The 144,179-nt window shown below is 38.2% G+C and overlaps 1 protein-coding gene across 1 annotated transcript; it reads left to right on the forward strand.

Annotated features, from left to right (window-relative positions):
* Window positions 1-15,563: 15,563 nt before the first annotated feature.
* Window positions 15,564-82,671, forward strand: PLCL1 (phospholipase C like 1 (inactive)). The gene is made up of 5 exons (XM_090282248.1): window positions 15,564-18,029; window positions 20,307-20,510; window positions 38,396-38,471; window positions 40,490-40,599; window positions 81,035-82,671. Exons 1-5 carry the CDS (start codon window positions 15,609-15,611, stop codon window positions 81,215-81,217), a joined length of 2,994 nt encoding a protein of 997 aa, XP_090138374.1. The 5' UTR covers window positions 15,564-15,608; the 3' UTR covers window positions 81,218-82,671.
* The last annotated feature ends 61,508 nt before the right edge of the window (window positions 82,672-144,179 follow it).

Genomic DNA, 144,179 nt, shown 5'->3' on the forward strand with positions numbered 1-144,179 from the left:
AGCAGACCCCCCCTCTCTTCGCAGCTGAAGGGTCCAAGGGAAAGACGGAGTCAATACAGCTTGGCTTCAGGTGCGCCGCAGGAGTTGCCGGTGTTGACTACAACATCAAACCGCCTTAGGGACTCCGGCTCCGGATTTTCTGTCGGGGTTTACTCCCTTAGCCTTTCCCCTGAAGAGGTATGCCGCAAGGCAGCGGAGGTTTTTTGGAGTCAGAGTTTTCCTTCTCTGATTATTACAACAGCAAAAAAAGAAAAAAAATCTCTTTCATCTTATCCCTTCCCAACCACTGCTCTCTCATCTTCCCTCCACAACCAAACTTTAATATTCTCTATACTTTCTACACTATACCCACCACTCCAACGATGCTGCTCTTTCTAAGATCACCAATAACACTGATGTTACCATCTCACTAGACCTCTTACTAGCATTCACCACCTCTTCCTTCTTGCTGCATCATTCTCCTCCCTGGCTGTCATGACTCTTCTGGAACCCTCCTGCAGCTTTGGCCTTTGTTCTTCATCTCCTTTGTTAGGTTGTCTTCAAATTGTTTGCAAAAGGTACTACCAAAAGTTCAGTGCTAGACATGCTTCTGTATTTATGCTGCCTTCTTTCCTTAAATGATCTCATTTAGTTGTGTGGTTTCAAATACTGCTAATAAGGTGACAGTTTTTAAATCAAAATTTATGTCTTGAACCCAGGCATCTGCCTTGAGATCTAGTCCCGCCCCCCTTTTTTTTGCAACTGCATTCTCAACAACTCCAGAGCCATTTACAAATCTGTTCCTTCTCTAGTCGTCTCTCTTACTACAAATGGTTCCTCCAGCCACTCAGGTGCTCAAACCACAGACCTGGGGGCATCCGGGGTAGTTCCTTCTCCTTCCTTTTCTCCTCTTTGCCTCCACTCCCGTTCCAATAAGTCCACTTCCCTCTTGTTCCCACCCTAGTTTAGTATACTCTGATCTCTCCTGCAATCACCATCTAAGAGATCTCTTCCTTAATAGCTTTGCTTCCCAAGAACTATTATCTAACAGATATATAGCAATGTATATACAGGATTTCCTCACTTATCGTGGGTATTACGTTCTAGACAACCCCCCCCACCCGTGATATGTGAAAATCAACGAAGTAGGAACCTTACATTTATTTTAGTATTTATATATATTTTAAGGCTTTATAAACCCTTCCCACACACTTATAAACCGTTCCCAGTCCCTTATTAACCTTTCCCACTCCCTTATTAACCTTTTCCACACTTTTATAAACACTGCTTATGTTCTTAAACATGTTCTACACTCTTAAACCTACGTAACTTTAACCACATATGTATACAGTACCTCAAAATCCTGCAGTATAGCAAAAAATCCACAATAAACAATTAAATATAATATTTAAAAAAATCCCACGATACAATGAGGTCACGATAAGTGAACTGCGGTATAGAGGGACCACTATATTTGGTGTAAGAACTTCCTTCTTTTTGTCTTAAAACCTCCATAAAGTAAACTCCAGATCTTTTCGAGAAGGCTTTTACAGCTCCACCTTAACTGGCTTCTTCCTGACCCTCCAGCTTCATTTCATTTTTTTCTTCTCTCACTGTACAGTTGCTACGCTGGCCTTCTGTTAGTGTAGTTGCTTCAGGATCTTCTTGTGTTGTTTCTTCTGCATATTATTCTGCATATTGATCTCATACTATTTGCCTGACAATTTGTCTAGTTTAAATGTTAGTTCCTTAGGGGACCTATAAGACCCCATAGCGTTGTAAATTAGCCCCTTCTACCTACAATATTTGTATTTTCTTACAGAGCATTTCTTATATATTTTAGTTACATATTTCCATGTTTATATGATTATCCTTTAACGTATATTCCTACTACAGGTGCCATTACAATATACCTACTGTATACCTAGCTCAGTGCCTTGCACTAAATTGGGGCCCTGTAAATGTATATTAAAAGAATTTTAAATATTCCGTAATTATGAGGAATTTTTAATATCATATCCTCTTTCTTGTGGCCCCTCTTTTTGAGGGGTATTTTCCTATGTAATATAACACTGTGAGGAAGAGATAACTAGTGTAAGTGACAATAATTTATATTCAACGGTCAGTGAGAGAAAGCAGTTAAGTTGTAGCACTTACATGCCTTACCATGGTGAAGGGGTGAGAAAATGCGCTGGGAACTAGAAAAGTGTAGTAGTAAAATGTAGAGGTAGTGTGAGCTTAGAAAAGAAATTCAACTAGGAATAGGAACATCTGGGTTTGATGTTCAGCCCTGCCACTGCCTTATATGTTTTTGGCAAGTTATTCAGTTTTGTTGGGTCTTAGCTTTTCTCTTCTTGAAAATCTTGTGGAAATCTCATGAGAAAATGAATGTGGAAGCCCTTTGAAAAGTATAAATAACACTCCTTAGAAATGTGAGATGCCCTTACTCTCTTTATTTTGATTTTCATTTATGAAAATAAAGTGATTTACTTAGAGGATGTTAAAAAAATAATGAATTTAGTCACTGTCATAAATAAGACTAGCTGTCGCTTTCTCTCAATTTACACGAGTTTCTACGAAGAAACCACCTAAGGATGATAATATGAGAGTTAGCAACTGTGGTGAATTCATTAAGGATTTCCTTTTTTAATTCTTTGCAGGCTTCCTGATAGCAATGCTAATTATGTTTAAATATGTTGGGGTGTCAAGTCTTTTTCTAAGAGATTAACTAGAGATTAGCCTCTCAGCTATTTGTACATTACTATGCTTTTTCATTGTGAAGTGTTCAGTAGAAATGCTGGTTTAGCGAAATGATTATGGATTATAAATGGTTTCATTAAGTACTTCATTTCCTTGTCATTCTACCAGTTCTATAGTAATAAATGACTTTAAAGTTCTTTTCACTGATAATTTAAATGAGATCTAAGAGATGAAACCTTATTTTGAAATAGGTTTAATTTAGTTGACCCAGCATGGCTTGGAATCCTTGCTGCCTATGATCCTATTATGATTAAGTACTAAAGAAGAATCTGTAATGTGAATATTTTTCTTTTATTTCTTCACCACGGGGCTTACACTCCCTGGGATAAAATACGTAAGCCCTTTCAGAGAACATTAGTAGAGGTATTAGAAATTTATCCTCTCAGGGGTTGTGCCAGTCAGTTTCATCAATAAATGAGAATTCAAAGCCCGTTAGGAAAAGTAATGACCTTATGTAAGCACCCCCAATTCAAATCGTGTTTTAAATATCTTTGTGCTCAACTTGATAGCCTAGAGATCAGTATATATTAATTTATAGTCCTGTAAAGGACTGTGATGTTCATTCTATTTTTAAAACTGCTAAGATGAGTAAGCCTATTTCAAATTTCATAGCGTTTTTAAACTTCTCTCAGTGCCAAAAAAGCAAGCCACCTGGCAGTTTTGTTTTGTTTGGTTTTGTTTTAAACAGTGAGCCAGTGCTTAAGAATATACAGCAGAATTTACTGTTACTATTTCAGCTAAATTTGGCTCAGATTTACATGGGATATGAGAACGTTTTTATTCTGGTTACCATTTATTATTTCTTGTGACTATATTCTAATGAGGCAACCATCCTGGTGGATACTGAGCAGATTTAGTGTATTTTGATACATTGACAACCATTTTTTTTTCTGAGTGTAAAAATGATTCAGAAAAATATTTTCTATTTAAAGTAGCATTAAAGGTAGAATATTGGGTTTATTAGTAGAATTTTACAATTCACAGGTTAAAATTAGAGAGTTAAGCATAGTTGGTATTAATAGAAGAGTGTTTTATGTGCCAAGGATGGGCAGAAATTACTTTTATGAGTTGGGACTAGTTGAGTTTAGATAAGGAACATCCATTTAAAAAGGGACTGCATAGCTATAATTAAGGAAATAAAGGACTGTGGCTTAGGAGACAATGAAAGTTAACTTTTGTATACTATAATATATTTTTCAAAGACTTGGGAGTATGTTAAGGCAGACAGAATGCAAAGGCAAATTTGGAATCACATATCTAGCCATGAAAATAAAGGGATAGGCCAAGGCTTCTTGATGGAGAACTTTTAAGGTTACACTTTGTATTTGATAAAAATGATTGAAATTTTGCTAGTTAGGATGTGTGTGCACTTAACAATTAAAGTTCTTATAACCTGTTTGGAATTCTTGCAGAATCCAATTTCTTTGAAATATATTTAAATCCTAATTTAATACAGCAGATTTGAATCTCATTATCAGAGGAGAGCTCTTAATTGAAATCAAAATGATTTAAATAACTAGTCAAGACATCTCAGTTTAATCTCCTTTTCTTCCTTTGGAAATATTCATCTATTTATACCTATTCTCTAAGCTTACAGGCAGCAAAAGTTTAAGAGAAGACATACCATACATTTTCATCTAAATGATTAAATACTCATGAGATTAATTTACAGATACATTATAAAATTGAATTGTGCTTTGGGCATTTTTTCTCAAAGGCTAATTAAAGTCAGTAGTTCTAAACTTTAAGATTCTAAAATAATTTCCAAACCAAAAGCTTGTTGTGAGATTTAAAGAATATTTTGTCATACTATAATAGGGATACATTAGCCAGTCCCAGGAAAATAATTTAATATATTTAACTAACATTGGTGTAATTATTTTAATAAAAATAAGCCCATGTACTTTGAAAGTTTAAACGTTTTAGCTATGCCTTAAGTACTTCTCAAAAGATAACATTAATTATCTCTACAGAGTTCATCTTTCTGATAATTAATGAGGTAATTATAGGACTAATGCTATAGAAATATTTTCATATGTTTTCTCACAATATGTGCTAATGTATGTTAACTTTAAATAATTGGAGCAATAAAGAGAAAACTAATTGAATAAATATAATTTTCCCCGAGAGATTACCATTATTACCAATTAGAATATATCCTCCCAAATTTGTCATATGTAAATAATGAGCTATTATACTCTATGTTTTCTTCTATTACCTATTTTTTAAGGACACACACACAGATTATCTATTTTAATATCTATAAATATATGCTATCCATTATAAGATTATAAGGGCTGCCTAGAATCCTGTTGTATGAATGTACCATAATTTATTTTGCCAATCCTTACTGGGGATAGTATTAGTTAATTTCTAATTTTTTAAATATCATCAACAGGATGGCATTGAACTACGTTTTACTTATATCTTTGCCCATTCCTTCAAATATTTCCTTAAGATAAATTCTCAAAAAATGATATTGCAAATGAAATCAATAGGCATAGAAATTTATGCTTGGCTTAAGGTCATAGAAGTAGGTGGTGATGGTGAGAGTGAAATCCGTTAGTTCCCAGTCCAATGTTTTGGGAAGAAGGAATTTCTTTCAGTAAGGTATTTATAGACTTTGAGTTTTATTATCTCAAATAAAACTGTCCTTAAATGGTTTTCTTACCCATTTTATTCTAAATTAAGAAAATAGATTTGTTTCTTTTTTGACCATGGAGCCTTCCCTGAGTCAACCAGGGGAGGGAGGGCAGTAAACCTAAAAGAATCTGTGTGCTGAGAATATGCATTCTCTGAGATCCACCATCTGTTTGTTGCATGTAGATAGAAGCCGATGTTCAGTTAATCAGAGCTAATAAAATATGGATTAAAGTATTAGATGGTTCCGACCCATTCTGGAAGTTATGGATAAAGTTTGAAACCATTAATCAGATTCATCTTGATGATCAAGTCAAGTTGGTATTTGAGCCAAAGCTTTTATATGTTCATGGTATATTCTGTTGAAGGGCATATTCTTTTTTTTTTTTTTTTTTTTTTTAAAGTATATTTTATTGATTATGTTGTTACAGTAGTTCCAATTTTTTCCCCTTTACTCCCCTCCACCCAGTATCTCCCTCCACCAGCATCCCCCCCCAAGTCCGTACCCATGGTTCGTAAAAAATAACTATCCCTCCCTCTCAGATATTAAGACCCTTTGTAATCTTGTAAAGGACAATGGGCGAAGGTCTCAAGCTCCTCTAGCTGCTTCAAGCTGGACATGGTCGTCGTCCTACCTACCCTTGGGTCCAGAAATCCCTAATAATAGTGGGGGTGTGGAGGGGAGGGTGGCCTTCCCACATGGGGAAGGATTGTGCAGACTCCAGGTCAGTTGGCTGTCTCCGGACAACGGCGTGCTTGGTTTAGCAGGTTGGCATCCTTGTTGTGTTCTGGGGGGAACAGATTTGGCAAAAAGGGTTAAAAAGCATCATTCAATCCATAACTACTAGGTGACAAAAGGCAGGGATTAATTTTTCAATGTTCCACATTAGGAGAAAAAAAAAGGGGGGGGGGGCTTCTTTGGAGGAAGGTGTGCTAGGCACATCTCGCCTGTCCAAAACCCTTTTGCCCATTATATTTAGTTTGGGCTGAGGGAAATAGTTTATGTTTCCCCCTTCTCAGACCTCTGGGCCCTTTCTGTCCAAGCCATTAGGATAGAAAAGAGAATTCAGTTTTAAAGTGAAGCCCACAGACCACCCTATTCTTCATCAACCCAGCCATTTAGTTCAGCCAAACCGTTGAGTCTCAGGAGGCAGCGCTGCAGAGAGGATTAAGTGAGCCTTTTGCGTACAGACAATCACTGAGGTAATGCGGTCATAGGCTTATGCCCTTTGAAAACAGAAAACACATGTTAATTTATGTAACATAGCCAACAAACAAGTCTCTAAATCTGTAAGACTGTCTTATTGGGAAGACATCCAGTTGCAAGGCACTTGACATTCTACTTGCCTGCAACTTGAATCTCTTTGGTGATATCACAGATATGGTTTAATTTTCAAGTGAAACCATTTTTTAATTGAGAAGAAACTTTTAAGACGGTTAGCTGCCCTACTTTACAGTCTGCCACTGATCATTGTGATTTTCCTTGAATAATGATTTTTCTCCCTAAGATTACTCTCCTTGTCTTTAAAGGGGCTACATTAAGTCCATTTTTAATTTATCCTGTTCGTTTGCATAAACATAACAAGAGCAGCAAATGATCACTTATGATCTTTAGTTCTGTTTTGCTGGAACTTACCCAAGGAACATTTAGGGTGGCCCTCAGTCTGCTCTTCAGGGCACAGAAGCTGGGCCACATACCTGGCATTCATCCTTGCCTGTACACACCTGTCCTTTCCAAGTCTTTCTGGTTTTCCATTGTGCCTTAAGGTCCCTTCTAGCCATCTTTCAGGAAAACAACCTTCATTCTTTCCCTGGAGAGATTGCTGTGGACCGCACAACCAACCATGGCAGCAGGCCTTTTATTTCGCGGGCTTTTATTACCTTTGAAAGTCATTCCCAGTCATTCCCATGCCCATTTGCTTGAAATACTTTTTTCCATCCCTTTACTTTCAGTCTGTGTAGATCTTTTGTTCTAAGGTGGGTCTCTTGTAGACAGCATATATGTGGGTCATTCTTTCTAATCCATTCAGCTACCCTATGTCTTTTAATTGGAGCATTTAATGCATTTACATTTAAGGTTATTACCGATAAGTACTTATTCACTGTCATTTTTCCCCTTTGTACTTGTGTTCTTCTCTGTCTCTCTCTGTTTCTTTATCTTCTTAGAGCAGACCCTTTAGCATCTCTTGCATTGCTGGTTTGGTGGAGATGTATTCTTTTAGCCTTCTTTTGTCTTGGAAGCTCCTTATTTCACCCTCCATTTTGAATGAGAGTTTTGCTGGGTATAGTATTCTAGGTTGTAGACCTTTGTTTTTCATTGCTTGGAATATTTTTTGCCATTCCCTTCTGGCTTGTAGTGTTTCTGCTGAGAAATCTGATGATAGCCTTATTGGAGTACCCTTGTATGTTATTAGTTGTTTTTCTCTTGCTGCTTTTAGGATCCTCTCTTTGTCTTTGAATGTTGCCATTTTAATTATGATGTGTCTTGAGGTGGGCCTGTTGGGGTTCATCTTCATTGGGACCCTCTGTGCTTCCTGGACTTGCGTGACTCTTTCTCTCGTCATGTTAGGGAAGTTTTCTGTCATTAGTTTTTCAAAGAGGTTTTCTATCCCTTGCTCTTCTTCTTCTCCTTCTGTAATTCCTATGATACGGATATTATTACGTTTCATGTTGTCCTGCAGCTGTCTTAGAACCTCTTCAGTCTTGTTCAGTCTTTTTTCATTTTGTTGCATTGTCTGGGAGTTTTTGTGTAGGTTGTCCTCCAGCTCGCTGATCCGATCTTCTGCTTCCTCTAGCCTGCTTTTAATTCCTTCTACTGTGTTCTTCAATTCAGAGATCGTATTCTTCATTTCCTCCTGGCTCTTATTGATAGCTTCTATGTCCTTTTTCATGCTCACGTAATTTTCTGTGAGTTCCTTGTAGTTTTTCTGGAGTTCTTTGAAGTTTCCGCTGAGCTCATTCAGCTTCTCCATAATCCATGTTTTGAATTCCATATCTGATAGTTCGCTCCCCTCTATTTCATTTAGCACTCTTTCTGGGGATTCTACCTTTCCTTTTGATGGGAGGTTGTTTCTCTGTCTCCCCATTTTTTTGACTCCTATTGTTTGTTGGTGCTTCCTAGAATGATCTGCACTTCCTGGATCTGCCTCTGGTGGCGTCAGATCATGTACCAGTCTGGCCCTAGGCAGCCTGTTGGAGACTTCCAGGGATCTACTGCTGTTGTCTGTCTTCTTTGATTGTTAATCTGCTCAATCTGTGATTAGCTGTCAGGCTTAAGGACTGTGGGTGTGGCAGCTTAATTCCCGTCGGCAGGGCTTTTGCTTCCCCTCAGGCTGACACCACTTGGAGGGGAATGGTCTACCCGCAGTACTGGGGATGAGTCAGCACTGGGACCCAGTCGGCTGCTCCTCCAGTTCTTCCCTCAAAGCCACCGTGCCAAACTCTCCCCAAGTGTCTCCAGTCCTCTCTGCCTTCCCTCTGCTTGAGCCCAGGGTAAGTGGTGGCCAAAATATTTTCATATGTGATCCACTTAAGAGCTCTTTTTCTCCTGCTGTTTCTCTCCGGCTAGCAAGAAACCCTGTGGCTTTTCGCTTTTCACAGCTGATACTGTTTTACTTTCCACTCTGTTGCTGTAGGCTGGGAAGCCCAGCTGGGGGTTTAGACCCTGCCCTTCTCAGGGGGAATCCCCGGCTGCTGAGCTGTTTCTCAGTCCCTTCAGCTGCCACCCATGTGAGCCCAGCCAGCCCTTCCGCGTCTCCGCACTCCCTACCGGTCACGTTGTGATGTAGCGGCCTTTTCTGTCTCTCCGTGGTTATAAGACTTCTTTCCAGTTAGTGTTCGTTGGTTGTTCCAGATGATTTCTCCAAAATTAAGTTGTAAACCCAGACTGGTCCTGGGAGGAGGTTAGTGTAGCTTCCATTTACTCCTCCGCCATCTTGGATCTCGGTCGAAGGGCATATTCTATTATCATCATAAGAGGAAACAATATTGAGGATGTGTTTGCATTACATTGGGTCAAGATAACTGACATTATATTTTATATGTGGTTCAGGGATCTACCTTATGGAAAACTCAGAGATTGCTCTTAAGGATGTAACACTGAAGAAATATTCAGTTGGGAAGTTTAAAATAAGTGTAGGTTTTAGAATATATAAAGACTTAATACAAATGCAGGAACTTGTTCATTTGTTAATTTATACATTTATTTATTAAATGGTAGATTAGACTTCTCTAAGTCTAGAGGAAATTAGTTTAGACTATAAATGAATTGTTTCTTAAGTTTGAACAGATTTGACATTTAACCTCCATGTCTTAAGTCACAAACATTTATAAAATGATTTTTAAAAGTAAATTTATTGTTTTTAAGTTTTTTATATGATTTTTTGTTAACGAGAATGTTTTATATACCCCAATTAGAATTTATAAATGATGTATATAAAATGAAATCTTGTTCTTACTAAGTATTTCACAGAAAACAATGAATTCCTGGAATTTAATCATTTTTTAAATTCTATTTTATTAAGAAAATGCTACACTCTGAAACAAGGCTGGTCATATTTCTTGTTTCCATTAAGCTAATAGAACTCTAAATGATTTTTTAAACTGAGAAATAAATGGCATAACACTGTAGTAGTATTAAGTATACAGCATAATAATCTGATATGTGTATATACTGTGAAATGATTACTAGAATAACTTTAGTTAACATCCATCACCATATATAATTTTTTTTCTTATGATGGGGACTTTTAAGATCCACTCTCCTAGCAACTTTCTAATTCTAAATAACTTTCTCATTTTTATAAATTACATCTGCTTTTGATTGAACTCATCTCTAATAACTTCCTATGATAACAAATGGTAGAACTTACATAGCTTTGAAATACAAGGGTGAACCCTCAAAAAACCCGGAATTATCTTCTGGAGGGCAGGCTCCTTTGTAGTACAGACTTCTCACGCTAAGTGAGTATTCTAGGAACCCATCTGTATCAATGTACCACCTGGTGTTGTTGTGAGAGGCTGTGTTTGGCTTCAGTGAATTTTTTTTTGAAGACTCTCAGTGTGTTTGCCCATTTCATGATGGGTGATTTATGAATGCACATGCCCACCCCGTGCTGAGTGGTCAGCAGTTTTTGACCAAAAATAGCATGACCCCTATGCCCCCATCCTCATATTAACCTGATCTCACCCCAAGTGACTTTTTTTTTTTTGTTTCCCTGGATGAAAAAATGTTCTCAAAGGGAAATGTTTTGCCAATGTGGAAGAGGTGAAACAAAAAATGGCAGAAGCACTAAAAGGCATCAAGATTGAGAAGTTCAAAAACTTGAGCAGTGGATAAAAATGTCTCAGTAGGTGTATTACATGAAATGAAGAGAACTTTGAAGGTGACTTAAATTTAAACATGTAAGAATAGATACACTATTTTTAATAAATAAATTCCAATATTTTTGGCCCTCCCTGGTATATTGGGTATTTCCTTTTTACTTTTAAAAATATATTCCAATTTGGATGACTGGAGAATATATGTAAATTTTAAGGTGACTGAAATCAATGTAAATTATAAATTGGTGTCTCATACCTGATGGTAAATACTACCATTAAAAATTGAAAAGTCACAACAAAGGAGGAACTATTCTGTGGACTGGCTATTTATATGTAGCACACAAAAGAAAATGAGAAATTTTTTCAGGAACATTTGTGAAATAAACCCCATTTAATAATGAACTAGTCTATTGATATTTTAATGTTTCAGATAAAGTGGTTTAATTAAATGTACATTAGTCAGAATTAAAACAATAAAATTATGCATAGATTTAAAGACCTAACTAATTATTTATCAATTTCTGATGAATGCCCTAATAAAACATCAAGTTATATGCTTATACCTAGGGCATTACACTTAATCTTTACAGTAATATACTGGAAGAGCTGCATTAGATATAGGTATTAAAAGTATGTTTACATATTTTTCATTACAGATTTTCATTATTAAGGGAACATGACATGCTGCTTTCCATAGAGCGCCTCTGTGATTAATCCTCATACCAGAAACAAACAAGTCGAGGCTGGCATAAGTTTAGCCAGGATTCCTGGGCCCTGCTGCACAGGGAGTCTCATGAAAAAGGACAGAAGCATATCTCAGTCCCCAGGCCCACTGGTTCTTGGCACCTCTGCTGAAAGTTGCACAGGCTACCGATGAATTTTAAATGTCGTGTTTTTTTAGTGTGAGGTGGACATCTGTCTTAGAGAAACAGGACTGATAGCAGCATGACATTCCTCAGAGGCCATGGAATAATTGTCAGATGACCTTTCTTGGTGTCTACCTCGTTTTGTCTGTACTGGCGCTGCAAAAGCACTGTACTATATAGCATGTTCTCCTGGGTCTTCCAATAAACAAAACCGTGCATAGCATCTAGCATTGGCGAAAGTTGAAAAGATCATGTTTTTGACTAGAATAATGAGAGTGTTAATGTACTTTGTAACTGAATACAAAGTGGATTGTAAAGGATGCAAGAGAGGATTGGTAAGATTTAAGTAAGAAATGAGGCTTTTCCCATGAAAGCAGTTGACATTATAAAGAAACATCTACCTTTGTGGACTTGAAGGGAAATAAAAGTTGAGAATGGAATGCTCATTAGTCAGTGAGATTTCACAATAAACAATTGCAGGGTTTGTGCTCTAAAACAGAAATGACAGGTATCAACAGAATAATAAAATAAATTGGATAGCTGGAGATACATGTTTCTAAAGTCATTATCTACCTGGTTTTCTCTGTGTCCAGGCTTCCTCACTTATATGGACTTAATTTCCTCCTTAAAAAAGAAAAAATATCTAAATAGGTGAAACAGTTTTTGATTCTACTTGTGAGCATTGATTTACAATGAAAGGTCAGTGATTTTCACTAGGTTTTAGTGATTTTGCTTGTTGGATAAATCACAGAGATGAAGGAATATAGAAAAATGTTCAAGGAGAGGTAATTCTTTGCCTTTAGACCATTGTGACTGCATAAACATCATCTAAGTAGGCTTGTTTCAGATGTTAAATAAATAACATTTTAAATATATAAATTAAGATACAGTGTTTTTTGCATTGCAGCTCATAGAAGTTATTTTGGAATTCTTTACTGTTATTTTTATCATTCCTTTGTATCACTTTCTTCCCAGTTGTTTCTTTTTACTGAAGTATTATTGACATAACACATTATATTAATTTCAGGTATACAACATAATGGTTCTGTATGTGTATAGACTGTGAAATGATCACTCAATTAGTCTAGTCACCAGACGTAGTTACAGAATTTTTTTTTCTTGTGATGAGAACTTTTAAGATTTACTCTCTTAGGAACTTGCACATATACAATAGAGTATTATTAATTATAGTCATCTTGCTGTACATTTCATCCCCATGACATTTATGTTAGAACTGGAATATGTTTCATAATCATCAGGAATTGCAGGTCAAAGCAAGAAATAAGTGTTATGGGGCAGCTATAACACTTATTTTGTAGGCTAGATATAAAACATTTATCTCTTGAAGGTTTAACTTACTAGGAGAGAAAATGTATTGATTTAAGGAGATTTAAGGAGATAACACCACAAAGAAGAGAGGCTTTTAAGAGGAACCTCTTTTGACAGCAGTAGTTTCGTTCTTATAAGCAAAGAGTGGCTCAAGTCAAGAGTAGAACAAGAGACCGTGATGGTTGATGTAATGACACATAATAATGCACAGGGTACAGGAACTGTAGATACACACTTAAAGAATACTCGTTTCCCATTTAAAGTTTGCTAGGAACTGTTGAAGCTTTTATAACTCTGTTGACAATAATCTTATTTGGAACATGATCTGCTTATATAAAAATAATCTTTAATGGAAGCTCTCATTAGCTTAAATGACTAGTCAAATAGTAGCTTTAAAAGCTGAGTCACAGTCTAATTTATCCTCTCGATTCGCAGTTTCTCTCTTTATTTTACTTGCTGGATTAATCCCATCTCAGCAGTGCCTAGGTGCCTGCCTTGATGGTGTGAAAAAATACACACAAGCATCATGAGTATGTGGGTTGTGACTAATTTAAATGTGTTCTAACAGTGCATTTGCATATAAACAGTTGCTTTTAACTTAAGGGTGAGGAATTTGGCCACTATGGGATAATTAAAAATAACAACTCCCTGGAAATGCAGGAGCAAAGTTCTTAAATGCCAGGGCACCAAGAGGCAGCATTCTGTAATCTCAGTTGGGTAATTTATATCTTTGTCAGTTGAAATAGATATATATTTGAGTTAATGAATCATCTTACCAGCATCCTATAACTAAAGCAAAGTTTGTTTCCTTTTCACAGCCAACATTTTAGTCAATTGACTAATAAATCATCCTGCCTTTTCCCAATTCAAAGGAACAGGGAGGCTCTTACAGGCAAGACCACACTTAAATGAAGCCTTAGAGAAGAGATTCTACCCTATTTTAAAGAGGATGCCAGTGAAGAAGACAGCCTAGATTACTTGGGCTCTACTTTTCAGTGTTTAAAATAGCAACATCATGTGACTGTTTTTAAATACTTTCAGCTTATCACTGAAAGTTTTTCTTAGATGCTCAGATGTCAGAATAAAGTAATTAATTTCTTGGTAACCTCCAATGTCCTGGTCTGTGCCTACTGATGCTCCTCCAATGACCAGATATATGAGGAAATGCTCCTTCCTTTCAAAAGAATGACCTTATAAGCATTTACAGTTTGCAAAGGATATAGGTGCATTTTCTTATTTGAGCCTCACAATAACACTCTTCTATATGAGAGGATTATTAATTCTTATTTAAAAGCAGAAATAATGATTCAGAGAGGGAACTGAGTGACTTAAACAGTCATATATCTAGTGAGTGGAATAATCACAGGTTGAGATTAGTTTTTTTTTTTTGCCCTGAGGACAATGCCTTTAATATCTACACTTTTCTGCCTCCTTGATATGCTTATAAAATTGGGCACTATAAACATGCATGAAGGTGCTTTTGGGAAATCGTTCCTGGGAGAGTTATATGAATTAACAATGTGGTTGGAAGCATTATTAACTTAAGTTTATGGTCTGAACAGAGGAAATTATAAAGAAATAGCCAGTTTTAAGTGGTATCAGTCAGATTTTCAATGTAAATGAATTGGTAGTGATAGACGGTGTGCAGTTTAGGACTAAAGATGAAATCCATCATCGTATAATTACAAATATTCAGAGGAATGGACCTATAATTTAAGACAATGGAGAGGGCTTAGGTGCACCCAAGAAATAGCTACAAGAAATAATTAACTTGGATAAGATACACTAATCTGAATGGATGGAATTTGATGCCCTGTTAGCCTTGTTGTTTAGGGAAGGGTGAAATGGGCTGAGGCAACTGGGACTCTGAAACTAAGTTCCAAGGACACTTACAGACATGGGTAAAAGGCAAGGTGCCAGTGTTCCCTGTGAAATCTTATGGCAAAAGGCTTTGAAATTTAATTTACATAGGAAGAACCTTAAAGGTTAGTGGAGCTATTCATAGTCTGTTTGGCTCTAAGCTGTGGCTGCTAATAGCATTATACTGAGATGCAGGTATGAGTTCTCATAATATTCATTTAAATTGTTTGAGCGATCTGAAAATTTGCTCAAGTGAGAGTCATTGGTCCACTGTTATCTCTCACTCTGACTCTCATGACACTTATAGTCTTCAAAAGAATTTGAGGAGAAAAATTAGTTAAGCTTTATTGTTAGCCCTTTGTGATGTAAAGTATGTTAAGGTTAAAATCTTTTATTTGAATAGCTTTAAGCATAAAACTTAAATGGTGGCAAAGTATAAATAAGGAAAACTTTAAAAAGAAATCCAGTTTTATTTCTTTCATACTTCTAGGTTATCAAAGTACCAACATGTAGAGTTTCTTACAAAATCTGCTTTAATGAGCAAATAAGTAATTTATAGTTAACAGCACTTGATTTCACTTCAAAGAACACACAGGCATTTGAAAAGTGTTTTTCTGAACCTAGCAATATCAATTTTCTCAGCAATTTCTCTTTTCTAAAACAGTGAAAAGGTAAATGTTAAGCTAGCCCCTGTCCAAATTACTATACTATATGAATGGCGTCTAAAGAATTCAACGTGTCACTGAATTTGCCTTTTTCTAAAGGAAACTGATTCATTATTTTCAAATTATTTTACAGGATCCTTCAAACCAAAAATGTGGCGGGAGAAAGAAAACCGTGTCATTCAGCAGCATGCCGTCGGAGAAGAAGATCAGCAGCGCGAGCGACTGCATTAGCTTCATGCAAGCAGGCTGTGAGCTGAAGAAAGTCCGGCCCAATTCTCGCATCTACAACCGTTTTTTCATGCTGGACCCCGACCTCCAGGCTCTTCGCTGGGAACCTTCCAAGAAAGATCTCGAGAAAGCTAAGCTTGATATTTCTGCCATAAAAGAAATCAGACTGGGGAAGAACACGGAAACATTTAGAAACAATGGTCTTGCTGACCAAATTTGTGAGGATTGTGCCTTTTCTATCCTCCATGGGGAAAACTATGAGTCTCTGGACCTAGTTGCTAATTCAGCAGATGTAGCTAACATCTGGGTGTCAGGGTTACGGTACCTGGTTTCTCGAAGTAAACAACCCCTTGATTTTATGGAGGGCAACCAGAACACACCAAGGTTTATGTGGTTGAAAACAGTGTTTGAAGCAGCAGATGTTGATGGGAATGGGATTATGTTGGAAGACACCTCTGTAGAGTTAATAAAACAACTCAACCCTACCCTGAAGGAATCCAAGATCAGGTTAAAGTTTAAAGAAATCCAGAAGAGTAAAGAAAAACTAACCACCCGAGTGACAGAAGAGGAATTTTGTGAAGCTTTTTGTGAACTCTGCACCAGGCCAGAAGTCTATTTCTTACTTGTACAGATATCTAAAAACAAAGAATATTTGGATGCCAATGATCTGATGCTCTTTTTAGAAGCCGAGCAAGGAGTCACCCATATCACCGAGGATATGTGCTTAGACATTATTCGAAGATATGAATTTTCTGAAGAGGGACGTCAAAAAGGGTTTCTTGCAATTGATGGCTTTACCCAGTATTTGTTGTCACCAGAATGTGATATTTTTGATCCTGAGCAAAAAAAGGTGGCCCAAGATATGACCCAGCCATTATCTCACTACTACATCAGTGCCTCTCATAATACCTATCTCATAGAGGACCAGTTCAGGGGGCCGGCTGATATTAATGGGTATGTTAGAGCTTTGAAAATGGGCTGTCGAAGCATTGAACTTGATATAAGTGATGGTCCAGACAATGAACCAATTCTTTGTAATCGAAATAACATGACAACACACCTTTCCTTTCGAAGTGTCATAGAAGTGATAAATAAATTTGCCTTTGTTGCTTCTGAGTATCCACTCATTCTGTGCTTGGGGAATCACTGCTCCATACCACAGCAGAAGGTAATGGCTCAACAGATGAAAACGGTCTTTGGCACTAAACTCTATACCGAAGCACCTTTGCCATCAGAATCCTACCTCCCATCACCAGAAAAATTAAAAAGAATGATCATTGTGAAAGGAAAGAAATTGCCTTCTGATTCAGATGCATTAGAAGGAGAAGTAACAGATGAAGATGAGGAAGCTGAAATGTCTCGAAGGATGTCAGCAGATTATAATGGTGAGCAGAAACAAATCTGGCTGTGCAGAGAGCTCTCTGATTTGGTATCTATTTGTAAGTCTGTTCAGTACAGAGATTTTGAACTGTCTATGAAGAACCAAAACTACTGGGAAATGTGTTCATTTAGTGAAACAGAGGCCAGCCGTATTGCCAATGAATACCCAGAGGATTTTGTGAATTATAATAAGAAGTTCTTATCAAGAATCTATCCAAGTGCCATGAGGATTGATTCTAGTAACTTGAATCCACAGGACTTCTGGAATTGTGGCTGTCAGATTGTGGCAATGAATTTTCAGACTCCGGGGCCCATGATGGACCTCCACACAGGCTGGTTTCTCCAAAATGGAGGATGCGGTTATGTTCTGAGGCCATCCATCATGCGGGACGAGGTTTCCTACTTCAGTGCGAATACAAAGGGCATTGTTCCCGGTGTGTCTCCTCTAGCGCTTCACATCAAGATCATCAGTGGCCAGAATTTCCCAAAGCCCAAGGGAGCCTGCGCCAAAGGCGATGTCATAGATCCCTATGTCTGCATAGAGATCCATGGAATACCAGCTGACTGTGCAGAACAAAGAACTAAAACTGTACAACAAAACAGTGATAACCCTATTTTTGATGAAACTTTTGAGTTTCAAGTTAACCTACCTGAGCTGGCCATGATCCGTTTTGTCATTCTGGATGATGACTACATTGGGGATGAATTTATAGGGCAATACACAATTCCGTTTGAGTGTTTGCAGCCTGGATATCGACATGTTCCCCTGCGCTCTTTTGTGGGTGACATCATGGAGCACGTAACTCTTTTTGTCCACATAGCAATAACCAATCGAAGTGGAGGAGGAAAGGCACAGAAGCGCAGCCTTTCAGTGAGAATGGGGAAGAAAGTTCGAGAGTATACCATGCTCAGGAACGTTGGTCTTAAAACCATAGATGACATCTTTAAAATAGCAGTTCATCCCTTACGAGAAGCCATAGACATGAGAGAAAATATGCAGGTAGGAAAAATCCTATTTATTTTGACACCACCCTTACCAGTGAACACTATGATTTAGTAATGATCTGATTCACTAGATAATTATTAGAAAGGTAGTATATACCCAGTACCACTGAATTAAGTTCAGTTTTGCCCATGATAAAACAGATGTATTTTATGTTTGCAATTGTGCATGCTATGTTAAATTTGACCTGCATTAAGCCAGTTAATGGGCTATCAATGTAGTAAAATGCTCCATATCTATTAAGTATCCCTAGTATATAACCATATGGGGTGTGTATATGAAATGTGAAAAGAATAGAATATAAAATATTATATGTGTGTAATATATAAAATATATGTACAAACACCTGCATAATAATTATAACTATATGTATAAAATATTTGTGGATATGAGCATGGAAGGAAACTTAAAGTCATATAAAACAAGTTTAATGCCTATCAGATTTTTTTTTGTTTAAATGTACAAAAATAATAAATTACTCTTCACAAGAGCTTAACAAATCTAAACAAACAAAAATGAACTTGTTGAAAACTTTTTATTCTTCTCTTAGAATTTGGTTTAATAGTTTAATGGAAAGAATATAGATTCTGGATTAAACTCTATCCCCATGTAATTTCAAGCAAATTATTTCAGGTTTATCAGCACTGGTTTTCTTCACATAAGGTAAGAAAAATGGTAGTACTTACACCACAGAATTATGAGACTTAAATGAGAGTGCATATAGATTGCCCAGTCTTCAGCATATAGAAGTTCAATGTTAGTTTCTTTCTGTTCTTCAATGCTTGTAATCAGAGATGGCTGCAAACTTCTTTCTTTAATACTATTTAATATACTCATTCTAGGCTTCCGTAACTGTGAAGCAATCAAACAAGTACTGAGTTCCTCAAGTGCACAAGGGGTTGGCTTGCAGAAGTGGAAGCAGTTTATGTATGAGAGCAAAATAGGAGAGGATTATTTTTCAATGTCCTTTATTTGCTCCTTTAGCTAATATTTTAATAGTAGTAACCGTCGCCAACAAACTCCTACTTTCAAGATAGAAAGCAAACTTGAAGAGATTCAGTAATTTCCCAAATATTGCAGTTAATAAATTGCAATGGCGGGCTTTAAATCCAGAATTGCCTACTACCCAAACCCATGATCATTCATGGTTTTAGTCACATGATGCCGAACCACTCACTCATCACTTGGTGAAAACTATTTTTAAATTACTTCACAGAGGAATTCTGGGATAGGTTTAAAAACAATTTTAAATAGCCAAAATGGCAAAAAATAATATGGTATGTAAACCACATGTAAATACTTAGGTTGTAAGGATTATTTAAAAATAGGCATCTAATGATTTTTTCTGACATAATTTTATAAGTTATATAAATCCCTATATTAAATTAGTTATGTCAGTTTACACCTAACTCTGTATGTTAGAGGTAGATTTTATATATTTCTATATAATTCTTGAAATATATCCTTTGCATATATTATGTATTTAAAATGTATATTAAAGAAACTTGGCTATGGATAAAGTTTTTCCAGGTAGTATTAATAATTTATATAATCTCAAAGTCTTTTGGGTTAAAGATAATTTGTAGCCTAATCAGTAGAGAAATGAATGCTATCATTGTCACTCAATTCACTGGGCACATATAAGGTTAGCTACTGTCCACTGTTAATAAAACAGAATAGTCATAATTCTTATTTCAAATGCTTTTTTAAAAAGCCTGTAACATGGACAAGTGCAGCTCTTCATGAAATGTGTTTTTATATGTGTGTCTGTCAAGCACATTTCTGTTGGGAGAACAAAGGAAGAACACCGACAGTTAGTCAAAAGGGGGGTGGTGAGTCCTAACTGCCTGCTACTTTGAGGGGAAACGCTCAAAGGAGATGCACTGTAATCAACAGCCACTGACAGGTTTTTATGATCATCATGATACAAATCAAATTAGATATTCATGACCAGCTAAGGCCAATTTGTGTGAATATTTCAGGGCTCTGCTTTGAAAAGCACTGTGTAGCCTTGGGTCATAAATAATCTTTGCTTTGGGACACATTAGTGGCACTTGCTAGAAGTTGAGGCAGGTGAAGTGTAATGGTGAATTAACTCTGTGTTACCTCTGTGCAAATCACAACATTTTTTGCTTGGTTATGATAGGGTTTGCTTCAAATTACATATGTATTTAAGGGCACGCTTTTAATGAAAATACTTCTGTGTGAATGTGGAAGTGCTGGGGTGATGTGTCATGTGGTCAGAAGTGTAATTCCATGTTTTCTTCCCCACAGAATGCCATAGTGTCTATTAAGGAACTGTGTGGACTTCCTCCAATTGCCAGTCTGAAGCAGTGCCTGTTGACTGTGTCCTCTCGGCTCATCACCAGTGACAATACCCCCTCAGTCTCTCTTGTGATGAAAGACAACTTTCCTTATCTAGAGCCTCTGGGGGCAATTCCAGATGTACAGAAAAAGATGCTGGCTGCTTATGATCTGGTAGGAAATTATGGCTGTGTTTCTTATCTCTGTGTGTGGGAAATCATATTGCAGAGGCTCTTTTGTGGAACTCTAATGAGTAACGCAGAGTGATTGCCTTTGAAACTCAGATTGGGGATGGCAGGCAGAGCCAGCCCGCCCAGCTTCCCTCAAGCCCCAGTGGAGACCTCTGAGGCTGTGCTTTGAGCCCAGAGCTCCACAGACTGCAAATGGAAGGTCTTTGCTTTAGCAAAAAATGAATTATTGATTAAGTCCTCAAAAGTATACACATCTCGTCATCTCAGTGACTTCAGCCTACAAAAAACCATTTAATGGCATACCCATAGGAAGGAAACTTAAGCTTCAGTGCTGCCTTATGATGGCTGAGACAAAATACTTTTAGGAATTTATATATATAAAGATTTTATTTATCTATTTATTTATAGAGAGGGGGGAAGAAAAGGAGAAAGAGAGGAGAGAAATATCAATGTGTGAAAGATAAATGGATTGGTTGCTTCTTGTGCACCCCCAACTGGGGACCTGGCCAGCAACCCAGGCATGTGCCCTAACTGGAAATTGAACCAGCAACCACTCAGTTCACCGGCTAATGCTCAATCCACTGAGCCACACCAGCCAGGGCAGGAATTTATATATATATATATATATTTTCATTTAATTTAATTTTTTAATATGCTTTATTGATTATGCTATTACAGTTGTCCCAATTTCTTTTCCTTTTCTTCCCCTACACCCAGTGACCTGCCCTCCCTCCAGTTGTCCCCCTCCCTTATTCCATGCCCATTGGTTGTGCATATAGTTCTTCTCAACATCTTCCTATCTACTCCACTCCCTGCCTCTACTATGCTTCTTAATTCCTGTGCCATCTCCCTCCCTTTACCCCCTTCTCCCTCACCGCTGACCTCCTCCCAAAATGTTCCCCATACCTATAATTCTTTTCCCACTCCCGTTGCCTACTTAGTTTGCCTTGTTTTGGTTCCCTAGCTTCTGTTGTTGGTTGTTGTGATACAGTTTTCATTTTAATGTTCATCGTTTTGATCCTCTTTCTTCTAAACAAGTCCCTTTAACATTTCATATAACAGTGGTTTGGATCTGATTAACTCCTTCAGTTTTACTTTGTCCTGGAAGCACTTTCTCTGCCCTTCTATTCTGAATGACAGCTTCGCTGGATAGATTAATCGTGGTTGCAGGTTTTTGCTTTTCATTACTTTGAATATTTCTTGCCAGTGCCTTCTTGCCTGCAGAGTTTCTTTTGAGAAATCAGCTGAGAGTCTTATTGGGACCCCTTTGTACATAATTCTCTTCTTCTCTCTTGCTGTTTTTAAGATTCTCTCTTTATCCTTAATTTTTGACATTTTGATTATTATGTGTCTTGGTGTGGTTCTCCCTGGGTCCAGTTTTTTTGGAACTCTCTATGCTTCCTGGACCTGTAAGTCTATTTCCTTCCCCAAGTTCGGAAAGTTCTGCTTCATTATCTTTTCACATAATTTTTCAATTTCTAGTTCTTCTTCACCTTCTGGCAATCCTATGATTCGGATGTTGGCCCACTTATAGCTGTCCCATAGGTTTCTGAGCCTCTCCTCATTTGCCTCACTTTTCATTCTCTCTTTCTGCACTGGTTGACTGTTATTTCCCTATGTTTTGATTTGTTGATTTGATCCCTGGTTTTCTCTCCCTCACCACTAGTTTTATATGTTTTTGTTCATTTCAGCAGGACTAGCCTTCATTTCTTCCCCATCCTGTTTAAGATCTGCTGTTAGGTCTGTAAGCGCTTTTATAACCAAAGCTCTGAACTGTGCCTCAGAAAGATTTCCTATCTGCTGCTTCGTTAGATTAGATATTTGCTTTCTGGTCAGCTGAGTCACCGGGATCTCTGTCATGATCTGTGCCATCCTGACAGTTTTGTGTTTACCTTTGCTTCCTGGGCGGGGCTGTCACACCTTCTACACTATAAGGTGCGGAGCCCCGTGCACTCATCACAACCAGCTGACCCTTCTCACCAATTTGTGGCATTTTCTGTGGGGGTGGAGGTCTAAGATGGATTTCTGCCATTTACTCTCTGCTGACAGACTGGAAGCCTCCTCCTCAGTCCCCACCCCCTCTGGGCTTCACAGTCCAAGGCAATGGGGGTCTGTCTTTGCCGGCATTGGAATCGCAAGCTGATGGGTCTGGTCTGCAGCTGGGGTGCTCCCCAGGTGCTTCTTGTCTCCCCTTAAGTACAGGTGTCTGTGCTTACCGCGATCTCACTGCCATTGCCGCTGCTGCCACCCCCGCTGCCAGCACAGCTTGACCTCTCTGCCCCAGCTTCACCCCTCCTACCTGTCCGGACGAGCACCACTTCTATATAACTTTATATGTTGGACTTCCATTTATTTTCTGGAACTTCTGGTTATTTCTGGTTTTACAGTAGTTGTATTCCTTCTTAGTTGTGGAGGGAGATGAAGCGTGTCAGTCTAGGCCTCCATCTTGGCTGGAAGGCTCCTAGGAATTTATATTTTTAAGTGAATATTATTCTCTCATTTTCCGGAATATATAATGGGCTTATGTAGCAATTAAATTTAAGACTAATTATATTTTTGAATTTTCTTACTCTGGAAAAAAATTAAGGAGCAAATGACAAATTGGTAAAATTTATTATGTATAAGCCAGATAAAGTAAATATCCTTAAAATAGAAAGAGTACTTAAAAATTGATAAGGAAAAATGGGGAAAAATCTTACATTAGTCAGGATCAAGTTTAGCTTAATGAAACTAAAAATGCAATCCAAGCATGGCTTAAAAATACAAACTTTTATTTTCTCACATTACAATCTGGAGACCAGCCATCCAAGGTGGCACTTCTCCAAAGCTGTTAGGAACCTAGTCTTCCTCTAGCTTTCTCTTTCACCATCTCTGTACCATCCTCATGGTCCAAAATGGCTGCTGAAGCTCCAGCCATAATATCTACATTTCAACCAACAGGGATAATAAAGAGAAAATATAGGGCAATAGCTTTCCCTTTAAGGACATTTCTCTGAAATAGCGTAGATCATTTTTGCTCATATTTCAGCCCTGAAGTTGACATATAGACACATTTAGATGCGAAAGAGGATGAGAATTGTCTTTATCTCTAAATGTCCAACTGAAAGCCATCTCTACTGTTACTAAGAAATAGAGGGATAATGGGTGTTAGGGGATAACCAATTTTTTTGTCTCAGAAGTAAATAGGCAATTCATGTGTCTCCTATCCTTAAAAATATAATGGAAATATGAAAACATATTTAACTTTAAAAAACATTTTAAATTAAAGATATTAAAGAAATGTAGTGAAATACTTCCCCTCTCCATTAAATTGGCATTTTTTATAAAATCAGTATTTCTGATAAAGAATTTTAATAAGGTAGACAATGCCATTCACTAGTGGGAAAAATAAATTGACATAATTTAGGGGGAGAAAAATTTGACAATGAAATTAAAAATATTTATCCTATTTGATCTATATATATCCAGGATATTATTCTAAGCCAACAGATTTGTACACAAACATTTATACTTAAAAATGTCAACACAGAGGAATTGGTTAAATGAAATATAGTAAACCGTATTATGGGCTCCTTTGAAACCATTAAAATCATGTGTTAGAGGAATATATAATGATGTGAAGTTTTTGATGCTGCTATGTTTTGTGAAAAAAGTCTGGTTCCAAAAATATACTCTATAGTATTTAAACTGTATTTATATGTATACACATTTAAAATTCTAATTTGTGTGAATATTCCAGTGTTCTGGAAAATTTTTTTTTTTTTGTGTGTGTATGCTTTTATATATTTTTTGTATTTCCCAAACTCTGTATAATCAACCTGAGTAATTTTCATAGTTGAATAAAAATAAATGTTAAGGCAAAAAAGAATAATATTTTATCATTGAAAAACAAGTAGAGGAGAGACTTTTGGGATATGCATCCTGCAATTGAAACAGAAAAAAACCCCACAGAGCGTATTCTGTTTATGAATAATTGTACCTTTTTTAAACCGTACTTCATGGTTGCTGGGGGTAAAAGTTCGCTTATTGCCTATATCTCATTTTTCATCAAATCAATTTTTCATCATAAAAGCAGGGACTGAAAGCTATTCCGTGAATAGGTATAATTGCCATCTATGAGGTGAAATTAGGGTACTAGTTGCCATAGAGACAGACAGTAGAAATCACTTATTTTCCCAATTCCCTTTAAAGCAAAGAAAGAAAAATTATTACTGTGAGGGGAGCCTGCTACCCTGGAGCTGGGCTGGTAATAAGCAGAAAAAGCACTTGGACTGTAGTGGCCAATTTCCATTTCACACCCCCACATATACAATGGTGTTTTGTTTCAGTGTTATCTTCTGGAGCCAAATCTGAACATTAGCCATTTCTCATTTGTATTTTTAAAACACAATTTTAAATTGCAGGCGTAGTATGGTTTTCCAAAACTTAAAGTAAAAAGTTACAGTGGAAAACAGAAATGCTTGTAATGATGTCTTCATTTATAGTTTCCTATGGAATGATTTTTTAATTTTGTTAGGAATTTGAGTGTATTAAATATCATTCTATCAAACTATAATCTCAGTAGACTGTGGATGTGTTCAAAAACACTATTGACATCTCTTTTGGTTATTTTTTTAGGGAGTGGGGTGGGTAGGGACAGATACAGGTCATGATCTTGGCCTTGAATGTTAAAATGCCATTTTCACTTTCTAGGATTTGCATTGTATTGGTTGGCATCTTTGATACTCTTAGTGAATTAGTGTTAGTATTTATTTTAAGAATGTCTCCTGAGATACTCTGTAGATCCAGAGCGATCATTTAAAAACATAAATTACATCATGTCACTTTCCTGTTTTAAAATTGCCCAGTAGTTTCCCATGACAATAAATGGAAATTCCTCACTGTGGCCCATGGGGCTGTCTAGGATCTAGCCTTGCCTGTCCCAGCCTCACCATCATACCCTCATCCCCTCATCCCCTCAAACCCTCTCTTCGGTTCACTCCCTGTGTCTAATGGGCTTGCTTGCTTTCTTCAGTCAGACCAACAAGCTTGTTCTCATTTACGGGCCATTTTATTTGTGGTTTCTTCTGCCTAGAAAGTTCTGTTTTTCATGGATAGTTGCTTCATATCCTTTAATTCTTAGCTCAAATATCATATCCTCAGAGAAGCTGTCCCTACCTGTCACTTTATCACCTACCTCTGATTTCCATCATTCTACTTAGCAGCATCAAAAACTATTTTGCTTGACTTTTTGTTTAATTTCTGTTCTTCTCCTTTACCCCTCAGTTTGAATGTTTAACTTTGTGTGGACAGACACCCTGTCTATCTTGCATACCGCTGTTATCTCTGGCACCCAAGGCAGTTGCTGGCATGTAGTATGTTAGTTAATGTTAGTTAAATAAGATAAAAGCATCTGTTCTTGATGAAAACAGTGTAGTTCCCATTTTATAATTGAATGTGTTTTATGGTAAATCTTTAAATCTCCACTGTTTTACCTGAATGACACCATTCTAGCTAAATATTTTCCTGTCTTATTTGCAAAGTTACAAACCTATAGACTAAAGCAGAACTATAAGGACAGTAAAAAGACCAATAATTGCAAGGGGCTGGGAGAGGTAAGGTGAGAGAGGGAGAGATAAATAAGTGGCACATGGGAATTTTAAGGCAGTGAAACTATTCTCTATGATACTGAAGTAGGTGAATATATGTCATTATGCATTTGTAAGAACCCAATGGAATGTACAACTCAAACAGCGAGCCCTAATGTAGCCTGTGAACTTGACCTAATAATAATCTATCAATCTTTGCTCATGAATTGTGATATATGTATCACACTAATGCAAGATGGTAACAGTAGGAAAAACTGGTGGGAAGGGTGGAGTGAGAGGGTATATAGAAACTCTTTGTTTTTTCTTCTCTATCATTATGTAAACCTAAAACTTTTCATAAAAATAGAGTCTTAAAAAACCTTACAGACACTAATAAAAACTTACTTGGATGACTAATGTGGAAGACAAATCCAGGGTTATTGCCTGGTGGTGGTGGTAGTAGGTGGCAGATAATCTAAAATGAATAGCTTTCATGTTCAACCCAGACTCCAGTTGCTTAAATGTTTAGATTTCTCAAAAATGGTAATGAACTGTATATATGCCATCTAAGAGGAAAAGTTGTAACCACTAAAAATACACAGGACATGTTTAGAATAAAAAACCACCTGAAATAATTTTTTGAACATATGCAAATGTTTGGCTTATTTCAGTATCAAAAGAAACGAATCAGGAAACCAGGTAACCTACATTTATTGAAAGCTAATCCAATTGCATCAAACTATACTACTTATCAAGAGGAAATAAATGAAAGTATTTTAGAAAACATTGACCCCGAGTTCATCTGCACAAATATTTTTCTAAATTTAGCTTTTTCTCTAATGACCTCAGTTAACTCTAGCCCTTACCAAACTTATGGCCAATTTTAAGATTTAGAAATATTTCCTCTTGAGGGTTTTAAAAGTTATTCAGTATTAAAAGTCATTTTAACATTAATATTGCAATTATGATTCTGTTGTAGCATCTGTGTTGATATCAAGTAAGAAAAATCCAAATATATAATAGAATGGAGTTATTAACATGGAATAATTTTAGAAGATACTCCCCATGTCCATTCCATATCTCATTTAAAACATATGTTTGTTGTCTGCTCCTTGGTACTTGGAATTTCAAAATTACAATCAATTCCTTTGGATTAAGGCTTTTTATCTTTTTTAAAATGCAAAAATCTCTCCATGAGTAGTATCACATAGAAATCAGTAATTTGTACTGTTGAATGAATTTAACAGTTTCTGTCCTACCAGCAGGTTTTTATCTGAGAAAAGTAAAAGATCCTGATGACAAAGGGGTCTCCAAGTCTGGGAGAGGTGAGGGGGAGGTTGCTCAAGTAAATGCCATTTTTCTTGAGAGCAGTGCTATCTACAATTTCCCTTAACATGTGGATAGGGATATAGCTATGCAAATGCTTAGCTGACATTTAGTGCAACTGAAGCAGAGGTGACTCTCCTGGTATCAAACACATGTCACAGCCAGAGGCAGGAAGTGACAGCTTCTGAGAAACATGAAAGCAAACTGGGAACATTATCCATCAATAACTCAGACAAGTAGAAGAGGCCCTGAAAGTGGACGGTGGGATCGATGCTTCCTTGCCAGGCTAAGGGCACACAGAGGAGAGCTCTCGGCTGTTTCAGATGGCTTGCTACAATGCTATTCTGGTGACTCTGTGGCCATCAGGACAGTTTGTAACTGTCCCAAGAACTTAATTTAAAATCAGAATACTATTTCTAAGTGACCTGTCCCTTTATTCAGCCGTGACTTTTGGGAGAGGGGGGTTGGTGCTCAGGTCTCTGAAAGATTAAGCACCACTTCCCCATTGTGGATTTTCACATTCTCTTAGAAAATATCCCACTGAAGTAGGTCAATAGCCATAGAGTCACCACTTGGTCTTTTGAGGCTGTTAATATAGTACAATTATGTTTTGCAAATAAAAGTGATATGATGCAAACACAGGAGACTTCTGGCCAAGATGGAAGCCTAGACTGACATGTTCCATCTTCCTCTACAACTAAGAAGGAATACAACTACTGTGAAATCAGAAATAACCAGAAGTTCCAGAAATAAATGGAAGTCCAACGTATGAAGTTATAAAGAAGTGGTGCTTGTCCACACAGGTATGAGAGGTGAAGCTGGGGAGGAGAGTTCAAGCTGTGCTGTTTGTAGCAGCAGCAGTGACAGAGGCAGGATGGCAGTAAGCACAGACACCCTTATTTAGGGGGAGGTGAGAAGCACCTGGGGAGCACCCCTGGCTGCAGACCAAACCTGTCAGCTTGCGATTCCAAAACCAGGAAAGGCAGACCCCCATTTCCTTAGACTGTGAAGCCCAGAGAGGGTGGGGACTGAGGAGGAGGCTCCTGGTCTCTCAGCGGAGAGTGAACTGCAGGAATCCATCTTGGACCCCCCATCCCCAAAGAAAACGCCACAGCATGGTGAGACGGGTTGCCCGGTTGTGATGAGTGCATGAGGCTCTGCCCCCTATAGCATAGGAGCTGTGACAGATCTTCCCAGGAAGCAAAGGTAAACAAAATGGTCAGGATGGCACAGATCATGATAGAGATCCTGGTGATGCAGCTGACCAGACAGCAAATATCTAATTTAACGAAGCAGCAGATAGGAAATCTTTCTGAGGTTCAGTTCAGAGCTTTCATTATAAGAATGCTTACAGACCTGACAGCAGATCTTAAACAAGACAGGGAAGGAGTGAAGGCTAGTCCTGCTGAAACGAACAAAAACACATACGAAACTAGTGGTGAGGGAGAGAAAACCAAGGATCAAATCAACAAATTGGAACATAGGGAAAGAACAGTCAACCAGTGCAGAAAGAGGAAACAAGAAGTGAGCAAAATGAGGAGAGGCTCAGAAACTTATCGGATAGCTATAAGAAGGCCAACACCTGAATCATAGGTTGCCAGAAGGTGAAGAAGAAGAACTAGAAATTGAAAAATTATGTGAAAAGATAATGAAGCAGAACTTCCTTAACTTGGGAAAGGAAATAGACTTACAGGTACAGGAAGCATAGAGAGTTCCAAAAAACTGGACCCAGGGAGAACCACACCAAGACACATAATAATCAAAATGTCAAAAACTAAGGGTAAAGAGAGAATCTTAAAAGCAGCAAGAGAGGAGAAGAGAATTACATACAAAGGGGTCCCAATAAGACTCTCAGCTGATTTCTCAAAAGAAACTCTGCAGGCAAGAAGGCACTGGCAAGAAATATTCAAAGTAATGAAAAGCAAAAACCTGCAACCACGATTAATCTATCCAGCGAAGCTGTCATTCAGAATAGAAGGGCAGAGAAAGTGCTTCCAGGACAAAGTAAAACTGAAGGAGTTCATCAGATCCAAACCACTGTCATATGAAATGTTAAAGGGACTTGTTTACGAGAGAGAGGATCAAAACGATGAACATTAAAATGAAAACTGTATCACAACAACCAACAACAGAAGCTAGGGAATTGAAACAAAGGCAGACTAAGTAGGCAACGAGAGTGGGAAAAGAATTATAGGTACGGGGAACATTTTGGGGGGAGATCAGTGGGGAAGGGGAAGGGTGGAAAGGGAGGGAGATGGTACAGGAATTAAGAAGCATAGTAGGAGGGAGTGGAGTAGACAGGAAGATGTTGAGAAGAACTATATGCACAACCAACGGGCATGGACTAAGGGGAGGGGCAACTGGAGGGAGGGGGGGTCACTAAGAAAAAGGTGATATGATGCAAGGTTCTTGTTGTTGTTGTTTAGAATTAATTGTGCTCTTGGAGTTGTTTAAAATGAAGATTGGTTACGGAAAATGTTGGCTAGTGTGAGAGCCAGGAATGGAGATATTTGATTCTATAAATGTTTATGGAGCTTCTCTCGTGTGTGAGCCACCATGTTAAATGCTGTGGACGGTACAGCGTGCCCTGTGTTCCAGTAGCTCACAGTCAGGACAGGTGACCTGGCCAAGTCCAGCCCAGACCTGTGAGTCTGTGATTGGTGATCTGCTTATGTTCCTCTTCATTTAATATGAGGTTACAGTGGTGGGTGATGACACTGGAAAATGCTTAGCAGTTTCAGTAGAATACTATCAAAATTTGTTTGAATAAGTTTGGCTTTTTTCTTTTCTCACTAGTGTCCTTTTTATGCATGTAGTTTGAATATTATTTTAGAGACCCATCTCTAGACACAGCCCTAACATTTTACTCTAGTCACATTTCTACATTTGATTATAGGGCATCACTTGGATGTCTCAAAAAAAAAAAAGAAAACAAAATAACCCCCCAAAACAGAAATTTAATGGGTTTAAAACTGAGTTAATTTCTTTATTCCCTAGGGTACTCATTCACTCTTTTCTGACCACTGCAAAAGATACCACTGTGCCAACGGTCTTTAATTCCTCCAGATCTGTGCCAAATTCTCTCTCTCCATATTAATTCCATAAGTTTTTTTTTAATGTATAATTCAGTATCAATGAGACCTATTGCTTCTTTCCTCATGGTATTACTCTTTTATGTCCATTTTTTACATTGACTTAGCCAACGTTCTCAGCAGGCTCCCTTCACCTCCTGCTTGAATTTTTTAGTAGGCTAACTAGTCCCCCATCTAACCTTTATTTTCCCCAATTCAACAATTGGAATAATCATCCTCAAACCCTATTTTTGGCTTTTAACCAGCTTTGCAAAGCCTTCGCCTACCAGTGCTGTCTCATTGCCATCTTCACTTTCCATTTCCTTCTGTTTGAACCACCTCCTTCAATCAAGTGTTGTATTTGCCAGGCCTTTTTCATTCTCCGCCCTTTGTATTTCTATTCTATACCACCTAGAATAACTTCTGAGCTTTATTTCCCTCTCTATCAATGCCCAGCCCTTTGTTCTAACCTCCAGCAAAACTTACCTTATTAAGATTCATTTATTGACTTTAATCATGACATTCAATATATACCATATATAAAGAACTTTAGTAGATTCTCTGTAATACAGAGATGAATAAACAGAGACAGATACAGTACAAATAGCCATAATGTGAAGCATGACAGCTATTTTACTTGAGAGAAATATAAATAAAATGAGATAAGATCATGTGTATTTGCCACTTATAAAACACTATCTTTGACATCATTTTTGTGTCATTAAGCTTTTTATGAGTCAGCTCAACAAAGGTGTTTTGGATACCTATTACTGTGCAGGGTGCCAGGGGAAAGAAATGGTGTGAAGCAAAATTTCTATCTTTGAAGAATGGAAAATCCTGATAGGAAGGCAGGAGTTTCCCGCCAAAAAGGGAAAGAGCAGAGTCACACAGGGTCCAGAGGGTGAATGGCATGATGTTTTATGTTCTGAGGTCATTGAATCTAAGGACCTTGAGTCCTATGATGGACTTTTGCAGAGACTTGTAATGCACCCCCTACACTCATTCTTACCCCCTGTCAATGGAATTTTATTTACAAATAATTTATAAATATTGTCTAACGTTTATATAACTTTTTCTTTAGGTAGCTGAATTTTTATTTTTGTAATGTTCTCACCTGTCTATTTTTCAATAAATAGTCAAGAAGTATTTGCCTGATATATTTGGTCCATTTAAGTGTTTTAAATTAATGTGAAAACTTTTGGGTAGTTAGTGTTTTGGATACAGCATCCAGAAGTGGAGTAGTTACAGGGGACTACAACTGGAAAACATAAACCCAAAGCATTTTCTGAAAGTGACTTCTGTGCCGACTTATTTATCATTAACACAAAAGTTAAAACTTTACTGTGGTAACAGCAGCAGATTTTCTGAAGTTAAAAAAGAAATCGAAACATTCTACAGAACATGAGTCAAAGGTTATTTAATCTTTTACTAAGTCAGTGGGGGTGTGATTTGGAGAGCAGTTGATTTTGTTAGCATGGCCAGGAATCTAGCAAAAAGAGCTAATTGCTGTCTTTAATCACTCTTGCAATGGAATCAATATACTGGCAGATATCCTAATTAGGCCAACCATAATGAGTTGGGTTAAATACATTCTCTTCTGTCAGTATTATTACCAAGATATATTGAGCTTCAGGGTGGGAAAAAGTTGTAGGTATGTCTGCAGTAGTTTTGCTTATTGAAATCAATTCAAAATGAAATTAGATAAGGAAAGACTGTTCTTCCATCCCTCTCATTATGAAGTTTATGTGGAACTTGATATTAGTTTGCATTTCAAAAACTATGTTGACTTGGGTAGTGATGGAACCCAGAAAAAGAACGTCCCGCTGGCATGTGCCCATCCAGAGCTGGTTATTTAAAAACAAGATGTTGTTCACTTAGTGCCTTGAAGCTTCCTTCACTTGTAGGTGTGGCAATGTCTTCTGAAGCAGTTTCTGTACTATGGGAGAAGTGTCAGCACCTTGAAGGTTGACCCCATTTCTACTTGGTACCAGGGTCCCAAAGACACTAGATATCAGAGACAAATCAGCAAGCCAGTATTTCAGGCTGGCTCCTTTGTGGAATATTGTGTCTGTATCCTCAAAGTTCACTTTACATTCCTAAATTCTCAAGCTCTTCCAACACTTTTAGTTGAAAGCAGTGTGAGGTAGTCAAATTGGTGTGAAAATTCTGGAGAAAGTTCATGAAGGTTAGTCACCTGGTAATTTGATGAATTAGCTAAATTTTAATGATAGCTGGATAAAATCAAACATTTCTAATGATTACTCCATATATAGCTGACAACTTTTGGGAAACAAAACAGCTGGAGACGAAAGTAAAATGATCCCCTTTTTTTCAGAAAGCAGCTCACTGAAGCAGCTCCTGTTACCACCATGAGCGTGTAGACAGCTGTCCATTAGCGTGTTCCATGAGAGTTGCCTCGTCCTGTGCCATTGTAAATCAGGCTTGGAAATGTGACTCAGAGCTGGTCCCAGGACAGAGAATACATCACATACACCAAAGACAGTGGACTTCTAATAAGCTTGCGAATGTTCTGACCTTAGGCGTGTTCTTGTTTCACCAAAAACTAACAGCCTTGATAAGATTGAATTTGCTGAAAAATGAAAAAGATGCCAATCTATTAACATTGCTTTAATTGGACTTAAAATTTTCTAAGAAATTAAAAATTAAAAGAAATTATCTTTGTTCTAGTTAGCAAATATATGTGTAACAGCAATAAAAATTTAAAATGTGCCAAGTTTAATAAAATTTCAGCCTAATTTTAAGCAATCTGAACAGATGAGTCACTACAGAACCAAAAACTAACACCCAGTGTTTTGATTAGAAAGAAGGTAAGAGATAAATTAATTATGCCACTCTTTTTAAGGGGAGAGTACAAAGTAGGTCTAGAGTAGATTGGTTTTTTTATTGACTTACATTTTCTAATGTGATTGATTTCCCAAATCTGATAACTCTTTCCTGAAAAAGCAGTGGGTATAAGTAAGTACATTTCTTTCTAGTTTTCATAGGAAGAACAATTACATTGTTTGATGCATGCTGCAAATTAGACTTGTAGGGAGGCACAGGAATAGAAAAATGTACTTTCATGATGCTTTATTTGATGAATTCTACTTTATCAATTGTTAATCACCAACATGCATTTACAATAGGAATTCTATACTTTAATAGAATGCCCATATTACAGAACAACTTAGCAGCTTAGGTCTGCTTGCCAAGAATGCTGGGTTCTAGACTCAACTATTTCACTAACTAGCTGTGTAGATTTAGGCAAGTCAATTTGGGGCACAGTTTTTTTCATTTGTAAAATAAAATTGTCCATGGTGGTCCTTAAGGTGACTTCTAAATATAAAGTTCTGTGGTTCTAGGAATTTAGATATAATTCGGAAGAAAATTGGAATCTATGGAAGGTTTATGAGTCACAATGTGATGGAAGCTCATCTTCTCAGTACCATTAAATAGTGATGTTGACCCTGCAGTGATCCTAGGCAATTAGTTAAATTCCCTATCAAGAAGAGCTGGAAGGACAGTTTTTTCACACAGGTTGGACAATTTAATCCATCTCTTGAGTAAAAGCATTACTGTTTCATTTCAAATAAATGATGTTAATCTTAACTGACAACTTTATACACCCTTGTTGAGGACAGCTAATGCATTAAGTAATGTCACCCTTTATCTGGGTAAATCCTCTATTCTTTTAGATACAAAGCCATGTCAAGGAAATAAGATCCATTAGGAGATATTCATGTGACAGAACCAAAGAAAAGCTCTTTGTATTACTACAACAGGCAGAGGCACTGGGAGCTCAGGCTGAGACATCAGATACGTAAATCAGGCTACTGCCAGATTCTATCAGTTGAGTCAACCTAGCACTGGCTGGCTATCCCCCCAGGGATTATCTGAGGACATGCTTCTCACCTTCTCCCCTTGGCTTATATGTCATTTCTGTCAGGATCTGTAGAGACCTGGGAAGGAAATAAAACTCAACCACTTTTCTTTCCTAAAAACTTAAACTACTTAGCTAGGAGAAAGTTTGAAATTGTTAATTTAAATGTGGTTTAGAATTATCGGTACATTTCAGCCAGTAATCTTACTTGTTTTCTCTACAACTACTACTGAAAATTGACTGTGGACAATAGAATAAAATTATTCTTCTAAATACAATGGAAGATGTTATCACAGAGAAGACAAAATGCTCTTCTGAGAAAACTTCATATGAGCAGTGATTTTAACTTCTGACAATATTGGTGAAGAGGTATTTTAGAATGAAATTTGTGACTTTTATACTAATGGATTTTAGGTTATCCTCTAGAGAATGTCAAAGGGACGTTTTTCTATGTGGAAGGTTACAAAACACTTGACTATCTCTTTGTGAAGTGTTCTATTGGACATTGGGAAAAGCAAACTCCTTACACTATGGGACTAACGAATAGTATTTACTTGGGGGTTTTTGAAGAGAACTTGAATTATAGAATTTGTATATGTTTTGGTCCTGACTTTATTGTACCTCAAATAAGTAATAAAGTTTAAAAATTTATTTTCTGATATAAAGTATTGTTATATTTTCTATAGAGGTGGTTCTGTAAAAAGCTTTATATTCATTTTTCAGTACTTAATCTGATAGAGAATTAAGAGCATGTAAGATTATAGAAAAATGGAGAAGCCTAGAAAAAAGAGAAGGAACAAAAAGACAAATTAGAGTTCAAACTGAGTTTGAGACATGATCAATAATAAAATATTTGATTGTGCATACATATATAGATAATAGATGTGTAGAAGAAATAAGTGTCACAAAGTAACATAAACAAAGCTGATTATATAAATGGATAGATTAATTTGGGGATAAAGATGAATAAGATAGGGTCCCTGATCTACTGGAATTGCAATTTACTGGGGAAATGAGGGGTAGGAGATAATATAAGTAAATAATTAATTGTAACTTAAGTTAAAAAAATTATAAACAGACTAAAAAATAGAATGTTCTGCTGCCCTGGTTGGAGCATTGTTCCATACACCAAAATATTGCAAGTTTGATTCCTGGTCAGGACACATAACTAGGTTACGGGTTTGATCTCTGCTTGGGGCCACATACGGTGAGGCAGCCGAATGATGTTTCTCTTTTACGCTGATGTTTATCTCTTTCTCTTTCTCTCTCTCCATTCCTCTCTCTAAAATCAATAAAAACATATAAAATCAATAAAAATGGAATGTTCTGAGAATTTTCAGGTAAAAGAGTGAGGGGAAGGAAAATCAGGACACCAGTGGAAGGGGACATTGAAGTGAATTCTGGGGCCAGGTAGGATTTGACCATGGGAGAAGGGAATATAAACTAGGGGAGAGGTAGAGGTTGTGGTTAAAAGGAAGGGCTTATTGGGAATGGGTTTCTGAGGGAAGCAGGGGAAATGTGGGATTGAAAATCTAGGTAAAAGAGTTAGCCTTGACCAAGAGGACACTTTCTTCTTAGGTTGTTGCAAAGAGTTTGTGGGTACAAGAAGTGTATTCTTTTTTGTTGTTAACACTGAGAAGACACTTAGTAAAATACTGCAATGAAAACTGGTCACAAATCAATAAAAAGTGTTTGTTTGTTTTTTTAATTAGAGAATGGTATCATCTGTTCTCTACTTAGAGCAAAACCAAGAGAAACGAATTTAATATGTCAGTCAAGATATTCACAAAGGAAATTATTACCTTATTTTCTCTCTGTTTCTCTCTCTCTCTCTCTCTCTCTTTTTTTTTTTTTTTTTTTTTTTGCATTTTTCTTAAAAGGGATATGTTTGATTCTGGTTGTAGTGGATTAGTTATGGGGATGTCCTCATGTTTTTCTTTTTTTAGCATGCTGGGCCTGATGACTTTGGAATGCTACATTCAAACTCAAAATAGTGTATGTATGTGAAGGCATGTATTCTCACATGGAGCATGGCCAGGCCAGACAAAAATAGAGGGATGCTATTTTTTTCTCAAAAGTAAAGGAGACGCCAGGAACCTGGGATTTTAATTCCAGCTTGATCATTAATTAGTTCTGTTTTTGGGAAAGAATTTTAACTTCTGTAAGTCTTAGTTTCTTTTTTTATAAAATTAAAGAAGTGGTCATGATAGCTTACATTCTTTAAGCCTTAATGAAATGATTCTAAAATAATAGCATATTACCTACTTTACTCATGGTAAAGTCATAGAATGTGTCTTGTTAAGTTAATGTTTTCTTAAATTTTATGAAAATATTTTGTCTACTACTTGAGTAATTGGAACCTCTGATAACTTTTGAAAGTGTTATAAAAACTCAGTTGAGAGACAACTGTAATAGAACAACAATAAAAAAATGGAAAAAACCTTCAATTGATGTTGCATGTGCGGATGCCAAGCTTAGAAAAGACTAAGTTAGATTGCTTTAGTATTAAATCTTTCTCTGCCTGTAAATTTCTTCCACTTGGAAACTGTAGTAACTCAGGCTACTATTAACCACTTGATAACTTGTTATTCACAAGCATTCTACTCCTTTTTAGGAATTGAAATAGTTAATTAATACAGTTCAAAAGTTTGACTCAGTTGAGACCTTGAGTGTATGGTTTAATGGTTTTGATAGTCAATTTAGCCCTTCAAATAAGTCACTTTATACTAATTACTGTTGGCAGAAAATGTGAGTAAATGAATTTTGTTTGGTTGAATTGATTATCATATTTTATTCATTTGAGTGGACTTCCTTGTTAGACTATGAGCTCCATGGAGATGGAGATATGTCTGTTTTTGCTCATCGATGTGCACTATCCTTTGTACTTTCCATAGTGCTTATACATAATGGCTGCTTAATAGATATTTGTTAAATGAATAAATGATAGTATTTTACTCCTGTGGAGGTTTTAGGCACTAAAAGTTTGTGACTCAATGCTCTTTTTCCATTTGAAAATTTGTAGTCATAAACCACGATTATACAAAACTACAACCTGTTCAACAGCAGTTGCCGTGAAAAATGTCTTACTCACGACCTTTTATGCCCACTTTGAATTCTGCCTTGAACCAACTCCCTTCAGAATATTGAACCAGACAGATAAACATGGAATAGTCAGATGAAGTGGGACAACAGTTGTTGAGAATCAGAGGAATTCAGGAGGTGTTAGTTTGCCTATTGGTTGCCTTTCTTTAATCATTTTTTCTACAGGACCCCAATCCTTGTCTTTCTGATCACAATTTCTTGACCTACTATTATCTTTCCTTTCCTTCACATACAGATTTTTCTTTTCTTCATCTCTCCAACAGTTGTCTTATTTCCCTTACTTCTCTCAATATATTAATTGCTTCTTGGACATATTTGTTTTCCACGCAGATGTGGAGGACAGGGGCGACAATTCCAGTGTGGGTACCTATAAGCTCTATTGAGTTGGTTGCTCTGAGGTCTGGCCCACTCCTCATTATTGCCAGCAGAGCTAGAACCCTTCTCGAGGGAGGATCAGACCTTTTCCATCTCTGGGAAACGCAAATCCAAGCTGCCAACTTCATTTATATGTCCAGTAGTCCTTTAGCTCATCCACTTCCCTCTTCTGATCTCATTGCAGTTATTCCAGTGCCACTTGCCTTGATGTTGTTGTAGATGCTTTTGGGATGAAGGAGAGGAATAAGAAGTGTTCATGAATGTTATCTGGGGCTTAAAGAATGTGTATCCATTTATTTGTTTGATACTCATTGTGTGAGAGGCATGTTACATAACTAGAGCAATCCTTAGGTAGGTGGCTCTAGCTATAGTGTTAGAATGGGTGGAAGTTGGAGCAGAGATTATCCTTCCCTATCCCATTTCTTGTGGTTAAGGCCATGGTTCCTTATTACTGACCATATCATGTGGGTCTCTCTGCATGTACTCTTTCCAATGAGCCAGTTTAAAGATTTCTGACAACCACCTTTTGATGCTTGTTTTGTGACAGATGATTCAAGAGAGCCGGTTTCTCATAGAAATGGCGGACACCGTCCAGGAAAAGATTGTGCAGTGCCAGAAAGCAGGTAATCTCCTCCCACTCTCACTCATAATTGACAGATTTTTAAAAAAGTCTGTGTTCTTATTTTTAAAATTCAAATGTTATATGGCATAGCTTAAGTCTGTGTTTAGTGCAGAGTATATATATGGGGGGTTGACGTCTGAAGAGGTGAGGGTTTCTGAACCTGCTTTTGTGGTTTGGGAGCCTATCAGAACCTTTTACTACTGGTATGGGAGCTATGGTTCCACATTGCCTCTTAAGAATCACTTCCTTTTTACAATTTGAACCATAATCCTTTTCATCTTCTAGGCCTTTTGCCTCATTTGTTAGTCCTAATTTTAGAATGTTCTTTTGAGCATGGGGTGGGTTATATATCTGTGAGGGCACACCTCTATTTATGTTTATCTTCATCCAAGCCCTGTACTTCTATTTTTCATGAATCCATGTCTCCTTGATTCACACACACAATAATGATTATGTTGGGGATAATGACAATTGCTTGATATATGTGCACATGTACAAACATATACACTAACCACATACACTATGTTAGTTCTCATAACAATTTTGCAAGATAATCATCATTATGTCTAATCTACATATGAGGCATCTGAGATTTTCAGAGATTGAGAGAATTACCCAATATCCCATATTAAAATGTGGTAGAGCTCACCTTTGAACCCAGACAAAACTTTTAAAATGGTGTTCTTCCATGACTGGTGAGCAGGCTCACATGTTTAAGCTGACGCGAAGCATAAAAATAGTAATACCAAATACTTATATTGTGCTTCTATGTGCCAGGCACTACTTTGAGAGCTTTATATGTGTTAATTTATTTAATCTTCACCACAATCCCTTAAGGTAAACACTCCTGTTATCACCATTTTACCAATGAGGAAACTGAGTCATGAGGTTTCAGAGACTTGCTCATGCTCACGTACCTGGTAAGTGGTGGAGCCAATCAATGTTAGGCCAGGCTCCACAGTCATGTTCTTACCAGGTTCTATGTTTGAGATGTTAGCACCAGGAAAGTTAATGTGGTTTTAGGCTGCATTAATAAAAGCAGAGCAGCAATAACAAGTAGGGTGGTGGTAAATTCCTCCCTCATGTGGGCTACTTCAAGCTCTCTTTGATTTATGTCCCTGGTTTCAGGTCTCTTCAAGCGTCACTCTGGGAAGTTATGTAATGCAGTGACCCTGCCTGGATGTCATCCTTAAACAAACAAAAGACATTAGTAAGGTGGAACATATTGGAATGTTTAATCTGGAGAAGAGAAGTCTCTAGTGGACTTTAATACTGTTCTTAAAATATTTAAAGGACAGCTCTGCAGAAATGAGATTAGATCTTGTTGGTCTGTGTCTAGCTAGCACCAAGGAAAGAATCAATATTCTAGGGAAGTGAGACTTTGGTTTGATATTGGTCACAGCTTTACAGAGATGGAATGAGCTGTCCATAAGAAACAATGATTCCCATCCTTGAAGTTCTAAGACAAAGTTTGAAGAAACAGATCATAGTGATATTTTTTGTAGTATTCAAGCTTGAGGGAATGGTTGAGCTAATATTCACTTTAAGGTCATTCCCAAATCTGAAACATTTGGGTGTTTCCAGGAATACTATTTAAAAAAATTTTTTTTAAATTTTTACTCAACATTTATTAGTTACCATTGGTATTGATGTGGGCTTCAGGGCCTACTGTCAAGCCATATTAGTTGCTATTCACACATTACACCATTTCGTATAAAAACCAGGCAAACAAGATGGATATAACCTATTGAGAAAATTTGCTTCTTACCTTCTCATGTCTTTGTTTATGGCTTCTGGCCATTTAAAATGCAGTTTAGTCTAATGCATTGATTATTTTTCCCCTCAGGACAACCATTAGGTGGGGATGAACAGAACAGGAAGGGCAATTTAATTTAGGGATTAAGAAGTTACAAGAGAAAGACAGGAATGGGGAATTATACTTTTGCTGATAATATTTTTAAAAAGTGCCGATTTTTCTTTAATGTATATTAATAATTCTCCCCTGTTCTCTTTTTAAAGGGATGGAGTTCCATGAGGAACTTCATAATCTGGGGGCAAAAGAAGGCTTGAAAGGAAGAAAACTCAACAAGGCAATTGAGAGCTTTGCTTGGAACATTACAGTATTGAAGGTAAGTGAAATGCTTAGATGCCCCCTTTTCCTTTGTTTTTGTTTCCTTTTCAGTGTGTAGACAAGCATTGATTGTTAAAAACGGTGATTTGCACTTTTAAGTAACGTGTGGTGTAATCACCAGGTTCACCCTCTGAGTGGTGGCAGGTGCACACTGAGATTACCACACTTTTTGCCGTAGGAAGGCAGTGAGGTTTGTGGTGGAGTCGGAGGACGGCACAGCCTAATACTGTTGCCAGGTGTTTGTGCGTGTGTGTTTTTACTCACATGAACACTTCTGCTCAAGTCAATATAGTTGTTCTGGTTTGTGAAAAAAACAAAGCCAGATGTTGCAGGAGAAGAATCTAATGCAAGTGATTGAGAAGAGCCTTAAGCTATAGAATATCTAGAGCCATTTAGGGTTTTTTCAGTTTAAGAACAGACTTTAAAAATGCATTTATTTTTGCAAATGGCTCTGGAAGTCATTTTCTTGAAATTATAATATACTTCACTGAATATTAATTTCAGGATTTTTAAGTGAAAATGCCACTTTTCATATTTTCTTATATGAAAGGAGAAGTGTTTTAAGCAATGGGAATAATTTGTTTTTGGCAGTGTGGTAGGAGAAAAACAGCCACAAAATTAATTGTTGCTGACATTTAAAGAACACGTACTGTGTGCCGGGTGCTGTTTCGTAAGTGTTCCACTCATGAGAATTCTGAGGCCTCTTGGAAGAGAGATATGAACTTATACTGCAACACTGATAAAACACAACGTGCTATGAAGTGGAATTCACTTAAAATCTTGGATGACTCCATCCACAGTATTTTGACTCTTTAAGTACAAAAAGAGATTCATTGTAGGATGGGCACATCTATAAAATTGAAATGGGAAAGAACCTGAAGAGCAGCATTTGAGTGAGCTTTCCCAATATATGTTTTTCTAGCTTGGCCTGTTGACTATTTTAAGGAAATAAATTCCATTATCCTTGTATTTGTAAGAGTTTGATAAAAAGTTAATTTTAGCAGGCTGTAGGTGTCAAGCAGAGATCTGTACATAAAAATAATATTCAAGAAAGTTTATAAGTGAATGCATTTCAGTGTGGACCATAAAAAACTGGGTCTCTTTATAGAGTCATGTTCAGTCCATATGCCTCAACTTTTCCCACTTAACTTCTTGGCTTTTTATTACCGCTAAAACCTTTGCTCCTTCTGCTTTTATCTTGACAACATTTTCCTTTTCCTTGGGAAGGGCAGAAGTTGAAGCATCTGACTTCTCCTCTTTGGACACTTGTGTTTCTAAACCAGGTAGATTCTCTCACTCAGTCCCCAGTCCCCAAATATCAGGCACTCACAACTCTAGGGAATCTTACTACATCTGGGAAATTACATGGATGTCAGCATAGCACTGTCTTTCTGATAGAGCTTGCTAATACTTTTGAAGTCTCTGCTCATTGTTGCGAGACAAAAGAAGGGAAACAAAGTGATGGGCTAACGGGAAAATACATATTAGCAGAGGCATCCTTCTCTGAAAGACTGAATGATAGCAGGAGTAGAGTTGTCCTTAACTGAATGGCCATAGATATTTTAAATCATTCTATGAGATCCTGTGTAGGTGTAGGGAAGGGACCATCAAACCAGGCTCTCTGGCAGCCATAGTGACCAAACCCCTGTCATTATATAAAGAAGGGGCATGTCCAGTGTCCTCTGTGTTGTCCATGCAAAACTCCAATGGTGTTTCTGGCAATTGCTGGCTATTGTTGCAGTAAAAGCTAGAGAAAGGCTCAGTTTTCTCCTGAGCCAACTCATCCAGAAAAGAATAGCTATGTATGGTAGTGTCTAGAAACAGGTCTTCAACGACAACAATGCATCAATCATAAACTATTCTTTATATTGATGTTACTATCAATTATTGAAAAACGTAAAGCAAAGTGGTCAAGGGTATAGACTCTGGAGCCAGATACTTTCTAGTTGTGTGGCCTTGGGAAAATTTCCTTTTGTCTCTATGCTTCTGAATCAACTGAGATATGCTAGGTTGTGCAGTGGTAACAAAAATCTGAAAATCTCAGTGACTTAAAACAATGGGTTATTTTTAGCTTGCAGTGTATGTCCATCTTGGGTCAGCAAGGGTTACTTAGAAACAAGCTAATGCGGCTCTATCTTAGCAAACTCTGTAGTCCTTGAGGTAGGGAAGTTCAAATTGGTTTTAAACACTTCTGCCAAGTAGCGTCACATGTCCCTTCTATTCATATTTGATTGGCCAAATCAAGTCAAATGGTCAAATTTAACTTCAGTTTAGTGGTGCAAGGGTGAACTTTCTTCTGAAAGGGGAGCAGATATTGGTCAATATAATCTACCAGCAATTGGTTCCTCAAATATACTTGCCTCATAGGGGTATAGTGAGGACTAAATGAGTTAAAAAATGAGTGACTAAAGGAGCTATAAAGCAATGTCTGATATATAAAAATGTTATTATAAGTGCGTGTTATTTTTGTTATTAAAAAAAAGCCTTTAGTACTTACAATGAGCAGGTAGGTGACTATCATACAACATTTTAAATAGTTTTAAGAGCAACCCTGTAAAGATACCGTTATTATACCCATTTTATAGATAGGAGAACTGAGTTTTGAGAGGTTAAGTAACCATCCCATTGGCACATAGGTAGTGCATAATGGAGCAAGAATCTAACTCAGAAACTCATGCTGCCAGCCCACTATGTTATATTGTCAGAATATTTATAGCAACATAATAATGATAGTATGGGGAAGGGGAAAAGTCCCCCTTTCCCTCCTCTGCTTCATTTGGCTGGATGAATAATCAAATCAACAGAATGACAGAAGGAAATCTAATTTAATCTCATGCACACAGGAACTCCACATACATGAGAGGTTCAGCGATAGAAAGGGGGATCTAGGAATATAAGACATTCTGACCTAAAAATAGGTAATGTACCTTGGGGGCTTCAAAGGGTCATTACAGGATGATAAGCAGAACAGATATTTAGTAGATAAAAATTTACTGTGCCCTATTGATAGATCGAAAGAGGTTATCTCTGATTATCTCTTATTATGGGCAAGTTCTTATAACTCAAATTTCTCCAGATGATTAAAGGGAGAGGGCAGAAATTTCTCTTGAACCCGAAGCTAAAATTTCCTTTAGCCTAAAATAATCTGCATAATGCTGAGGTGCATTTCAGGTGGCTTGTTCTGAACCCTCACAATAGCTTATATTACCTGAGTGCTTTCTATGTATCAAATATTATACTAAGTGCTTTATATTTATTTTCTTACTTAATCCAAGGGAATGAGGGTCTTGTCCAGCTAACTGGAATATTCTAATTACTTTGGCAGTGCAGAAAGGTACATTGATAGAGTATAGCTTGAGACCACCAATTATTCTTGTTCACCAAGCAACTCTGTTCACTTGGCTTCCCAAGTGTAAATTTTAGTGGAGATAGAATGGATTCACTGAGTGACATAATTAGTCCCATGCGCCTGGCAGTTACATTTCTCTCTGTAAATGAGTCAGGTAACTTCCTTATTAATCAGTCCATCTCCTATGAGCTTGGTTAGCATGAATCAGCTCCTTGGGGCCTGATCATCCCCGAGCAAAGGACGCAATTGAGCCCCTGGAGAGATACCACTGAGATTTGAAAGCAAAACAAAACTACACCAAAAATACCAAAGCAGAAGGCCAGACCCTGGACCTACGCTGAGAATGCAGCCAACTTCTTCCTGTTTCTCTTGGACAGCTTCACTTCAGTCTAGACATTGCCAGCTTCTACATCTACAGGAGACAGAGGAAGTTGAAGAGTTGTGCCTCCAGCAAAAACTTTGCAAAGCCCAAACTCCTTTTCCTATTTCTTCCTCAGTCCACTGCTGCACAGCCTCAGTTCTTCTCAGACCTCCATCTGTCCTTAATCACTACGCTGTGAGAGCAGACGCCCTGGGCACTTCTTCCTTTGAATAACAAACTTGAGATGATTTAGAAATGAGAGGTGCAGTCCCTTTCGGTAAATTCCTCAGGTTTCACTGAGAAGAAGGGAACCTCCTGAGAGGGCAAGTCGAAGAAACTTTTAAGTCCCCAGCGTTGAGAAGCCAACCTTCAAAGAGCCTAAACAAAGCTTTTAATTCTGGTCTGAGGAAAATACTTTCAAAGAATACATACAAAATAACAAATTTTGGGGCTGTAAACTCCCATCTGTTTTTAAAAAAATTATCTAAGAGTTTATACCTACAGGAATTTGGACAGTGAGTCTAGAAACGTTCAACTAACTTATACAATTAAAAAAAATTATCTTCTCTTCTCTGGCGCTAGATTTCCTTCACCTAAAAATGAGATCAGAGTTTACGATTACTGGAGTCCTTACAGCTCTTCACATTTTTTTTTTATAATCAAAATTTTATTTAAAATTACAGAATACCTAAAAAAAATCAATGTAATTTCCTTGACTTTTTTATTGTAACATAGAAAAATGCTTTCAATTACATTTAAAAGCTTCAAGATTCACCCCAAAGTACACTGTGTAGCCAGTCAGGTGCTTTGACAAGCACAGTGCTCTACAGATGGCTGGGTACGAGGTAGGCTGTGGACTTCCCTGAAGACAGGTGGTTTGTCCTACTCCAGTTGATGATGTTTGTTTGTTTGTTTTTTTTTTTTTGGCTCTCAACTGCCCTTCTAAGTGCTTTATCCTGGATGGGATCAGACATTCTCATATGGGTGTAGCTGTAGCCAACTTTAAGGCAATAGGCCTTTTTCTTCGGTCTGTGCTTGGACTCAGTCTTGTGACAATGGTTTCGTGGTAGGTATGGCCCAACTTCGTTTTTCACTGGCTTCTTCATTTCCAACTGTGTAATGGGGCAGATGAATTTGGTCTCCACATTTTATGACTATGTTTTCTTCCCAGTCTTTTTCTATAGCTTACCTGTATTACGTTGCTTAAACAGGGTCCTTTTGCCACCTAGCTTATCAGTAGTGTAAATCTCTCTTCTTATATATCCTATCTTTTATGCCTTGTTCCCCTACTTTTGATTTTTATAACCCATGGTGCTGTGAAACCCTATTTTTACTCCGTTTCTGTTTTTACTTTGCATCGCCTCCCACAGTAAGCCCTCCCACTGCTTTCTTCTTCCTTCCTGACTGTTCTTTCCAAATGGACTGATCTATACTTAGCATCTTGTTGGGATTTCGTTTCTTTCTTTTTTACACATAACATAAAATTTACCATATAACCACTTTAAATGTACTGTTCAATGGGATCAAATAGTTAAAAATGTTGTGTAGCCATTACCACCATCCCTCTCCATAACTCTTTCATTTTGTAAAACTGAAGATCTATACTCACTAAGTAGTAAGTCCCCATTCAGCACTCCCTCCAGCCCCTGGCAACCACCATTCTACTGTCTGTCTCTATGATTTTGACAACTGTGGGTATGCCATGTAAGTAGAATCATGTAGTGTTTGTCTTTTTGTGACCGGCTTATTTCACTTAGCATAATGTCCTCAAGCTTCATCCATGCTGTAACACATCTTAGAATTTCCTTTTTTTAAAGACTGAATAATATTCTATTGTATATAAATACACTGTTTTGCTTATCTAGTCATGTCAGTGGACACTGGGACGTGGGTATACAAATATCTCTTTGAGGGCCAGATTTCAATTCTTTTGGGTGTATACCCAGAAGTACAGTTGTTGGATCATATAGGAAGTCTGTGTTTAATTTTTTTGAGGAACCATTATACTGTTTTCCATATCTGCTGTATCATTAAACATTCTCACCAACAATGCATAAGAAGAGTTTCAATTTCTCCACATCCTCGTTAATACTTACTTTTTGTTTTTTGATAGTGGCCATCCTAATGGTTATGAGGAGGTATCTTATTGTAGGAAAATCTTCATTTTACTAATGACTAATGATCTTGAGCATCTTTTCATGTGCTTATTGGCCATTTGTATATTATCTTTGGAGAATTGTCTATTCAAGTCCATTTTGAATTTTTTTTCTTGTGGTTGTTGTTGTCCTAGAAGTTCTTTATATATTATGGATTTTTATCTCTAGTGAGATATTTGATTTATAAATATTTTATTCCATTTTTTGGGTTACCTTTTCACTCTTCTATATCCTTTTGATGCACAAAGTTTAAAAATTTTTGTGAAGTCTGGTATGTCTAGTTTTTCTTCTGTTGCCTATATCTTGGTGTCATATCCAAGAAATCATTGCCAAATCCAGTGTCATGAAGCTTCTGCCATGTGTTTTCTTCTAAGAGTTTTATACTTGTATGTTTTATATTTAGGTCTTTGATCCATTTTGAGTTAACTTTTGTATATGTTGTTACGTACTACTCCAACTTCATTCTTTTTCATGTGGATATCCAGTTTTCCCAGCACCATTTGTTGAAAAGACTCTCTTTTCCTCATTGAATAGTCTTGATACTCTTGTCAAAATCATGTAAGTGTATATACAAGAGTTTACTTCTGGGGTGTCTATTATATTCCTTTGGTATATATGTCTGAGTTTATGCCAGTATCACATTGTTTTGATTACTGTTGCTTTGTAGTAACTTTTAAATTGGTAAGTATGAGTCCTCTGGTTTTGTTCTTCTTTTTCAATATATATATTTTTGGCCATTCAGGGTCTTTTTAAGATTCCATATGAATTATTGGATGGGTTTTTCTATTTCTGTAAAAACATCATTGGGATTTTGATAGGGATTACATTGAATATTTAGATTGCTTTTGGTAGTATTGATATTTTAACCATATTGTCTTTTTGTTGGGCATATTTGAAAACAAAACAATCTTTTATCCTTTCTATCATTCTGTAAGACTGCCCTGCAGTGAAAATACTCCAACAATATTATAGAGGCTCTGATAATTAAATTCAGTTTATAACTCACGAAAGTTCTACTCTGGAAATATGGATTACAGTCTGTTAAACACAGGTTAAGTACTCTATCATAAAAAGCAAATTGCACAGAATGGACCACATAACTAATTATTACTGTAAGATATACTTAACTGTTCCCATATCTAGCCAGCTAGTTCTGTATTCATTTTCTCAAAAACTTACCAACCAACATAAAGAATTTCTTATTTTGTTAGGTTAAGTGTACCTAATAGCTCGTGAAAGAAATGTTGTGTATTGATCTAGTCTATCTCTTGTCTATGCTACATTTATTTTTTAAATTTTTATTTGATTTTTAAATTTTTGCCTATTATATGATTTAAAAATAGGATTTGAATTTTGGCAAGCAGCTATAGTATTGTCATGCTGGCAACATTTGGTGACTGGAACTGGGAAAGGACAAAATGATGACGTTGCCAAAACTGAGGGTCTGATTAAGAGTGGCAACTGGTTTAGTCTCATTCAGCCTAGCAAGCCCTAGATTCACCTGTACTCTCAGCCAGCTCTCATCCAATGCTTGTAATTTATCACCAGGAAGAAGGTTGTAGATGAGAGAGAATGGTGAATCAGTTCTAGAAAAACAACTTCAATCTCATGTGTCAGTACCATTATTTCTATACACAAAAATAAAATGTTATTAGACCTTATTAAGTTAAAAAGCATACAATTTAGAAGGCATAGTGTCTACTCCTGAGGTTTTATCAGCTAAGTTTGATATATTTATACTTGGACTAAGGGTCTAAAATGGTACTCCTAGACACATTTTTAGAACCTTGTTATTGTTTGGCTTATTAGTGCAGAATAAATACACCGAAATTCTCTCACATCTTAAGAAAGGATTTTATTTATTTCCCCTCCAACATTTATAAATAAGAAAATACAAACTATAAAAGAAGCTTCTAATCCATAATTTGGCAAATAGTAATTTGTGTATGTGTGTGTGTCTGTGTATGTAAAATCAAATTCATCCATTCAACAAACGTCTGTCAGTTCCTAAGGAGAGCTAAACTGCACGCCTGGGGATGCACTGGTGAATAAAAACATGGTCCCCGATCTCATGGAGCTGACAGTCTAGCTGGGGAGGCAGTCATTTAATAATCACACGCTGCATGTTACATTTTTTTCTCTGTTGAGTGCCGTGAAGGAGAAGTTGGGTTTCAACCTAATGCGAGAGGTCAGGGAAGTCTTTTATGAGGAAGTACCAGTTGAGTAGAGAGTAAATATCTTTAGCTTTTCATGGATTCCAAAACCCTGCTTTGTATCTTGATATATGTGTGTGGTTGCCAAAACAATCTGAAAATAATGGTGAGAAGAAAACAAATCAAAATAAATGTGCTGGACCTCCTCAGTTTGGTCTGGGAAATTCTAAAACGTCTGCCTGGCTCATTTAATTACCATCCATTAGCATCTTAGTTATTTTGTTATTATATAAAATCTGGTCATGAGTCACATTGTTAATTACAAGTAAATTTAATCACCCACATTCTAAAAATAATAATCTACAGCAATGTCCTATGTCCATGTATATCCATAAAATTCACTTGACAGATTATAGTTGCAGAGGAGGATGTTATAAGGTTGGTTTGAGAGGTTTCTGTGATTTAAAATTGAAAAGATTTGGAGAGAGAATTATATAATACAGAACATTAGCTGCATAAGCGCTAGAAAAAATGGTAATAAAAAAGTATAATTAATAATTTATAATAATAAAAGGTGTAAACCTAAAACATTATTTCAAACAGCCCTTGTGCAACAATATAGCATAGTTCAGATGGAATGTTCATTCTTCTTAGCAATAAGCAGGCTGGTTACACGGTGTCTGGAGTTCTGCCTTGGGTGGTTGCAACCCAGCCGTGCCTCCCAGAAGTTTAGTGGAGATAAAAGCCAGGCTGTTGACATGATTATCTCCAGTACAACTAAATTTAGTGTCTCTGGGAGGTACACTTTTTTTTTTTCCAGATGAAAGCGGCATTATATAATGATTCTCAATAATTCACAAGTGGAAGAATCTTAACAAATACATGCATAATAGACCAGAGGTCCTAGCTCCAACTTGTGATGTTCTGGAAGATCTTATTTATTTTGCAGGAAAACTTTCTTTAGAGAAAATGTGTTTCTTACACACGTAGTCTTAGTCTAAGGTGAGTTTAAAGCTAAGGTGAGTTTTACGTCTTAACTCTGTTAACTATTTTATACAATGATATAAGAGGAAAGAAAACATTGATAATAAAAGTGTTTCATTTTTAATTTCTTTTTTTTCCTCATCAGAGGATGTGCCTTACTTTTAGAGAGAGGGGAAAGGAGGAGAAAGAGAGGAAAAGAAACATGGATGTGAGAGAGAAACATCGATTGGTTGTCTTTTGTACATACCCCAATGGCAGACTGAACCCACAACCCAGGCATGTGCCCTGACTGGGAATCAAATCCACAACCTCTCAGTTTGCAGGATGACGCTCAACCAACTGAGCCACACTGGCCAGGGCCATTTTTAATTTCTTGTAGTCCTTTTAGGTTTTTCAGACATCAGCTCTTCTACTTACCTTGTTACTTTCGGGAGAAGAAGATGGGATACAGCTAATTAACTTCCTATTCTTAACCAAATCAGTGTGTGAGCACATGTCTCTGAATGTTTGTGTAAGTATGATGTGTACATTGTCAAGTAAAAGCAAATCCAGATTTAGGTAAAGAGAATTTTTTTAAAAATAATTTATTTATTTGTTTGTTTTATTTTTAGAGGGGAAAGGAGAAAGAGAGAGAGAGAAACATCACTGTGTGGTTGCCTCTCACTCGCGCACCCAACTGGGGACCTGATGTGCAACCTAGTCATGTGCCCTGACTGGGAATCAAACCAGTGACACTTGGTTCTCAGGCCGACGCTCAATCCACTGAGCCGCAGCAGCCAGGGCTTAAGAGAGATTTTATTCAAAAGAATTATTGCAATATGAGGAAGGAGACCACTACAATAAATAAAATCTTCCATAAAATCTGTAAGCTTCTCAAAGGTCAGGCAAAAAGGATTTTTCTTTTACTAGGAGGGCCAAATAAGCTAGTAAGAACTGGGTGTGGGGAGTGGGTGGCTGGGTAGCGTGAACCCCAGAGGCCATTAAAAAGGGGCTGTATGTTGGCGGAGGGGTCAAGTTCAGGGGCTTGATGCAAGGAGAGAAGTTAACTAAAGTTTGGCCAGGTCAAGGAAGCAGGTATTTTGTCTTGTTCAACTATATCATTTCTGAAAGGAAACTTGTAGGATGCGTGTCTGTCCTTGGCCTAAGTCATCTAGGGAATGGAGGCTCTGTGCAGTAGCCATTTTCGAGAACACAGAGAGTGAGGGGTTTCTTAATCATCCTTGCTTTTCAGGAGCACAGTATTCAGGTAAAGTTTAACAATTGTCAGCGTCAACATATATGTACATAAATATACATATAAAATGTTATATATGGGTGTGTGTGTAGTCGTCGTCGTCGTCGTCGGCAGCCGTCCGTCTCGAGAGACGATGGTGTAGCTTCCCAAGAGTCTATCTGCACCGCCGAGAATGGCTGTGCAGTCCGACTCGGGAGTGACACGGTATCTGTCTCCTCCCGTGTTGAAGCTACAGAGCCTGGGCAGGGTGATATGGAGGGTCTGCTGTTGCCCATGCAGCAGACCCCCCCTCTCTTCGCAGCTGAAGGATCCAAGGGAAAGACGGAGTCAATACAGCTTGGCTTCAGGTGCGCCGCAGGAGTTGCCGGTGTTGACTACAACGTCAAACCGCCTTAGGGACTCCGGCTCCGGATTTTCTGTCGGGGTTTACTCCCTTAGCCCTTCCCCTGAAGAGGTATGCCGCAAGGCAGCGGAGGTTTTTTGGAGTCAGAGTTTTCCTTCTCTGATGTGCCCTGACTGGAAGATCGAACCAGCGACACTTAGCTCGCAGGCCGACGCTCAATCCACTGAGCTAAACCAGCCAGGGCCAAGAGGTATGCCGCAAGGCAGCGGAGGTTTTTTGGAGTCAAGAGTTTTCCTTCTCTGATGTGCCCTGACTGGAAGATCGAACCAGCGACACTTAGCTCACAGGCCGACGCTCAATCCACTGAGCTAAACCAGCCTGTGTGTGTAGTATACCTATACATACATGTATATACCTATCTGAGTATGTAATGTAAAGGATAATTTAAGAATAATGAAATTAGATGTTACTCTTTTAAAGTCATATTGAAAATATTATAATGAGCAGCAAGAAAATTTCCCTCAATCTAGAAATGGTTACCTTCCAATTTAATTAGATTTATTTCAGGTAGGTACAGTGTGCTCAAATATACACCATGGATGAGAGATTACTTGCTCATAATAGTAAACTAGGAGGTGGGGAAGATTCCCACCCACCTTATTTCCTGCTTCTTGTAAAATAATTTTGTATTATTAATCAACCCCCGCCCATTAGTGATACTTGAAGCATTTGTGATAATTGATGGTAGCTAGTCACCAAAGCAAAGCAATTATGAACTTAATTTTTCTTTTAAGGAAAATCCCATGGCTTTATAAAAAGATTAGTTATACATATTTTTAAAAAATCCCCTTGGGTTTTCCTGAACACTACACATAACTGTTTAGGAAATCATTGACTAAGGCAGGAAACATTTATTCTTGTCATCATTTTTATTATAATCATCATATTAATTTTTTGAAATAAGGTAACTTTTGGAAGGAAAAGACTCCCTCTAACAGAAATATGACTTAGAATTGAGTCTTAGACTTTTGCGTTATCAAATGATGTTATAAAATTATTAGGTACAAGCTGCTTGTTTTCAGAGACAAAGTAGAGTACAGGTTTCTTTCTGTCTGAAGAAAATCCTTTGGTATGTAGTAAAATACACTAACCCCTTATGATTTGGTTTGTAAATCTGCCAGAACAAAGCTCTGTGTTCGAAAAATAGCCAAACTCTTTGAGTGTTTACTTAAAATACTATTCTCAATGGACATTTGAGTCAATGGACTCAGGAATCAAAAGTTCTTTCATTGCTTTAGGGTGTACTCAGGATTAAAAGATTGCAATCTAAATCTCCCTGAGGTATCCCTAATCATCTAGAATATTCTAGATCTCCACGGTGTCTGCTGTGCAACAGCTGGTATTATGGAGCAACTAGAATAACGTTGGTTTATGTATCCTGCTGGGCCAAAAAGAAGTTCCTGATAAATTAATAAGAAATCCAGTTTCAGAAAGTTGAACCCTTTTTCCCCTTAAAAATGCATTAAGAGATGTATTTCTCATATACATTTAAAATATACTAAAAACCCTCTAAGTATGGACTGGGTTTCAGGAGTTACTTCTGATTGCCTTGGTTCAGAAGTTCTCTATTTCTCCAGATATAATTGAGCTTCACTTTTTTTTTTTTTTTTTTTTAAGCAAGAAATATATGAGGAAAGGTGGAATGGTTTAGAGTTACTTGTGTTTTGTTGGTACATTATTGAATCAGTATTTTATTCTTTCAGTCAGCCTGGTTGAGAACATTTTCAGTATTTGAGATTGACACTCAAGAGAAACTGACAGCTTATTTGCTGGTGAAATCATGGCTGGTTGCACACCCCTTCCTTACTCTCTGACTTTCCAGATGGTTCTTTACACTAACTATACATGTCGTAGGAAACAGGCTCTATTATTTATTGTGGATTTGTATCAACCCAGAAACATATCTAAGACTACTAAAAATGAAGTAGTTGTGTAAGTGCTTGTGTATGAAATATGTGTTTTAGTAGTAACTGTGTCCTAATATTAAATCTAAATAAACGAGACTAAAGATTCTTAACAATGTGTATTGTGTATCCTCTGAGTCAGCCTATGGAGTCTTTTCATGTAACTGAAACCAGACAGGGAAAAAGCCAGCAATTTCCTTCCTCTTCTCTATTATCTCTGATACATTTTGCTTGGGAGAGGAAGAGTGTCATTGAAAGGAACTATTAAATATATATATATATATACACACACACACACACACTTATATATATATATACATATACATACATACATATATACACATATATAGTATGTTTGTGTGCATGCATGCATGTGTTATAACATAGCACTCTGGTTTTTATATTAAACAGTCCATTTATTAACCCCACTCATTGTAAGCTCTGTAATAATACATGTAGATATAATGACAATATTGGCGAAATAAAGTCTTCCACTGAGTTTTTGGTTACCTAAATTTTTGTTCTTGTGAAAAACATAAGTATGTGTATAACAATATATTACACACACTCTCTGTTTGGATATCCCATATCTGAATTTTGGAAAGCACTTCCTTAGCTACTGAGTTACAGTTATATCATTCAGCCTGAATTATTCTGGTACTCCTTCACTTAATAGCCACCACTTTACAGATTATTGGGTTTGTCTGAGAAAGTATAATTTTGTTCTACAACTTCCTCTCTGGTAAGAAGGAGAGGGAGCAAAGAGTGAAGTGATTATCACTGTCCTTATTTTTAAATATCTGCTCCTGGGAAGGTCATTTCCTTTGGCTCCTTTGTCAAGAATTCCCAGGAAGAGTTTTCACAGGAGACCCTGAACTACAGCTGGCCTTGATAATTAATTACATGAGACCATGCATTTCATTAAAGTTAAATGTCAGTACAACCAAAATCATCTTCTATGCCACTGCAATTATTATTATTATTATTATTATTATTTGCAACTCAAGTTTTAACAATCCGATCCCGGCATTGGCCAGAGCTGCCACATGCTACCATGTAAGTTGTGCACTACCAGGCCCTAGGGGGCGCCATTCCCTTTGAATCTATGTGAATGATGCCTTCTAGATTTGTCCTGTAGCTGTCATGAAGGTCAGTCTAAGCATTTTCCTACCTCTAGCCTTCTGTTAGTTTTCCATGAAGTTTTTGGGAGTGTCTTTAAGTATTTTTATTTATATTATAATTAATGTCTACTAGAGTGGTTTTCCTCATAAGTTTACATTTACTAGAAGTCTTGGTAATTTCCAAAGGATCCATGTGCAGTGGTTTGTCTTTCTGTGAACCTGTCATTTATTTGTATACTGAAGCGTGGTGGAGAAGCCCAACAAACCAGAGTGTCCTATATATCAGATGAGGGAAATTTCGTTTGTAGCTTAGCTAGATCTTCACTTTGATTGGTTTTGACAACTAAACATATATGATTCAGTTTGTAGCTCCAAAGGACAGAAACAGAAGGCATTAGGAAAAGAACATCCAGTCCTCTTTTCAAGTCTACTACAACCTTTTTGTGAGAAAAAAATTTAACTAAAAATTTTTTTGATATTCAGAAAAAAATGCTCTGAAATCACTGAAGGGGGTTGAAAAATAAACACACAAGCAAGCCTTTTTGATAGCTCAAGTAGACTGGAAAGAGACAAATGTTTTGATGTTTGTCTGTCATCTATAGGAAATAATTCCAAGTGCCTGGCCTGGAGAGAAGGCCCTCAGTGATGAGGCCTTTCTGAGCGTTGTACTGTCACATTTCCTGCTCCCACACTCCCACAGTGCAGTGGTTCTTGGAACACGTCGGGCAGTTTCACGATTCTGTGCCTTCTCACATGCTGTTCCTGCCTGCTGTCATGTTCTTTCCCTCCTCAGTCAACTGACCAGAATCTCCTCATCGCTCAAATCTAGCACAAGTGTCATGTGTGACCTTTCCAGGGCAAGTTTCCCTGCTCTTTTCCCTTCATGCTTTCCATCTCCCAATTCTCATCAAAACCAGACACTCTGTAGCTCCTGCACAATTTCATTATTGTGTTCCCCATCCTGACTCCCTGTAGTGTGATGACTGTCTTTTCTAGCTCCTTCAGGGGAAACTGTGTCTTGGCCTGGTGCTGAGCTGAAACTGAGAAAACAGGGGATTGCAGAAGCTAAGCAATGTGTTCAAGATAACATAACTCCCTAGTTCAGCAGTGAACTGGTTGCAAACCTTGATCTGTGTGACTTTAAAGCCTGTTTTTAACATCCATGGTCATGGTGTACAATGACACTGTTTGATGCCTGTGTGCCAATTACTTGGGAAGACAGGCATTTCTGCTGTGCTTGGTCACTTTATTTTCTCATGGGGTTGACATTGTGACCTCTTCCTTCCTCCCTGTGCCTCTGGGAAGTTTCATCTTCCCTGGTCTGTTCTTACTCCAGCTCATCTTTTCCTGCCAAGATATTCTGCCTTCACAGAATACAAGCAGGTGCCCATGTAGATGAGATTGGTAATTTGGTTTTAGCTTTTTCTCTCAGTAGCCCTAACTGGGTACGTTTATTTTTTTTCATCCCCTGGGTACCCAACTTTTGTCTGTCAGGCAAGTAGTGACTATTCTCAGGGTTTCTACAGAGGTGCGTTGGTTTTCAGCTCACTCAGCTCCTTCCAGCCATTTTCCTCTGTTCATGCTGTGTACGTGCCAGGTGTGCATGTGTACACAGACATTTGGAATATACATTTCATACATGTTTGGTGGCCCTGTTCTACATTTTACAATTCTAGTGCCCATGTTCCATTTTTTATGCTTACAAAATGAAGCAGCGCATAGTATATGCTCGAGATGTGTTTGCTGAATCGAATTATGTGAATATAAACATAGAAAAGAGTATTAAAAATTGTCCTAGTGCAATAAGACTTTAGTCACTATTGACTTTAGTTGTTCTTAACAGGACTGAAAAGAGATACTTTAATTCTCTTTGGATTTCTTATCTTTTAACAGCATGGTTGAGATATCATTAACAATCCAAGTGACTGAACTTTAGAATTTTTAATATGATCTTTTTATAAAATGTGTGTAACTTTGTCTGAGTTCCTTCCTCCATTTGTGAATCATCACCATCTTCATCATTGTCACTTTTTAAGTATTTATCAAAAGCTCATTATATACCTACTCCTATAAATATATTGAATATGAAAATGCCTTGGGAGTTTGCTCTCCTTCCTAGAATTCACTTATGCCCCAAATAGGCAAACCTTCTCTCACTGGTCTTAGTTATACTTTTGGAAAAACTCCCTAATCTTGGTTAATATTATTGTTAACCAGAAGCAGAGAATTATTATAAAAAAACAACTTGTGTATACTAGAAAAAAAGGAGACATTTTAGGGAAAATCAGAATATTCACTGTAAGACTTAAAGCAAGCATATGACTGATTGTGGTGATGAATTTGATTCTCTTTCAAATATTTTTCTTAATATAGAGTGCAGTTAGCAACAACAATAGATAATAGCGATAAAATGCTTGATCTCTGCTAGACAGTGTTCCAAGTGCTTCATACTTACTAAATCATTTAATTCTAATAACAGCCATATGATGTAGGTACTACTACTATTTCTAACTTATATAACACATGAGAAAACTGAGGGACAGAAAGTTTAATAGCTCACGTTTAACAAGGTCAACTTGCTGAGTGGCAGAGCCAGAATCGAAACCCAGGCGGTCTGGACCTGGAGTCCTTGTCCATAGTATGACAAGACTGTCGACCTGTTGCATAGCTATTTCATATATAAGGTATGAAAAACACATCAACAACAGTAAAGCCATATTTTATAATAACAATTAAAACCCTGAACTTACAGGTGTAGAAATCTAAGCAGGTCTCCAGGTGATCAGCGAAGGGTTTGTTATTTGTAATACAGTAGGCACACTATGCCAAAATTTTGAACACAGAGGTTTCCACTCTTGCCAGATATAGATAATAAGTTAACCTGAGACATAAATTTGAACATTAAAAAGAAGGGTGACCATTATGGGCTGGATTGTATCACCTCAAATTCATATGTTGAAACTCTAACCCCAGTGTTTCAGAATGTGGCTGTTTTTGGAGATAGGGTCTCACAGAGGTAAGAAGTCATTAGGGTAGGCCTGGCGTCCTTATAAGAAGAGGAGATTAGACACAGATGCAAACAGAAAAAAGACCTTGTGACACAGGGAGAAGATGGCTCTCTCCTAGCCCAGGAGAGAAGCCTCAAAAGGAACCAGCCTTGCCCACACCTTAGTCTTGGACTTAGAGGCTCCAGAACTGTGAGAAATGCATCTCTGTTGTGTAATTTATCCAGTTTGTTACAGCAGCTCTAGAAAACTAAACTTCTGACTGTCTTAGTCAGTTCAGGCTGGTCTAACAAGAACACCATAGACTGGGCGGCTTAAACAACAAGTTTGTATTCTCACAGTTCCGGAGGATGGAAGCCTGAGACTGGGACGTCAGCAGGTCACATTCGGGTGAGAGCCCTCTTCCCGGTAGAGGGATGGTGAGCTCAAGTCTTTTTATCCCCTTATAAGGACACCAATCCTGCCCCCATGACCTCATATTGAAATTGAATTACCTTCCAAAGGCTTTGCCTTTGGATTAAGACTTCAACATACAAATTTTGAAGCAACACATTTAGTTCATAGCATTGACCCAGGAGGAAAAAAATTGAAAGCTCAAGTTTAAGGAGTTTTCTAACGTAAAACCCATTAGGACCCCCCCCCCCCCCAAATTTCTATTGATCATTGGCTGAAAAATACAATTTAATTAGAATGCATTATTTTAATGTGAAGTGGGTGATTTGTTCTCTGTGTGGGCAGATAGAACAATCTCCTTAGTGATATGATTAGAAGAATCCCACCAGCTCACGTCTCCCACCAAATATATCAGCTGTTATTCACTAGTTTCTGCCTTCCCAGATATACTTGTTATCACTCTATCTGACCTTGAGATTTCTATTAATATCATGGTCAGTCCTTTGATTTTTTCCCCCTTCAGAAAAATTCTTGTTAAAAACAGAAAGAACTCATGAACATGGACAATAGTGTGGTGATTGTGGGAGAGAGGGTGTGGGTAGAAGTGGAAGAGGGTATAAGGGGGATAAATGGTAATGAAAAAAAAAATTAAAAAAAAAAAAAACTACTAAAAAAAAAAAACAACCAACCAACCAAACAAACAAAAAACCCCAAAACACCTGCATCAGGATTCCTTCTGCTCCCAGCACTCAACCATCTCTTTCAAACTGTAGGTTCTTGGGCTGAAATATTATTTACTCTTTTTCCCCCAATAAAACAATGATTTGTTTAAAAAAATGGATGGGCTAGTCTTGAGGTGAGTTGACTATTTTGTGCTAGAATTAAAAAGTTAGAAAGAGATTTTGTTGGGCGTGGATGGCAACAGTCCTGGGCGATTCTAGGCTGAGGTGAATGTATATTCAGTGGGACCCAATTTGTTCTTTTATTCAACAAATGCTTTGGGTCCCTGCTTTGGGCAAAGCCCTGTGCTAGTTATGGTGCACACAGCAGAGGCATCCACTGCACTCAGCTGTATATGTTCTTGTGGGAGATTCAGAGGTTAAACAGTACAACCCATATCAGTTATGAAATTGCAATTGTGGCAAGTGCTATGTCAGGAAAGAATCTGGAGAGAGTGAAAAGTAATTTTACCTAAGTCAGCATATTGCTGAAGGTTGGCACTGTCTTTTAGCATGTGCTGTCCAATATGGAAAACACTAGCCACTTGGAATAAATATAATTAAAATTAAATAAAATTGTATAATCAGGCCCTCAGTGGTGATAGTCACATTGTAAGTGCTCAGGGGCCGTGGGTGGCTGGTGATCATCATACCGGACATCGGAGATACAGAATAGTTCCAGTATTATAGAAAGTTTCTTTGGCAAACACAATCTGGGCTCTAGAGTTATGCCAGAACTATGAAGTAAAATAAGAGAATCCTTAACTGTTAATTCCTTAGAGAATAGGAGATATATATATCTACCAAAATAGTCCACTTCTGGCTACAAGCCACGCCACAGTACAAATCTTATCTTAGTCTGGCCTTCAAAATGAGGAATGAGACTTGATTTTAAACTACAGACAGAATTCCTTTTCTCTTAGTATCACGAATATTGAGGTTTTGCATTCTTTGAGTGTTCATTTTTGTATTTATGAGCAATTTGTCCATAGTAACTAGGGGATTTTTTATATATTTTCCTTTCATTATAAAAACTCAACTATATAAAATAAACATCCTGTGGTATATAAGTATGGGAGAGTTGGAGACTGTTACTTTTAACTAGTATAGCAATGTTTGTATTCTCCACAGCTAAGAGGATTAATTTCAACCTCAGTACAGCCAGTCTTTATTTTTCCAAGTACAAGAGAAAAAAAGAAGATAATAATATGTGGGTAGAGAAGAGGAAATCCGCTATGGTGCTTTAATACCCTTGAAGTTGACATTAGTGGAAAACTTTATTAAAATGTGCAACCCGAAGTTGAGGATTAAAAAAATAATATGTCTCAGTGAGGGATACGCTTTTGCTGCCACTCCTCAAGGTCACCCTTTGAAGACAGTGGAGACAGCTGCCAGGATCCATTGATTTCTCTCTGTACTAAAACGTCTCTGGCAGGTGTCAGCCTAGCTATTTGAGCACATAAATATGGCAAGTTGAAGAGTAAGGGAGCACTCTCTTACTCTTAGTAAAAGGCCACTCTCCTAGTGGCCCCTGGGATCCTGCTAGTAGATTGTTAGAATGCTCCTGTGTTTGTTCTGTCTGAATAGACATTATGTAAATTTATTGTTCAGCTGCACAACAAACAGCAAATGAAATAAATATTGATAAACAACTAGCTTTATTAGAGGAATGTAGCTTCTCAAGTCGCTAGGGTAACAGAGTTTTAAGATCTGTCTAGGTGTATACAGTTCCTTTAATTTGTCTCTAGTGAGGTTGTTTCACCTTGTTAAGTAGGTTATTTCCTTAATGACATGCTGTCATTCCTGTATTAGTTTCCATTTGCTCACTGTGTTCCAGCCATACTGTTCCTCTGCAGTTCTCCAAATATCCCATGGTAATTTCTGCCTTTGGGGGCAATTTTGCTTAGGGACTAAGCTTTTGGATATATTTTTTTCTTTCAAGTTTCTTATAAAATGAGGAAAGATAGACACAAGAGGGATAAAATAATCTGCTGCCGCCGGCCTTGGGGATTTCCCAAGGGGCTGACTGGAGTGAGCCATCCTTACCTGGGTTGGCCCTTTTCTCATTTTCATTTGGATTCCAAACCTTAGGTGTTAACATTCATTTTGCACCATTAGGATGTTAACGATGAAAAAACTGCTTCCTAAGAAGACTGACAAGTGAAGGAAGCTGGTTTTAGCTGGTATGGTAGTTGCACGTATGTGTGTGTGTATGTGTGTGTGTGTGTATGTGTGAGTATTCTTAGTCTCTTTGTACACTGATAATTATAGAACTGACCTTTGCCCTCTACCCCTTTATTTCTGGTGGACAGTTCAGGTACAGCAGGATGGGATGGGGGCAAAGGGAAGTATCTATGGGGTAGACCTTTTCAATTGCCCTTCAACTAACATATCTTTCTTATTCTGAATATTCATAAATACATATTAACAACATTTTCTGTATGCTAAATCCTGCTAATAAGCCCTATCAAGTAAAGATCTGTATGTCTTGTAGCTATCAACAGATGACTTAAACTGGAGAACTTTACATCGTATTAGATTGAGTTGTGCATGTTAAAAATTTTCAAACAGCCAATTATAAAGATATTATTTTATACATACAATAGATATGTTAACCTATTTTTTATTATGTAAAAGAAAACATTTATTGGATTTTTTAGTTACCTTTTTTTTGTTTGTGTGAAAGCAAATAGATTTTTTTTGTCTTTGAAGAGACACGACTATTTCAATTTTGCTGAGATATTTTCCGCCTGAAAATGTGTGGACACAGTGTTTACTTCTAATTTATATACTTCCTTATACATGTTGATTATACATTAATGTTTTTTGATGACTTGTAAGTTTTCAGAATTTATTTGAGGCCACTTTTATGTAATTAGAATGACAGAGGTTCAAGTTTACATGGAAGAAGAAGAAGAAACAAATGATTTTAGTAGGCCATTTCTAACCATTGGAGCACAAGCTTTTATGGACAGACAAGAACCCCCTACTAAGCCCCAAAACAGGGGCGCCACCTGGTGGACACAGTGAGACTTCTTTATTTTCTGGAGGTTGTCCTAAATTCATAATCATAAAAAAGTCCCCATTTTCTTACTTTTAAATTTAGGTAGTTTTACTTATGTATTTAAATTAATATGCCTTAAAATTTTAATTGCTGCATATTTTTTGACTTTATACAACTAATAGGGCTCTGAAGTAAGGAGTAAAAGCTATTAAGATACTAGGAAAATGAAGTGAGAACAATCAGTCCAAGAAGTAGAGGCTTTCAGCTATTCCATTTTACATTTTGTCTTTGTCCTTTCACAATTCATTGTTCAGCTTGTGTTTATTCATATAACAAGCCTTTTATAAGAGATTTCAGCTCCCCTCCAGCTACCCTACTTCCTATCCTTCTGCCAGCCTACACACCTAAACTTCTTAGCAAGGTTGTGTTTACTCTTCCTGTATCCACTTCCTTACCTCCCACGCACTCCTTAGTCAACTTTAATTAGTCTTCTTCCCCTGACACTCCATGAAATGGTTCTCACCAAGTCCACTAGACACCTTCTTGTCACAAAAGCTGTGAACACTTTTCATCTTCTATCTTATTTGACTACTTGGGAACATTCTACCTGGCTGATCACTCCCTCTTTGCATCAATGCTTCCCTGGATTTCTGGGACACCACACTCTCCTGGTCTTCCTCTTACTCTTCTGGCTCTTTATTCCCAGGAGTCTCTGCAGGTTATCCTTCATCTACTCTTGTGCTACACTGCTGTTCCTTAGGGTTCTAACCCAGGTTCTCCTCTGACTTCATCCTTTCTCGCTGGGCCATACTGTCCATGCAAATGGTGCTTGTTATCCTACCCACGCTATCAAATCTCAAATGTATATCTTTGGTTCATGTCTCTCTCCTTACCTTTATTTTTTAAATTTAAAAAATTTTTAAAAGTCTTATTATTTTATTTATTTACTTATTTATTTATTTATTTTTAGAGAGAGGGAAAAGGAGAAAGAGAGGGAGAGAAACATCACTGTGTGGTTGCCTCTCACTCGCGCCCCCAACTGGGAACCTTTGGGGACCTGACGTGCAACCTAGTCACGTGCCCTGACTGGGAATCGAACCAGAGACACTTGGTTTGCAGGCCGACACTCAATCCACTGAGCCACAGCAGCCAGGGTCTCTTTACCTTTAGATGACCTCCGCTAGCCACCCCTGCCTCTCAGTCACCCGGGGCAGACATCATCACACTTTGGAGGTCTGTCAGCCCCAACGAGGTCAGCATGTCTCAAACTGTGTTCATCCCCTGCGCTCCCTCAGTGACACCTCTGGTATCCCTACCTGAATGAATGAATTACAGCTCAGAGTTATCCAAGCAAGGGTCCTGGGAGTTAATCCCTGATCTTTTCCCTAACTTTCCAGCTATAAGCAGTTACCAAGTATTATTAGGTAAACCTTCTAATTATCTCCCTAGAGATCTCATTTCCATAGCTATCACCTTGGTTCTTTTCCTGTCCCCTGAGTTAGTAAAAAAATCTTTCCTATACACCCCAGGATCCCCCTCCTCACAGCTCAGCAGCTGGGGTGACTTCTGTAAACTTAAGTCTGATTGTGGCCGTCTGTTTGCTTAAAGTCCTTCCCATGTTTCTCATGGCTCTTCCTGCAAACCTCTTAACTTCCCTGTGGCGCTCTTGGTATGAGCACCTTCCTCTCCAGCTTCATCTCTGTAGTCTTTCTCTTCCATGTCCTTCTGCAGCCGCACTGAACTTTTCTAGTCCCTTAGCAGTGCTGGCTGTGCTCTCGGGCTGAGCAATTACATGGGCTGTGCCTTCTGCTTCAAAGGAGTCTGTACCCCTGATCCCCGGGAGCCCCCACCCTGTTGTTTATTCACCGCACCAGGACACATTTTCTGTCAGCTGAGGTACCGCACTTTAGGATTCCTTTACCAACTCCGCCCCTTTTCCCACCCTCTATGCTCAACAGGGCTAGTATCTAGCCACGTGTCGTCACAGTACCCTGTCCTTTCCCCATCAGAACACTCTAATTGCTTCTTTATCTCTTTCCCACTAGACAGTCTCTCAATTAAACACAGCAATTTTTAAACTGATCCCTAATTAATCAGTTATAGACTTTCAGTATAAACGGTGAATGCAGAGAGCATCTCAGTTAACCCTCTTGTTTAACAGAGAAGAAAGCTGCAGCCCAGAGGATTTAGCGGTTTTCCCAAGTCACACAGCTGACTCGCAATTTCTGAATCAGTCTTTCCACCACAGACATCAGCCACTCGCCTGTCCTTACTTCCCTTTGGATTCTGGCTTTCTCTGCAAGAAGCCTAGAAGGTCTGCGCTGGGATGAAACTGTGGTTTAAACTCTATTTTACCTTGGTTATCAACCAATAAAATGCTGTGATTAAAATTTTAACAAGCCTGCCATTTCTCATTCAAAGTAAAACTTTTTTTGGGGTGGGCTGAGTTACAGGGAACAGGGACTCACTCAGGCTTCTCCAGGTGAGACTACATGTGACAAGGCAGGAATCACATTTCCTGGGAAGAAGAGAGGCACACAAATGGGCATCCTCACAGAGCCTTGGGCTAGAAGATCAGGACAACTCAAGCTGGCTATGGGGGACTGTGTTATCCTTTCCTCTGCCTGAGGGTTTCCTCCCTACTATCATGGCTTTAGGAGCGCTGAGCTTTCCCCTCTTTCTTTCCTCTGTCTATTTTTCTAGCACCTCTTTCTATTGGCAACTGACTAAGTCTCTTTGAATTTCCCAAGCTCACTTTCTGAGATCTCATCTGATCAGTTTGACTGACTACTGTCATTGCTGCCTGGAATCAGGACAGCTCACAGGTCACTGGGCATCTACTGATCGGCCACTCCTGGGCCATGTGTGAATGCTTAGTCTGAGTTGGCTGCTTCTGCAATTAGCCCATTTCATTTGATAGTTGCCTTACTGTCATATAAAAAAACCCACTGACCTATTGTGTAGAAGGTGCAGGGAAGTTGCTCCTTTGACAGTCTTGGGAAGGTGGGCTTTCATAGTACATAGCAAGGCCATCCCATTTCAGGGTCAGCCTGGGTTAGTTTCTATGACAAAGTCTGCACGTGGACAGGGTTACACAAGGCTTGTCAAGTGAAGTTCTGGATTCTCTACATGATGATAATTTAAAATTCCTCTAAAATTGGGTGTTTTTTGGTCTGCATAACTAAGGCCTAAATTATATCAGCTATTGAAACATTGGAATTGAATAGAATGTTCTCTCCCACTAGTTTCTGATAGTTTGATTTACAGTCATCTATTCTGGGAAGAAATTTGAGGCCTGGATTGAAAGAGCATTTTGGAAGGTCTCAGCATGACACTTGCAAAATTGAATGGGATTTTTCCAGGCATATACATTTGTAAAGTTGATTGAAAAATAAGAGGGTAAGAGTGATGATATTTGACATTCGGAACAAATGTTTTGACAAGTGTATGTCATGATTTAATGGTGCATATTTCATAAAGTGGATAGGAGGAAAGCTGCAGAAATGAATGTCTTTCAAGGAAGTGGTACTTAACTGCTGTGAACTTGCTGTTGATTTTCCTCATGTTCTCTTCTATCACTCACTGTTTTCAGAGATACCGGTAGTATGCAAACCTGATTGGATCTGGGATTTCCAAAATAAGCTATAAATGAATTTTTGGATATTTGTGCACATTTAATATGCATTTTACATCTGATGAAATTGCTGAACAAATATTAATTTCATTGGGTTAATAATAATATCATGGTTAAGTAGCATGTCCTTATTTTTATGATATGCCTAGTGAGTTTTTTTAGGATGAAGTATACATAGGTAGATGGGAATAGATAAGTTGATTGAGCCAACGTGACATAATAGGAACAATTGGAAAATATAGATGATTTTAGTTCAACTTTTGTACAGCGTAATTTTAGAAATAAACATAAGTTGAAGGAAAATATGTTGCTAGTAGTTTGGTGTTCAGTTTAAGTTTGAGATCTGAAACTTCAGCGAGTCTCAGATTAGTCTTGACATTTCCTTGGAGTAACAAGTAGTCTGGTGTTTAACCAAATGCCTTGTTGGATTTGGGCACCAATAGTGAATACCTCATTAATGACCAAATCTCTAAACAGTCTTTGTAGAGGGAGCCAAGTTGGCTGCTCCCCAATTTAACTATTAATAAGAAGTAACCCATTTCATCTGATGGTTGCCTTGCTGTTTTTAATCAAACAACGACCCATTGGTGGAGGGGGCAGAGACATTGCCCCTTTGACAATGTCTTGTTAATAGCTGTTGGGCCACTGAAGCTGCCACTAAAGCTGGAACTCAGGTCAGCATGAAATGGTACCTGCAGAGCCACAGGTTGGACTAGCCCTGCACTTGCCGTGATGTTCTTCTAAAGGGGACAGTTTCAGCCTGTTTAAAAGCATTATGATTTTGCAGAGAATAAAGAATAAATGTCCTTGGTAAAAGGGCACATCTAGACCAGATGCACACAGAAGACAATGTCAATTATGCTCCTGGAATTGTGCAACACAGGACCAGATGTCACCAAAAACCACTTGCTTGCTGAAATTTTCAACACTGAGGAGGTGGTTAAGCAGCTTGGAGGCATTCTGTGAACAATGCATTCTGGGCGAGGACCATTGGTGTTGTATCTACACTTTTCTTCTGGTATCTTTGCAGATTTATTTTTTGGATGGATCAAGTAGCCAATAATTTAAGCGATATAATCAATAAATTTCTTAAAGTAAAACCAATACCAGAATGCATTAAAAAATATATCCTTCTAATACTAGTAACTGTCTCTGTAGCCTTTGTCTGTTCAGGGGTTTGGAGCATCCTACATCTTTCAAGCTGCTGTAAATGATCTTTTTGAAATGGGAAGAGCGTGAGTTGGCTTAGTAGAGGTTTCTATAAAAGTTCCTTCTGTGTTTGGCTTATGGCACTCACAACAGTAGTATGAATTCAGATTTAAGGGTCATTTATTCTCGAAGAAAAGTTAATTGGAGATATCGGAACTTTTAAACAGTACTTGTTTTTTGTGCTGATGACCATTCATTACTAAAGCTGCATTTGAAATGCAGTTATTCACTTTTGTCACCTCGCTAAAGGTTGATATTAATCTTCTGTCCTTTGTTATTAGAGCTGTTGACAGGCAGACGATCACAGTAATGGGAAAAAAAGAGCAGAGAGCAGGGGGACCAACAGGCAGTGACTCCTTATTGTTACATCGAATGGTTCTTTTGTCAAAATGACTGCAAGAGAATTTTCTGGATGCCAGTATCATCACACAAACCTAAACTAATAAAGCTTTCTGCAGTGAATCCTATTTTAAAAGTTTACCTCGGGGTTTTCTATTATTCAGCTCACTGGTGTTGAAGTGATTTGGTTGATGTTTTCTGTAAGTGGACTAGGCTCACAGTCATTTGCCTAAAGCAGACAGATGGCATCTTACCCAGCGCACCTTCACAGGACCATCTCCTACAGCAGCTTCAGAAATACAGTGGGTCTGTCACAAAGGATGATGTTTGTCATTAATTTCTTTTGGTGACAGAGTTCAGTACATTTTTACTTTCTCATTGAGATCAAATGAAACAGCTGTTTAAATTTTTAAAAAATTTCAATAGTGAGAAATGTTGTAACATCTAAATTACAAGAAAATAAGCTTGTGGAGTGGGAAGCATGACACATTCTGGGGTTCCCCAAGGAAAGTTCCCACATCAATGCGATTGTTACTCTTTTTAATTTAATCACCATGGGGTCTTTTACAGGACTAATGGGTGATCCATCTTGAGGACTCAAGGCAAGCATCAAAAGATCCTCATATTTTATTTTACTCAGTATAAAGTGCCCAGAAAGAAACAAAGGTACCTCTCTATCATTCAAGTTGTTGCTCAGTTGTCACTGAAACAGGGAAGCCATGTCTGATCTTCTAGACTGCATGTTCTTGCAACATCACACTCCTTTTCTTTAAGCATGTAGCACGACTTGTGATTAGACATAACTTTATTTTTATAACTCTTTTATTTATACCTGTATCCTTAACTAGACTTAAATTCTGTTTGGTCAAGAGGGCATCTGTGCTCAGTATCCTATCCCCAGTGCAGTCTGATGGTTCTTAATGGATGTAGCACTGCCCCCTAGAGTGTGTTTTGGAAAATTGTGGATGTGATTGGGAGGATTTTCTCGGTATTAGTGGTGGTGGCCAGGAATGCTGGGTGTCCTGCACTGTAGGACAGTACAACATAATGAAGAATTGCCACTGTCCTGCAAGATTTTCTTAAGTCCCACTAGGCTAAACCCTCTAAAATACAAATTGACATAATGTAGTAAATTACATTAATTTTTTTACAAGAAAGTATGTGAAGGCCCAGTGCACGAGAAAAAGGTAGTTACTGAGAGGGAAGTCTAAATGAATAAAGATTTTTTTTTCCAAATTATTGAATAATTTATTCACTCTGGGAATTCTTTCTACTTTATTGTATAATTATTATACAGTAATAGCAGAACAAACTGGGAAGTGAGATGTTGGTTTTAATTTGATGCTTATTTGTTATTCTTGACAGTCCATGGTAGGCATTTCACAGTGTCCTGCAAAGTAGAAGTTGATATTATCAAACAAGAAAAATGTCCTTTGAGGTCTTGTTGAAGATTTAGCAACTTTGGTGGGACATGAGGACATCATTTAGTTCTTCACTTGTGGGATTATCAGACTTTTTTTCCATGAGGAGAGTCTGTACTTGTTTTGGCATGTTATCACTACTTTTATTAAGGTTATTCCTCCTTTTATTATTGCAAATAAATCTGGTCTGTTGTCATTATTTGTTTTATATTAGTGTCTGTCTGGTACATCTACATTTCCATTTTTTAAATTTTTGTGTGTGGGATGGCATCTGATCTTCTTATTTCTCTTTTACATTTAAATGAATTCGTATTAAGTAAGCACAGGCATCTGCCCACTTCATTATGGTTTCTTGTGTGCTTGTCCAGGCATTTACATATTGCAATACATACTATTTTGTATGTATGTGTGTATGTATTTATATTTTAATTTTCACCTGAGGACATTTTTTCATTGCTGTTAGAGAAGAGGGAGAGAGCAAAACATCAATGCAAGAGAGAAGCATCAAGAGGTTGCCTCCCATACGTGCCCAAACTGGGGATTGTATGTACCTGGACCAGGAATCAAACCCCCAACCCAAGCATGTGCCCTGATTGGAAACCAAACCCATAGCCTTTCCATTATGGGATGATGCTCCAACAAACAGAGCCACATTGACCAGGGCTATGTATATTATTTTGTTTAAAATAATTGGCTTCTTATTTCTCCTAATGTTACAGCTAGGATACTATATTTACTTAATTTTTAATAATGTACGTAACTAAGTTATATTATTTATGACTCTCATTTTAGTATAATGAATGGAGCCTTACAAATCATTTGATTTAAAGGGCTTTGGATTTGTTAGGGTTGAGAATCGCAGGTCAAAATCAAAGTCTGGTATGTAGTAAATGTTTAACAAATATTTGCTTGATGGGTAGATGAAGGCCCAGGTTCTCACTGATAGCTAACGAAGACCACCAATGCTACTTAGTCAAAGGGAGGTGGTGCGTGTGTCTCAGTTCATGTATACATAACTTAGAGCAATGTATTTTAGGGACAACAGAAGGGAACTGAGTATATTAAATTCCATATTTTTTTTAAAGCTCCGCTCAACAAGTGCATCTCAATGCGGTCGGTTTTATAGATGAATGCAGATATTATATTACTCATCATTAATTGTGCCTGTTGTCAGCACTGTTGCTACTGGATTATCATTAATTATATTATAATTATATTATTTTTTTCAGCTTTATTGAGATATAACTGACATATAACATTGTGTAAGTTTAAGGTATCCAATGTGTTGATTTCATCTATATATACCTATAGCAAGATGGTTACCACAATGAGGTTAGATAACACATTCATAACCTGATATAATTACCTTTTTTTGTGGTGAGACCTTTTAAGATTTGCTCTCTTAGCAACTTTCAAGTGTACATTACAGTACTATTAACTACAGTCAATATGCTTTTGAATTTCCCCTAACCCCCTGCCCTTCACAACCACCAATATACACTATTTTTATGAGTCCTGCCATTTTAGATTTCACATATAAATGAGACCATCCAGTATTTGTCTTTCCCTGCCTTATTTCAATGCCTTAAATATTCATCTATATTGTTGAAAATGGCAAGATTATCTTCTTTCTCATTATTTATATATATATATATACACACACAACTTTTTCTGTATATATTAATATTAAAGATATATATATTGAATAAGACATATATGTAAACATTGTGATCTATATATAGCAGTGGACAAAAGTAGGTTTACAGTGTGAGTATACAGAACAGTTTATTCTTGTATTATTTATTTATTAATTATTGTATTATTTACTTGTATTATTTGTCTTTTTCTTCTTATTGTTTTATTTCATATTTTAACTTACGGTTTCTCTTTTAGGTAATGATGCCTGGTAATTTAACCTACTTTTCCCCACTCCTGTATATACATATATCTCATATCTTCTTTATTTGTTCATCAGTTTGAAAAACACTTAGACTGTTTCCATGTCTTGGGCATTGTAAATAATGCTACATTATACATGGGGTGCAGATATCTCTTTGAGATTCCGATTCATTTCTTTTGAAAGTATACCCAGAAATAGAATTGCTGGATTGTATAGTCCTATTTTTAATTTTTTGAAGAACTTCCATACTGATTTATATAGTGGCTGCACCAATTTACATCTCCACCAGTAGTGAACAAGGGATCTGTTTTTCTACATATTTGCTAGTGCTTTTTATTGCTTTCTTGTTTTTTTTTTTTTTTTTTTTTTTTTTTGCTAATAGCCATCCTAACAGCAAAGGCCAAAGTTGTGGTCTTAGTTTGTATTCCCCTGATGGTTAGTGATGTTGAATTCCCTTGATGGTTAATGATATTGAACACCTTTATGTGTACCTGTTGGCCATTTATATGTCTTGTTTGAAAAAGTGTCTATTTAGGTCTTTTGCCCATTTTAAAAATCAAATTATTATTATCATTTTGGTTATTGAGTTGTTATATATTTTGAGTTATACAAATATATATTGAATTACTTATATGTTAGGGGTACTAAGCTCTTATCAGATATATGGTTTGCAAACATTCTCTCCCATTATGAAGGTTGCCTTTTCATCTAGTTGGTTGTTTCTTTTGCTCTGAAGAAGCTTTTTAGTTTGATGTAGTGCAACTTGTTTATTTTTTGTTGTTGTTGCTTGTGTGTCTATTGTCATATCCAAAAAAATCATCGTCAGTTTCAGTGCCAAGGAGGCTTTTTCCTAAGTTTTTTTGCTAGGAGTTTTATGATTTCAGGTCTTACATTTAAGTCTTTAATCCATTTTCAGATGATTTTTGTGAGTGGTATACTATAGAGATACAATTTTACTTATTTGCATGTGAATATCCAGTTTTCTTAGTACCATTTATTAAAAACAATGTCATTTTTCCCATTGAATATTCTTGATTCAAATATTAGTTGACCTTATATGCATGAGTTTATTGCTAGACTCTCTGTTCTGTTCTGTTTATTCACGTGTCTGTTTATATGCCAGTGCCATGCTGTTTTGATTACTATAACTTTGTAATATAGTTTGGAATTAGGAAGTATGATGACTACAGGTTTGCCCCCCACCCCCCACCCCCAGGATTGCTTTCGCTATTTGGGAGTTTTCGTGATTGTATATAAATTTTAAGGCTGTTTTTCTCTTTCTGTGAAAAATGCCATTGGAATTTTGATAGGACTTCTATTGAATCTATAGATAATGGCATAGTATGGACAGTTTAATAATACTGATTATTCTGATCTGTAAACATGAGATATATTACTATTTTTTGTGTGTTTTTTTCAATTTCTTTCATCAATGTTTTGTAGTTTCAGTGTGCAGACCTTTAGCTTGCTTGGTTAAATTTATTCCTAAGTATTTTATCATTTTTGATGTTAAATTGGAATTTTATAATTTCTTCTTCTTATAGTTCCTTGTTAGTGTATGAAAACACTAACAGCTTTTTGGTGGGGTCTTTAGTGTTTGTATATATAAGACCAAGCCATCTTAATCAGAGACAATTTTACTTTTTCCTTTCTTATTTATATTCCTTTTATTTATTTATTTTTCTTATCTAACTACTCTGGCTAGGACTTCCAATACCATGTTGAATAGCAATAGTGACAGTAGGCACCCTTGTCCTGTTCTTGACTTCAGGTGACAAATTTCCAACCTTTTACTATTGAGTACATTGCCTGTAGGCTTCTCATATAGGGCCTGTATTATGTTGAGGTACATTTTTTCTATACTCAATTTGTTGAGAGTTTTTATTTTAAAAGGATATTAAATTTTATCAACTGAGTTTTATGCATAATATAATCTTTATCTTTATCAGTGTGATATAGTTACATTGTTATTATTAGTGAATAGTATTTAAAGAATGTTAAACTACTTGATTTCTATATAGTATTCAACCTATACAAAGACTCAAAAAAGGTCTCCTCTAAATTAAAAATAATTTTTAAAAACATGGTTAATACAAAGGTTTTCTACTTACAATGCAGTTAGTTATCATTTTTAAAGCAATTAGGGTTCTTCATTGTTTCAACATTCAAGTTAGTCGAGATTTTTTTTGTATATTTTATTCATTATATTGTTACAGTAGCTCCAATTTTTTCCCCCTTTGCTCCCCTCCACCCAGTATCCCTTTTCCCCCAGCAATCCCACCCCCCTTAGTTCATGCCCATGGGTCATGCATGCAAGTTCTTTGGCTTCACTCTTTCCTATATTCTTCATTTTCTTTTAATTAATTAATTAATTTTTTTATAACAATAAAAAATAACAATTCCCCTCTCTCAGACTTAAGACCCTTTATAATCTTATAAAAGACAATGGGCGAAGGTCTCGTGCTCCTCTAGGTGCTTCAAACTGGACATGGTCATCGTCCTACCTACCCTTGGGTCCAGAAATTCCTAATAAGAATGGGGGTGTAGAAGGGAGGGTGGTCTTCCCACATGGGGAAGGACCTTGCAGACTCCAGGTCAGTTGGCTGTCCCCGGACCACGACATGCTTGGTTTAACAGGCTGGCATCCTTGTTGTGTTCTGGGGGCAACAGATTTGGCAACAGGATTAAAAGGCATCATTCAATACATAACCACTAGATGACAAAAGGCAGGGATTATTTTTAAAATGTCTCACATTAGGGGGGAAAAAAAGGCTCTTTGGAGGAAGGTGTGCAAGGCACATCACACCTGTCCAAAACCCTTTTGCCCACTATACTTAGTTTGGGCTGAGGGGAATATTTTAGGTTTCTCCCCTCTCAGACCTCTGGGCCCTTTCTGTCCAAGCCATTAGGATAGAAAAGAGAAACCAGTTTTAAAGTGAAGCCCACAGACCACCCCATGCTTCACCAACCCAGCCACTTAGTTCACCCAAACCATTGAGGCTCAGGAGGCAGCAATGCAGACAAGATTAAGTGAGGCCTATACATATGGACAGCCACTAAGGTAATGAGATCATAGGCTTATACCCTATGAAAAAAGACCACCCATGTTAATTTATACAACATAACCCACAAACCAATCTCTGTATCTGCAAGACTCTCTTGTTGGAAAGACATCCAGTTGCAAGGTATTTGATGTTCTTCTTGCCTGTAAATTAAGCATCTTTGATGATGTCACAGACCTAGTTTAACTTTAAAATGAAAACAAACTTTAAATGAAAATAAACTTTAAAGACAGCTACACTACTTTATAGTCTACTATTGAGCATTATCGTTTTCCTTGAATCGCGATTTTTCTCCTTAAGATTACCCTCCTTGTCATTAAAGGGACTGCATTTTAAGTCCAGTTTTAATTTATCTTGTTCATTTGCATAAACACAAAAAGAGCAGTAAATGATCACATATGATCTTTATGTCTGCTTTGCTGGAACTTACACAAGGAACCTTTAGGGTGACCTTCAGTCTGCCCTTCAGCGCACAGGAGCTGAGCAATGTACCTGCCATTCAGCCTTGCCTGTAAATGCCTGTCTTTTCCAAGTCCTTCGGGTTTTCAGTTGTACTTTAAGGTCCTTTCCAGCCATCTTCCAGTAAAGCAACCTTCGTTCCTTCCCTGGAAAGATTGCCATGGACCGCGCATCCAACCAAGGTACCAGGCCTTTTTTCTCATGGGCTTTTATTACCTTCGAAAGTCAGTCCTAGTTCCTCTAGGCTTTTTGGTAACAACCGGAGCCCAAGCATGTCTCCTTTAAGCATGACATTCCAGTCAAAGTCATGATCAACAAAACCTATATTAACAACTTGTCGTATTGGATTTATGCAAAGAACCTTATGTTATTCCTTACTTCTTTTGGAATGCCAAATTTTGGAGGGATCATGTAGGGAGAAAAATATACAGTGCAAAGGAAAATCCTTGTCCTTCTAATATTCGCTAAAATTGCATTTCCATACGTTACATTTTCTTTTGTTCACTGTCTTACATGTGAGGGGTTTGGGGGGGGGGATAAGGGGGTTTGCTGGTTTATTTATTAATTTATTTTGCTTTCATTTTTTTCCCCCACTAAAAATTTTTGTTTGTTTGTTTTTCTATTACAGTTGTCCCACATTTCCCCCTATTGCTTCCCTGCATCCTGTCCACCCCTTCTCCCACAGTCAGTCCCCACCCAGTTGTCCATGTCCATGGGTCATTTATACATGTTCTTTGACTAGACCCTTCCTCTTCATACCCCCTTCTCTCCCTCCCCCCTCCCCCCTGGTCTCTGTTAGTCTACTCCTTGTTTACATACCTCTGGTTCAGTTTTGCTCGTTTGTTTGTGTTGTTCATTAGTCTCCTGTAATAGGTGATAGCATAAGGTATTTTTCTTTCATTGCCTGGCTTATTTTGCTAAGCATAATTCTCTCTAGTTCCATCCATATTGTTGCAAATGGTAGAATTTCCTTCTTTCCTTCTGCCACATAGTACTCCATTGTGTGAATGTACGACAGTTTTTTGATCCACTCATCTATAGATGGGCATTTAGGTTGTTTCCAGCACTTGGCTATTATAAATAGTTCTTCTATGAACATAGGGGTGCATAGGTTCTTTTGAATTGGTGTTTCAAGATTCTTCAGATATAATACTAGCAATGGAATTGCTGGCTCAAAAGGCAGCTCCATTTTTAGTTTTTTGAGGAAATTCCATACCGTTTTCCATAGTGGCTGCACCAGTCTGCATTCCCACCAGCAGTGCACAGGGTTCCCTTTTCTCCGCATCCTCACCAGTACATGTTGTTTGTTGGTTCATTGATAATGGTCGTTCTGACTGGTGTGAGGTGGTATCTCATTGTGGTTTTTATTTGCATCTCTCTGATGGCTAGAGATGTTGAGCATTCTTTCATATGCCTGTGGACACTCTGTATGTCCTCTTTGGAGAAGTGTTTGTTCAGGTCCTTTGCCCATTTTTAATTGGGTTGTCTGTCTTGTTGGTGTTGAGTCATGTAAGTTCTTTATATACTTTGGAGATCAATCCCTTGTCTGAGGTATCATTGGCAAATATATTTTCCCATATGGTTGGTTCCCTTTTCATCTTGCTGATGTTTTCTTTTGCTGAGCAGAAACTCTTTAGTTTGATGTAGTCCCATTTATTTATTTTTTCCTTTATTTCCCTTGCCTTCAGAGATATATCAGTGAAAATATTGCTACGTGGGATATCTGAAATTTTCCTGTCTATGTTTTCCTCTAGGACTTTTATGGTGCCATGGCTTACATCTTTGATCCATCTTGAGTTTAAGATTTTTTGATGACAAATATACTGTGACAATATACGATGTTAGTTGAGAAAGAAATGTTGAAAAAGATCTTATTTGTCTGGTTTTTAAAACATATGTTTTCAAATTTAACTTTGAATATTATTTTAATTTTGTTGAATTTTAACAGAGTATAACTTCAATATTTTATAGCCTTTGTATAGTCATGCTTATTGAGCATGTCATTTTGCAATGTTCCTTTCTCTTTGATAGTAAATTATTCTTAAAATTTCTTTGAAATATTTTCTACACTTTATAAATCTTCCTTTAGAACTAGCCCCTCAGGTATTAAGAAGACATTTATTGTTTTGTTTCCATAGTCTTTAGAAACATTTGATTGAGTATATAAGCAATTCTAAAATGTATCAGTCACAAAATTAATTTTAAAAACTGAACTTTATAAAAAAATGATAAAATCTAATGACTCAGGTGAACATGTCCAATGTATTTCCATTTCTGTTCCTAAAAAAGAAAATAATTTAATGTCATTACATGATAAAGTTTTGAAAAGCAGTGTTTAATTTGTTTTGAGTCCAGAATTTCAGAAGAGTAACATGAAAAGCTCCATTAAGCCCAAACTCTTAGACCAGAGCTACTTTCTTATTTTTCATCCATATTTCTTGAGTGTTCATAAAGTAAAAACACAACTTTTTAATTTTCTTATTGTTATTATATTATAGTTGTTTCAATTTTTCCTCTCCTGCCCTCCTCTACCCAGCCCAACCCCCTAAAAATTCAACTTCTTAAGTAGTGAATAGAATGCTGTTCAAATATTTGGCTTCCAAGTTGTTGAAAAATTATAAATCTCAATGTTGATTACTAAATGCAATGGAAACTTCTATTTTTGTGCAATTAAGGTATTTAGTACATAATTCCCTAATGGCTGCACCTCTGTAACTTGTTAACATCTTGTATACATTCCCTACACGGCTAAGTTTTCATTCTGAAGAGCAAGAATTCCAGGCCATCTTTGCATAGTTTTACTCAATGTTCCAGAAATGTAACATCAAGAGAAATACATCTGTCATGACATCAACATATTTTTGACCTACTATTTTAATTTTTAAATTTAGGACATAGTGATGCTTGTTTTTTAAATCACTTCAGAGTAAAATATTTAACCTCTTTATGTAATGCAGAGATTCCCAAAAACATGGTTTTTGAACTAGTAAGACGGTAATAATGCACAGCCCACCAGAGTATGTCTTGTTCACCAAATAATAGCTGGAAAAATGAAGAGCTGCTCATTCCACCATGCTGTCTGTGGCCTGCTTTTATTGCAGCATTATCCCTGGGTGACTCTAGCTGTGGGTGTGGACTCTCACATGGAAAGAATCAAGGGACTTAGTCTGTCACTGAATGTGTGCTGAAAAATACCCAAGCTAGTCTGCTTGGAGACAGAGCTGCCTTTGTTTTCGTGTGTAGTTGTGTATATGTGAGGGTCTCTCCATTCCCAGAGTCTCAATTAGCTGCTTTAAATATTTGCGGTGTGCCCTGAGACAACGCACACATTTCCTTCACACATGGCAAGGACACTAGTTAAGATGTTCTGCTCTTCTGTGCACTGACATCACAAGGGATGGTGCAGGTCATTGGAAGACGGGTTTGAAGGTGCCACAGATGTCTTTGTAAGTTACTTTACCAGACTGTAGCCAAAACTATTTTCAAACAGCAGGGGAAACTGCATTTCTTAGTAAGAATAGGAATAACAAAAATCCTAAATGTTTTTGATAGATAATAAAATATATTATTAACAGATAACTTATATTTAGAATTCCAGCCCCTTCGATGGTTATGCTATAATGAGATAATGTGTATCAGTTGGTTTGTACTTAGTATATTAAGTGTTCAATAAATGTGACTTTATTTTCAGTCATAGATTTACTAGTAGTAATAAAAATTGTGGTGGTATTGCACAGCAGCCCCATTTACAATATGAATTGCATGAGGTGTTTCTTGATTTCTAGATAATGTATTTTAATTGAAATTTAATACAGTTGGAAGGCTTTGGTTATGAATGCCTAATGTCTCTTTTTAAAAAAATAATCATTGCTAATTTTAAATTTGAAATCATTACAGTGATCTCTCTATGATTTTCTATAATTCCAAGTTAAATGTGTGGGATTTACATGGATTGTCTTCAGAGGCCAAAGAACTATGGAGGCCTACTGGATGACCATTGCCATTGAGACTTTTGATTGTCCTGTAGCCCCACCCACATCCCTCGGCCTAGATGCCTTCTATCAGTCTTACTCTTTTTTGGGTTAAAGAAATCTTTCTCCTTTTTTTCCCCTGATGCATCCCTAGTACCAGAGAGAGAAAAACTATAAATTCCCATGAGATTGCTAGTATACTGAAACATTGGCTTGACATTTCTTCCAGGTTGAGTTTTCAGTGATCAAACTGTATACTCATTTTATATTCCAGGCCATAACAATGCTAGACTTACCCAAGAGGTGTTTGAATTTATATCCCACCAAGTAAAATTAATTTTCCTGGGTTTCTCTTATACATCCTCCTCTCCCAAGACCTCTGTTTGAGAAAGTTTGAGCATATTCTTAGAAATGCCCTGTTACAATACTCCCTAAATGCACACTACACACCAATACCTGTAAATGGCTTAGCTGACCTGAATACCTAAGACTGCTTGTGGAAAATGATGCACAGGAGAGCGATGCTTTCACGGAGGAGAAACGGTATAAGCTGGTTAGTTAGGGGGAATTTCAAAAGGAGTGTAATAGAGTTGAGAGGGATCCTAGTTGGTCAGAGGAAATCACTGTACACAAAACGGAAAAAAGGTCAGCACTGAAAAGAAATCCCAGGATGGGGGTCGTTAACAATAAATTTCACACTTGCTACAGTTTTTCCTAGGATGAGTCTTTTCTGGCTCTGGTGCTTTAATCAGGAGGAATACGTTGATTCTCAGAACCAAAAAATAGAAAGGTGACCTCTAGTTCTCCTATTTAAAAAAATAGAAAACAAAATTCTTACCTAAGTGTTTCAGTGTAAACTCTATAACTTAGCCTTTCATTTTGTTCTTCTTCTGTTAGTTAACAGTTTGATTTCTCTTTCTATGTGTTTCTGCCTGCATTGCCCAGCCAGGGTGTGCTGTCTCCCAGTCACGAGGAGATGATGTAGCTGTGCTCTGCGCGCTGGCACAAGCTGTCTTCTCCCATTGGCCGTTGTTTCCTGGAGAGACTGGCTTCTGTTTAGCAGAACTGGCACTGCCTGGCATTTAGGCCTGGATGCCACCTCTCAGACTGATGAAATGGCACTCTGGCTGACTAATTGGGTTTGTTTTATAACCTGCTGCAGGAAAAGGATGTGAGAGCATTCTGCATTACCTAGTAATATCAAACTTGATATATTTGCATGTCTCACTGTTCTCTTTCAATGAAGAAAGATGCCAGTTTTATTTTTGTTAATGCTTTTAAAATTCTTGGTGAAGATTTCAAAGCTAAGAGAAAAAAGAGCTCTTAAAAATAATACTCTCAAAATGAGTGTGGTATACCCACGCTTTTCATTAATACAGTTTGGATTTTTAAAGAAATCTTCCCATTTGTGAAAACAGTAGCAATATACATATCTCTAAATAGACTGTTGTAGATGCATTTAAAACAATTTTGTAAAATTTACATTAAAATATGCACAGTACCAAGGTATTTATTATAAAGAAGACTATGTTAATTGCTTTTCACATCACCTAATAGTTTACTTGTGGTTATTTAAATCACTAAGCTTTTCAACATATTTTCTTTACACTTGAGAACTGTGAGGGAGGCAGAAGGATATTTTCCTTTTTACACAAAAGAAAACGGCCCAGGAAGAAACTGTCGGAGCTAAAAGCAAAACCAAGACACTCTGACTTCTGTTCTTGCCTGTGTGTTCTTGGTGTTTTCTATCTTCCTGATGTTCTGGATTCCATCTCTAAGTTCAGTTGATTGTGGCACATGGGTAATGTTTCAGTGGGTGACAATGAATAGGAGGTTAAAATGTGTTTTGTGGAGAGTGCACGATTTGCCTGGAAGAAATGCCATATATCATGTTGTGGTTAACACTACAGACTCTGGAGCCGGCTGCTGGATTTTACTTAAACTCCAGCTCCACCACTTACCAGCAGCATGACTCTGGGAAGCGTGGCCCCTCTGGGCCTCGGGATTTTTTTCCCCTCGTTCATAAACTGAGAATAAGAAAAGTGCTAATCTCCTTGGATGCTGTGACAGGTGAATGAATGAACATATATGTAAAGCACAAAGGAGAAGGAGTGCCGGCTCTGAGTGACTTTATGTGCTGTATTATTATTACTTAAGAATTGCATTTTTCAAAGTGGATGTGACTTTGTTTTTCAGTGACCAGAGGGGACTCATTCTGTATACACTGTTAAGAACTGACTTCCTCAAATTCTGCTAATGGAGTGAATATCTGACAGACTGTTTGTCCTCTAGTATTTATTCTTAGTCTGAATTATTAACATGGTGTGTGGAGTAGGGCACTGTCCCAAGAGGCAGAAGACCTGGACTTCAGCCCCAACGAGGGTCAGTTCTATAAGCTCATCAAGCTCAGCTGCTTTTCTCCTCCTGAGAAGGCTAGACTATATATACCTTCCAAATCTATTTCTAAAATCCCATTCCATGATTGAGGTAATTGGGTTGTTTACTTTAACAAAAATATTCGGCAAATCCCTATTTATCCATCCCTTTTAGTTGAAGGCTGTTATTAGGAGGACTTATTATTATTATATAAGATAGAATTGATAAGTACCTGTATAGATTTTGAGAAATGATACATTCTGGGGCATTTTTTAAAATACAAGTTTCCTCATACATCCTAAGGAAAAAATATTAATCAAATCAGAGCAATAAAACAGCATATCATGGAGTGCCCTTGCATAAAATAGGAGACTCATTTTTTTCTCTGGGTCTCTGCTTTGTAGAGGAAGTCCCCATCCACCTGTGTGACCTCCACACCCTCCCACACTGTCCTTTCCAGTGCTGGGGCCACACTCTCAGTCATTGTCCTGAGACTAAGGAGGGGAGAGAGAGAGAGAAAGAATTACTTTCCCTTTGTCTGTACACTGTGGACACATGTTCTAGTTTCTCCGCAGTTAGTTCTTCAGGCCCTGGGCCAGCATCAGTGTGTGCACTTGGTCATTATGACAATGACATAAAATAAGACATAAAAAAAGGGGAAAAGATACATCTTGGGCACTGATGTTACTGACAACTGATGATTTCCTCAGGATGATGGAAAAGACAGAGGAATGTGGGTAACTAATAATATATCAAAAGTCAGCTTGGAAGGATAACTCAAAACATCAAAAATCAGTTAACCAAGCTAAGGGTGTATAATTTACTTTACAGAAGATGTTTGCTTTGTAAGCTCTTGTACACTGAGGGGCTGGTTTACTTTTCAGTTCTTGAAGGCAGTTTCTTTCCCCATTTTCTCCCAATGCTAGGTGGGACTGCTGGCCTGGGTGGGACACGAATGATAGCAGCGTGCAAAGTCTCAGACCGTGGTGACAGAAGGTCTGATATCCTTGGCACCTTCAGAGGAGGGTCCCCCTGAGGTTGTTCCTGACTACAGGGATTTCAAGGGGCTGCCGGCAACCACAGAGCTGACTGGGAGGCTCAGGTTGATGTACAGGGCTTAAAGAGCAAAGACCTCCCAATGGCTAGAAAAGGACCGTGGACTGAACCCTGGAAAACTGAGTTCTCAGGTCTGGGTCTGTTTCCTTACCGAGCAATAGCCACTCAGGATATGCCTGGCCCATAACGTTCTTTGGTGTATATTTCTACCTGTTCACAGGGCCAAGGAGATCTGTTGAAGAATGCAAAGAATGAAGCTGTAGAAAACATGAAGCAGATCCAGCTCGCATGCCTGTCTTGCGGACTTAGTAAAGCCCTCAGCAGCAGTGCCGAGGCCAAGAGCAAGCGCGGCCTGGAAGCCATAGAGGAGAAGGAAGGCGGCGAGGAGAACGGGAGGCTGTGACCCTGAGTAGGATCAACACGTTCACCCATCCTTTCTGTCCGATACTGTCCTTTTCTTTCTGGTTTTCTTTCTTTAAGCTTTTTAGATGTCCACAAAAAGATGCCATCTATTGGATGTTGGACATAAACAGATATTTCCACAATGTCAGTATTTTAATGTAATTTATATAAGTTAAAATGTTTAGTAGTAGTGTTTTAAATTCTGAGATGTGTGTACATACCCATATATGGATGCGGGTGGAAGTGTGTATGTGTGTGTGTGTGTGTCTCAGAGAGAGAGACAGAGAGATTGATAGCCTGTTAAAACCTATTCTGTGCTGCATTATTCACTTAGTAAGTTATTAATGTATCATTTTAGGAAAAATTTGTTAATCTAAAATTCTAAAGAGCACTCACTAGAACCTGTTGCTGTGTTTAACTTTACCTCTCTGCCTTTGTCATTTAAATCAGAAATGTTAACCTAGAATATTATTGAAGAAAGCCAAATTTACCAATGCATAGATATTTTGATAGATTAAATATAGATTAGAAAAATTTCTAATAATTACAGTAGAAATAAAAGTGAATGAAAGATGAATAAATGACCCTAGAAAGATCAGAAAAGTTATTTCTTCAGTTAGTGAACTCTTTAAAATATTTATTAAATAAAATCAATTTTTAGAAAGTTTTATGCAGTTGTTTACTAAGCAGATATGATTTCAGTGGGAAAGTTGATCATTAGTGAATTTATACCCACTTATGTGGTACTCTGAAACACAGTAAGAGCTCTTTTGTAATTAGGATGTTGATGTGATAATATTACTTAGTTACAAAATTTTAAGGTTGAGATTTGTAGGGAGGTCTCATTCTCCCAAACTGGGAGTCTAGTGTTGATTTTCTATGGGAGACTTAGGCAACTAGGGAGTCCTGGCTTTGATAGCATTTAATTTAGAGTAATAAATTTAAACTTAATGATATTGTTCAAACAATACCATGTCATCATGTTGAGCTGATATAAATTCTGTGGATCAGATAACATCTTCCTGATGATTTAAGAAATAATTGATTAGAAAATGTTTATGATATGATTTTAACACATAAAAGAAGCAAAAAGACTAATTAGGGTACATTTATAATTGCATCTAGATCATTTTTGCCCTAATATTTTCATAAAGTACTTGAGTGTAATATGTTTGTTACCTCCAACAGAACTAAATGTTCTATGGTTATGAAAATATATTTATTTAAAACATTGCTTTTATTTTGAAAAGCTTCTTAATTAATTTGATTAACAAATATGCTAATTTGGGGAACCTAGGGAAGATAATTGTTTAAATTTTGCAAATATAAACATCTTCTATAGCTACTGTGTTATTTCTGACTTCTTAACACTATTATGTTCATGCTGCACATTACTGAAAGAGTAAAGAAGTGAAACAACACTTTTATTGTTCCCTTTTATTGTGAATTAATTGAAAAAAGGAATGATGATGAAAATTGGTTACTTTATTAAAAATATCTTAAAGGGTATGATATATCCATGGACCAGAAATTTCTCCTTGGATTTAACTGGGCACTTGGGGAGGTACATGAGCTCATTTTGGTAGGTCTCCAAATGGTACTATAATAGCCTGAAAACAATTCTTTCCCTTCCATTATACTCACCCTGCATGGTAGAAGGAACAGTGGAATGCACGTATCTAAGTTCCTCAGGATGAAAGAATGGAGACATGGACAGAAACAAAGCCCACCGTACATCAGCCATTTGGTTGGTTTCACCTGTGGACCTCCTCACCTCCCTGAATTCCACTTGGAGAGATCCTCGGCTTTGTTGGTGGTACAGCACAGCAAAGAGAAGACAATGGGTATCAAACTCTTGAAAAAAATACTCATTTCTTTACTTGAGGGGTGAATCTAATTTTAGTTTGTTCTTTTGTCCCGGAGCTCCACTTATACTTAGGACCTACCCAAATATTTTTTAGAGCATGAGATGGCCTCCACCTCATGGAATGCTACTTACGGCAATGGGTTATCAGCCATTCTGTGTCTCATTGAGTTGGGTATGGTTTCTAGATAAGAAGTGAAGTGTGAGGCAGAGAGTAACTTTAGCTGCTGAGAGCGAAAAGTACAATGAAGATGATCCCTATTTTGGTCTTGCCTTTGGATGAAATAGCAAAAACAAACAAGACATTTTACATTATTACATTCTACAAGGGTCTGTGTCCTTTCCAGACTTGAACTGCAGTAGAAAAAGCTCCCTTCTACACTTAACTTTGGCTGATGCTAGGAAGGTAGTGTGGTGGATATTAATTCTGTTCTTGTTTATTAATTTTTACGTTGCTAAGGGGATTTGAAGCAGAGATGGAAGGTATTATCACTGGCATTTTATTGGTGAGAAAGCCCAAGGCCACTGACATAGTAAAAGGAAGAATTGACTTCAGATTCTAGTCTCTCTGATTGTATGTACGTACAAGAGTACTTATTTAGTAATATTGGTTTTTAATTCCCTTCTAAAAATTTTAAACTAAATTATTAACTCTTTCCTTTATGACCATAAATAAAAAGAACTTTATTGTATTTTCTGATAAGCAGATATTAATGATTAATATAAAGATGCAGAAATAGAGAAATGTATAAGAAATAAAAATCACCCACTATTGACATTTAAATTTATACCCCTTCAAACAAAGTTTAAAATTTATACATACATCCAAATAATGCTTTCATTTTTAACAAAAATGAGATATAAACTGTTTTGTAACAGGCTTTTTACAATAATAAAACAACAACACATCATGGGTATATTTCTTATTCTACACACACACACACACACACACACACACACACATACTGGAGTTTTCACAAATGATATAATTTATTTGGCCACTGAATCTTTTTTTAAAATTCTTAACCAATAGGCAACTTTTAAAAATCAGGACATTTCACATAAAAATTCAATTTTCAACTTCTTAAAAATGAAGATTATAAAATATTAGATTAAAATATCTCTGAGTATTCTGGCAGCACCCCTGCCCTGACAAATACACGTATTATTTGGCATTAGTTAACTGGAGCTGCCCTCCTGGAAGGGGCATGCACAGTGTAGTTTGCCAAGGAGCCTCTTTACTACTTTAAGTTACATCCTGCCTCTGCGGATGTCTTACATGGTGATCTTGGATCCCAATTATTTTTTATAATAATGACATCGCATCTTATGTGGATTATCATAACATATTTAACCAATTCCCTATTTTAGACTTTTCTCTCCTAACTTCTTGTTATGTCAGCATTGCAGTGACAGAAGTCTGATTTTACAAAGTTGTTCAACTTTTTCTTTAAGATAAATTTCTAGAAGTGGAATTATTGGGTCAAAGGATATATATATTTATTTATTTAGGGATTTTGAGATCCATTACCAAATAGTCTCCAGAAAATGTGGCTATCTAAATTCTCATCAGGAATTTGTGAGAGTAATTAAATCTTGGCTAATACTAAATTTAATTTTTCTCATTTTTATCTTTGACAATCTAGGTTAAAAAATTTTATTTCCCATTATCTTTACTCTCTAGTGAGATTGAGCACATATTATGTTTATTGGCTAAAAATAATCTCATATCGTTATATATTTTTGTTTTCCAGTCATTTTTTTGTGGGGTGGTACATTTTTATCTTCCTATTATTTATTTTCAAGAGGCATTTATATAATAAGAATATTAACCCTGTGTTTCTCACATGTGCTGCTACAGGTCCATTTTTATTCCCCCCATCCCCAACATGGATAGTTAGCTGACCTAGCCATCTATTGTAAGTACTGTCCTTTGTCCACGACTCTGTAGTGCCATCCCTGTAAAAGATGAAACACCTGCGTGTGTGTGTTTATTTCTGCAATCTCTGGTTCTATTGGTCTGTGTCTGTCCTGGTAACATTACCACATTGTCTTAATTACTATAACTTTATAATATTTTGACATCAGAGAGTATGGGTCTTCCCACTTTTCTTCTTCAATATTTTCTTGGTTGTTTTTGGCTCTTTGCATTTCTGTATAGACTTTAGTGTCTGATCCATTCACCTGGTGTATTTCTGCATTCATTTGAGTCTTATTTAATCTCTCTTAATACAGTTTTACAGATTTCTGTGTAAATGCCTTGCACCTCTTTCATTAGGTTTATTCTTAGGTAGTTGATGATTTTCATGCTGTTAGAAATAGTAACATTTTAAAATTTAGTTTTTCAAGTTGATTGTTTATAGTATATAGAAAATATAAGAGATTGTTTAGTTTTGCAACATTATTATATTTTGTAACAGGTTTTATAATTCTCATTCCTCTGTTGGGGAAACTAAGCTATGTTTCTTTGTCTAAGGAGACTCCAAAAGTTATACTTACTGGCTCTCAATTTGGTGACTTTTTATTCTTCCACAGTTATTTTTAGCACTATCTTATCAACAAGATAAAGGAAACCAGAAGAGCAAGTCGTCCAAAATATGTTCAAGTCATAGATAATCTAAGCTTAAACCCAATGAAGTTCCAAGGATGCAATGGTGGGAATTTATTCTTTCATATTTTCATCATGGTGAACATGCTATTAACATCCTGGTTGCATTAGGCATAAATGGACTTCTAAGATTAATTTTTTCTAAATTCATTTAAATTTCCCAGGCCTTAATTGAAATATACATTGGCATACCTTGGGATATATATACGAGCATATGAGAGTGTCATGTATGTTATTGAACACTTTTGTTTGTTTGGAGATTGGTAGATTTGTTGTCTGCATTTGTTCATTTCCATATATGCCGGGTACACGTTGTTCTGTTATGTACAATCTCTTCATAAAACAGAATGCATAAATGTTCAGATCTTAAGATTGCAAAAACAAGCTACTAACAGCTCCTGGAACATTGCTTAATAGTCCTTTGTATCTGTCTTTTGTTTATGTAATCATAGATTTTAGCAATTCTCAACAACAAATTCACAACCACTTGATGGGTAAAACAAACCATTGACATAGGAAAGTGTAACAATAGCTTTTATAAGAATATTTTACAGCATTTCTTATCTCTAAAGAAAGCAATGAAGCCCAGCTGAATGGAAAATGCCAATCAAAATCTTGAGGGCATTGTAACTGCAATGAACGGAAGTTTTGCTCAGTAGCTAATATTAATGTCGTATATTCTTAAAGTTCTTATCTGTTTTACTTTGACGATGTACTGTAGCTGCTACTTGTCAGCACATATAGTATAAGTAATTTGACCTTGTAAGCTGGAGAGTCCAGATTTTAGAGTTTCTGCACAGTGTTCTTCATCAGTATATCCATACCGGGATGTGATGTATTCTGATTTTTTTTTTTCCTCATAAAATACAATGCTGCCAGGCATATGGGCCAGGAGAGTGTGAAATCCTAGCACTTGGATGACAGGCCTGAATGATTATTGGGTTTGCCTTCTTGTCCTAGTTGGGTCAGGTTTCAGTCATGGTACCTATGAAGGCCTCTCTTCCTTTTGGCAGAGCACCAGGGGACACATGGAAAGAGATCCAGGTATAGAATTATAGCCTCACTTTCTGAATTTCTTCTCTGCTTTCATGGTAGTCTTCCTGCTGCTTGCTGTCCATGCTCTGGATGTTTTCCTGTTCCCACGATCTGTCCATTGATTCCCTTCTGGGCTCCAATTTTCAGTTAGCCTTTCAAGCAGGAGAAAAACCAAGCTTTCTGGAAAAAAATTTGAAAATCTCACTCAGGCCACCACACAAAAATAAATCAACTAATACTCTGAGTTTGCTCCTCCACCAGAACAGATCCACTTTTCCCTTGTAGCTTCCTCGTTTGACTTTGACTCCTATGAGGCATTCCTACCTCTAAGCAGTTAATTCTTCTATTTGCTCCAGGAACCATGTTTCTGAGCACATTCTCTGGTCCAGATGTTCCACCACAGATCACCCTCCATTTTGCAAACAAAGGGCTTTCACCCTTAAGCTGTATATTTTAGCAGTCATCAAATTAAAAGCTTTCTTTTTTATCACAGTGAAATATCTCAGTGAATTTCTTTACTTTTAATTAATTTCTCTGTGCTATCAGCTCAATTTAGTTGTGAGGAATAATTTAACATGCAAATTTAAGGAATTATAATTTTGTTTTTAAAAATTAAATTGTAAGATAATATGCTTTGAAAATTGGTTTCTATATATTTTTATTTGTTAATAGTGCCAGATTATACACCAGTCTTTTTTCTTTTTGGAGAGAATATATGGACATCTCTGAAATTTAAGATACATTTTAAGTAAGAAAATTTTATTCATGAATTCTTTCCTTTTAGGACAGTTTCTAAATAATCATAAAATATTACACAGATAGAATAAATCTTTATGAATTATGAGCTCATTTCTCAGTCAGTGATGAATAGATTGTTTTTTCCTCAAATATGTGCAAGGAGTTACAAAATAATAACTGTTGCAATGTACAAAATAATGCTTTATTTCCTTTTATAATCACGGACATTCCAGCAGTATTCACCACTATTAAAACTAGGAGAGGTTTAAAATCAAATTATCATGTAAAAATGTCTTGATTTCACAACCCCCACCTCCTCATCACCTGTTCTTCTCCTAGTAATTTTCCCTCCATTGTCATCTCCTCAGGAGCTTAGGGCAAAATCCCAGAGACCCATCTTCATTCCACGCTTTCTCCCACACTCCCATATCTAATCTACAACCAGCTTCCCTTAGCATCTTCACCCAAACAGATCTGGAATCTTCCTGCTTTCTTTCACCTCTATCACAATCAGCCATTGTTTCGCCAAGATTATTGAAATAGCTTCCAATTAGACCCTGTAGTAATTCTTGTCCACAGTAGTTAGAATGAATTAAAAAAGGTATGTGTATATCTATGTGTGTATAGGTATATGTGTGTGCGTGTATATAATTATGTCATGCTTCTACTTAAAATCCTTAAACAACTTCTGATTGCACTTAAAATCCAAGTTCCCTGATGATCCTCATGACCTGTGAGCTCTGGCCCCTGACTACTTAATAATTTTGTTCCTGAGTAGTCGGGGGCCAGAGCCTGTTTTGGGTGCCATGTTTGCCTCCCCTCAAAATTCGTATGTTGAAAGCCCGAACTGCTAATGGGATGGCATTTGGGGTGGGTCTTAGAAAGGTAATTTAGTTTAGATGACATCATGGTGGATCCCCCATGAGGGCATTGGTGTTCTTATAAGAAGAAAAAGAGACCAGAACTTTCTCTTTCCCACCATGTGAGTATACAACAAGAAGATGTCTGCAAACCTGAAAGAGGGCTTTTACAGGAACCAAACTGGTCAGCACCTTGGTCTTAGACTTCCCAGCCTGCAGAACTGTGAGAAACAAATGTCCGTGTTTAAGCCATCCAGTCTGTGGTATTTGTTATAGTAGCTTGAGCTTACTAAGACCTTGCCCTTATCTTCTGCCAGTGCCTCTGCCATTATATTCCAATCTCAAACCCATCAAGCATATTCTTGACTCTGTACTCAATCTTTTCTCTTCCAGTGATGTGTGTGTGTGCACTTAGCTCATTCTGGTCTCAAATGTCACCTGTTCAGAAAGACTTCTGACCACACAATTGGAAGTCGTGTTTCCAAATATTCTCTAGCCCATCACTGTTTTATTTCTTTGGAGCACTGTGTTTCTTGATTTCTTTGTCTATTATCAGCCTTTTCCAAGTAACATATAAACACTATGAGAGCAAGGACCTTATCTGTTTTATTCACCACTATACCCTTGGCTTCTAGCATAGTGCCTGGCACATAGGAAGCATCCTATAAATATTTGTTTTATTAATATTATAAAGCAGCTAGCATATCATAAGTTAATTAGCAGAAGTTGCATAGGAAAGATCACGTACACTTCAAAAATTTCTGTGACTTTTACTTAAGGATTTAGTCTTGAATTCTTTTATTGCCCTGGGATATTTTTCCAGGCCCAATAATTCTACATTTAAAACAAAAATCTTCCGAACATATCTGCTGTTACTGTGTATCTTATCTTCATGAACAGAGCACTTACTTCTTATGATCTAAGTTCAATAGCAAACTGCCCCTTATATACAGTAAGGTTAGATGATATTTTTCATGTTTATAATCAACAAGCTCATGAATTATATAATCAAAGTAATATAATTTCCTTTTCCTTATTTTCAGACTTGTTACCTTAGAATAATGGCTAATATTAGCAAGTAATTTACTTTAAATTTCTGTAAAAGTTATCTCTGAGTTTCCAGATGACTTGGGTAAAAAGGGTGACAGAGTGAATAATAAAATTCTCACATAAAGCAAAGGAAGATAATTCATTAGTAGCTATGAATGAAAATAAAGTTTCAATTTAATTCTATTCAAAAATATTAATTGAACATTTATTATGTACTAGGTACATTTATTAAACACAGTATTGAAAACCTGTGCTATACTACTAGGTTCTGTATTTCATTGCTTTCTCAGGCACCATAAATTTATAAGATGCACCATTATGTACCACTGGATATTTTAAAAAGCTTATCAATTGAATGATAGTATAATATCAACTAAAAGATACATCCTGCTTAAAAAGAAAAAAAGTGGGTAAAGATATCCTCAAGGAGTTTACAGCCAACTAGGGAGGCAGAGGTATTAGTAAATAAGGTCATAATACAATCTGATAGTGCAACGACAAAATACATGTAAATTACAGTAGTAGCACAGGAGAGTGATGAACTCCAGGGTACATGTGTGGGAGAGTTCACAGGGTGTATCAGGAAATCTTTTATGGAAAAGTTTATGGAGTCCCCATTGGGTAAAAGCTTTCTAGGGAAAAACTATAGAAACAAACATTTCCAGCAATGGTTTATACTATAAAAGAGCTTCATGAGGTCTAAAGTTATACACAGTTGAGTATGGCTGGAATGTAATGGGCATGGTTTAAGTGAGGGCCAGAAAAGCGAGGAGGGGTTGCTGCCCTAGTCACACAGGAGCCCCGGAAGGGCCCGGTGCCTTGTAGAGTGATTTGTACTTACTTAATGGGAAACCACCAAAAGTCTTTAAGCAGAATGAGGCATGATTTGATTATTTGAACCATTAATTAATTAATTCAATAATGATACATCAAGCAAGTATGATACAGCAGACATGGGAATGGGTCTGAAATTCCGTGGTAAGCGAGTCAGAGTTCTTCCATGTGCAGCATATTGTCAGTGGAGAAGATAGTTTAATAGAGCCATCATTATAAATTTTCTTGACAGAGTATGTTAATACAAAAACAAAGGAAGCAATGTAGTGGAAAGAACACAGGCTCTGTAATCACATTTACTAGGTCCATAACCAGGCTCCTCTACTTAATAGAAAATGTAGTTTCAATATCTGTAAAATAAGAATAATACTGTAAAGATAGCATATACCTCATGTGCTTGTTGAGAGAATTAAATGGGAGTCCTGCCTGGCATATGATAGGCACTTAATTAAAGTGAATTCTTGTAAGTGTCATGATTGAGGAGCTCATGGGTTCTTCCCAAACTAATCAGGAAGTCTGGGAAGACATCCTACAAGAAGGGAAGCCTAAGTGGAGACCTAAGAATGAAACCAATTGAATGGGGTTAGCATGTATACATAATACTATACACATATTATATATACAGATATATTTTGTATAATATATAATACATATATATGTTATAATGTTACATGTGTATTACATATCTGCATATTTTATTATATATTAAAATATATTTTATTATATTTCCCCATTTCTCAATCTTCCTGGTGGTTCACTTCTCTTTCCTGAAATCAACACTTAAATAAACTATTACACAGAAGTCTTGTCTCAATTACTTACTTGGGGGGAACCCAAAATGAGCTAGTTGGTATCAGGAATAGAAAGCAGGCTCTTAGGATAGGATTCTGGAACAATCATTCACTTGTCAAATAGCAACAAGGACTTGTTGCTGGTGGTGAATGGATGATTCCTGATGATAACCTGTGGTTGCTGAATCATCACAATAAAGAAAAAGACGCACCTGAGGTAGGTTAGGATGAGGTACAGGTACAAGTAATTGCTTTAGCACCTGAATAGTATGGGGTTATTGGTAATTTAAAGGATGTGGCAGGGGCTGTGGGAATCTTCAAGAACGAAAACAGCAGGCTCAGTTCAACCAACTGTCAACTCAGAGGGAGCCATGAAAGTCAAAGTTCCTTCAGGGCAGCGGTTCAAGAGATCCTCTTCCCATGAAGCCCTATGGAAGACTTGAAAATCATGCCTCATTTTAGAGCTGAAGGGAGACTAAATGCACAGGTGTGACAGGTTTCCTATGCAAAAACAAGGACCCCAATAAGGAAGACTTGGGATGAGAACATTTGGATGGATGGACCCCAAAAAGGTTGAACCTCCAGAGCCTTCTGAAGTCTAGGCCAACAGCAGTGGCTGTTTCCCCCTGGCCAACTGGGGAGGAAGGCAGTCTTGTTTTCTCTGGAGTCCATTCAAATACCTTACCTGGGGAACATGCCTTGAGGGAAGAAACTTCTTCTCCTTGAGATCGACCCTCAGCTCCTATCATCCCTCCAGATCCGTAAGTAAAGTAAGATCTCTTTGTAGCCAAGAACAGTTCTCCAGAAGAACAGTTTACTCACTGAAGGAGATGGCTAATACATGCTAGGGAAACCAGGAGAACCCACGTGGGATTGAATCTTGAAAGTATTGAATCAGGGGTATAGAACAGAAGGAGTGATAGGAGGGTATATATTCACATTGGAGAATTCTCCAGTAATATGGGTTTCCTGGAGAGGGCCAAGACTTGGAGCTGATCATGATATGCCACTGAATGGCTGCTTGAAGCCCGAACACATCAATGGCCTGCTGTTTACAAAAGGGGGAAATGCCTGGTGGGGTCAGATATCTAGGGAGTCCCTGCTTTTTCTTGGTTTGACAAAAGCAGCTCTGCTCTAGCTGCTTTGATAAGAGGCTTCTATTCTATATTTTAAAAAAAGGAAAAGCACTGGATTAGATTCTCTCCAAGGCCTTTCCCAGCTCTAACACTCCATAGGACCCTGATCGGTTAAGTTCTGGAGTTTGACTGCTCAAGGTCAAATACAGGCCTCACCTTTCCTGGGCTGCAAGACCTAGGGCAAGATAATGTACCTCATGTACCTCCTTTAGCATCAAGTTGATATGTGAAATGGAAGTAATAATTGCATCTACCTAATAGACTTATTGCTTTAATGAGAACCCACATGATACTTAGCACAGTATCTAGCACACTGTAAATGTTTGATTCTTATGATAGAAATATAGGAATGTCTAAGAAATAAATTCTTTTAGCCAGATGAGATACAGAATAGTTAGGTGATGTTGTTATAGTTCATACATATTCAAATAAACTTTAAACAATATAGGATTTTTTATATCAAAGTACTTAACATCTGCATTCTAAGTAGAGCCTTGTAGAATAACAATATATTAGAACTTGCTATCCTTATAGGTCCAGAAGTGGTCAAAGATTGGCAATTTTATTTGTTTTCTACATGAAATGTAGAAAGTAGCAACTCTTAGAAAAGGTTGCACCTTCCTAAGGAGGAGATCGGCTGCATGGAGTTGGCAGTGATGTCCACTCCTATTGAGAACAGAGACATACATTGGTGATTTTTCTCTTGCACAGTGTCTGTGGGCTGCTGAGCAGGCCACTTTTACCTTGACTTCCGAACATGGGTTCCAAGATAAAGAACAGAAACATAGCAAGTCAGAATGGCTTCTGGTTTGATTTGTGTTGCAGCAGAACTACTCAGCTAAGTCCTTATTTGATACCCAGACTGTGACAAAGTGTTCATGCAATAGACAACAGTGTTGCTATGCTCATATCTACAGTCTCTGTGAGCATGTGAACAGCAAAGCTTAGTATTTCTTGTCTTGGGCTAGAGTTAGAGACATGAAAACGAGAAATCTGCTATCTTCACACATTACACATCAGGAGTTAATGGTATTTAAAATTTAAGTGACCTGTTGTTATTTTTTTAATCTCTCTTTTTCTTTTTTTGTATTGTATATACCTGCTAAAACTAATTTTCAGAGAGCAATTTTGCAGTGCCTGAGCCACATAATCAGGTACTTGCACAGTCCTTTCATCTTGAATTTTCCCTTCCCCAGAGTTTTACCAAGTAAATATATGAACATGAGGTTGGTGTCAGAAAGGCTTCCTTTCCGCTTAGCTCATGTGGCCCCAGGAAATGTCATAGAATCTTTGGAATCATTCCCATGGCAACAGGCAACTCTATCTGGAAGGACACTGCTAGCTCTTCTCTTTCAGAAGATTTGCTCTGTATTTGAGATTTGAAGCTGTCTTCTTGATTAATTTTATTTTTGGACCCATTGCAATACCCCGTGACTACAGAAATGCTTTATTTGTTACATACACTTGGAATGGGAAGACAATGCCTCTTCACTAAGGAGGCAAACTGTGGATAACATAAAAGAGCGTTGCAGTGCTGTGGGATTGAAAGTGTTTGCATGGGGAGGCAAAGAAGGAACAAAAGCAATGGGTATGAACAAACAGAAATAACAAATCAGGCACGTGTACACAAACCTACACATGAGCTCACACAATAGAGCAGACACCACGGTATAATAACAGCTACTCTGCATAGTTAAACACTGAAGTGGAAAGATTTATTTACAGCCGTGTTGACTGTGAAATTTGCCATGGAGATGAAAGCCACAATCAGTGGTGTTTTTTCCAATGAGTTCTGTGATATTAGGGATATTTGCAAGGGTCACTGTTTGGAGTATGACTTTTTATGTGCCTGGAACCTCATTATTTTATCACATTTTCTATGATGTGACAAGAAAGCAAATTATTGAAGAATAACTGACTTAAGTCTATTAAAAGATTTCATTTCATGTCTTGTGTAATGGAAACAAATACAAAAGGCTGACCTGAAGGAAAGCCTTGTAAGAAACAAAACAAAAAAATCAATGCCTCTCCTGCCCCCAAAGCTAGTCTAGGGTGGGACTCATATTAAAAGAAAAACAATCTCCAAGTGATTTCAGTGTGTTACCAAGACTGATTAGCAAAGTCACTTTGGAGATCATCAGCATTTCATTTAACAAGGAAATTTTTGTTTTGCATGAGTTTACATTCCAGTTTTAATCTAGATGCACTGGGTGATTTTAATATTTCAAAGTGTATAACACATAGAGATTTAATCTCATTAAATACTCAGAATCATCTCATTAATAGGGAAGTCACTACTGTCCCTTGACAGAAAAGGAGAGTGTAACTCAATGACTCAGTCACATATGTGACTCACAACCTGATTCTAGAGCTGATGTTTTTATTATTCTCCCATATTTAATATCTTTATCAACATCAGACAAGCAGATTATCTTCCAGGGAACCTGGTGGCAGACAGGTTAGGTAAAGGGGAGTGGGGAGTGAAATGTGAAGGAGAAGTTTGGGCATATTAAGCTCGTTTATCTCTCTGTGTATGAATTTTTCAAAAAATGTGACAAAGTACAACAACAGAAATTTATTCTTTTGCAGTTCTGGAAGCTAGAAGCTGGAAATCTAGGCGTCCAGCAATCTCTGGCACTCCTGGCTTATAGCTGCATCCTTCCAATCTTTATCTCCATCTTTATGTGCCTCCTCTGTTCCAAATGTCCTCGTCATTTCTTTATAAAGGCAGCAGGCGTTGAATTTAAAGTCACCCATAAATCTGGGGTTTTCATCTTGAGATCCTTAACTCATTACATCTGCAAAGACCCTACTTCCACATAAGGTCACACTCTGATTCTAGGTGGACTAGATTTTTGGAGGAACCCTATTCAGCTCCCTACACTCTGCAGTTGCCATTTGGAGACACTAGTCCTTCCTCAATGAGAAAACTAGTGCTTCTTTCTGCCTCTAATAGGAGGTTTGCACAGGATGGAAGGAGCAGGTGAGGGTGAGTGGCCAAGAGGCAGGCTTTCTGGGAGACCTGCAAGAACACAGGGCCCTGAGGAAAGTTCCTTGGAGATTTCTGTAGGGTTCCAAGCAGGAAACAGAAACTACCTTTTACTGTACAGGAATTAGTCATTGTGTACTGTATAGCAATATAAGAAAACTTGTCTTCCTGCTTGTACAAGTTTGTTCAATAAGAATTTATTGGATATTTGTTTTTTGCAGGCCTTAGACAGCTTTGGAGACATAGAGAAAAAGCTGTGAGCTCCGATTGGAGGAGTTGACTACTGTGAAGTAAGCTTGTCTCTGGCCAGAGGAGCTAAAAGGCTTATGAGAAGGAATACCAGTTGACTTGTCAGACTAGGGTTTAGAGTAAAAAGAACTAATGCACAAAGGAAATGGGCAAAGACTTTGACCAGACAAAGAGAACTTACCTCCCTGAGGATTTGAGCTTTACAGTTACAGGAGGGTCCTTCCACCAAGGATGGATCTGGACCACATGGGAAGTGATGTCTCTTGCTCCCTTGAATGTAAGAAAGATTCACAGGTGTTGGTGGATGGGAAGAAATCTGTTACTAATCCCAGGAGGAAGAGCAGCCCCATGCAGACAGGTGTTTCCTGGGAGGCGATGGAGGTGGGGAGGCGGAATTGCCTTGGCTAATTGGAAACACTGAATCGGCCTCAGGCCTGAAAGTCCATGGAGACTTATAAACCCAACAAGGCATAATTTCACCAATTGGCACCAAGGGTTAGGTAACTGACTGAAGCAAAGATTCAGGACAGGTTCCGGTAGGTTTTTGGTGGTCTTGTAGAGCTCAGCTATGTACCAGTTGTGTCTGGGTCTAATAATACGTAAGTTTGCTTTTAAACATTTGTAGAAAAAAATAAGAATGCAGTTTCTTTCATAATAGTCTTATTCTTTTATTTGGTTTTCTAGAAGTCAAGCAAATATGGATTGTTTCTGTATACCTGTGATAGTCTCATCAATTTCCAATCACTTGCAGTTAAGGAAATACTCTAATCTATCATGTCTGCCATGGTTCCCAACGTATTTCTCCCTCTGAACCCCTCATATCTCTTCACTTGGACTATACCCTGAGACTTTCTCTGCTCCTGTTCATTGGTACGTGGGTTCTAATTGCCTGTAAGTCATCCTGTTTTAAAATCCTTGTTAGAGACTGAGACTAACCAAATGAAACAGCCTAAGATAATGGTATGTGTTCAACCCATACAGCTTTGCTATTAATGTACTAATTACTGTATTTGGATTCAGAGTTGATGGTGATTATATTTTATTCCTAATTAAAATATATTCAGAGGAAGTGGCATTGAAAGGATTTTTCCCAATTCACTACAGAAGTTTTCTGCTGAAGAACCTCAGAGGACTTTCTAAATGTGGAACATGCAAGGCCGGGGTGACTTGATCATCTGTGTTTTGTTCCTTTGCCATTCTGCTCCACTGGAATGTCTACAGATGTTAGCATGTTTCTCCAGGCTTTCTCTCAGCTTGCAGGATGCAAATGGGGGTCACATGAAGCAAAATAATGCTTCTTGCCCTCTCAGCTGACATAGGACCTGCAGTCCTGTTTCAAAGAAAGCCTCACTCAGTTATTTCTGAGGGTCCTCAAACACCTTTCTTATATCATCTCCTGTACTGACTCCTTTGCAAGGATCTGTTCTTTGGGAGCACTGTGTGATACCGTTATTGCGACAAGCGACAGCACTGTCACAATAGCACACACAGCAGTGGTTGTGTCAATTGGGTAGGACTTCCTTCTGAACCGAAGCGTAGCTTGAGTGATATAGGCTGTAGTATAAACTCAGATTTGTTTATCCAAAAGGATTTCAACTAATTTAACAAATAAATGTTATATGTGGCAAGGTGCCAGGTGTGTGTATGAATTTCCTAACCTCAGTAATTCATTGAATATTTGATATTTTCATTTTGAAATGTTAAAACAGAAACTTATTTGCCTCCTTTAAATTTAAAGTAACAGAAATAAATTCAACCTTTGAGGTGTTGGTAGTATCTGAAGCCAGGCTGAATTTTATAAGAGGAGGGAAGTAAGACAACTAAAAATCAAGCTGTTGATTCTCCTAGTGGTATTTCTGAGCTCTCCTCTTGAAGTTCAGTTAATAATGTTTTCCTTTATGCTACTGAAGGGATTCTAGCGCTGTGACGTTACATTGCGTAATTTACTGTTACAAAGCCACGTTATTTATATTTGCTCTACATTATGTTCCTCTGGACTAGAGAGCCACAGGTGTTGTCCTCTTATATTTGAAGGCCTGAAGCTCAGCTAGGCACAGACTGTCCGAGATTCTGCGGCTGCCACAGGGCAGAGTGGAGCTTTGCAGACAGATCCGGCTCCAAGGCTGGCATTTTCTCTTAAGTGGGCCTGGGTATTCAATGTCTGAGCATTCTTCCTATGGGACAGAGAGGTCTGGTTGCTCTCAGTATGTGACGTGCAAAGGGAATACATGGCGGTCTCGGGTATCTGTTTGTGGCTCTCTGACTGGGAGAGAAGAAACAGACTTGAGAGGCCACCATGCATCAAGCACCAAACAGTTCCCCTAACAGCTGCCCTGTAAAGTAGTGACTCTCACTGATTTTTACAGGTGAATTAGATTCAAAGAGGTTGAAGCCCTTTACCCAAGGCCTCATCTGCGGAGTAGAGAAGTCAAGGTGGAGATCCAGGTCTTCTTGTTCTTTCTGCTATACCACCGTTGCCTCTTCCATGTGTTCAGATGAAACTGGACAGTGAAAGGAGGCAGGAAACAGGTCCTGGAATGAAAATGCTGCCCTCAAGATGAGAGGCAACGGGAGGGTCTTGATGTGTACATGAATCCCAGTAAAGGTTAGCCTCTGAGCTAGCCTGATTCCCTGATGGGGAGGTCGTTGCCTGCATTGTGTGGCTTGAGAACCCCTGGAGGACCCTTAAACAACCTTAAACACATTTTCTCCACCAACATGCTGGAAATTGTGGGTGAAAGTCCTACAGTTGCTTCTGAAAGGGTAACATACATTAGGGTTACTTTGTTTAGAGATTAGTAGAGGGATTCTGTGACTCTGCTGTGCATCTTCTGTCTAAATAAACACAGCAGGTGCGACAGCAGAGCAGGTGAGGAGGGGACCCCGTGGAGGGAGAGGAGCTGTTAGCTGCCAGGGTCCCAAGGCCCCTGAGACCGTGGATGAGACAAATGGAGAGAAGAGGAGAAAATAGCAGGCACCCATTTCTGCCTATTTTTATTTATTTTACCACATATTCCACTGCCAGCACTATTTACACTTGTCCCCTGACTTAATTCCCATGGAAATTCTAGCAGTTTTCCATTATCATTAAAAGCAATTTTTTTTTTCCCATAGACCAGCGTTTCAAACATTGTGTGAATTCTGAGTCACTATTTTTCTATGCTCTGCAAACAGTATCATTCCACAGCAAAACATTATCAGTTGCTTAATCAGAGCTTATTCCTGATGGTCCATTTTTGAGAAATACCAACTCATAGTCACTTGTTTCTATTCTTGACTCTGTCATGCACTGTTTGTATTGGTATTTGGCAAAATCTTACTACTGCAGCAACTGTTCCCTGAAACTCCCCTGTCGTTAATCAGGAGGCTGACAACCCACGCTCCTCCTGCTGCTTCTGCGACACTCATTTTAAGCTCCAAACACATAAATAGGATCCTCAGCCCCTGCCTGCAGCCTCATTATTTTCCTCCAGTTTCTTCCTGCGTTCGACCTATCTGGCTTCCTATAACCAGTCAAACATACTTGTAGTTAACATTGTTTCTCTTTCTGAATACAGTAGATGATTTCTTCCTCATAGGACAGGGATACGTTTTTGTTTTTTAATTTCTTACTCTTAGGTAGCTCTTAAAATATGCCACTCAACAATCATCTCTCACAGCGGGACAAGGCTTGGAAACCTTGGGCAGCAGCATATGAAAGGCACAAAACATAAATTAGTGAAGTTAATCTGTTTGTAATTTTGAGACCAAATTTTCTTTTCCCATGTCTTGGACTTTTTGTCTAGCAAAATGGTGGAAGAGGACACATTTAAATTTTGCATACTTACTCCTTTTTACATGATAGTTTTTTTTTTGTTTTTTTTTTTAAGGAAATGAATATATGTAACTATTTTTGTCACCCTGACTCTACAATGATGAGGTGGTAGACAAGACAGCATTGACTCATTAGCTCCTTCAATGTCAGCCTCAGCTGCAGAAAGGGTCAGGCCATGTCACCCCCTTTCCTGGTCAGCCTACATCTAGTGACTGAGCCAGGGAGGGGTACAAGTTTCCAGCCATTTGGACCTGACTGGCACATTTCTGACTGGGGATACTGCCAAGCTCCCCGCCAGGATGATGACGCTTTGCAGGGCCTCCTTCACAGTTTTATTCCTCTGCCCAATCCTGCTTCCTTCCCTTTCCTGTCATGGCTGCTGATCCCTAAAAAGCGCCTTGTATCCATCTCTTTCCCAGTGTCTGCTTCCAGAAACCCCAACTTGGGACAGGTGCTATTGATTTTAACTAAGTCTACACTCCTTTGGCTCTTTGGAGTATCAAACATAGAGCCCAGACCTCTCTGAGGTCTTCTGAGAGGCTCCCCCCTGGGCCAGGTGAGGCAGTCAGGGCCAGAGGGCATAGGCTGAAGCCAGATAGGGGGCAGGCACTGCAGTCCCCATCATGGGGAGGTGAGTGGCCCTGGCTCCGATGACTACAGGGGAGTCCTGTGAAGAGACACCTTTCTGTGTCACTGCATGGCGACCTGTCTCTGTGTGAAGATATCCTTGTTGTCTCTCCTGTATCCTAGCCTTCTCTTCTTATAAAGACCCCAGTCAAACTGAATGAGGACCAACCCTAATGATCTTATTTTAACTTAACCACCTCTTTGAAGCCTCTATCATGAAGTACGGTCACATTCTGAGGTATTGGGGGCTAGGGCTTCAACATGAATTTTAGGGAGACACAATTTAGTTCATAACAAGTGTAGTGTTGATCATTGTGATTCTGTGTGATGGGTACATAGGAGTTTATTATGTATTTCCTCTTACTCTTGTATTATGTTTGAAAATTTTTATAATGAAGAAGTTAAAAAATACTAAAGAAGGGACTTAGCTAACATGGGAAAAAATTCTGCCCAAACAAATAATTCTTCGCATAATTCTTCCTGAAAACATTGCTTTTCTAATTATTATCCTCTGTTACATGTTCAAAACACACACACACACACACACGCGCACACACACAATTGTAACCTTACGTACTTTATATCTCTTGAGGCACAATCCCTCTGTCCTGTCTGGGACCATATCTCAACTACAACAAGACTGGCTTTGAAAACAATAATAAAAATGTAATCATGGTTGGGGCAGGGGAGAGCAATGGGGGGAAAATGGGGCAACTGTAATAGAAAAACAATTGAAAATGTAATTAACATTTGTATAGAGTTTTGAAAAGGGATTGCACATATTTTTCAAATATTTCTCATTTGAGCTCCTGAGAAGCAGGCACTGTGACATTACCTCCAAGGTGGGGGTGAGGAAAGGAGTGTCTGGGCAGGGCCTTGCCCCAGGTCACCCAGGGTGGTGTTGGCTGCCACATGGAGCCCCAGGTCTTCACATCTCAGCCACAGTGCTTCCCTATGGATGCATTTCCTTCCCACGGCAACAATGACTCATAACTCCCACGGTATTCTGCTCTCTCTGTTGCCAGAAACGGGGGATGAAAAATGACCCTTTGGAAATGACCCTTTTAAAATTGCTACCAGTTTTTGTTAAATGTTACTGCCTTCAAATTGGCACTTTAATCCATCAATATCAAAATCCGCTTTCATGTTTAGCTCATTGTGTTTAATTTCCAAAGAGCTGAGCCTTCAGTTGTTTTTTTAAATCTTTTTAGAAAGATTGAGTTTATGAAATGTTACAATAGGATAATTTTATGCTGTGTAGTATAGTTTGCTTTTTAATGCAACAGGCATTTTTAATTACCGCCTTTGTTGGGAGTACTGCTTTTAGGTCTGTTAGTTATCCTGATATAAACTGGAATATTTTTCATTTCAAGGGATAGCTGGACTATAAATTAGGAAAATTTTATCTGTGAACTTTTTACCTTCAAGTCTTTCCTCTAATATATCCTTTCATCACTTTAGTACCATTTATATGTACTGCAAGAAGTTAGAACGAATTTTTTCCCCAGGGACCAGAATACCAAGTTCTGCTTTCTGAAATACCATGTGCAATAGGTGAACTATAAGAAAAAGGGAAATAAAAACTGTTTTTCTCTGTCCTGTGGACACACTAGCTCTCTGCCTATCCCCATCCCGGGAAGGAGAGACCAGACTTGGTTTCTGGAGGCTGAGCTGCCTTCCTGCTCGCTGCTCACATCCGCGGTCTCAGCTCTCCAGGTAGAGTGAACAGTTTCAGGGTTATTAGATCGTTGAGATAGATTAGCCGGGCTTTCCCCAGAGGGAGCTGGGCTTGTGGGTTAGATAAGGCAGGAGTGGACGGACCCACGAGACAGAAAGTCATATTCAGAGAATGGTTGGGGGTGTGGGGGAATGATGGAGCCCAGGAGTTTCCTTGAGTGGCGGCACCACCGCAAACTTGCACGCACAGGTCTCCGAAGGGGTGGCTGGGCAATGACTGGCCCTGATGCTAAGTGCCCAGGGCCCTGAGGACTGCTGCGAGCGACTCTGTGGCTAAGCCCAGCGCTGAGAAGAAAGCCGTGGGAAGTGTCCTGGGCGTGTACGCAGACAGTGGAGCTTGAGGAATAACGACAGGGCAGGCACAGCACAGCAGTGTTGGGAAGGACAGGAATAATGACAACCACCAGGGACTACCAGGTCCCTGTCCTGTTCATATCATAGTCATTCACTCACTTAGTTTCTGCCTCCGTCCCCTAGTAAGTTTCTTATTAAGAATATGTTAAATGTCTAATGAACGATTCAGTGACCTTTTCTGGGAGCTGTTATTTAAAGCTCCTGGATTCTTCTATGATGCCAGGCAGGGCTCCAAAGCACGTCTGGTTTCAATTTCTTGCCGCCCTGTGGTTCCTATTGGTCTCCATCCTCAGCAGCCCCCTCACTCCTGCCACAGCAGTGCAGACACTCTGAGCAGCCCTGGCATTCTCTCCACTGTGCCCCTTTGACCCTGGAATTGCTCAGAAGGCACCTGTGTGCAAGCAAATTTGTTCATGCCTTCTAGGTCTTAGTATCCTTCGGGATGCTTTTGGCTGCATTCTGCTTTTCTATCGCTGCTTAACAAAACCCCAGAAAAGTTAGTGTTTTAAAACAATTTATTATTCTCTCTCCTGGTTCTGTGAGTTGGTGGCACTCAGCTGGGTGGTTCATACCTCGGATCTTTCCTGTGGTCCTCTTCATGCTTGATGGCTACAGCACAAGGAGACTGATATGAGAAGGAAGACATGTAAGTGAATAATTATCAAAATAGGTAGAAAAAAATCTATGGACTTTGCAAATTGGTTTATTGTACTTTGCAGTAGTAAGACACCTCACATGTAGTTCAAAGTTCTTTATCTGTTATCTCACAAAGCAATATGTTAGCTATATTAGGAGTTTTAATTAGACAATCAAGCAAATATAGATGGACGGATGAAGAAAAACATTTACAGAAGTGGCTATTAGGACACAGTCTTGAAAAAAAAACATGGTTTCTGTGAATGTGGAAGATGGGAGGAAGGACTCTCCACCCTGAAGATAAAGATTCCAGAACAAGAAAGTGGATAGTAAGGGGAAATGGTCTGGGAATCAGAGTAAGGTGCACCTGGAAGGTTGTAGGAGGGAGATTGTTTATGAAGTAGAAGTGAACTTTAGGAGACTTAAAAACTGGAGAGAGAAGTAAGTTTATTTCTTCACATTTAGGAAGTCCTGGCTCAACCTGACATGTTCAAAGCAACACATTTGACTGCAAACTATGTCTTTATATATGTGCCTTTTATCATATTCCATTGGCAAATTTGCTTTTTATTCAAAATGGTGCCACCTACTCTCTCTCTGAGAAACATTGTTTTTTTTTTCTCTCTCATTCATCAAGAACAGGTCCCTGAACAATACAACATCACATGTTACTGGTGGCCTAGGGGTAGATACTATGCCCAGCACAGGGGGTGAAAATCATGAAGTGTCTAATAACCTTTGAAAGTCCCTTAGGAAGGTGTCACAGTGAAAGTCAACATATCGCCCCTTATGGGTTCAACAGAGTGTTTTCTGCAGTTGAGTACCAGATAAAGTACCTGTGTTTAGATGTCCTTCTTCTACAAAAAATTAAATGTTTGACTATCACAGCTCAGCAAAGTGTTCATCTTGTGCTAAGGGAACAATGGATTCATATCTCCACTTGGAAAAAAGCGAGTGTGTAAAAAACGTATGTGGCTATTTCTTATCCATGTTCTCTCCCCCCTCCCTCGTCCTCTCCTTCTTCTCTCCCTTCCCCCTTCTTCTCCCTCTCCCTATCCCCCGCCCCTCTCTTCCTCTTTTCTGACCCCTGTCTGCTCCCTGTTATGGGGGAGAAATAGGTGAATATGTGGGAATTAAGTAAGTGTATGATTGTTTATCTCATGACTATAGGACCTGCCAGGGCACCCAGGTGTCTTTCCTCCCTGAAGAGCCTGGGCTTAATATCCTCAAGGAAAATTTTGGAAGTTTCTTTATGTCTCCACCTCTTGAGTTTGACAAGCAGCCAGCTTCCCTTCCTCTCTGCCCTGCTTCAGTTCCTCTTAGCTCTCCAGAACCAAAAGTGACTGGCAGACTCCAGATATGGCTAGTACCCACACAGGACTCCAGCTGCAAAATGGCCACTAGAGATCTTAAAGCAGCTTCCTGGGGTTTTTAAATCAGCTTCCCGCATCACAAGAACTTACAGCTCTTCATGGTCACAGGCTCTATGCTATCTGGCAAACAAAACTTAGTCACAAACCATGTCCCAACTGAAAAATGAGTTTAACCCTGTGCCACTAGCCCTTGCACCTCGTGGAATACATAAGAAAATGATGTTTGCCTCACAAGCCTGGAGTTGTGCTATGTGGCAGCTCTCGTAGACTGCTATTCAGAAAACCTTACTGGCAAAATAAGAATTCATGAATTTGTAAAACATATTGGAGGTACCATGTCTAAAATACTTGTCTAGCGTAATTTCCAAGTTTATAAAATTGGAAATAATTGTTTTAAAATCATTTAAACTGTTCATCACTCTAAAAACACCCATCCATCAATATCTTGTGTTACATTCATTATCTTTTGATAAAAGCTCTGGTGTAATTCTTACACTTTCCCCAGAAATCCCACCCACAGCCCTATGAAGGTCAGGGAAGGACAAAGACAATTCATGCTACCCCCAGCCTCCAGGCTGGGCTTTGTGCTTAAGTCCCCTGTTGCTCATCTCTATGGGAGTCTTCGGTATCTATCTTTATTATGGGTTGTTTACTTTCAGTTCTTTCAATCCTCTAATGCCAATGAAGCCAACTTAGACACACCCATTGTCACTTTCTCCAGTCTGCATACCACCTTACCTCTGCCCCACACCCTGCCAGGGTGTCAGCCTTCGCCTGTCTCTGCTACCTCAAAAGACCTAGTGTCACTGGATGTGTAGTGAGTGTCAATGACCATTGTGGTGGTCACACATGGTGGGGGACTGAGTGTGAGAAGTTTCATGTCTGAGAGGGAAGGAATTAGGAGCTGTCTGCTTCCTTTATCTTCTATTTTCTTCCATGACAATGAAGATATTGGATGATGCCACTGTTGCTGCCTAAGACTACTTCAATGCCTTTTTTCTCCTTTCTTGTAGCACTTGCTTTTCAAAGTGAGGAAATGGTCCAGATTCTTTCTTCAGTCATTCATGACCATTTCTGTTGATGCTGTAGGCTGAGCAATAAATAGCTCTCAGCTATTCCCTCTGTCAGCTTTCCAAATATCCTTTGGCTTTCCGCTCATCTACAATTGCCTCTGGTCCAAGTCACCAGAAAGAGATTTGCTCAGCATTCTAGGTTCCCCTCAGAGCTTATTCTTATTTTAAAATCATGCACCACTCCTGCTGTAGTTGAGTCTAATATACTTTCTCATCTGGATTATTGCACTAGTTTTATTTTCAGATATCTGTAGTTTTGGGCAAATTTTCCCCTTTGCCTGGACTTTTCTTCCCTTCTTCATCATCCCCAACCCAACAAGTCTTAGAAAAACCACTTCCCATTATTCAAGATGAAGCCCAACTTCACATCTTCTCCAAATGCCTTTCTCAACTTACTCCCCAGGCCCACCCAAACATCCTCACTGCTCCCACATGGGCAGAGTACTATTTTCTTTCTCTTCCTTTGGTATTTGGAACAGAGTTCTCTTTTGACATGCAACACTGTAGTGACCTGTCTTTTGCAAGGCCGTAGGGAGTCTAGGTTATGGGTGGGATCTAGGCTCAGATTGCTAAGGCTTAAATGATAACTTCATCATTTACTGTAACTTTAGGCTTTAATCTCTGTTTCTCAGTGTACTTACCTATTAAAATAGAAGGGTAATGGTAGCTACACAGAGACAAGGGCCTGGCACTCAGCACTCAATTCATGCTATCAGTGATGGTGATGCTGTTACTCTCCCTCCCCGCCCCCCAACTGTGAGTGCATTGTGGGCAAAGATATTTTTTTCTCTTGTGTGTGTCTGTCCTCAAGAAAACCAATCAATACTCTCTCTTTCTCTCCCTTTTACTTTCTCTTCCCCTCCCCTCTGCCTTCCTCTTCCTCCTTCCCTTTTTATTTCTAGCACAAACTGTTATTGAATAGTTATTCTGGGATCAGGTACCATGTTAGATGCTATTCATATATGTCTAAACATGAATCTTATTCCAGTGCAAAACATGTGTTAATAGAGGTGGGAACAAAGTTTGGTGCTTTGTGAATTGTCTTTGTGGATGAGGTACTGCATGAGCTAACTAAGTCTTCAAGGACAGCTAGAATATAGACTGAAGTAATTTAGGAAGTTATAATAGTTTAAGGGGCATATTTAAGATGTGGAAATAAAAATATCATAGGCAAATAAAATTTTGTTTTTAATATCTTTGGTCTCTAAAGAAAGCTAACATGGTTGTAATTTAAGACCCACTGATTCTGAGTGTGTGTTGGAATTTGTTTTTGATTCTAGTTAAATCTAACTTCAGACAAACTTTTCAGCAGCCAAAGGATAAAATGGACTTTCTGGTTCTCTTTCTTTTCCCCTTTTCTTACTTGTATCCAGTCTTACTCCCCAGCCTAGTTCTCAATGTAATTTTTTCAAGTACTGTGATCTTTAGAAAGTCAGTCTCCTTATTTATTAAAATATTTAATTTATTTTTAAGTATATTTTATTGATTATGTTGTTACAGTAGTTCCAATATTTTTCCCTTTTACTCCCCTCTGCCCAGTACCCCCCTTCCCTCCAGCAATCCCACCCCCCTTAGTTCATATTCAGGGGTTGTGCATATAAGTTCTTTGGGTTCACCCTTTCCTATATTATTCTTAACTTCCCCCTGTCTATTCTGTACCAACCAATTATGCTTCTTAGTCCCTGCACCATCTCCCCATTTCTACCCCTTTCCCCTTCCAGCTGAGATTCCTCCAAATGATTCCTATACCTATGATTCTGTTCCTATTCTAGTTTGCTTCGTTGGATTTTGTTTTCATTTTTTAGATTCAGTTGTTGATATTTGTGAGTTTGTTGTCATTTTAGTGTTCATGGTCTTGATCTTTTTCTTAAGTAAGTCCCTTTGACATTTCATATAATAATGGCTTGGTGATGATGAACTCTTTTAGCTTTACCTTGTCTGGGAAGCACTTGATCTGCCCTTCCATTCTAAATGATAGCTTTGCTGGTAGAGTAATCTTGGTCGTAGGTCCTTGCTCTTCATCACATTGAATACTGCTTGCCAGTCACTTCTTTCCTGGAAAGTTGTCCTCTGAGAAATCAGCTGATAGTCTTATAGGCACCCCTTTGTAGGTAACTCTCCACATCTCTCTTGCTGCTTTTAGGATTCTCTTTTTACCTTTCACCTTTGGCATTTTAATCATGATGTGTCTTGTTATGGTTCCCTTTGGGTCCAGCTCACCTGGGCCTCTCCATGCTTCCTGGACTTGTATGTCTATTTCCTTGGCAAAATTTGGGAAGTTTTCCTCCATTATTTTTTCACATAAGTTTTCAATTTCTTGCTCTTCCTCTTCTCCTTCTGGCACCCCCACGATTCGGATGTGGACACATTTAAAGTTGTCCCAGAGGTTCCCAAACCTCTCCTCATTTTTTTCAATTCTTATTTCCTCATTCTGTACTGGTTGACTGTATTTTTCTTCCTTATGTTCCAAATCATCGATTTGAACCCCAGTTTTCTTTCCTCTACCATTTGTTTTGTGTGAATAATCCTTCGTTTCATTTAGCATAGCCTTCACATATTCTCTTATGTGTTTGCCATACTCAAGCACATCTGTCAAGCCTGTGAGCATCTTTATCACCAGTGTTTTGAATTCTATGTCTGTTAGGTTGACTATCTCCTCATCTATTAGTTCTCCCACTGGAACCTTGATCCATTCCTCTTTTGGGCCATACTTCTCTGTCCCCTCATCTTGACAGGTTCCTGTGTTTGTTTGCCTCTGTGTCTTAGGTTGAGCTGTCATACCTGTTACATTGTAAGGGGTGGAGCCTTAGGGATTCGTCAGTACAGGGTGACTTGTTTCACCACATTGTGGCACTGTATGTGGGGTAGAGGTCTGAGAGGGAACAATGCTGCTTGCCCAGCACTTGCCACTTTTCCAGGCACTTCTCCCACTTCCATATGGGACTAGTGCCCCTCTAGCTGTTGCTCTGGCTTTCATTCCCATAGTAGATGGGTCTGTGGACATTTTAGGACCATGGGGGCTCTTTAAACAATCGGACTCTGCCAAGACCAGAAGTTTCTGCCTCTGCCCCAACCCCCACTGGTTGGCACTGTCAGAAGCAATGAAGCTTGATTTTCCCCGGTGCTGGGACTGTGAGCCGTGCGGTCTGGTGAGGAGCTGGGAACACTCCCCAAGTGTCCCTCCTGACTTTTTAAAATGTGTAACTGTGCTTTCTGCTGGCCTGCCACTGCTGCCGCTGCTGCCACCACCGCCACCACAACACCATGTCCTCTCACCCTGGCTCCACCCCTCCTACCTGTCTGGATGAGTATTTCTTCTTTATATCTTTGTTTGTTGGACTTCCATGAAGTTTAATTTTCTGAAGCTTCTGGTTGTCTTTAGTTTTGAGGTAATTGTATTTCTTCTTAGCTGTGGAGGGAGATGCAGTGTGTCTGTCTATGCCTTCATCTTGGCTGAAAGTCTCTCTTTTTATTTTTCACATCTTTTAAATTTTTTCCTTACCCAAGGATATGTTCATTGATTTTAGAGAGAGAGGAAGGGAGAGAAAGAGAGGGAGAGAGAGAGAGAGAGAGAGAGAGAGAGAGAGAGAGAGAGAGAGAGAAACATCAATGATGTGAAAGAGAGAGAGACATTGATTGATTGCCTCCCATTTGCGCCCTGACCTGGGATCAAACCTGTAACCTAGGTATGTGCCCTGACTGATAATCAAACCTGCAACATTTTGGTATATGGGATGATGCTCCAACCAATTGAGCCACCCAGCCAGGGCCATTTCTTATATCTTTAATGAGTGGAAATAGTTTTTAAAGAAAAACCTACTGTAAACTCTTCCTTATATTTTTTGTGTGTGTGCTGTAGATTTTAAAAAGTAGATGGAGTAAAGTCTCTGCCCCATATAAGCAATTTGATCTTGGGCAAATTAATCACTCTCTGAACCTTGATTTCCTCATTAAAAATTAAGGATAATCATATTTAACTTATAGAATCTGCTTTTTGGAGAAGTGCGTCTACTCATAAAGTTCTTAATGTAGTTAGTACCTGACTCAAAAGGCAAGCAATTCATGAAAGCATGAATGCTAGTGACTCTGAGGGACTTGCTGAAACAGCTTGGCAGGTCCTATCAGCTGTTGATTCTAATGAGAATAGATGAATTAGTTTTATTAGCTCTTTCTTATCTAATTTCATTCCAGCCGCCCTCTTCCCAGCTGGCTTCAGTAATATTGTCAGAAAAATCTGGAGACAGACCTGTAGAGGGGGAGGTGTGTGTGTTCATAAAAACCCAAACGTTCTTTTAATAGGAATGTACCCTGATTTTGTTTGGCCCTCCTCTCTGATGACACTTATTTGTAAATTTTTGAAGAACAGGCACTGTATCTTATTTGGATTCGTCATTACTAGTCATGTCTTTTTGCAGTAGGACATACATATATGAGAATCCATGGCCACACATGATGTTCTAGGGACCTTGTAGTGCTAATAGTGTGCTGATATGAATGTCACTCACATGGGAGTCTTAAGCCTCTTCAGAAATGTCTGGAATGCTACACGTGGAGAAGTCAGAACTGGAAGGAAGGCAAAGCAGTGCCATCCCAGGCTGTCTTCTATTTCTCTTTTCCTTGCTTACTTATTAGATTTCAGGGAGAGTGAGAATGAGGAGGAAACAAATGGAAAGGGGCCAGGAGAAAGGTTATTCTAGGCCCATTTCTATTGATCTAAAAGGAGTCAATGAGCGAAATGAAATCCAGCTACTAAAAAACACTGAAGTGTGGCCTTCCTCCACTGCACGTCCCAGAGTTATCTCACAATCTTGGACATGCGCCAAAGGCAGGAAGCTAGCTTTGACATGATCAAATCTCTCTGGTCTAAATAGCCAAAATATTTGAGTGTATTATTTACTCAAAGTTAATTGCTAGAATCACAAGTTCTTCGTACTTTAAAGTTGGTTGTAGAGTGTCCATGATGTTGTAATATTATACTGACTCAGTACATCTAGCAAGGCTACAAATGATGGAATTCTGCCAAAGCAATTACCAACTTTTGATCACAAAGATCATATTACTGCTGTAAGAACAGCTTCTGGGTAAGCAACACCAAAGAGAACACCTTGTGTGGTCTGGTATACACATCAGGTGATCTGTATCAGCAATGCTTTCAGGCCTTTACATATCAGTAAGACTATTTGGAAAGAGCAACGCACACTCTCAGTTCTATAGCACAGGGAACAAACATGTGAAAACAAAGAACAGAGATCAACTTTCTCAAAATGGATCATTGGTGTGGTGGAGATGACTAATTACCCACTAACATTGTATTTTCTTTTATATTGAGTCACTAGGGGTAATAGTGAATGGTGCCACTCCTGTTTCTACCCCCTGAGTCCTGGCTGTGAGAGAAATAGCATCATATATTAGACACTGACTCAGAGCATATACATCCTCTGGAGAACCTTCCACCAGCCCTGCTAGGTGCTATAGCCACCTTACTGATGCTGTAGCTGAATCTTCAAAAGACCATTCCATGGTTCTATCAAGCCAGCTCTTTGTGAGGATGGGGAACATTGTAGGATTGGGGAATTCCATGAGCCTGTTGCAACTCTTCTCTTTCTGTAAAGTGAGTTAAAAAAATCTTTTTTAAATCAGAAGCAATGATAAGTGGAATACCATGAAAGTGGGTAAGGCATTCTGTATGTCCATGCATGATAGTTTTGGAATTCTTGCAGGAAAGCAAATCTGTATCTGAGTAAATGTCTACTCAAGTAGGAAGAAAATGCTGCTCTTTCCATGATGGAAGCAGTCCAGTGTAATCAACTGGTAACTTCAAGAATGGGTACCATATTGGGGAGTCAGTGTTGATCTCTGCTCCTGGCAGATTAGACACTCATCAGTGGTCATACCCAGGTGGGTCTTGGTGAGTAGAAGTCTGTTGCTGATCCCATGCTAACCTCAAACTGTGTCACCACCGTGACTACTTTGCTCTTGGGTTCATTGGCTGGGGAAAAAGGCCATTGGTATCCATAGCATGGGTCATCCTAATCTCTTGATTATTAAAATCCCTCTCTTTTGAGGTCACTCTCTGATGAGCATTCACATGGGACACACATATTTTCACCTTTTATGCTCATTTTGAGAGGTCTGTTCACATAACCACTTCCCAGATTTTCCTGCCACCAATTTCCAATCCTGGTCCTTCCAAGTCCCTGACCATTCAGCCAACCCATTGACTATGGCTCACAAATTGGCATATAGTTGCAAACCCTGTCATTTCTCCTTGCAAGCAAAGTGAACATTGAGGTGCACTGCTTGAAGTTCTGCTCACTGGGAGGATTTCCCCTTCCCACTGTCCTTAGGGTATACCCCAGAATGCGGCTGTCATTCTGCAGCCGTCAACTTTTGGGTGGTGCTTGTATAGCATGCAAAACCATCTGTAAACCAGGCTTGAGTCTTCTCTTCCTCTGTCAGCTGATCATAGGGAATTCCTCATGAGACCACAGGTACAGGCTGGGAGAGAGAAGACCCTGTGGTAGAAGTGGGGACCATGGCATTTGAGTCATTTCTTCATGTAATTTAAATGTGTCTTCAGAGTCTTCCTGGGCCCTATATGTCCTCCAATTAAAAAAAATCTATTGTATGCTATTTAAATATCTTAGTTTTATGTTCTATTTTCTAATTTCCTTGAATTGATTTTTCAGTTCTTTATTTTCTAAATTAAGCTTTCTATTTTGGCATAATTGTAGATGCATGTCTAGTTGTAGGAAATAATACAGAAAGATCCTATGTACACTTTATCTACTTTTTCTCAATGATAATATTTAGCAGAATGGTAGTAAATATAGCCAGGATATTGTTCCAATAAACACAGAGAACATTTTCACTACTGTAAGCACACCTCTTCTAGGCCTTTTATAATCACATGCACTTTTCTTCCCTGCCCCTCCCTAAACTATGCTAACCACTGATCTGTTCTCTATTTGTATAATGCTGTCATTTAAAAATAGTTATTAATAGGCTCCTTACAGTATTCTACCTTCTGGAATTGGCTTTTTTTCACTCAGCATAATTTTCTCCAGGTTCATGTAAATTTTTGTATGTATCAATTATCTGTTCCATTTCATAGCTGAATACTATTCCATAATATATTTGTTTAACCATTTGCCTGTTGAAAGATGGCTGTGTTGTTCCCAGTTTTTATCTATTAAGAATAAAGCTGCTGTGATACAAAATAACATCGAAGGTGAACCGTAATTGGAAAAAAGATACATCTGTTATAAAAATTTGTGTATAAATTTTTGTGTGTACATAACTTTTTCATATTTCTAGGATAAATGCACCAGAGTGCAATTGCTGGATTGTAGGGTAGCTGCACATTTTGTTTCATGAGAAACTGTTTTACAGAGTGATGTAGCATTTTACATTTCCACCAGCACTGTATGAATGACTCAGCTTTTCTGCATCCTCATCGGCATTTGCTATTGTCCCTATTTTAATTTTATCCATTTTGATTAGGTACATAGTGATATATCATTGAGGTTTTAATTTGTATTTACCTGATGTTGAATGGTGTTGAATATCTTTTTGTGTGCTCATTTGCCATCTGTCCATCCCCTTGGGTGAAATGTATGTTCATATCTTTTATCCATGCACTCATTGAATTGTTTGTTTTTTACTGCTGGGTTTTGACCAGGATGTATTTTTGAACTTTTTATTTTGGCTTTCTGTATTTCAAAGAGATCCTTTTTATCTGAATTCCAAAAATAAACGAAAAGATCCTGATCTATTTTTTTCATGAACATAAGGGCTTCTTTTATCATTCTGAGGTTATTAGTAATATAGAATTTAAAAAAATGTATTATCATCTGCATTGTGTTTTTATTCTGAGTATTACATTCATTTTTTGTAGTCTTTCTTCATTTCCCTATTGAAGCTTTCCTCATATGTCCAGTGATTTATGGTTTAGGCTTCCCCCTAATGTTGCGGGATCCAGCATAAGACTTCAGATAAAAGCCCATATACCACATATTTAAATATTTAGAAATGGCAATTCAAAGTAACAAACTGTTCAATCTTCCTACCTTGACAAATATATTTTCAAAACAATGAAAATAATAATATAGAATATGTATAGCAGCTGGTTTTCATACGACTTGAAATCATCAAAACATCAAAAGCTATTGAATATAATTATTACAGCTCATGTCTGAGTGTCTTATGGATCAATAGATGTCTGGACAAGTAATAAAATAAAGAAGTAAATTATGAATTATTTTATATTTCCTAAATTATTTTTCTTGCCTTTATTTCAGTAAACATGCTAATTATGTTTTTATAAGCAAGATTTTACATAATTTACGTTGACAGTAATGATCTAAAGAATTAAAAATCACCATAATTATATTTAAATTGTATGCAATTTGAACATATTTTCATCAGAAAAATGTAAGTTAAAGGTTAAAAAAGCAAAAAAAATTTTTTATGTATATTGTCAGAAGTTTATTCTTATTCATGATATTAAAAATGCATATTTATGGTTGTAGTTCACTGTACTGGCTCTGTGATGAGTCCAGAATGAGAGGTATCATGTGTTCATTAATGTATTTAGTTTTCTGTGCTTTTGTTATATAGTGATCTCTAAAATAGAGGGCCAGGCTGTCTGCTCTCTGGGCCAGAGAGTGGTCCTGCTTTTGTTTTTTCATTTATACTTTTACAGGGCACTAAAAAGTCATTTCTTCTGTGTGTACCAGGGGGGCTTGTCAACCCATAGGTTTCCATCTGTGGTGCACAGGCATAAATCTGGCCTTCTATTGAATTCCCAGTTGCCAGTTTGACGTCTTCTCTCTGGAGAATTCTCCAGAGGAGAATTTCCAAATCCCTTCTGGCTGCTAGAATTCTGCAAGTAGGTGAAAGAACCAGGGTGGGGTGGGGCTGGGGCTTGGGGTTTGGGATAGGGATGGTCTTGTATTCACCCTCCCACACAATCCCTCTGAGCCCAGCCATACTTTATACGCTCATCCTCCACTACTTCTGGTTCTATTTCTTGAGAGCAAAATCTGATGAGCAGGGAGGAGACCTGGAGTCTCAGCAACTTTATGTACAGCCTTTCAACCAATCCACTTGGTTAGGGCCAAAGTCCTCCCATCCCCCATCCTTTCTGGTAAGGGTTCGGGTGGGGAAATCAGCCTGCCTCCTGGTATTCCCCTTGGCTAGACTAGTTTCCTGTGCTGTGCTAACTTGGTCATTCCTCCTCTCTTTACTGAATATCTTCTAATTCTTACCGCGGTCTGTAGGTCACTGTTGCCTTCTCTCCCATTCCTTTGTTTTGTGGGTTGGTGCCATATAAATATTTTTGTTCTACTTGTCATTGGAATTTTGGAAGAAAAGGAGATAAATCTGTTGTAGTTAGCTGAAAGTGATATCCTTTGGAATTTTGAACCCCCTTGTAAAGGATAGAATAGTTTAGCTGTCATTTTGCTTGCATGTACCACACAGTATAATCATAACCTATTTAAGCAAAAATTACTCTTAGTACTAGCAATAGCAAAAGTTATGAGGTGTCAGTGATGGTTCCTGCAGGAAACAGAATTCTCCCAGATAGTTTAAATGGACATTAGTAGAAGAAGTGCTTATAGAGGTATGGACGTGGTTAAAAAAATAAACAGAGGGTACTGAGCTACCCAGGGACCAGTCACAGTGAGAGGCCAGCACCACTCTTAGGGCTAAGGGGAGAAGAGAGAAATTAGTGTTGCCAGAACCTAGTGAGTTAGATTCTTGGCAGAGGGATTCCTTGGTAAGAGATGCAGTTGCAGAGGATGCAGCTACTAACAGAGAAGACACTGAAGCATGGAGGAAGGGAGTAGGGAAGGAATACTGTGGCTTCTGTCTTCTCCACCCCCTGATGACCTGCAGATGTCTCACTGGCCAGCTCCCATGGAAGCCAGGAAGCAAAAGCACCAGAGTGATACCATGTGCCTTGGGCAGCTCCTGGAGCCCAGAGCAGATAAAAGAAGGGAGGGAGATCTGGGGAAAGTGAGGAGGGTGGAGTATAACCATATAACCACTATCAAAGGAAAATAGAGCACCTCATAGAATCAACAAAAACTATTAGACTTCAGTGGGAACCTGGCCAGTTTCAGGAAACTCAGCACTTCATTGGACTTTATTCCTAATGGTTTACATTGATGTGATGCTGTTCCCAATTTTTAGTCTCCATATGTCAGTTCAAATTCTTGACAAAGATTTTTACTGGCCGAGTGTCAGCCAGTCTAGTCTCTTTCCCTTGTTAGGTGCCACCCATATCTAAATAGCTATTTATCATGTAGCATGAGTACAGCTGGAGGGACCCACTCCTTTGGGTAGAAAGGCACTGTCAGAGAGAGGACCATGGCTAAGAAGGCATCCCAGAAGCTGTCAGCTACTCAAATGTAGGAGCAGTTATCTGTACCACACTCTCCTTAGGACAGAAGGTAAGATGGTTAGTTTTAGGTACTGTAATAAAGGCCAGGGAAAAGAGAAAGTACTTAATGTGTGTGTGTGTGCAGGTGGTGGAAGTATTGTTGTCTACTTCACAACCAGGGATATTGTTAAGGGCACACAGGCTGTGCACTGCACATCTCTAGACTCCACCATACTATGGTCATGTGAACGGTGTTCCTCTGGAAATTTGCGAAGTGGCATCCTTGTCCTCTTTTGCTTAAGAACTTAATCACTTGTAGGTTATTAAGGCTGGAGTAATCCTGGAGCCAAGTTTTACCTCTCTCTATGGAAAGTGCTGGAGGCAAACAGTTTCTTAAGTAGCTTAATGGGGGAATACCTATAAAGAAACACCAAAATGCAGCAGACACTAAGGGTCTCAAGATCCAGCCATTAGGGAGGAACACAATACCATTGAAATATCCATCGGGAGCTTTCCTATGGGAAGATGAGATGCTGTTACATCCCTGACTACTCACTATGCACTGTCTCTGTGAAAGAAAGAAAATCCACAAAGATTTTTTCAGTGACTGATAATTTTAGTCAAATGTCTTGGGAAGGCCTGTTTTAGCTGGTCAGACTCTTCTAGAGAGAATAAGATTTTACAAATGCTGGGGAGGAGTTGTTTTTTTTCTTTTAAACATGTGGCCTCCCCCGACCAGTAGCATCAGCATCACCTAGAGATACAAATTCTTGGACTGGCACAACTTAGAGAACCACTTCATCAGAATCACCCAATGGACCTATTAAAACACTGTTTGTTGCTTCCCTGTCTGGAATGGGGCTTGAGGATATGGTATTATTGGAGAAAAAGTTTTCTTTAAAAAGTTTCCACCCAAAGTTTTGTAAATGTATTAGGAAAAGATTTTTGCACCAGTGAAACAGCATGTGTTTCATATAATCCTTAGGAGGACACTTTCCAGACAGTTGGAGTGTCTACATCAAAATACAAAGATTCTAAACTGGCAAGCGTTCTCATTTCTAATGTTATTTGCTTTGGGATGGTGTTGTCTTAAGATTCCTTTTTGTAAAATATCCGTCCAGAAATAAATTCAAGAGTTCACAGACTTTTCTTTGAATTCAGATGAAAAACCAAATAAGCCTCTGTGTATTAAACATGTAGTCACTATTGTAATTCACGGAATTAGAAAAGTGATTTCTGGTGAGTATAATATAAACAACCAAATTAATATTTCATATTTGAGAATCTTCTGCCAGTATTTTAGGAAAAGAGGAATTAAAAAAAGAAAATGCTCAGTACTCATCTTGTAAAATCATTTCCCTGTTCTTTAATGTTTTAATACTGTTCATAGGCCCAGCATTGACATGTGTATGCATCAGAGGGCTGTACAGGTACTAACACAGATGCACTAAGCCAGTGAAATAACTTCAGAAAAACACCAGTAAGGCCACTGGTATTACCACTGCATCTATTACTAACTGCCCTAGTATCATTGTAGATGCAAGATTTATGTTTTTTAGTCACTGAGAGTAGACATGACACACATTTTCCTCCCTTTCATAATTCAATTAATGCCATCACATTTCATCCTCAGCCATTACCACAGATTCCAGAGTGTGGAAAGAGCAGGAACAAAAGAGCCAAGTAAAACACCTGCAAAGGATTTAAAAAGTGATTACAGTTTAGTTGCTGTATTTTAAGTCCAAAATACAGACAGTGAGGCAAAGAAACATCTGTTCTCCTTTATCGCGGCTCGATGTAATGTATGTTGCGCATTTGTCTTGTGACTTCAATGAGACCCACTCCCTCGGAGTGCACTCCACTCATTCATACACATGGTCATTCAACAGACGCTATGGCTGATAAATATTTACTAAAGAAAGTATGATCAATGTGTGTTTGCAACAGTTTTTGGAGCAGATGCTGTTTTCAAAATATGGTAGTCATCACACGGGTGACAAGAATATAACATATTTCTATGCTAACACCTGATAATGTATGATTTTTCTCAAGTTCTTAAGGAAAGCTCATGTACAATATTTTATGTCACTCTAGCCCTAGTCCTGTGATTAGACCAGGAAGCAATGATCCCCACAGTGAAGCAACAGAAACCTGTTTTGAAGGATTTGACCAAGATCTCAGAGCTAATAAGTAGTAGGGTGGGCACTTATATGCAGGTTTTTAAAAATTCTCAAATACAGCACTTAACAGTTAAAACAATAAAAGTAATAAAAGGAATGCTGTCAGGATTGAATATGATCACTTTTCCTTTTTAGAATGTTGAGTTAAGCTTTTCCATTTTGCATTTGGCAAATGAGAACATACATATTGTTTTCCAGTGCCTTTCCCAAGACACAGTTGGCTGCAGTATTAAGGACGGAGGTGAGAGAAGCCCAGCTTTGGTGCCCAAAGTTCAGGCATATTCCAGGAGTTGGGGCCACTGGTCAGCAGGTGCAGTGGTTAGGAAATGGTAGTCATTCAATGGCCTTTCAGTTCTCTTTGCTAGTCCTGCTGCTTCCATCATAGCCCAAGCAGCCTACCAGGAATGTGCTGTTTCTATAAAATAGTTTGTCCTTGTGTAAAACTAGCTTTAAATGTTGCTCCCTCCTTAGACATTGAAAATTGCTGTTTCTAGCTGGAAAGGTGCTGCAATGGGTATCCTATACAGGGATACAGCTGTTGGGTTTACTACAGAAAAATCTGTTAAGTTTCCTGAAGGTTCCCCAAATTCCATAGTTGATTTCACATAAGCTAAAGTAAAACTAGACAAACAAAGAAAGTGTGTTCAATTTTAGCTTGGACTATAAAGTAAAACAAAAATAAACAGAACATGATCTAAGATTTCTCTTGAGGTGCCTGCAAGTCTTGCACAAAGTATATTAGTATAAATAAAGTCATATTTGTGCCTGGTGATGTAGCTGGGTCATATTTCTAAACATTTTGTATATATAGCTAGTAGGAGACATCATTGCATGTTTAGTTTTAAGAAGCTTTATTTTTAACACCAAATTTACTGACCTTGAAACATACTAGACTCTAACATCTTATTTTTAGAAAAAAAAGTTAAAAAAAGGCAAAAAACAAACAAACAAACAAACAGAAACCACCCTGCTAAAAACTACTCTGACACAGAAATGTAGATTGCTCTTAACAGGTCCTGACAAGCTATGTCCGGGGCATCCTTTTCAAGGTAGAATATGATATGATGTTTTGTTGTCGGGGTGGAGAACAGAAATTCTTCTACTGAGTTTATTTATAAGCAAAAATTTATTTATCTACAGAATTGTTGGGAAGGTTAAAAATTGAGCCTTGAAGAATTACTTTAAGAGCCCAAAGGCTAGCATGGAACTACAGAAATGGGAAGCTGCTGGTGTTGTGTCCTGCTATAACCAGGAGACTAGTGTGGCTAGGAAGCTGTGGCAGCAAAAACAGGCACCTTCAGAACCTTGCTTAACAGCAGAACCAGCTGATGCAGCAGAATCCTAGCCTCCACCTCCCTGTTACTTTCCCAATGTTATAAAAGGACATTTGAGAAAGTAGATCCAGAGCCCTAGCTGCAAGGGAGTCTGAAAATGTGATTAAAAATAAATAAATAAAAGCTTTCCAGCATAGAACTCAATAGCATGCATCCATCACATTTTACCTAACTGCTTCCCTGTATGGGCATGAAGACTGCTCACTTTCTACAACCATAAAACTGCACTGAAGATTCTTCTGCACTGTGTGATATTTTCTCTGGGTTAAATATGCAGGGGTGATATAGCATGGCGATATGGTATATGTACACTTTTTTTGGACTAAGTACTGCTAGAATATTATTTTCCAGAATGGTTCCACTCATCTAACTCCCCTAAGTTTAATGTATAAATAACTTTACATTATACATATTATCATAAAACATGAATAATTTCATTCTACTTTCAAGGAAGAATCTATTTATATTTAAAAGCAAATATCATATTTTTATTTCTTGGTTATTATGTCTGAAACTATAATTAAGTAGAAGATAAATCAGTAGGTTAACAAAATACTTTCTTGAAATTTTATCTTCTTTCCTAAAAATGGGCAGTAGCATGGGGCAATAAAGAGAGCAACACAGGCTCTTGTGTTAGTTGAAATTCGATAAAATCCTACTTGAGAGATATGCACAAGCTCGTAAATGCTTTGAGCCTATTTTTTTTAACATCAGCAAAATGATGGTTATAATAATAAGGATATTGTTGAAGAAATGAAGTTAATGCGTAAGTAGCAATCGGGACAATGTCTGGCACATAGCCCTTGTGCAGGAAATGTTAGTTATTATTATTCTGATAAGCACCTATGGATTTATTCCTATAACAGCTCAAATACATCTCCCATATGAAAGAATTTTGGGACAAACAGAGACCTAAATTGTTTACTGCCAATAACTAAGTTTTCTTAAGTTGGCTCCTCCTTTGTCCTGGAAGAATTACAGCGTTAAAGACAAATTTTTCACTGTTATTTTCTTGAAGACCTCAAAATGTAAAAGAGATAGAAGAACACACATACACACACACAGTTTTTGTTTTCTCAATTTTTTCTTAACTTTATGGGTAATTGTGGAGAGATAGAGAGGAGAGCAGAGTGCAGCCCCAGCCCTTCATAGTGCAGGCTCCAACCTCTGAACAGAGGCTTCCTCTGAAGTTGCGCCAGACCTTCCTGCACATTGTTTCATGCACAGGTCTGTCGTGTCTTCCCTCAGCCTTCCCATTCACCCTCCTCAGGGTTAGTGGCTCTACCTCTGTCCTCTCTTAACAACTTGCATTTCCTTTTAACAGTATCTTATGAATGGATGAATTGATTTGTTCAATGATTTGGCCACTCCCATGCTTGCTCTTCCTTTCTGGAAGGTTCTGAGAATAATAGGACGTATCTTTTGCATGATTTCTGTATCAATTTTGATGCAGCCAGCAGGTAGAAACCAGACCAGCTATTTGAACAGAGTGAATTGAATAGAGAGTTGTTAACTGGGTACTGGAAAGGTGAGAAGAGAATACGAATGTACCTCAGAGGTAGCAACTGCAGGGAGCAGCTACCACCCTTAACTAAAGCTGGGGGCAAGAGGCGTGATGTTGAAGTTACAAAAAGGCAGAAGCTGGCAGGAGGGGCATATAGAGGCGCAATTCAGGTGGTTGGAAGGAGGATGTTGGTGTTGCTGGTACTGGTGTCTCTGAGGAGGTGCAATGATGCTGCCCCTACAAACTGCATTCAGTTGCTGATACAGCGCTAGAAGGAACTGCCTGGCCAGGAAAGGACAGTTCCTGGGGTGACACTGGAATTGTGCAAAATGCAATGAGGATCAAGGAGCGAGTTCCTACTGCCCCCTTCAGCCTAGTGTGCTCCCTCTAGCGCCCCCTGTTGACAGAGCCTAATAGGGAGTCAGTGGACAAAGCAAAAAATGGATTTAGAGTCACAAATCCTGTTAGCTCCAAGAGAATACACAGGTAGGTTTGGCATAGAGAGACAATAACATGATAACCAACACATTTCTTAAAATACTCGGTGTTACATAAAAAAAAAAAGGACTCATAGCGAATATTCACAGATGAATAGATAAACAAAATGTGGTATATATAGTCAATGGGAAATTATTCAGCCTTAAAAAAAGAAAGAAATTCTGCTACCTGCTACAATGTGGATGAACCTCAGGGATGTTAGACTAAGTGAAATGAGCCAGTCACAAAAGTGCAAATATTTATATAATTTCACTTATAGGAAGTATCTAAAATGGTCAAATTCAAGGAAACAGAAAGAATGGTGGTTTCTAGGGATAAGAGAGGAGTGCAGAGGATTGGGAATTGTTTAATGGGCATACTGAGTTTCATTTTTGCAAAGATGAAAAGGTTCTAGTGATCTGGTGCACAAAAATCTGAATGTACTTAACACTACTGAACTGTACCAAAAAATAGTTGAAATACTAAACCTTTTGTTCTATATTTTTAAACCACTACTTTAAAAAATTTTTAAATTATTTAAAAATTATGACACATAAGTACTGGTTATTTCTGAAACATTTTAGTTTTCTTTACTAGCTTTGGACCCTGATTTCTAAAGGTTTCTTCACAGTACTTTGTGGCGAATCCTTCATCCTTATCCCATATTGCTATGGGATAATCTTTGATCTTTATTGTTACTTTAATAATATTTATGTTACAAATGATAAAAGCAAGCAATTATATATGAAATATAGTTGCAAAATAACACATAGCCATCTTGTAAAAAGGCTCTGCTTTGCAGCTGCTTTCAAGATCCTGTATCAATGGAATGGTCCAAAGTAAAACAAATTGTTTAGGAAATCAGCAAAAACATTTTAATTAGGTTTGCAGGACACAATGAAATTTCTTTGTTGAAATCATGTGTAGTGGAGCCAGGTTTATGCTGTTGCATGGCCGACTCTGTTAAATTGCCTGCTGGAGCCAAGCTTTGCCATGCTGCCTCGTAAACTTTTACAGTAAATAGTCCATTATTGGACACCGCGGTGCAGGATGATGGAAGGGAATGCAATTGTCCAAATCGGTCGTAGACATATAGCACAAGATGAGCCTGTAAGTCATGAAGGCATTCACCTCTCCTGAGGCCGAATTGCCTTAAACCATTCCAGATGGATGGGAGAAGTGCCCTTTAGGAGAAGGAAGAATGAATCCCACAACCCCTCTTAGTAACTCATCCCATGTTTGACAAATCTTGCCACCGGAGTCTTTGTAGTTAGCCCGTGTCTCATCTGCTGCGATTTCTTCCTTTGCCTTCCCCTCTGGTTGCATCATTAATGAAGATTGGAACCAGCTGGCCTCCTTCTGTACAGAGACTTTTGTAGATGTGAAAATGATTATTCAGTTTCTCTTCAAATATTTTGTTGAACAATATTGTCCTCTAACTTTGTCCCATACAGTTTATTTTTCTGACCCCTCAGTGATATTTTCTGATGTTTCTCTGAATCCTTTGCAGTTTTACTATACTGCTCTAAAATGGTGGGGTTCTAGTTTTCATGGAACCCTAATACATTTCTAAACAATTTTGAGATTAATGGAAGCATTATTCATTCCTATAGAGTATTCTTTTACAAATAAATATTATTAAAGGGTGAAGCTGGAGAGCTTGTATGCACGACCCACGGACATGAACTGGGAGGTGTGGTGGGTTTACTGGGGGGAGGGGGTTACTGGGCGGAGGGGAGCAAAGGGGAAAAAATTGAAACTATTGTAACAATATAATCAATAAAATATACTTAAAAAATAAATAAATACTATTAAATCGCCTCCTAAATCCTTCTGGTATTTCTCACAAAAAGGAAAAAAATGTTATTCTTACCAGTTTCTGCAAAGCTAACAGCGCTTGTCAACTCGGGTAGAAAATTAACTTCTCTTGGAGAGATTTTTAATCTCTATGGAAAACAGGACAGAAATAATAGAAAATATATAAATGTATATTGGTGGAAATGAGAACCAATTGAAATGAATGTAACTGTGAGAGGGTTTCTCCATATCATAAAATAATATTTGTTTTTCTCTTGCCAAGATATGAAAGCAGCATTAAGTGTCCATCAGTAAATGAGTGGATAAAACATCTATGGGATGTTTACACAATGGAATACTACTTGGCCATAAAAAGGAAGAAAATTTTACCCTTTGCAATGGATGGACTGGAGAACATTATGCTAAGTGAAATAAGCCAGTCAGAGATAAATACCATATGATTTCACTCATAAGTGGAATCTAGTGAACAAACTGAAATAACAAGCAAAATAGAGACAGACATGTCATAGATAGAGAGCAGGCTGACAGCTAAGGGGTGGGGAGGTTAGCAGGTGGAGGGACTGAGCAAAAGGGAAAAGGGTCTCATGGACATGGTCAATAGTGTGGTGATTGCTGGGGGTGGGAGGAGAAGTACAAGGGGACTAAATGGTAATGGAAAAATATAATTAAAAAATGATTAGATGAAAAACTAATAAAATTTAAAAAAATGTAACACAGAAAGTTAAAGACACCTGAAGTTACACCATTCTGAAATATCAGGATTTAACATTTTAGTGACCATCTGTCTTAGTTTCTCTTTATATTTATTTTCATATATTTATAATTTATCTTCAATGTGACCATATCATTCTTTCTACTGGTCATGTTTTAAAACATTTTCTTTATATATTCTTATCTTCATATCTCTCCCTCCTCCCCAGGATACCTAATGTGTTTATTCTTCCAGTTCTTTTCCATGGACATGTAGTCATATTTGAGTATGTATTTAAAGGCTTGTCGCTCTTTGTTTTAGGGAAAATTTTATAGTCTTTTATGCATCTTGCTTTACTCACTAAACAAATCTTTATAGATATTTGTGCGAGGCAACCTGTATAGATTAAACTCATTTATTTTCATGGCTGAATAATGATATGGATATAATTCAATTCAACCTGTTCCCCATGTGTGTTTCTAATATTCTTAGTTGCTATATCATGTTAGACCCTCAGAATGTGGTTTCATAGCCATTAATATATCAGAATGGGAGTACAGAAGACATTAAATACTATGGCAATAAAATAAAAGTAAATGAATTATGTACTATACACAAAAATCTAGAGAAAGAATTACAAAGGAAATTAAAAAAAACAGAAGACAGGAAATCATAAAGATAAAAACAGAAAATAATGAGTTAGAACACAACATAATTCTATAGAGTTGCGTGAAAGAGACTTAGTAGGGTCTTTTATATATTTTTATGTGGAAGAAAAAAAATTTTTTGAGATATAATTCATCAAGCAGAAACCCCATGTCTGAAGAAAACTGATATAGTTGTCTCTCTTAATAAAAATAAAAAAAGATAAAACAAAACATCAAAAATCCATATATTCAAGGGTATAGAAAGTTGAAGTGGAAGGTGGGAAAGGCCATATTCTAACAAGAAAATACTTTCATTTAAAATAATGGCTTGAATGTGCCTTTGCTTGATGAAAAGTGAAAATGTTAGAAAAAGTATGAGATTTTGAAAATATGCATTCATTAGACATATTTAAAAAAATTATTTACTCAAACCATTTTATTGAGTGCTTTTGGGAGAGGGTTGGCAAGCTAGGATGACAATGAGAGCCAATGTCCTTGGCCTCGCTGGGGTCTCCCTGCTTCACAGCTGCCAAAAACTTCCTAGACATCATCTTCCACAATATTTTTAACTGAAAAAATTAGGTGGATTCTTAGGTATTCATGATTAGTACCTTGTGCTGTTGGCGCTTATCTTACAGTTTTATTATTTATTTATTTTTAGTCATAACAGGCTGATGATTTTCTTTCAAGCACCCTCAAACCAGTAAGTGTGTAAATCGCAGCCAAAACTGCATGTAATCATCTAAAAATTCTCCGATGTCCCAGCCAGAGGCTCCCCTTCAATTTGCTTCTGACGCCTGTGCTCACTTTTCAACTCATTTCCTTTCACATGTTCTTTTCTTTTAGAAATAGAAACCTTGTTAATTCTTTCTGACACAATTTGGGCTACATTCTTAAGTCTTACTCAGTTATCTGTTAAGATTTTATTATTATTATTATTAGACCCCTTCCAAACTTCCAAGTCAGTTCTGAAGGTGTTTTTATGTATAGTGGCAGTGACGTGGATTTGAAAGAATGCATGTTTTTATCATGTTCTTTAAGGTGGAATGTGTTTTTGTAAAAGAGAAATTAGGATATTTGGCTCCATTCATGAAAAGAAAATGGCAGTTACTTGATAAAAATGAAAATAAAGCATTATCTTCCCTAAAATGTGGCATACGTAGGACCTGGCACAAGGGACGCAATGATGAACAAGTAGCAAGTGCTTTCAGGGCACTTGCTACTAATGGGATAATACCAGGACCTTACTGTAAGACAGAGTGGAATGCGGTCTGACAGAGGAAGTAGAGGGGATGGTGGGTCTCTACAACCTGGGAAACTTTTTTGGGAGAAGACATATTTAAGCTGAAAACCAAAGTGATCCCCTTCTCAATTTCTCCATCAGTAAAATGAGAAAAGTGATATAGCTAAGGTTCCATTGTTCTAAGCAGGACTTGGGCTAAGACCAGAAGATTTATGTGCTCTGTGTGTGTGTGTGTGTGTGTGTGTGTGTGTGCACCTAAATTTTAATATGATATGGGCATGTTTTATGTGGGAACTAAAAATTAACAAAGCTGCAGTATGTCAAAACACCTGTGGAGAAGTAAGTACATGGTTTACTCTTCTTGAACCCTACACTCCCCTCTATGTGGCCACAAGGTCTTCAGCCACTGCCCAGCAGCAGGCTGAGTAGACTGGACTTCCTTCCATACTTCTTTTGAGTGAAGACGGTGGTTAAGCAAATGGATTTTTGAATGTCTCTAAAGTTAACAACTGAAAAATTCCATTTAGTCTTTGCTTTGGGAGAGAGAGGCAAGGAACCTATGATATTAGTCCCAGTGGGAAGTTCATGTATGCCTATTAAGAAGCACTTTCAGAAATAACTCTTGGTAGGTCTGAGTCTGGTTCTTTCTGGGTTGTGATCCTCAACCCTGGCTGCCTCTGACAGGTGTTTAGAACTGCAGATGCTCCAGGTCCACACAAGACTCATTTATTCACAGTCTCTAGGCATGGGCCCCTGGTATTAGTATGAAAAAATTTCCCCTGGTGAGTTTAATGGGCAGCCAAGGTTATTGGGCAGCTGCAAGTTATTGTTTTTCAAGGAGACCATGGAGCTGGGGAGAGGAGGACGGGGTTAGGGCAAGTTAAGTTGTCATATAACTCACTGCTCTTAATGAGATTCAGCCATTTTTTCTTGAAAAAAACTCCTTGGATCATTGTAAGTCTTTAGTTAATTTCTAGAGTTCTGAACAGGTTTATTTTTGACAATTTTTGTCAGTGTTCTCATTGCTTTTATAGAATAGCAGATTTTCAGGTTTGTACTCCAGCATTCTGGAAGGCATCTACCAGGCTGCAATCTTGAAACTAGATTTTACTCTAAGTTTTGACATAAAACAAAGTATAGCACAGAAAATGTACAATTGATATGAGGTGGAATGACTCAGAATCCACAGGTCCAGACTTCTTTTATGGGGCAGGGTTACCAGGATATCCTAGCAGCCAGTGGAGGGAGCAGAATGGACCTGGAGCTCTGCAAAAGGCATGTCTAGCAATTTACGAAAAAGCTCCATTCTCAGAACTGGTCTTAATTTGGCCTGACTCAGAGCTCACTCTGTGAGAACAGCTCTATCTTTGGGGTTTTAAATGAAAACAATCAGTACCAATTGTATAACATCACAGCTCCTGGGCAGCATTACCAGTTGGGGATAATAAGAGGCTGACCACAAAACTTGAAAGGAAAAACTAGAGAATGACATGTCCATGGAGAGCTTTGAAAAACTCCTATACATTCTGGGACTCTAGAAGGCCATGCCTGTATTCAGGAGCTCTGTGCATGCCCAGGAAGACTTGAGAAGACCCCAACCTCACACAGAAACATCAGCGTAGTAATGATCTTTGAGAGGAGTTATTGAGTGAGAGGAAGCATGAGGGAGTCTCCTAGAGCTAGAAGTACTATATATCTTGGTCTGGATGTTAAATACACAAATATGTTGGGTGTTAAAATTCCTTGGGTTGTATACTTAAGATGTATGTACTTTATGGTATGTATATTATTCCTCAATAAATTTTTAAAATCATTTGAAAAGAGTATTTTAAAATATAATTAACAACCCAACCCACACTATGGCCTGACAAATGCCTGGACTCAAAACTAACTCACTGCTTTGTCCACTGACTTCTCCAGAAGACGCCCTTATGAACTTTGAGACATGCTAAAGCTAAGTCATGACCCAGGGGCTCTCTGGGAGCCTTTAGCTAATTATGACAATAATGTCTACTTTGCAATGCAGTTTCAAAAATAAATCACATGCTGTTATATTATGTATGTGGGGTCTATACATAAGTTCTGTGTCTATGCAATTTAGATCATCCAAAGCAGGATGATGCATGACAGTAAAAAGGAGCACTATTCACTAACTATTCAGGGACAACAAACTTAAATCAGGACTGTCTCAGGTTTTATACAGCAAGAGCAGAGGAGACTTTCTGGGCACCTTTGACAATCTAATATGGAATCACTGTCAGCCATGACAGTTATGTTAATCAAGTGCTATGTCAAGGCTGAGATAATGAGGTATAATGGCAATGACCTTAGGAGGGGCCTGGAATATCCAAAGCCACAAGTCTGGACACTTGGATAAGAACTCCACCTGGACACTGATATGAATGGGACCTCCACCTCTGGTGGGCTATAAGAACTCAGAGGTCCCACCACCTGACATTGGAGCTTAGCTGTGCCATGGGTCTCACTTGGAGCCCTGCTGGACTTCCAGGACTTCCAGGACTTCCACTCCACTGGATGTGTTTCACCCCTGCAGCTGCCTGGCTTGAGACTGATGCCCTGCTCTCTTGTGCATGCCAGTGGCTGGAACTTCAGGCTGGACACTTGCTCTGCTTGCTTCTATTATATAACCTGCATGTGACTCTATTAGCATATTGAGGAGGTCTCCCCTAATAAACCTGGCATTGCAGAAAGAAAAAACTTGTGTGAGTGACCCCTTTCAAGGATGCTTTCTTGCTCACGACACAGGTGAACTGGATACATAGGCACAATTTGACAGTATGGGTGGTAAAACTCTAAAGAAAAAGCAAGATATTATTAACACAAATTCAGGATGGTTGGTTAACTTGGACAGGAGTGAGGATGCCATTGGGAAGGGATGCCAGGATCTTCTAAGTTTCTCTCTCTTAATCTGGGTGGTATAGATATAGGTATTCATATATTATCACTTTCTGAAGTATACATATAAATTTATATGCTCTCTTCTCTGTAAAAAAATTCATAATACATTTCTAAAATTATGGTTAAGGCAATGACAAAACCCAGAAATAAGGTAATAGTCAGAGGTATTAATGTTGGATTATGCTTGTGATTATGGTAAAGAGTTCAAGTCACTGATTGCTCTTTGGTTATAGTCACATTTTTAGTAATGCTTCTGTTTGGGAAGGAATACCATTACACAAACCACCAGTTGTATTCAATGTGTGGCTGTAATTTTATAAGAATAAAACTCACTTTTAAAAAATTGAAGTAGAAATTGTTCTTTGGGTATATATATGAAGAAGCTTCAGTTCACATACTACAGAAATATTGTTATATCACAAGCAAATACTCAGCTAACATTCAAAAGTAGGATGCTAATTTTCCCCTTGCTCTTCCCTTCCATTCCCCTTTCTAGAAGACAATGGCATTGCCAGGGGCCAAAGATCGAAGATGTGGCGATGTGGTTGGGAGATTGGCTATGTGGAAGTAGTAGGGCAATTTAGTACATGTATGAGAGCCTGATTTTCCATGAATGTGAGGCAATGTTAGCAGCTGGGGTGGAAAGAGCTGTGATAGGATATTTGAGAGGAGAGTAGGCTTGAAATACTCATTCGCTAACCCCTATACTGTACACCTGAAATGAATTCAAAATAATATTAAATGTAAACTGTAACTGAAAATATTTTTTAAATTAAAAGAAAATATTTTTTAACAAAAAATACTCTTTTTGGAAAGTGGTAAAGTTAGTGAACTAGGAGATATAATACAATTGTCAGATGGTGTTCGGTAAGCATTTGAAATTTGTTCTGTGTGTTGGTTTCTTATAGGGGCTATAATAAATTACCAATTACTTGGTGGCTTAAGACAACACAAATTTATTATCTTTCAGTGCTGGAGGTCAGAGCTCCGAGTGGGTTTCACTGGGCTAAAATCAAAGTGTCATTAGGCCCACACTCCCTCTGGGGTCCCTAGAGAGAAATCTATTTCCTTGCTTCTTCCAACTTCTAGAGGCCACCTGTATTCTTTGATCATGACTTCTTTTCCTACCTGCAAAGCTGATAGTGTAGCATCTTCATCTCTCTCTCTCTCTCTCTCTCTCTCTCTCTCTCTCTCTCTCTGGCTGCTGCTTCCATTGCCACATCTCCCACTCTGACATCGCTTCAGTCATTTCATCACCTTCTCTGAACTGGAACCTCCTACCTCCATCTTATAAGGACCTTTGTGATTACATTGGGCCCACCAGATAACCTGGAATAATCTTCCCCATGTCAAAATCCTTAACTTAATCACATCTGCAAAAAAGTCCCATATTCACAAGTTCTGGGGTTCAGGACACAAGCATCTTTGGTGGGAAGCATTATTCTGTCTACCATATACTATTGCTGAAGTGAGAACAATAAAAAATATACTTTTTGATAGCTGATGGGAGCTGGGAGGAAGCCTGGAGAGGAAGAGGGATTAGTTTTACTGGGATTACAATCTCCAAGCCCTGGAAGAAGGGAGAAAAGGTAATTCTGGTAATGATCATAGACTCCATTGGATAAGAAATAAAAAGACAATTGGGGGGTGATAGGGATGATTAATAAAGAGATTATGGTAAGGCCAATGAGCTAAAAGTCTCAATGAGGTCAAAGAATTGATGAATGGACTGTGAAAAACAGACTAGTGGATTCAAGGAGTCAAGATTTCAGAAATGTAAATTCACGTTTTGGATAAGGTCAAGAGTGCTACCATGGGAAAGGAATTGCGGTGAAAGAATACTTGTTGAATGCAAGGGAGTTGCTTGCAATTGTTTTATTTAAGGAAGTTGGAAGAAGGAAACTCATCAAATAAGGGGAGTAAGTTTGAAGCCTGTCGACAAATGCAGCCCATTGAATAGAGTAAATATATATATATATGGCAGGCTTATTTTTTTCTAATCCTTATAGTCTTGTACTTTTGGCTTATTAGCAAAACCAAAAGACAATTCAGGAGTATCATGAAAAAATTAAAATTATTTTTCTGTGCTAGGTTTATTTCATGGGCTGTTAGTAATCTGGGTTACTTAGTGCTACAGACTGAATTGTGTCCCCCAAATGTTATATGTTGAAACCCTAAGACCTAGCACCTCCAACTGTGACTGTATTTGGAGATTGGGCCTTTAAAGTGGTGATTAAGTTAAAATAAGCTGAACAAAGTAGGCTGCATTTCTCTCTGACTGAGGACATTTATACACCCCAAAGAAGAGACCATATGATGGGTTCATGTGCACAGAAGAAAGACCACATGAGGTCAGAGGGAGCAGGAGGCCATCTATCTGCAAGCCAAGGGGAGAGGCCTCAGGAGAAACCTAACCTGGCACCTTGATCTTGGACTTCCCAGCCTCCGAACTACGTGAAAATTCCTATTGTATAGGCCATTCAATATATGGCATTTTGCAGTGGCAGCCCTAGCAAATGAATTTACCTAATTTGTTTTAGACATTATTTTTAAAATTGTTCCTAATTTTAACATTGCTTTAGAAAGTTCTTTCTATCTGGAAACTGCTTTTTCTTTAGGATCTCAGGATTTATTTCATCTTGCTTCATTGTGATTCTCTGAATCTTGTGAAGAAGGCAATAAGAAGTATTCACTTGAGCAGGTGAGAAGTGGTGGCCTACTTCCCAATGGTGCCTGGACTCTGCTGCCATCTGCATGTAGGCAGGCTTGGTACATGGAGACTATGTTGTGAAGTGCTCATTGACAAGGACACCCAGCCAAGTCTTCCCACAGGCTGTGCTTGTAAAAGTGTAAGTGCAATTTTGATATAATTGAGAAGCAACCTAAAAATCCAAGTCCTTTCCTGCCTGCCTCTTCCCTGCGGCAACTAATTTTTTATTGCCAAGCAGACAAAGGTTTTGTCATTTTTAAGTTAAAATGTTTATGCTAAATCAACCAGGAAATCAGCAGGAGTAGAGGAAGAGGTTATACATTCTTAAGTAAACAAGACGTGAAACATGAAAATTCAGAACCTTATCAAGGATTTCTTGGCAAAATGACCCACATTCTATTACATAAGACATTAAAGAAGAAATTTTATCTTTCTGGAAATATTGTAATGGGAACATAATATTGTGTCCTTATAGAGTCCAATTTTTGCTTCTTAGCTACCATACTAACTTATAGATACATTTCTGCTCTTCCTGATCTTGAAGTATTTCTAGAAACTACCAAACTTGTGGCCAACAGGCAATTTGTGAGTTCCTATAGGACAAACAGGGTGGAAATGGGTCAGTAAACACAAGCTGGGTTTCCCATGTCACCAGTCTGACTCATCATTGGCACCAGAAGCCATGTGTGCGAATCTGTACCTGGTGTACTCAGTTGAAGCTGGCCACCTGCATGGTCCACTGTGACTACATTGAGAGCAACCTTCGCAGTACCCACCTAGTACACTCTACCTTTGATTTGTCCACTGAGACCTCCTCCCCATTGCTCCATGAGGTAATGTGGCAAATGCAGGCTGGAGGCTCTCCTCCAGAATGTGTCTGGATTCAGTGATGCTCCATTTGATGCCCAAGAGGCTGTGTCCAAACAGTAATCCTGCCACGAGTGCCTGCCATTGCCAAAAACACATGGCAAGAGAAGAGCATGCTTACAGTGCAAACGGGGGTGTGCATGTATTTTTAAACAAACAACAGAGTTAAAGGCACAATTGTTGCTCATTTTCTTCAAATTAGAGTCTCATGCACTGTAAAAAAAACAATCAATCTTCATGTGTTGCATAAAAATAAAGAAATCAAGACCCTTATTTTATAAAGGAAGTCCAAAGACTCTGAAAAGCAACCTATGTTCTTCTTTGCTTTACAGCAGACAGAGGAGCACAGATATGCCCTGGCTCTGCCTTTCCTCCTGCCCTCCGGTATCCCACCGAGGTCTCTCAATGGTCAAACTTCCATGAAAGCCAGAGTATGGGGTGAACAGAAAGAGCTGCCTACAATGTGGGAAAATAGAAAGAGCTGCCTACAGTGGTAATCCTGTCCTTATACAGGAATCAGAGGTAAGAATGGTTATGACTGCAAATAGGGCAAAGCCTGGTGCAGAGAACCCATCAATGAAGGTGTGTATGTATGTCTGGGGCTGCTCCCCAGACTCTCTCCCTATAGCTAGCAATGGATTGAATCTCATTACTTCAAAGGCAACAGAATTTGTCTCTTGTAGGCTTATTGCAAGTAGACACGAGGCCAAGAAATAGGTAAGTAATTTTCACTCTTAGTAAAGTCCAGCTCTTTCTTCCCTTATTCCTGGAACTACCCCTTTTCAGGGATCACCAGTGAAATAACCACTGTCTTCAAGAAAAGTCCCAACCCTGCTTGAAGGGTTTGAGTGTGATCTTACACTTCAGTCTCAGGAAGTTAATCACTTTAGAACATAATGGTCCAAAATCAACATATTCCTCAAGGTCTTGGCTATCTCATATGAAACAGTACAAGAACTTGAAAAGTTTCTGCTTGAACATCATTAGGTTCTATACAATTTCTTTTGTGTCCTTTTTCCAATTTGACTTGAAGACACCAACACAAATCCTTTCCCCAGGTCTTGGTTTAAACTCCTCCTCTTGTCTAAGAGTTTCTACTCAAACAAGAATAAAATTTCTTCACACAAACTGGGGATAATTTGTAGGCAGAGTGCACACAAAATTCCAAAAGAAAAAGAGACATTTTTCTTTTTTTTTTCTTGACCCAAATGGCTGCTCAACAGAAAGACAACCTCTGCTGAGACTCCATCCAGTGTATATCAGCCATCCGGCTGCTCGGTGCTCATTCATGGTGCCAGCATTAAGGGTTTAGGGGGTTCAGGCTTGTCCCCAAAGAGAATGGATTAGCATTTATTTTTTATTTTCTTAGCTAAGGGTGCTAAGAACAAAGAAATAGCAGGTCTCAGAAGAGAATTAAAGTTACTATATTTTGCAAGATGGAATAGTTTTGCAGGTTTTAAATATCAGTTTTTATCTCTTTACAGCTTCTACCCATAAAAATTTCAAAATTTGTTAAGGATCTGGTTTTAAAGAGGTCATCCTGTTGCACATGCACTATTTTCAAAGTTAATCTAAACACATGCAAATCCAAGAAGCAGGGTGACCCTTGGCTGAAAATAAAATACTGATGTGTCTGTGGTCTCCAAAATCACAAAGACAACTATTTGTAAAACACTGATTTAATGGGGAAAAAACAAATCACCATCTCTCCTATTTCTGTTTTGGAGGGCACTCAGTGTCCCCACAATCATAAATTCTAGCTTGAGTGTTTGATATTATAAGAACTTAAAGACCTGACAGATGGAGACAGAAGTATGAACTCTGAAATACAATTAGGAACCTTTGGTATCCAGGCAACAGTCAAATAAGGTTTCGTTCAAAAAGAACAGGGAGAACATGAAGTGGAACTTAGTAGGAGACTCTGTAACATTGTGCTTTCATGCCCAGTTGAGGCCAGTCTGCTTGTGAGCAAACAGGTGTTGGTTCCTTTTATAGTAATAAGCAGGGTCACTGGTACAGTCTTGTCTGCCCGAACTCCATCTTCTTCCTTCCCATATGACATAAGCTTTGGGACTCCTTGTCCTGAATCATTAGAGAGAAGCTCCAACAAAGACACTCAGTAAAAACAAAAAACCCTCTAATTTTAGAATTGAGAGAGACCAGTTACATTTTTGCTTTCCTCAGTAATCTACTTCACATAAGCAGAGTGGAAAGTTTTGTTCTGATTCTATCAAAAGTGATGAAGTGCCTTCATTCTGGACTCCTCTTCACAATTCCTGCTGCCCCATCTATCATTTCTGTGACGAGCACTAAAATTAGTTATGAAATGCTAATGTCCTCAATCATAAGATGGAAATTAATATCTGATATATATGTATTGTAGATCAAATGAATAAAACAGATATGCGAGTCTTACCAGGGTTACTTTGTTTTCCATGACACTCACTTAGCAGGGTTCCAGTGCCAGGAAGATAAGTCCCCAACTTCAGGCTGCAAAAAACCAGTGGAGATTGAGTTGCTGGAAGAAACTACTCGAGCCCCAAGCAGTTCCTCTTAAAGAACCCACATACGACTCACCTACGCAGACTCATTCACTCCAAGCTCCGGCACTGCAGTAGCAGCTTGAAAGGCACCTGTGGTAGACAAGGAGAAAATGAAGTGTCTGGCATCATGGCCAGCAGAAGACATTGTCCCTTTTCTAACCCCTCCTCCACAGAACCAGCCATATCTGAGACTTCATCAACCTGGCTAATACCATTTGACCCACCTTAGAGATCCCCAGAAACTCTGCTCCATCCAACTTATGGACCCACTCAAAACTGCTTTTCCATATAAATGGCTGGTCTTGGCTCATGCTTCACAACTTCTTAAATCTTCTCAAACAAGCACAGCTGACCTCAGTGAGCCCCAGGCCCAGCACTAGCAGCGGCCAGACTAAATTTACAGCTTGGCTTTGCCTGGGAATCTCCAATCCCAGCACAAATAGCAGACAACTCAAATGGTTCTCTGGCTTATGCAGGGTGACTCCAGGAAGAACACAGGTGGGATCTGACCTTGGCCTGCACCACCTGGGAAATCCCAGAGCCTTTATACCCAGTGGACAACTACAGATCATGTTGGAGCATCACTACACTGCCCCTGCACAGCTGATCCTCCATGTAGGGTGGAGGTTAGTGGTAAGTGGTCACAGCCCATCCTTGCAACTAACTGGTCTGGGTAAATCCCTCCCATTGATCTGCCAAAAGCAACCATGGCTAACTACAAGAGGAGGGTGTACTCAGACCACTGGAAGGGCGCACCTCAAGTGCGCAGCTTAGGTGATAGAGAAGGCTGTGCCAATGCACCCTACAGAACACCTACTATATTAGGCCACACTACCAAGATGTAGAGTCAAAACAGCTCTGCTAATACATAGAAACAAACACAGGGAAGCTGCCAAAATGAGGAGACAAAGAAACATGGCCCAAATGAAAGAACAGATCAAAAATCCAGAAAAAGAGCTAAATGAAATGTAGATGAGCAACCTGTCAGATGTAGAGTTCAAAAACACTGGCTGTAAGGAAGCTCAAGAAACTTAGTGAAGACCTCTATAGCATAAAAAGATCCAGTCAGAAACAAAGGATACACTAATTGAAATAAAGAACAATATACAGGGAAACAACAGAAGAGTGGATGAAGCTGAGAATCAAATCAATTATTTGGAATATAAGGAAGCAAAAAACAACCAATCAGAACAGGAAGAAGAAAAAAGAACCCCAAACAATGAGGGTAGTAGTATACGCAGCCTCTGGGACAACTTCAAGAGGTCCAACATTCATATCATAGGGGTGCTAGAAGGAGAAGAGAAAAAGCAAGGAATTGGAAATCTATTTGAAAAAATAATGGAAGAAAACTCTAATTTGGTGAAGGAAATAGACATGCAAGTCCAGGAAGCACAGAAAGTCCCAAGCAAGACTGATGCAAAGAGGCCTACTCCAAGACACATCATAATTAAAGTGCCAAAGGTTAAAGATAAAGAAAGAATCTTAAAAGCAGCAAGAGAAAAGCAGTTAGTTATCTACAGAGGAGTTCCCATAAAACTGTCAGCAGATTTCTCAAAATAAACTTTGCAGGCTAGAAGGGATTGGCAAGAAATATTCAAAGTCATGAAAAACAAGGACCTACAGCCATGATTGCTCTAGCCAGCAAAGCTATTATTTAGAATCAAAGGGCAGATAAAGAACTTCTCAGACAAGAAAAAACTAAAGGAGTTCATCATCATCACAACATTATTATATGAAATGTTAAAGGGACTTATTTAAGAAAAAGAAGATTGAAACTATGAACAATAAAATGGCAATAAACACTTATGTATCAGCAACTGAATCTAAAAACAAACTAAGCAAATGGAAAGAACAGAGACAGAATAATGGATACAGAGAGCATTTTGATGGTTGCCAGATGGGAGCGGGGTATAGGGGAATGGATGAAGAGGTGAATGGATCAAGAAGTACAAATAGGTAGATACAGAATAGCCATGGGGGTGTAAAGTACAGTATAGGATATGGAGTACTCAAAGAACTGATACACTTGATCCATGGACATGAACAATGGTGTGGGGATTGCCTGAGGGAGTTGGGGGTGCTGCATGGAGGGGGGCACAGGTAGAAAAATCAGGACAACTGTAATAGCATACTCAATAAAATACAAATTGAAATAAATAAATAAAAGTAAAAAAAGAAGAGACAGGAAAGGCTCTGGCAAATGAATCTCTTGAGGATCTTTTTTCTTTTTCAGTATTTACTTTCAGAACAATATGCAGTTTTCTAAGTTTGATGACACTAGAAGTCTTGTAAAGAAAGCAACCTGGAGTAAACTTAGGGCTCTAAATTTCCTCAACAATTAGTTCATTTGCCCTCTCCAGGTTATATAGGGTGCATGTGGGGGCTACTGGTGGCAGAGGGGTGGTAGCATAGGGGTGTTGATTTACTCCTGTCAGTGAAAACAAGCTGTTACCTCATTTTGTGAGCAATGACACAGTATTGGGCACAACTTTTATAACTCATGAACAGTCTTTCAGAAGCAGTATATAAAGAACTAAAAAGAATAAATAAATTTCATTTATGAATGCTGGAAGTAGTCTTTAGGGAAAGTTTACCTTCTTATCATTAAGAATTAGCAGAACTAGAGTATTGAAAATCAAACAAATTCCATATTGAATTTTCTTGAAAACTCATTTTATCTTTCTCTAGAAACAAAAAGATTAAAGTAGGTGATGTAAAGTTTTGAGAAGAAAGGCTATTGTGTTATTCTCCAGGATCAATGAACTTTAGGTTCCTCAGTCATCTTTCCGTTCCAGCCACCCTGGCCTTCAGCTCTTGCACTTCAATGTTTTGTCCTGCTACAGAATCTTTTCACATGATTTTATTAGAATACTCTTTTTGCTTTTCATGTAATTTACTGCTGCTCTTCAGATCTTATAGAAAAAAAATTATGCCTAAATGATCATATAGTACCATGTCTTCTTATCATAGTTAAATGTATGATATGCTTATGGTATTAATTGATTAATGTCTGACTTACCTTTAAACCATATACTCCGTGAGGGCAGGAATGTTTTGACCTCACATTTGATCTCACAAGCTCAGAGAAGGAAATGATTAAATCTGCCTGGAAGCCAGTGAGAGATGAAATAAGTATGAAGTATAATGCCATGTATTAGCTTAGCCTGGTGGAATATAACATGCCAGATAAGAAAGATATTCCAACCATGGGATCCACATAAGTAAGCATATGATGTATCTAGCAGTCAGAACATAGATGTAAACAAGGGAATGAGGAGAGACGAGCGGACAGGTGCAGATTGCGACCAGATTGTTGAAAGCCCTGCACTTGTTAAGGAGTTTGGACATTTTCTAGGCAGTGAGGGGCCCTTTGAAGACTATTAAGCAGTAGAATCACACAATCCCATCTGTGTTTCTGATATAATTCTGGCAGCAGTGTGGAAGGCAGTGAAACTAAAAATAGGGTAATAAGTTATGTGCTCCATGCTTTTCCCCTATTTGCACAGTAACCCAATTTTTAGCCCTGACATACATCCTGTTTGTACAGGAAAATCCCTAAGTCTGAGGAAGCATCTCTTGATCTTAAGGAGAGTTTTGTTATAAAGTGAAAGGGCAAAGTGGTCATCAGTCATTGTATTATGTTGTATGCCAGTAAGTGTCCTATAATAAAATCATTTAACAAAAGTAATTAACTTAGTTCATAGAACTGTAAAATTTAAGTATTGTCCAGACATTCTCAGAAACTGACCTTTAGGAAATATTGCAGAGAAATAGCTTAGGGAATCAATGTTATATATCTTCCAACAAAGGTCCCAATCAGCAGGAGAATCATCTAATTCTAGAAGAGTGATCAGCAGTATCCTAGAAATAAAAGTCATGGAAACCCATAATGTATCTTGATATAACTAGCAACTTGGAAAATAGCATTTAGGTGCCAGGGACATAGGAACATTTATTGAGGACTTATTATGCACCAGATGCTGTTCTAATAGTTTTAACATGATTAGCCCAAGTAATCTTCACAATGTTACGAGACTCTGTTGTCAGCTCTATTTTACACATGAAAAAGTGGCAACAGAGCCAGGGTGGGTGACTTGTCTAAGGTGGGCCCCTCGCAATTACCGCTCTGCCTCATCAGACAGAACTGTGCTCAGATTTGGAAAGGCCCCGCTATCCCTTTTATGGTCACAGCTTTTCTCATCCTCTATTCTTTTCAGTTGAAGAGAAAAATGTCAATATACCTGGGTGTGTGTTTGCCTGGCTTGAACTGTCACATAAACTCACATGAATTTTAGTCTGGTAAGATTTTTATAAACACTTGGTTTTGATGAGGATCATTTTTAAAAATTGGTTCAGGGTGGACCTGGCTTAGGAGGTAAAAAGAACTGAAAACGCGGGCTGTGAGCAATTCCAACTCGCAAGGTGTCTGCAGAGGCCTGCGGTTCTAACACAGAATCTTAATGGTGGCACCTCTTGGGTATTGTTTTGGAGTTGATTATATCACTCTTTAAAAATTACTTTGTGGGGAGGTGTACAGTTATTTTCCCCTAGTGCTCTGTTCCTAGGATTTATGCTGCCAAATAAAAACACAAATGAATCTACGTGTCTTTGTGCCTCACGTTCCTCATCCTGCAGAACCTTTGTAGCCACGAGCATGCCCGAACTGGGTTGCTGGGCTTCATATAATATTTTTTTCTTGGTGTTGCATTGGAAAGTGTTCTTGTAAAGATTCTGGCAACTCTTTGTGGCTTTGTGAAAGTAATGTTCAGAATTATTGTAATAAAGAAAGTTCAGAATATGAAATGGCATAAGCTCGTTTGATGGAGCTCATATAAGTTCAAGAATGAGAATCTCTGAAACAGTTAAATGTTAATAATACAAAACCAGTAATTTTGAGACTTGTTATATAATGATACTCCCTTACTCACGATAGCCTCCTAATTTTATACATGCCTTAACTGACAAAAACGACTAAATGTAGTCTAAAGAAATGAATAGGAGCTCTTAGGACACTCTGTATTTATAAGTTATAGAGTTCTAGGACCTCAGGGATAATATATTTTAACTCCCTACCCCTCACTGACCACTATTTCCCTCCACCACCCAAAACCAGGTATAAGGCTGCCCCAGGGTTTTTAAACTCAAATGCCTGTAGACATCAGACTGTCATATAAATGAGTAAAGCAGACCCAGAGATCTGTGTTTCCTCCTTCTGAAAAGAAATAGTATTTTTTCTTTTTCTACATGTGATAGAGTAATGGGAACAGGGAAAACTTCCTCTACTGTTAGGAACATCACAGTGCAATTAAGGTGATAATAAGCAGTGTGACCAACAGAATGTCAGGCGCCACCCTGCCCTCTGCTGGCCCTCTTCCTGTCAGCCACATCTACCTTTTAGGGATTTATTTCTTCATTCTTAGTACCAAATTCTGTAACAGTTTGAGAGCTTTGAGTTGCAAGTAGTAGAAAATAGGATTACGCTGGTTTAAGTAACAAACAGGTTACATGGTTTACAAAACTAGAGGTTGCTTTCCAGATGTTTATAGGGTTTCAGGTAAGGTTTGATCAGGACTCTCTCTGTGTGTCCCTGTGTTTTGTTTGGCTCTGTCCTCCTTCATGTTTTGACTGCATTTGCGTGCTGACTTCTCCAAGGTAGTCAAATGGCTTCAGCAGCTTCAGGTATCACATAAGTACACCACGTTGTCTAGAACACAAGAAGGGGTCCTCTTTTACCTCAGCCATCAAACAAAAGTCCTGCACATTCACGGATGGGACCCATCACTATGGGCAGAAGAACCAGATTACACTTCTGACTATTTTTACCCATCTCTGTGGCTGGGGCCTGGGCCATTAACACCAAACCTTGGTTGCCATTTAATTGGGAAAGAGGAAGAGGATGTGGAGGAGCTCTGGGCTTCAAGGTTCTCCTAGGTCACAACCTAAAAGAGAAGAGAAACAGTCACTCGGGGCCCATATGCCTTGAGTCTATGTAGGAATTTGATTTTTTTTTTTTTTTTTTTTTTTTACTCCTTTGGCCTTTGGACCAGCCTGAGTTTGAAAGATCATAATCCATAAAGCTTGGGTTACTTGCTCACTCATATGGCCAAACAACAGGAAAGGCCCTGTAATTGACACTTCCTTTCATAGCACATGGATCAGAGAGGAGCTTGGTCATTATGGGAAGAGGGCAGCCAGTGGGTAAAAACAGCAGATGATCACTCTGCCATGTATTTGGGGTTTCTGCCCTTTTGTACTGACATCTCCCAGAGGCAAGAGCACAGCGCCAGGCATTGATTTTTAAGGACAGAATCATAATGTGCACTAGTGTTTTTTTTAAGTACTGTGAGAACAACACATGGAATTTATGGCTGAGTGTATCTAACAGTTAATACTATCTGGATATTCATATTCTGCAGGCTAACTGAGCTCAGTCTGTGAATCATCCTACGGTATACTTGCTCATCATATGTCCAAATTTTAGTTCTTAGCACAATGTTCAACCTTATCCCCCTCGTCGTTGTCGTCGGCAGCTGTCCGTCTCGAGAGACGATGGTGTAGCTTCTTAAGAGTCTATCTGCACCGCCGAGAATGGTTGTGCAGTCCGACTCGGGAGTGACACGGTATCTGTCTCCTCCCGTGTTGAATCGACATCTTGCGATGACGCTGGAGTGTCCTCTCCAGTGAAGCTGAAGCTACAGAGCCTGGGCAGGGTGATATGGAGGGTCTGCTGTTGCCCATGCAGCATATAAATAAAGAACTCATCAGAGAATACAGAAGATAGCCTCTCATTTTATTCTCTTAGGAATTTCTATTGAAGAAAGGGTGAATACCATTCAGGCTTTGGTCATTGTTTCACATTAATTCATCTCTACAGATCCTTAGTGAGTGAATTTGTGGTTTTTGAAATGCTTCCCCTAGGTAATTTTGAAAATCAGCTCTTTTTGGAAACCTTTGAAAAAGGATGTGCTATGATCTCCTTACCAAGGTATTTAAATTCCAGTGCACCAAGGACATAATGGTGACCTCTTCAATTTGGGAAGTCAATGAACCTCTTATGGGAGACTTAGAAAAATGCCGCCCCCTGATGGGGACCTGTGTTTTCTAGCATCACCATATGACCATTTCTGCTTCTAATGGAAATGGGCACCATTAGCTGACTGTAGAGTGGTCTATTCTTTCCAGGCCCGTTGTGCCTGCATCTATGCCCTCTTCTGAGACACCAATGAGACCTGTGCAAGGAGCAACACATGTGACTTTGACAAAGTTTCTACACAAACCTCTCTCTGTTTGGGGATAATGCTCCTTGGAGTTTTGTGTTTCTAAAAACATGTCCCAGCTGATGGAACTGAGTGATGGGATGCCATAATGGGGCCAGAGTTCCTGCCCCATGGAAAGTAATAAAAGGGGTCAGAGCAACTCCCATCTCCTCATCTGTAACTCTGCCCAGGTGGGTTTGTTCATATAGGCTCCACTGCAGATTGTGGGCGACTCCTCTACTTTATGTTCCTCATAACTGAGTGATAAAGCTGGTCCTCAAGCTCAGGACTCTCTGTTTTTTTTTTTTTTGTTGTTGTTGTTGTTGTTTTTTGCCTTTTTAAAAAATTGTAGTACTTTTACAGTTGTCCCAATTCTTCTCCCATTGCTCTTCCCTGCCCCCTACCCCACTCCCACAGTCAGTCCCCACCCTGTTGTCCATGTCCATGGGTTCTTTATACAAGTTCCTTGACTAGACCCTTCCCCTTCTTTCCCACCTCATCCCCCTCCCCCCTCCCTTCTGGTCACTGTCAGTCTATTACTTGCTTCCATGCCTCTGGTTCTATTTTGCTTGTTTGTTGTTGTTGTTGTTCATTAGGTTCCTCTTATGGGTGAGGTCATCATGGTATTTTTCTTTTACCACCAGGCTTATTTCACTTTGCATAAAATTCTCCAAGTCCATCCACACTGTCCCGAAGTGTAGAAATTCCTTCTTTCTTTCCGCTGCATAGTACTCCATGGATCCACTCACTTACTGACAGGCACTTAGGCTGTTTCCAGCACTTGGCTATTGTAAATAGTGCTGCTATGAGCATAGGGATGCATAGGTTCTTCTGAATTGGTGTTTCAGGATTATTTGGGTATAATCCCAGCAGTGGAATTGGTGCACCAAAAGGCAGTTCCATTTTTAGTTTTCTCAGCAGGACTCTTTGGATGGTTGAATGAATCCCCCCGCTTCAGAGGTGGAACAGGGAAGGTCAGGACAAGTGGCATCTAGATCAGTGCTGTGCAATGGAGACATGATGCAAGCCACATATGTAAGCCACACAGGAAATTTTTTAATTTTCTAATAATCACATTTAAAAAGTTAACAAACATGGCATTGGGTACAATAGGAATTGAAAAGAAAAAGCAACCTTTGATTGATTGTTCTTTCTTAATAACTTGCAATTTTTGCTTTATGTTGATTAAACAAAGGAAAAATAATAAGAAAATGTCTGGTCTGGAGAAAGGAGGTACATCTTAGTTTGTCAGATGCTAAGACTGAGCCCTGATGCCTGTACTTTGTTCCTACCACTTGCAATGAGGGTCACTGTAGGATGATTCACTAATGAATTAGAAATGTGAGGGGGAGAAATAAGTGAAAGGATATAAAAGTTAAGATTCACAAAACTTGGTTTTATAAATCTGAGGTGTAGGTCATTAAATAAGAATTGGGATATTGTATATTTTTATTATCAGGACACAGTCAGATAAAATTACTTGTTTTCACCAAATAACACTGAAGATTATTTTTTAGAGATATAAGTTTACACACACAAAGAGAAGCAGCCTCTCTGCAGAGTTAAGAGTAAAAATAAGAATCTCTTTGCTTTGATAATATTATCCCTGTTACGCTTGTTTTGGTGGTATTGAATGTCCAGGTCTGTACAAATTAGTGCACTTGATAAAGATTTACTTGAATTCCATGGCCAACCTCAATTAGAACTGGAACATTGAGCTCAATACTGATTTAAACATCTTGAAATTGCAAGAAACTTGGTTTAGCAGTGATGGGTCTATCTCCAAGTGTCACTGAAAGTGGACATGAACAATGAACCTCTACATTCATGAAAAGAGAGTTGGCAGAAGATATTAAGTATTTCATAAATTAAAAAAATTTCCTCAAAATATCTGTCTGTTCAGGGAGAATATGCAAATGGATAAGGTTCAAAATTTATTGTTAAAGATACTAGAGGGTGAAAGGAAATTAAATGCTGAGGCTTAGCATGATTAATTTTCTTACACATCTTTTGGTTGCTGTTTTAGGGGATTACATAGTCTGGGAGCCTTAGAGGAATAATAAATCTGTAATATATAATAAAATTAAAGAAATGGTGTATGATTACTTTGAGTTTTACCATTGTTCAATAATTAGAGTGCTAGCTGCTGTGAATAGCATTTTTATTTAAATAAATGTGAATATGGTACTAAACAACATTATCTTTTGATTGCTATAATTCAGCTGTTCACTGCTTGCTGTGCAGACAGGTGCATACCCCCTGAGACACCATTTCATTCTGCGCTTTCCTTCCCAGGGCTATTTGCTGTGGCTGAGGTATTAGTGATCAGAGAAGTGGTCCCTTTCTTGTTTTCTGTCCCAAGCTCTGGTGTAGATTGGTATGTATATAATATATAGTATTTGTTTCTTTTTTAAGTGGACAATATTTTATTTTATCTTCTCACTCAGAATATTTGTTGAGCACCTAATATGGGATCAGGAACCATGCTAAGTGGTAGAGGGAACAGGGAGGAATAAGATAAAGTCCTACACTTGAGAAGTTCACAGTCCAGTGGAGAGTAAAACAGAGACGTCATAGTTACACTGTGATTTAAAAAGTGGACTAGCAAGGGATTTTGGA

This window comes from Furipterus horrens, unplaced genomic scaffold, assembly GCF_987537825.1.
Source record: "Furipterus horrens unplaced genomic scaffold, mFurHor1.1.pri manual_scaffold_1, whole genome shotgun sequence".
Taxonomy (NCBI): domain Eukaryota; kingdom Metazoa; phylum Chordata; class Mammalia; order Chiroptera; family Furipteridae; genus Furipterus; species Furipterus horrens.

Coding starts and splice junctions, on each gene's coding strand:
- PLCL1 (XM_090282248.1), top strand. CDS start 15,609: ATGCCGTCGGAGAAGAAGATCAGCAGCGCGAGCGACTGCATTAGCTTC. Junction 20,511..38,395: donor TGCTGGCTGCTTATGATCTG/GTAGGAAATTAT, acceptor GTTTTGTGACAG/ATGATTCAAGAGAGCCGGTT. Junction 38,472..40,489: donor TGTGCAGTGCCAGAAAGCAG/GTAATCTCCTCC, acceptor CTCTTTTTAAAG/GGATGGAGTTCCATGAGGAA.